General features: G+C 44.8%; 2 protein-coding genes and 1 long non-coding RNA gene across 3 annotated transcripts; 2 read left to right on the plus strand and 1 right to left on the minus strand.

Moving 5' to 3' along the window:
- Positions 1 to 10,376: 10,376 nt before the first annotated feature.
- On the plus strand, positions 10,377 to 77,143 carry HSD11B1 (hydroxysteroid 11-beta dehydrogenase 1). The gene is made up of 6 exons (XM_075335635.1): positions 10,377 to 10,518; positions 62,257 to 62,387; positions 70,465 to 70,576; positions 71,601 to 71,786; positions 74,715 to 74,858; positions 75,667 to 77,143. Exons 1-6 carry the CDS (start codon positions 10,434 to 10,436, stop codon positions 75,891 to 75,893), a joined length of 885 nt encoding a protein of 294 aa, XP_075191750.1. The 5' UTR covers positions 10,377 to 10,433; the 3' UTR covers positions 75,894 to 77,143.
- Positions 71,634 to 98,688, minus strand: LOC142291255 (uncharacterized). Its single transcript, XR_012750451.1, has 3 exons — positions 98,624 to 98,688; positions 74,730 to 74,799; positions 71,634 to 71,803 (listed from the first exon to the last, which is right to left on the minus strand). It is a non-coding gene; the product is annotated as an uncharacterized LOC142291255 (long non-coding RNA).
- Positions 98,689 to 98,764: 76 nt separating this feature from the next.
- SNRPE (small nuclear ribonucleoprotein polypeptide E) lies at positions 98,765 to 121,167 on the plus strand. The gene is made up of 5 exons (XM_075335636.1): positions 98,765 to 98,885; positions 99,097 to 99,123; positions 101,996 to 102,058; positions 115,321 to 115,399; positions 119,104 to 121,167. The coding sequence occupies exons 1-5, from the start codon at positions 98,832 to 98,834 to the stop codon at positions 119,157 to 119,159; spliced, it is 279 nt and encodes a 92-aa protein (XP_075191751.1). The 5' UTR covers positions 98,765 to 98,831; the 3' UTR covers positions 119,160 to 121,167.
- Positions 121,168 to 144,179: the final 23,012 nt, after the last annotated feature.

Consider the following 144,179-nt stretch of genomic DNA (forward strand, 5'->3'; position numbering starts at 1 on the left):
TCTCCTCGAGAATAAGACACCCCCTGAAAATAAGACATAGTGCTTTTTTTCAGGGCAAAAAAAAATATAAGACAGTGTCTTATTTTCGGGGAAACAGGGTATGTAGATACACTGGAATCTAATAGCGTGGAATATAATGAAACTGAGACAAGGGTTGGCTGAATACTCTGTATTAAACAATCAACACAGTGTAAAAAGGCAAGACTAACAGAAGGCAACTGCAAATTAAATGTAAGTGCAACCGCACTATTATGTGACTGTTCAGACAGCAAATACAATAACGTGCACAGCAACCAATACGCGGAAGTCCAGAATTAGATGGGTCCACAACAAACTAGTGCATGAATGTCCAGAATATTGTAAGCATAGCAGTGCATGAATGTTCAGACTATTATAAGCATCGCAAGCAGAGGTGAAAGGTCCAGAGAAATAAAGCAAACAGGTGGTGAAAGTCCAGGGTAATATTTGTAGCAAACAGGTGGTGAATGTCCAGTTTTATCAGCACAGCAGCAGGTAATAAATGTCCAGAATAAAGTTCACAGAAAACTAGCCGTTGCAGTATACTACATTGGACAGAGCTAAGCCCCGCAAAAGTCCAGCACACAGCCCGTGATGAATGAGACCTGGATAACAAACAGTATTGAGGCAGAACACAGGATTAAGATGCAGTAGCAGCAGGAAGACCAGAGAGAGCCTGCGTGACTTAGGAGGCAGTAGCACAAAATACTCAGTCAGTGAATGGACCCTGAACCGGAACTTATAAGCAGGGCACAGACAGGAAGTTCAAGGACTGGACGAGGCAACAGACTCCATCTTGGACGAGGGCAGACAGACAATAAGTTCATGAAGAACCTGGAACCTTACAGCAATGATGAACAGCCCAGAAAGTAAAGGAGAGGTCACGGGAGCAGCGTACAGCCACAATGGAGTCTCGGTAAGTTAATGTAATCCCTGCCTAGATCCACAAACTCAGACGGGCTGTAATGGACAAGCTAGAGGGAAGCCACTCACCAAGCAGGACCCCCAGAGCCCTGAAATCCATTAACCCCTATACAGGGATTTGGAATTACACAGGGCCCAAGGTGATCACTACCTGTGGAAGGCTGCAGTCCAAGAGAGTAGTAGTCAGGCAGGGTCCAACCAGGAATAGCAGAACAGGGACAGAATCGGCAGGCAAGGACGTAATCAGAAAACGTAGCAGAGGTCAAATCCGGATAGGGCAGCAAGGTACATAAACAGCAGGCAGAAGGGTAGTCAGGAAACAAGCAGAAGTTAGAACAATAGAATCACTAAACAGAACAGGGCGGAACAGGAACCAGAATATCAGAACTATCTCTGGCAGTGGTCAGCAGACAGGAAAAGAATTAAGAAGGGTGTGGTGTCTTCCCATTGGTTGTAGCTGAATGATGGTAACTTCATCTGGAAGACACACGCCACCTATAGTCAGCCAGTGGTACTGCAGATCCCAAAGAAACCCAGCCCAGTGGATGAGCGGAGCCTGCGCCCACCGGCACCGCTGGCATCAACTCCTCTTCTACCAGCAGTATCCATGGCAGGAACATGCGTCGCCTGGTGATTGGAGTAGAAGTCACTGCAGCGGCCTTCGGTGGTGACGTAACAGTTGAAACGCTCGCTTCATTCTTATTTTATTTTCCTTTATTTTTTTCATATCTCGAGTGCCGGATCCAGATCAAACACTTGTAATCCCAAGCCCGGCACCCGGGCACCTTTGAATAGTAAGGCCGAAGCGTAAAGTACAGTTTACAGGCTTCTTTAAATACCAAAAAATTGTCTCTACCCCTGCAAACCTGCCCGGGAGAGCAATTTTGGGCTCCGGCTGGATCTGCCTACCCACAGAATCCCCAACATTAGGGGTCTGTGACTGCTGCACAGCTTACTTAAAGCGCACCAATCACCAGGATTTTCCTATATAACCTAAAGGGAGTGCTATACTGGCATTATCAGGCTGAGTCTACACATATCATTAGTTGTCAGCTAGGATGTATAGGTTTTGAAACACAAGAAAGTAAGTTTGTAAAATCATCAGCTTGTTGAATGACAGCAGCTGAGGATCAGATAATAGCTGGGGTGGGTATTCATAGTTATACCCTCTCCCTGTTACTTATGCTAATTCTATTATAGAATCGATTTAGTTTTTGACTGTCATATCCATGTGACCAGAAGGGGTGGGGCCTCAGCCAACATAGCTGATACCAGGAAGCAACATTGTTTTCTTGGCTGAGGTCCTGCCCCTTCTGGTCACATTGGTATGACATCAGCATAGATACTGTTAGTCACAAACTAAATTGATTCTTTAATAAATTAGCATAAGTACCAGGGGGAGGGGATCACTATGAATACCTACCGCAGCTATCAGCTGATCAGCTGCTGCTGTCACTCAACAAGGAAAAAACCAAAGAGAAAAATTGCATGAAAAATACCCTGACTATAAATAAATAAATTGCAAGTGCTTAATAACAGGGTACTTAGTGTATACATTTTTGCAAAAAGGTAAAAAGCTGTCTCACCTCGTCACGGTGTACCCATCTGAGACAGTCCCTAACCTACTGAAGTTAAAAACATTATCCATACCTGACTTGTGTCATGTCAAACTCCAATATGAATGGTGGCAGGTGGTCAGCTGTGTCCCAGATTAAATACACAGTGAAGTGAGACGCAATTAGTTGTTCAGTCTCAGTATTAGGAGGGCTGCGCCCCAACTTGCAAAAAAGCAAGATAACATACAAAAAACACAAAAAACCTGAGCTGAAACAATGTTCAGTAAACATGCAACATTAGGCATGTAAGTTGCAGCCTTAAGACTAGAAAAAAAACAAAGAGAAAAATTGCATGAAAAATACCCTGACTATAAATAAATAAATTGCAAGTGCTTAATAACAGGGTACTTAGTGTATACATTTTTGCAAAAAGGTAAGAAGCTGTCTCACCTCGTCACGGTGTACCCATCTGAGACAGTCCCTAACCTACTGAAGTTAAAAACATTATCCATACCTGACCTTTGGTTTTTTTCTAGTCTTAAGGCTGCAATTTACATGCCTAATGTTGCATTTTACTGAACATTGTTTCAGCTCAGGTTTTTTGTGTTTTTTGTATGTTATCTTGCTTTTTTGCAAGTTGGGGGCGCAGCCCTCCTAATACTGAGACTGAACAACTAATTGCGTCTCACTTCACTGTGTATTTAATCTGGGACACAGCTGACCACTTGCCACCATTCATATTGGAGTTTGACATGACACAAGTCAGGTATGGATAATGTTTTTAACTTCAGTAGGTTAGGGACTGTCTCAGATGGGTACACCGTGACGAGGTGAGACAGCTTTTTACCTTTTTGCAAAAATGTATACACTAAGTACCCTGTTATTAAGCACTTGCAATTTATTTATTTATAGTCAGGGTATTTTTCATGCAATTTTTCTCTTTGGTTTTTTTCTAGTCTTAAGGCTGCAATTTACATGCCTAATGTTGCATGTTTACTGAACATTGTTTCAGCTCAGGTTTTTTGTGTTTTTTGTCACTCAACAAGCTGATGATTTTACAAACTTTACTTTCTTGTGTTTCAAAACTTATACATCCTAGCTGACAACTAATGATATGTAAACTCAGCCTGATAGTGCCAGTATAGCACTTGCTTTAGGTCATATAGGAAAATCCTGGTGATTGGTGCGCTTTAAGGTCTGCTACCTCCAGGGACAGACCCTGAAGCCACTGAGCCAGACCAGCAACTGGCTCCATGGGAAAAAAAAAACAACAACCAAAGGAAAAAAAAAAACAGTGTCCGTTTTGTTTTTTCACATGCAGCTGGTGATAATATCACGCTTGGTACAGGGAAGTACCGAACGAAAGGAAAGTTAAGGGAAGAGAAACCATCTCTAGGGAAGGGGGAGATGGTGACCCCCGACCAAGCCTACAGCTGTGCCCTAGGTTCCCTCACCGCCCTAGATAGTTTCCACACCTATGCGCCGAGACAGATACCTGACCCTTGACTGATCCTGATCTGGGCCCTAGGTAGGGAGCGGATGGGATGAACTCTTTGTGAACCCCGCTAGGCGCTAAAGGACACACAGGGATAATAAACACTGGAAAACTACAGACAACTTAACTCTGGTTTTCTCAGCGAGAGAAGCTGCAACAACCACCAAAATTCTCCTGATTTATGGAAACCGCCTGCTTGCATTAAGACTTAATAAAAAATGTATGAAATATCACCAGCACCGAGTAATAGGAATTGAAGGTGTATATATAGACAAGGAAAGTACTGATGAACAGCATCTGACAGGCTGAACAATGCCCCAGGGTCCTAGAGGGAAAAGGATGAAAAACAAGCAGAAATGATAGAAGGTCAAGGAGCAGTTTGTGCAGCCAAACTCTGTGACTTTCTATTGCTGGACACCACAGGACTGTCTGTCACCCGTGACACAGCCCAATGATCACATGTTCCCTTGATCCAGATGAGGAAGTTAGTGCTTCCTAATCTGAATACACAGGGCTACTTCAGCATTGTTTATACAGAGATTGAGAAGGTAAACAGGGAAATAAATTATGTTGATCGTCTCGCTGTGAAGTCTGGCTACATTATGACAGCAAGCTTAAACCGTCGGGCGGAAAGAACGCTGAAAGTAGCGTTTTTTGTTCCTGTAAAAAAACGCACTCAGCAGGATTCCGTCGGGATCTGTTAAGAGGCATAATGAATGTCTATGGTGCTGGATTCCGTTGCCATGCATTTGGCGATGGATTCCGTCACGTTCCACTGAGCATGCTCAGCATGTCCAGCAGAACTTTCTAAACTGTTTAAAATCACACACACACATACATATATATATATATATATATATATATATATATATATATATATACAGCTCTACCAAAAATTAAGGGACCACTGCAAAATTGACACTTTCTCTGAATTTTCTCTTTATAGGTGTATTTCAGACCTGAACCTCATTGAAAACCTCTGGAATGTAATCAAGAGGAAGATGGATAGTCACGAGCCATCAAACAAAGAAGAACTGCTTACATTTTTGCACCAGGAGTGGCATTAGGTCACCCAAAAGCAGTGTGAAAGACTGGTGGAAAGCATGCCAAGACACATAAACGCTGTGATTAAAAATCATGGTTATTCCACAAAATATTGGATTTCTGACCTCTTCCTAAGTTAAAACATTATTAGTATTGTTGATTCTAAATGATTATGAACTTGTTTTCTTTGCATTATTTGAGGTCTTAAAGCAATTCATATTTTTGTTATTTTGACCATCTTCCATTTTAATAAAATAAATACAAAATGTATTGCTTGGAAATTCGGAGACATGTCAGTAGTTTATAGAATAAAAGAACAATTTACATTTTACTCAAAAATATACCTATAAAGAGAAAAATCAGAAAAACTGAAAATTTTGCAGTGGTCTCTTAATTCTTGCCAGAGCTAGCTAGCTATCAATCTAATATATATATATATATATATATATATATATATATATATATATATATATATATATATATATATATATATATTAGCTGTACTACCCGGCTTCGCCCGGGTTAATAACTGCTGTTAACAAAATAGAATGTATTAACAAAAATGTATTCTGCACACAGAAACCACAAAACAAATAGATAGAAATGTAATTATTAAATTGTTGCCTATATTAACCAATCAGAGCTCAGATTAATTAACTGTAGCAAAATAGAAGCTAAGCTGTGATTGGTTGCTATTGGCTATTTATCAGGCAATAGAAAGTCCTCCCCACTGACAGTATATATTAGCTCACACATACACATATAGACAGGTCATGTGACTGACAGCTGCCGTATTTCCTATGTGGTACATTTGTTGTTCTTGTAGTTTGGCTGCTTATTAATCAGATTTTTATTTTTGAAGGATAATACCAGACTTGTGTGTGTTTAGGGCGATTATGTGGCGAGGTTGGAGTATGTGTGGTGAGATGAGTGCTGAGGGTGGTATATGTGTTCAAGCACGTGGTAGTGTGTTCATATCCCCGAGTGTGGTGAGTATCCCATGTCGGGGCCCCACCTTAGCAACTGTACGGTATATACTCTTTGGCGCCATCGCCTCATTTTTTAAGTGCCCCTTGTTCACATCTGGAGCTGTCAATTTGCCTCCAACACTTTTCAATTTACTTTTTCCCCATTATGTAGATAAGGGCAAAATTGATTGGTAAATTGGAACGCGCGGGGTTAAAATTTCGCCTCACAACATAGCACCCAGCGCTGCCCAGGATAGTAACTGTCTCTCTGTTTCTCTCCCATTCTCTGTCTGTCTCCCCCTCTGTATATATCTCTCTGTCTCTCTCTCTCTGTTTGTCTGTCTGTCTCTTTCCCTGTCTGTCTATCTATCTCTGTCATTTTCCCTATCTGTCTTTTTCCCTGTCTGTCTCTTTCCCTCTGTCTCTTTCCCTGTGTCTGTCTCTTTATGTCTCTTTACCTGTCTTTGTCTGTCTCTTTCCCTCTCTTTCCCTGTCAGTCTGTCTCTTTGTCTGTCTCTTTGAGTCTGTCTCTTACCCTGTCTACGTCTGTTTCTTACCCGTCTGTGTCTGCCTCTTTCCTTGTCTGTGTCTGTCTCTTCCCCTGGCTGCATTGTGATACGCCAACATTCCATATAAGGGCATGGCTGTGCATTCTTCTGAAGTTCTGGCTGCACTGTGGCTCCCAGCTCCATTCGCTTTAATGGAGGCAGGTTTTTTGGCGAATAACTGTAAAGCGCGGGGTTAAAATTTCCCCTCGAAACATAGCCTATGACGCTCTCGGGGTCCAGAAGTGTGAGTGTGCAAAATTTTGTTGCTGTAGCTGCAACGGTGCAAATGCCAATCCCGGACATACATACACACACACACACATTCAGCTTTATATATTATACATATATATATATATATATATATATATATATAGGAGACCCGAACTGCCAATGACTGCCAGTGACTTCTAATGGGGTGCAGGTCAAGTTGGGGTCCAGAACAGAACTTTATCTAAAGGTTAGCTGAACCCATCAGAACAAGCAATGTCTGACTTTCATTTGTTTCTTTTCATAGATTATTTATTTATTATTACTTTTGTTAGATTCAAGTTATTTCTGTGACCATTGTGGGTTTTTCTTTCATTAAACGAGGGGTACCAACAATTTTGACTACGTGTGTATTTTTTTTTAATGAGGGAAAAGATTAGACAATTTAAAACTGTCTATGTTCTTAACTTTTTTTTCAAACTTTCTTTTAATGCCCTTAAGGGGATTTGAACCTGCAATCACTTGATTGCTTCAACTGTACCATTGAATAATAAAACAAATAGGTCGGAAGGTGCGATTAAATGTTTGACAACGCGATGATGTACCAAGATCCTGTACTTGGTTTCAACAGTCGTTGTGTGCTGACAGAGTCCCTTTACTCGCTGCATCAAGGTGAGGCCAAACATTTAAGTGCACCTCCTCGCCATCTTGTTTTCCATCTCTGCCCTTCTCTGGCTCTTATGAATCCAGAACAATCAATCAGAGAAGAGGGGGAGGTGGAGATTGAGGGAAAACTAGCAGAAGGGAAGAAGTATTTAAATGTTTGGCCCCATCATGATGAACGAGTCCCTTTTTACTGAGTTTTCCGGTTCAGTATTTATGCTTCGATAGACTAGCAGAGGTACGAAGAAACAATCTGAGCTGGTACACAACCTTCCTTGCTCCAGCACTGACGGTACACCACTACACCTGTGAATCTTTACAGGCTATAGCACTGAGGTATAATGCACCAGCCTGAACTAGTATAGACCTTTCCTGGTTGTATTATTACTATCCGTTGCATCACGTGCAAATGTTTACAGGCTGTAGCCGTGCTGCAACAACTACAGCACATATCATGGCTGCAGCTAATCACTGACCTCAGTAGCTTTTGCCGTATACCTTTATTAAATTTAAAGATATTTCCACATGGGTTGTAAAGGGAGTAGAAAGAATCCACTTCCACAAATTCATGACAAAAAGTCATGAGCTGCCGACACATTTGTGGCAGATTTTCTTGTAGATCTGACGAGCATTTCACTTTAAGCAATGGAAAGTGTAAAATTTAGTTTTGAGAAAAAGTATCAAGCTCACCCCAGAGACCGCTCAGTTCCGTCAGTAATAGAACGCAAAGGATCCACCACCTTCACCAAGTCTAAGAGCGTTACGCTCGAAATGCATCTAGTGTGAGCCTTATGACTCCCATAGACCTGCTATATTACTCATGAACCATGTGATATTTTCTTGGATGATTTTAAAGAAATCTAATATATAAAGCTCAGTGTATGTATGTGTGTATGTCCGCTAAAGGAATTTGCATTGCCGCATTTACAATCACGAGATTTTGCACATACGCCGCATGTGACCCAGGAAACGTCGTAGACTATGTTTTGACAGGAAAATTTAACCCCGCACTTTACAGTTACTCTCCAAAATCCTGCCTCTATTAAACTGAATGGGGGTGGAAGCTACAGGCTTTTAATAGCAACTGTCAGTGGTTGCTATAGGAACAAAATAAACTGTTAGTATAAGAAGCTTATGTTTGAGGTAATATGATGTCGGTGGGGAGACAGAAAGAGACAGAGACACAGACTGAAACAGACGTGGAAAGAGACAGATGGGCAAAGAGACAGCCCTGGAAAGTACAGACCTGGAAAGAGACAGCCGGGCAAAGAGACAGCCGGGCAAAGAGACAGCCGGGCAAAGAGACAGCCGGGCAAAGAGACAGCCGGGCAAAGAGACAGCCGGGCAAAGAAACAGACGGGCAAAGAAACAGACGTGCAAAGAGACAGCCCTGGAAAGAGACAGACTGGGCAAAGAGACAAATAGGAATAACGTTTGGAACACCATTCTAAGTCCGAACTGGGTGCAAAAACCTAAAAAAAATCACTATGGGGAGATAAGGTATGCACACCAGTGACTATGTAAGGGGAATACATGAAATAGCAGAAACTGCTGTGTGAATACTGACTTGAAAAATCCAATAGCTATATGCAAGAGTGAATATGTGAAAAATGGAATCTGCATTACTGCCATGAACATATGAATCAAGAGAAATTTAGCTACTGAATTGATCAATGCAATAGAGCCCCAACACTACAGTTCGGACTTAGAATGGTGTTCCAAACGTTATTCCTATTTGTTAGTATTTTTTCGTTTGTGAACCCTCCCCAACCACACCTATTGCCAATCCATATCATACGCATTAATAGCCTGGGTCTCAGCTTCCCATACACGGTAAGTTTTTTAACTGCATGAGAGGACACACACAAGCTAGGGACCCCAACGTAGAGAAATACTTTGGCGTAGTGTTGGGGCTCTATTGCATTGATCAATTCAGTAGCTAAATTTCTCTTGATTCATATGTTCATGGCAGTAATGCAGATTCCATTTTTCACATATTCACTCTTGCATATAGCTATTGGATTTTTCAAGTCAGTATTCACACAGCAGTTTCTGCTATTTCATGTATTCCCCTTACATAGTCACTGGTGTGCATACCTTATCTCCCCATAGTGGGCAAAGAGACAGACTGGGCAAAGAGACAGACTGGGCAAAGAGACAGACTGGGCAAAGAGACAGACGGGGAAAGAGACAGACGGGGAAAGAGACAGACAAAGACAGACGGGGAAAGAGACAGGTGAAAGACAGAGCCAGAGAGACACACACATAGAGACAGACACACACAGAGACAGACACAGAGATAGAGAGACACAGACAGACACAGAGATGGAGACAGACTGATACAAATACAGACAGAGAGATAGAAACAGACAGACAGACATAGACAGACAAAGAAAGACACAGACAAAGAGACAGACAGACAGCAACACACAGAGACTGGGAGAGAGACAGAGAGACAGTTGCTATCCTGGGCAATGCCCGGGTACTACAGCTAGTTACCAATAAAGGTGAATTTTATTGTAAAGAAAAAAAATCTGGAAGGTGGATCATTTCTTCTTGTTTCACAAAGTGTGAAATTTGCAGTGAAAATCATCTAAAGGAATCAATATGCAGCAGGTCAATTTCCATTTTATGCAGAACATGGAAGCCATCTGGTTAAATTTTCAGTGTATGTGCACTTTGTCACAATACTCCAAGGATCATCATAAAATATATTGCAATCATAAAAGGGGCATACAAAGGGTTGACCTATTATCTAACATAATACCCTAAAAATGAAGTCAAAGTTTTTCATCAGCAAAAAAAAAATCATAATGTTAATGCTGTACAAAGCAAGTAAAGCCATGTGCTAGAGATAACAGAATGGCTGCCTTTGAACCTGCCTCTCCTGATATACACCAGTCATCCCAATTCACGCTCCACCCTGCAGATGGATAAGACTCCAAGCTGCAGTCCATGCACGGCTCTGTGAACACAAGCTCTTCCAGACTAACTTTATGGACATAATATCATGGCGTTCTTGAACAAAGCACTGATTTTCCTGATTGGAATCCTTTTGGCTGTTTACTTTTACTCGGGGAAAGAATTTAAACCCGGTATGTATGTTGTGTTTCTATACGCTTGTTGTTAGCTTATTGAGGCTTATAAAGTTAATAGTCGCTAAAAGATCTCTAAGGCTACAATCCCACAATGAGCTTTGGGTGACTTTTAGACACTGTATATTTTCAAAAAAAGCATGTAATCTGCACCGAAGTGTATCACTAACGTTTTGTCAAAGTTAAACACAAGGAAATATCAAAAAGAAATCAGCTTTATAGATGACACACCAAGAAGAGACAAACAACGCAGTATGAAAAAATGCGATAAAAATACGTTAACAAAAAAGCAATGAAAAAAACGCAAGTAGCTTTATTTAAATAGGTGGAGAAATGGTGCAACATTAAAACTCACCAAAAGCTCTCATGGGAACAAGTATTGTCTATTAAAGATTGGTGGGCGAGGATCACCGAAAAATACATCTTACAGTATGTTCACACGAATGACAAGGTTTTCAAGCGGAAACCACTTCAGGCAGTGGTGGCATTTTATTTATCCTGAAACATTTATTTGCTAACTTTTGGGGGCATGGCCTGAAAAGGTTTGAAAACATATTTTGGTGGTATTTTCAGAATGGTTTTCTTAATAGGTATTTTTTGAGGAATATTTGCAGGCTTTTTTTTTCTTTTTTTTTAAGTCCATTAAGATTAGATTTTAACATTAGATTTATTTTATTTATCACAAAACAGTAAAAATACATTAGGTGTTTACCAACTATTTTTTTGGCCTTCCTGTTGACTTTTATTGTAAAGTATGAGGTGCCTTCTAAGGATAAAATACCTGTAGAATACTTCACTCACTACTTTTAACTGATTTGCATTTTTGGAAACCTGAAGAGGTTAAAAGACCCTCAAAAGTCTAAACATATAAAGAGAAAGTCATTTTTTTAAACAGAAATTAATAGGACAGTTATATTGAGTATATTCTATGCCAGGGGTGAGCAACTAAATTTACAGAGAGGCCATATGAAAAATTGTGACTGGTGTGGAGGGCCGAACCAATAGGCTGAAATTATCTTTGCTCAATGTTACAGTATTTTATATTAATATTGTATCACTTAATTTGAGTACAACTAAGTATGCTTTCGCTCTCTACATACCATATGAGCCTCCCCACAGCCCCTATATACAGTAAGAGCCCACTCACAGCTCCCTATATAGAGTATGAGCCCCCACACAGACGCCTATATACAGTATGAGCAAACACAGGCCCCCTGTATACAGTATGAGCCCTCCCATAGTCTCTTTATACACAGTATGAGCCCCCACACGGCTCCTTTATATATAGTACTAGAAGGTAGCCCAATTCTAACGCATCGGGTATACTAGAATTTATGTATTGTGTAGTTAATGTATGATTTTTGTTTTATATATACAGTTAGGTCCAGAAATATTTGGACAGTGACGCAATTTTCGCGAGTTGGGCTCTGCATGCCACCACATTGGATTTAAAATGAAACCTCTACAACAGAATTCAAGTGCAGATTGTAACGTTTAATTTGAAGGTTTGAACAAAAATATCTGATAGAAATTGTAGGAATTGTCACATTTCTTTACAAACACTCCACATTTTAGGAGGTCAAAAGTAATTGGACAAATAAACCAAACCCAAACAAAATATTTTTATTTTCAATATTTTGTTGCGAATCCTTTGGAGGCAATCACTGCCTTAAGTCTGGAACCCTTGGACATCACCAAACGCTGGGTTTCCTCCTTCTTAATGCTTTGCCAGGCCTTTACAGCCGCAGCCTTTAGGTCTTGCTTGTTTGTGGGTCTTTCCGTCTTAAGTCTGGATTTGAGCAAGTGAAATGCATGCTCAATTGGGTTAAGATCTGGTGATTGACTTGGCCATTGCAGAATGTTCCACTTTTTTGCACTCATGAACTCCTGGGTAGCTTTGGCTGTATGCTTGGGGTCATTGTCCATCTGTACTATGAAGCGCCGTCCGATCAACTTTGTGGCATTTGGCTGAATCTGGGCTGAAAGTATATCCCGGTACACTTCAGAATTCATCCGGCTACTCTTGTCTGCTGTTATGTCATCAATAAACACAAGTGACCCAGTGCCATTGAAAGCCATGCATGCCCATGCCATCACGTTGCCTCCACCATGTTTTACAGAGGATGTGGTGTGCCTTGGATCATGTGCCGTTCCCTTTCTTCTCCAAACTTTTTTCTTCCCATCATTCTGGTACAGGTTGATCTTTGTCTCATCTGTCCATAGAATACTTTTCCAGAAGTGAGCTGGCTTCATGAGGTGTTTTTCAGCAAATGTAACTCTGGCCTGTCTATTTTTGGAATTGATGAATAGTTTGCATCTAGATGTGAACCCTTTGTATTTACTTTCATGGAGTCTTCTCTTTACTGTTGACTTAGAGACAGATACACCTACTTCACTGAGAGTGTTCTGGACTTCAGTTGATGTTGTGTACGGGTTCTTCTTCACCAAAGAAAGTATGCGGCGATCATCCACCACTGTTGTCATCCGTGGACGCCCAGGCATTTTTGAGTTCCCAAGCTCACCAGTCAATTCCTTTTTTCTCAGAATCTACCCGACTGTTGATTTTGCTACTCCAAGCATGTCTGCTATCTCTCTGATGGATTTTTTCTTTTTTTTCATCCTCAGGATGTTCTGCTTCACCTCAATTGAGAGTTCCTTAGACCGCATGTTGTCTGGTCACAGCAACAGCTTCCAAATGCAAAACCACACACCTGTAATCAACCCCAGACCTTTTAACTACTTCATTGATTACAGGTTAACGAGGGAGACGCCTCCAGAGTTAATTGCAGCTCTTAGAGTCCCTTGTCCAATTACTTTTGGTCCCTTGAAAAAGAGGAGGCTATGCATTACAGAGCTATGATTCCTAAACCCTTTCTCCGATTTGGATGTGAAAACTCTCATATTGCAGCTGGGAGTGTGCACTTTCAGCCCATATTATAGATATAATTGTATTTCTGAACATGTTTTTGTAAACAGCTAAAATAACAAAACTTGTGTCACTGTCCAAATATTTCTGGACCTAACTGTATATATATATATATATATATATATATATATATATTATTGTGTGTAGTTGCCAGTGTTTGTGTAGGGCGCTGTAAATGTTCTGGGTGTTGTCTGGGTGTGGGGGGGTGTGAGAGTGGTGTTGTTTGTGTGTTGCGTTGTGTGTGTTGCGTTGTTTGTGGAGCGCTGTGTGTCTGCAGTGTTGTGTGTGTGTGTTGTGCTGTGTGTGTTGCGCAATTTGTGTGTGTGTGTGTGTGTGTGTGTGTGGGGTGTGTGTGTGTGTTTTGGGGGGAGGTATGTTTTGTGCAATGTGTGAGTGTTGCGCGGTATGAGCGTACATTTGTGTATGCCGCGGCGTTTGTGTGTTGGGTGTTGTGTGTGTGCGATGTTGTGTGTGTGTGTGGGTGTCTGTGTAGGGCGGTGTTTGTGGTTCCCAGTGTGTGTGTGTGTCTGATGTGTTGTGCGGTGCGCGTGTGGTGGTGTGTGTGTGTTTTTGGGGGAGGTGTGCACCCCTATTGAGCTCCATCCCCCATGCTGCGCACCCCCCATCGTGCTCTTTCCCCCATGCTGCGTATCCCCATCGTGCTCCATCCCCCATGCTGCACACCCCCCATTGTGCTCCATACTCAATGCTGCACACCCCTCATCGTGCTCCATCCTCCATGCTGCGCACCCCCCATCGTGCTCCATCCCCCATGCTGCGCACCCACCATTGTGTTCCATCCCCCATGCTGCGCACCCCCTATCATGCTCCATCCCCCATGCTGCGCACCCCCTATCGTGCTCCATCCCCCATGCTGCGCACCCGCCATTGTGCTCCATCCCCCATGCTGCGCACCCCCTATCATGCTCCATCCCCCATGCTGCGCACCCCCCATCGTGCTCCATCCCCCATGCTGCGCACCCCCCATCGTGCTCCATCCTCCATACTGCGCACCCCCCATCGTGCTCCATCCCCCATGCTGTGCACCCCCCATCGTGCTCCATCCTCCATGCTGCACACCCCCCATCGTGCTCCATACTCCATGCTGCACACCCCCCATCGTGCTCCATCCTCCATGCTGCGCACCCCCCATCATGCTCCATCCCTCATGCTGCACACCCCCCATCATGCTCCATCCCCCATGCTGCGCAACCCACATCGTGATCCATCCCTCATGCTGCGCACCCCTCATCGTGCTCCATGCTCCATACTGCACACCCCCCATCATGCTCCATGCTGCACACCCCCCATCGTGCTCCATGCTGCACACACCCCATCGTGCTCCATCCTCCATGCTGCACACCCCCCATCGTGCTCCATCCCTCATGCTGCGCACCCCCCATCCTGCGCCATCGTCCATGCTGCACCCCCCCCATCGTGCTCCATGCTGCACACCCCCATCGTGCTCCATGCTGCACACCCCCCATCGTGCTCCATCCTCAATGCTGCGCAACCCCCCATCGTGCTCCATCCCCGATGCTGCACACCTCCCATCATGCTCCATCCTCCATGCTGCACACCCCTCATCGTGCTCCATCCTCCATGCTGCACACCCCCCATCATGCTCCATCCTCCATGCTGGGGCCGCCGGGGGCGGGGCCGAGCGTGCCAACGTGTGCCGGGGTCGGGGCCGAGCGGGCGAGGTGTCAGCGTATGCCGGCTCCCTGCACATATGTACCGGGAGCTGGTGTACGCTGGTAACCATGATACACATCGGGTAACTAAGGGAAGCGCTTCCTATAGTTACCTGATGTGTGTCATGGTTACCAGCGTACACCGGCTCAGTCACGATCCCAGCATCGCAAAGTTATGTACGCCGGGGGCGGGGCCGAGTGGGCGAGGCGTCAGTGTATACCGGCTCCCTGCACATGTGTACCGGGAGCTGGTGTACGCTGGAGCGGGCGATGCGTGCGGAGGGCCATGGCAAGCGGCCAATCCATGCGGGGGGCGGGGCCAAACCGAGGCGAGCGGGAGCGGGCGATGTGTGCGGAGGGCCGTGGCGAGCGGGCAATCCATGCGGGGGGCAGGGCCAGGCCGAGGCGAGCGGCCAATCCATGGGGGGGAGACGGGGCCAGGCCGAGCCTAGCAGCCAATCCGACAGTTGTCACTGTAACGACACTGTCACGACACAATTTTGGAGCAAGACAGACAGACAGACAGAATAAGGCAATTATATATATAGGTAAGCCTCCAACTGGTTTTCTTATACACAGTATGATGCCCATGTAGCCCCCTATATACAGTATGAGCCCCCACATAGCCCTTCATATACAGTATGAGCCCCCACATAGCCCTCTATATACAGTTTGAGCCTCAACATAGCTCCTATATACAGTAGGAGCCCATACACAGTCCCCTGTATATAATGAGCCCTCACACAGTCCTTCTATATTTAGTAAGAGTTCTCACATAGCCTCTTTTTACACAGTATGAGTCCCCACATAGCTTCGTTATAGACAGTATGAGCTTCCTATATACAGTATGAGCTGCCACAGTCCCCTTACATACAGTATGAGCCCCCAAACAATCTCCTAATAAACAGTGTGAGCCCCACATTGCTTCCTACATACAGTATGAGCCCCAAAATAGTCTCCTTATACACGGTATGAGCCCCCACATAACCTCCTTATATATAGTAAGATCCCCAAACACTCTCCTTACATACAATATGAGCCCCCACATAGCCTCCTATATACATTATGAGCCAAAGCTCCTATATCTATTATGAGCCCCCACATAGCCGATATGTGTACAGCTACATATCTCACATACATAGAAAGAAAGAGAAAAACATACACCACATACCTCTCTATCGTTCCCCCGATGTTGAGCTCTCCTCCGGTCTTCAGTGCACTGACACAGCAGACATGATGATGTGGTGTCATCATGTCTGCTTCTTAGTCACACATGATATACTGGCAAACGGCTCCATCCTCCACCAATATATTCACCGCTATCTGCCTCAGTGGATGCAGATAGCAGCAATATCAAGACACGTGGGGGCGGGTGGTATGGTGCGGCCCATGAGCCACTGGTTTCAGCCCTTTGCCTGTCTCAGTGTGCAGGCTGGACTGGAGCAGCCAGAGGTTTAGATAATAAAAAAAATATTCCAAGCCCAAACATCTCCCGGAGAACTGTTCTGTCCATCAACCAAAAGTGGAAGAAGCATAACACAACTGGAAACCTACCAAAACATGGCTGACCACGTAAACAGACATCCCAAGCAAAGAGAGCACTAATTAAAAAAGCCTCCAAGAGGCCCATGGTCACTCTGGAGGAGCTTCAGAGATCCACAGCTCAGGTGGGTGAATCTGTCCAAAGGACTTCTACAAGGCCTCGGTTCCACTAGGGTATGGCATCTGATACGAGAGTATCTGTTGTGATATGCTAATACCCCTAGGCTCAGGCTCTGCTGGAAGCACGAGCCGAGTGTCATGCAACTGTAATCCGATCTTCTGCGCTGCTTGTCTGTGCGTATGATTCACATGCATCCATAAACTTTATGGATACGTGTGATGCGAGACTCGCTGTCAAACGCAACATTCTATGATTCGATGTTTTATCGTATTGCACTCATACGTGTTAATCACAAGTAGAATTGAGTTGTAGACTCCCCAAATGTAGCCTTTGTGGAAGAGTGTCAAGAAGAGAGTCATTTTTGAAAGCAAGCCATAAGAAGTCTCATTTGCAGTTTGCAAAAAGCTGTATAGAGGACACTGCTAGCATGTGGAAGAAGGTGCTCTGCTTAGATGAGACTAAAGTAGAACTTTTTGGGCAAAACACTATTTGTTGGGAAAAAAAAACACTGCACATCACCCTGAAAACACCGTCAGTACCGTCAAACATGGTGGTGGCAGCATCATGCTGTGGGGATACTTTTCTTCAGCAAGGTCAGGGAAGCTGGTTAGACTTGGTGGGAAGATGTATAGAGCTAAATACAGGTCAATCTTGGAAGGAAACCAGTTTCAGGCTGCAAACAATTTTAGACTGAGGAGTGGTTCACCTTCCAGCAGGACGACCCTAAACATATTGCTGGAGCAGAAGTATAGAGTTGTTTAGATCAAAGCATATTTATATGTTTGAACTGCCCAGTCAAAATCCAGATCTAAATCCAATTGAGAATCTGTGGTAAGACTGGAAAACTAGTGTTCACACGAAGCTCTCTATCCAATCTCACAAAGCTAGAGTTATTTTGCAAAGAAGATTGGGCAAAAAGGTAAGCCACTAGATGTGCAAAGCTGGGGGCAGATCAAAGTATTCTATTGCGCATGTGTGGGCGGTCTTTGACCTTTACTTGCACCTGTGCTTTACAGTACTTTGCTCTGCCCTCAGCTGGGAAGATCAAAGTGCACATGCTCAGGAGCGCAATGGAGACCTCTGTGTGAATGACGCAGGATGCGTCATTCACACGGGGCTAGGCAGGAGGACGGCGACTGCACAGGATAGAGGAGGTGACGGACTGAGAGCAGCGACACCTGTCAGACTGGACCACTTTGTAGGGGAGTATACTAAAGGTGTATTTTACATTATACAGAGCGTCCTGGGCTCTTATATACAATATTCTAGAATGCTGTATATAAGGGCGGGGAGAGAGGGACTGATCACCCGAGGCTGGTTTCTGGGCATGCTCAGTAGAGCAAGCAGGATCCTGTCTATCAGCATGCCAGCGTTCACATGCATTTGTGTGCTATTTAGTCAGGATCCAGCAATTTGCAGAAGTTGGACACAGCTGAAAAACGCTACAAGTAGCGTTTTTGAAAAATGTTAAAAAACTGCAAGTCGCTGGATCCTCACTATAACGCACGCAAATGCAAGTGAGCGCATGTTGACACGAGTCCATTGTAAATGCATTGAAATGAAAATGCATTTGCACTGGATCCGTTTTTGCGTTAAAAAACGTTCAGGACGCATGTTAAAAAAGACGTAGTGTGAAAGCAGCCTTATACTGTCAACTGCTACACTTCATATTCAGATAGTGTGGTGTGACCTTTAAAAAGTGCCATGACGCTTGATCCAGTAACCTAAAGGTTTTGCACACAGTGAAGGTGCAGATGGACCACTGTGGACACAAGCAGTTCTTTATTCACAAAGAAGCTTTTAGGTTACAACATTGAGTACATGTAAAAGGGATACATGGGAGTCAACAATATCCTGTGATTTCTGCACCAAGCAAACCACCACCAGTTTACCATTTTCACAAAACCTCACAGAAGTCAGTCTCATTTTATGTGCTTAAGTATTGAAGGTGGACATTTATGCTCTCCTCACCGCAGCAGCGCACTCCTTCAGCAGGACTATAACACTAGTCTTCAGCTGGCCTATACATTCCACCGCCAGCATCCTATGTTCGGCCACCTCATACTCAGCTATAGCCGGCTGTGCCATTTCACTTCACCCTCAGTCACATTTGTCTTCTAGGTGTCACTGGGTGTGCCTCTTCCATGTCCATTTTCACAGACCGCTATACCTCACCTTTCTGACATTCCACTCTCCTCACTTGCAGACACTTATACTTCTGCAGCCAATTCTCCAACATCGTAAAAGGAATAATCTGTTTAGTGTCTTCACCCCTCATTATCGTAGGTGGCAAACTCTCCATTTTCCTTACTGAGAGGCTGGTCTCCTGTCACCTAGGACAGATAGAGACTTGACACTTATTGGACACTTGTCCCCTTGTTGAGTGTAGTCTGTCTCCCACCTTACTACGTTGCAAGTCTAACTACATCCGCTGTACAGTTCCTATGTATTCAACAACAACTGGCTTTAAAACAGAGCCATTAACCTCTCTGACAATGATCCCCGAGTACCTCCTGACCCAGTTCATTATGTGGACCTTTCAGGACTTTAACCCATTTCACACATGCACTCTTCTCATCTATCTCCTCTAAAAAGGCTGCTTTAAACCATGGCAGCCACCCTATCTCTCTTGCAGAAAAACGGACCCTGGCTCTCACAGCTTTGCAGCACCAACACTGGCTTCTAACCATTTACAATCCGGCATCCATTCCTTATACACATCAGAAAACTGCATATAAAAATGCATATACAGTGCTGGCCAAAAGTATTGGCACCCCTGCAATTCTGTCAGATAATACTCAGTTTCTTCTTGAAAATGATTGCAATCACAAATTCTTTAGTATTATTATCTTCATTTATTTTGCTTGCAAAGAAAAAACACAAAAGAGAATGAAACAAAAATCAAATCATTGATCATTTCGCACAAAACTCCAAAAATGGGCCAAACAAAAGTATTGGCACCCTTAGCCTAATACTTGGTTGCACAACCTTTAGCCAAAATAACTGCAAACAACCGCTTCCGGTAACCATCAATGAGTTTCTTACAATGCTCTGCTGGAATTTTAGACCATTCTTCTTTGGCAAACTGCTCCAGGTCCCTGAGATTTTTAGGGTGCCTTCTCCAAACTGCCATTTTGAGATCTCTCCACAGGTGTTCTATGGGATTCAGGTCTGGACTCATTGCTGGCCACTTTAGTAGTCTCCAGTGCTTTCTATCAAACCATTTTCTAGTGCTTTTTGAAGTGTGTTTTGGGTCATTGTCCTGCTGGGAGAACCATGACCTCTGAGGAGGACCCAGCTTTCTCACACTGGGCCCTACATTATGTTGCAAAATTTGTTGGTAGTCTTCAGACTTCATAATGCCATGCACACGGTCAAGCAGACCAGTGCCATAGGCAGCAAAGCAACTCCAAAACATCAGTGAACCTCCGCCATGTTTGACTATAGGGACTGTGTTCTTTTCTTTGAATGCTACTTTTTCTTTTTTTCCTGTAAACTCTATGTTGATGGCTTTTCCCAAAAAGCTCTACTTTTGTCTCATGTGACCAGAGAACATTCTTCCAAAACGTTTTAGGCTTTCTCAGGTAAGTTTTTGCAAACTCCAGCCTGGCTTTTTTATGTCTCGGGGTAAGAAGTGGGGTCTTCCTGGGTATCCTACCATACAGTCCCTTTTCATTCAGACGCCAACGGATAGTATGGGTTGACACTGTTGTACCCTTGGACTGCAGGGCAGCTTGAACTTCTTTGGATGTTTGTCGAGGTTCGTTATCCACCATCCGCACAATCTTGCGTTGAAATCTCTCGTCAATTTTTCTTTTCCTTCCACATCTAGGGAAGTTAGCTATAGTGCTATGGGCTTTAAACTTCTTGATGACACTGCGCACCGTAGACACAGGAACTTTCAGGTCTTTGGAGATGAACTTGTAGCCTTGAGATTGCTCATGCTTCCTCACAATTTGGATTCTCAAGTCCTCAGACAGTTCTTTGGTCTTCTTTCTTTTCTCCATGCTCAATGTGGTACACACAAGGACACAGGACAGAGGGGTTCAGTCAACTTTAATCCATGTCAACTGGCTGCAAGTGTGATTTAGTTATTGCCAACACCTGTTAGGTGCCACAGGTAAGTTACAGGTGCTGTTAATTACACAAATTAGAGAAGCATAACATGATTTTTCAAACAGTGCCAATACTTTTGTCCACCCCTATTTTATGTTTGGTGTGGCATTATATCCAATTTGGCTTTATGACATTTTTTTTTTTCATTGAAGACAAATTAAATGAAGATAATACCAAATAATTTGTGATTGCAATCATTTTCAAGAAGAATCTGAGTATTATCTGACAGAATTGCAGGGGTGAGAAAACTTTTGGCCAGCACTGTAACATATATAAATTAAGAGATGAGCACATAATAGTTTGGTCTGTGCAGCAAAATAGTGGACAACAAAGCTCAACTCAAAAGGGAACATTTCCAACTACAATCTCATAATCTCATAGGAACCTAAGATGTTGGCAATCCCCTTTACCTTTAAGGAGGAAGTCAGACTGGGTATTTCACAGTCTGAACGCAGACTAACCGCGGGTCTCACAATCCAAACTTACAGCCTCATATGGGTCAATGAAGTTCCAAATTGGGGTCAAAAGACCCACAGTTAGTCTTGCGGTTTGTAAATGGACTGTGAACTACACCTTTATGAATGCTGCCTAAAGGGCAGGTAGACTACTTTTCAAACTTTGTGCATACAAATATTGTACTAATTTATAGACCTTTTTATCATCAACTATTTCTATGAATAGCACAGAGAAGAAAACATAAACATGTATTAATGTTTAAGTGCTTCCTTCTAAGTGGGGACAGGGCAGAAATATGCTACAAGAGTTCAAAAGTTTCATAACGCTGCAATCGCTACAAAGTTATCAAATACAAAGTTGAAGCCATATTTATTATTTTTTAGCGCAAAATTATTTTTAGTCTGGTCTTATAGATGTTACACTTAAGCTTTAAGCTTGTTTTTCCGAAAAGTTTTCTAAATAACGCCAACCTTTTTTGGGAGGGTTAACTAGCTGGACCTATGATGATGAATGGATGATGAAAAAAGCAAATCACACTGCTATCTTTAAATTTCAACAAACCTAATTGTAGAAATCATTATTTTTGCCAATATGAAGTTAAGCACAATCGTTACTTAAAAAACTGGGTCTCTTTTAGTTTTGAATTTTAGCAGATTTTAGGGTCTACAAAATTGTTTCCTACTCGTATTACTTTTTGCACACTAGTAAAAAGGGTTAATGTCATAGACACCTTTCAAGGTTACTAGTTTGCAAATTGTCAATATATATTCACAATATCTTATCTTACATTTTCTGGCTCCTAAAAGAGTATTTCTTGGTAATCATCAACTAGCAGTTGAATCTGTGACAGTAGAGTAGACTAGCATCTGAAGGTAAACGCATGTAGGTCAGGAGTCTTTATGTCTTAGGGCTTTTTACACCAAGTGCTTGTAAAAATTGTTTATAGCATATACAGAAAAAGTATTTTGTCTGCATAGCTACTTTTATAACTGACAGAACTATGAAAAGTATGGGGAAAAAATTTCCAATCTAAGGCTGTGTTCCCATGTTGCGTTTTTTTTGGGTGCAAATTATATATGTAATGTGTACAGTACATTTATGGTAGTTTTGTTCAAATCAAAGTTTATTAGAATAGAAGAAGATAATCAAACAATTGCACAGCGCGCAGGCTGAGGGTATATATCACAAGCTAGCTGCTAAAAACATCACAGTTCCTTGACTACACCTGCGCCACTGGCGACCAAAAATAACAAGTACAATTCGTATGTGTGTGAAATAGGAAAAACAAGTTGAAAAATAAAGAGATAAAGAAGAGGAGGTGGAAGAAGAATTTAGAGACAGTAAAGACAACAGAAACGTGGGAAAGTAAGGTGAAAGGGGAAGAGTACAAAGGGTTCCCACCCGAATGGACGCGCCCTCCTATATCAAAACCACATTTTCAAGGCTAACCTTCCAGGTACAGAAATAAGAGAATGGAAAATTACCTACATACCTGCCTACCGTGAATCCATAGACCCATATCCGGTGAGTCCCTGAACATGATCCACGGGGCCCACGTAGCATCAACTTTGTCCTTGTTGCCAAGTGTCTGACCTATCAAGGTCTGCATCCTGAAGATCTCGTTGCACTCTGCTATGAATTCATCCCATGATGGGATTCTAGTTTGCTTCCAATATCTTGGAATTAGGTTTCTGGCAGCTGTTAAAAAATGTCTTAATAAACCTTTCCTAAACCCTGAAGCAGAAACATTCCCAAAGGACAGGAGAGCTAACTCTTTTGTGGGCTGGATCTGTCTCAAGGATAATTTATTGAGTAACTGGAAAATGCTCTCCCAGAATGATCTCACCGGGGGACATGACAACCAGATATGAGTGAGGGTTCCCCTCTCCTTTTGGCATCTCCAGCACACATCAGAGGCTGATGGAAAGGCAGCATGGATACTCACAGGACACCTATACCACCTAGATAGGATCTTGTAGCACCTCTCCTGTGATATCACATTCAGCGAAGTTTTACCAATAAAGAGAAGGATTTTGGTCTGCTCCTCAGCCGAGAATGACCTCCCCCACTCTCTCTCCCATTTCCCAAAGTACCCAGGCAAGCCGCCCCTCGCACCTCTGCATTTGATAAACAAGTCATACAAGGTTGAAATGATATGGCCTGTAGGATTCTTCTCTAGACAAAGGGTCTCAAAGGGTGTGAGTGCCTTATAGATGTCTACCCTCCCAGCCATAGACACTATTAAACTTTTCAGCTGTTCGAAGAAGAACCACATATCTTGAGATTTGTTGATATCTGAAGAGTAATTATGTAGGGGTTTAATACCTGTGTCTGAGATAAAGTCACGAATAATAGGATGGTCACTCTTCCTTTTATGGAGGAATGTTGATCTATGGAAACCCGCCTAAAAATCTGAATTACTATGGACCGGTGTCAATGGGCCTGGGATGGAGGACAAGTCAAGATATTTATTACCTCGTGACATAAAATTCCGCAATTGCTTAGTGATAAAGGGTACTGTGATAGAGCTAGAGCTGGGTGGTACTCTGGTCCAAATAACTACCTTCGGATCAACATCAGATGGCTTCCACCCATCTTTTCATTTCCCCTGAGTTAAATAGATCCAGAACGCACGTCCCGAGAGAGGCGTAGCTATACAAAAGGAGATTAGGGAGTCCAGTTCCTCCCATATCCCTTGATCTACTCAATATTTTGTGGGCATTTATGTGACCAGACAAATTTGGTTATGCTAGATTTCAGACGTGAAAAAAAAAAAGAGGCCGGCAACACTAAGGGGATGGTTTTGAAGTAATAAAGCAGCTTCGGTAACAGGTCCATTTTTATCGCATTTATCCTCCCAAACCATGAAAGCTGGAGTTTGTTCCAGTTATTGAGGTCTAATTCTAACTTCCTGGAAATGTGGTGGTGATTTGATTTAGAGGTCAAGGAGATCTGCCGTCAGTTTAATTCCTAGGTATGTCAATGAATCCACCTGCCATTTGAAGGGGAGAGAGGCTTTGAGCTGAGTCACCAGCACTGGAGGAAGAGATATATTCAGTATTTCGGATTTATGAGTATTTATTTTAAAATTACTCAGAGATCCGAACCTCCGCAATTCAGCCATTATGTTGGGTAGACTAATGAGTGGAGAGGTGACGTACAGGAGCAGATCATCTGCGAATAAAGCTAATTTATAGCCCTGTTTGTGAAATGTAACCCCTTTAAATGATATATTGCTCCTCAATGCCACCGCCAGATATTCCATGGTCAGAATATATAATAATGGGGAAAGGGGGCACCCTTGTCTTGTTCCATTACATATTGTAAAGGAATCTGAGAGGGAGCCATTTATTTTGATTCGTGCTGTGGGCGAAGAGTAGAATGCTGTAACTCTGTTCATCATGTGCTCTCCCAACCCTATGTTTTTAAGGACCTGAAACATGAAACCCCAGTGCACCCTGTCAAACGCCTTCTCTTCATCTACTGACAGGATGCACATGGGGATCCTGTGACGTCTTGCGCCGTCAATCAGGGAGATGGTCCTCAGGGTGTTGTCCCTGGTTTCTCTTCTGGGCACGAAACCCACCTGGTCTGGATTTACATTTATGGTAGTTTAAATCACCAAAAATGTAACAAAAACACATGGTTGAATTTTTACACTTCCTCATTGCTTTATATGATAAAAAAACTATGCAAAAATGCTAAAAGAATTGACATGCAGCAGTTTTCAAAACAGCAGCAGTTTTCCAATTCAATCAGGAAAAAAAGTAATCGTGTGCATAAGATATCTGGACTCGCCTAGCTTTTGCTAGTATTGTGAAAAACAGTTTTTAAATTTGCATCAATAAAATGCAGCAGAAAAAACACTGCAATAACGCAATGTGTAAGGCTAGTTTCACAACAGTGTTTTTTTGCCTATAGGCAAAAAAACGCAAACTGCATATGACCGGATCCTGTGGATTGAATGTGCAACCCAATTGTTATTTAACCGGATCCTGGATGCAGCGGGACACAGAATTTATTGGCCGGCACCGTAGTCAGCTGATCGGGAGTCAGCTGAACTTCTGATGCGACAGCCCACACACGCTGTGGATGCAGGTTAACAGCAGTCACTGCCTGCTGTCGATCACGTGTGACCGTGTGCGGGTTGTGAGGTCAGCTGAGTTCGTCCGGCACTGGAGTCAGGTGATCTGAACTCAGCTGAACTCCTAGACAGCAGAACAAGTAATCAGCTGATTCCAGTGTCGGCCGATTACTTGTTCTGTGTCCTCCTGCATCCATCGCAGAGTGTGCTGGCTGTGGAATTCAGCTGCGTTCGGCCGCCACTGGATTCAGCTGATCTGAACTCAGCTGAACTCCTGACCTTTTAGCCAGCAGAACAAGCAATCAGATCAGCTGACTCCAGTGTCGGCCGATTACTTGTTCTGTGTCCCGCTGCATCTATCGCAGCGTGTTCAGGCTGTTGTTCAGCTGAGTTCAGATCAGCTGACTCAGGTGATAGCTGAACTCAGGTGACCTCACAGCCCGCACACGCTGAGATGGATGCAGGGGGACACAGAACAAGTAAAAGGCCGACACTGGAGTCATCTGATTACTTGTTCTGCTGGCTGTGTGGTCAGGAGTAGGGATGAGTGAGCAGTAAAATGCTCAGATGCTCAATGGGCAAAGCCCATGTCGATTTTTTTTTTAATTCATTAAAAGATTAAAAAAACAAAAACTCCAAACACATAACCCTAACCCTAGGGTTAAAAGGTGAAAAAAAAATGCGTGGGCTCCCGCTGTATTTTCTATTGCTAAGGGTAACCCAAGTAGCTACTGGCTGCTAACCCCCACTGCTTGGTGTTACCTTCACTGGCAATAGAAAATCCAGGGAAGCCCTTTTTTGTGTCCAGTATGGAATGGCGATTGTATTGAGTTTTACAGGTTTCTCCTTTCTAAATCGCCTGTACCAGGAAAGGGACCCTCCATTTCCCCACGTCCTACCTCTTCCTCCAACCCCCCCCCCATACACATCCTCCCCCCCCTTCCAATCCCCTCCCCGTACCCGCCTTTCCCCTCCCCCTTCCTCCCCCCCCCCCCCTTCCCTCACGGTTCACATAGATGGTCTAATAAGTGACAGTGGTGTCCATTTGGGCATTGTTGCTTGCTGGATGTATATTCAGTGTGGGTATTAACCCTATTATGTATTTGGTATGCCACCATAATATGCAATTGGCATGGCACTGTAATACAATATAATATATAAAATTCTTGGATTCCATGCATATGGTTGCAGGATAGCGCTCAGTGCATGTATATACAATGTACATATTGGCCATATTATTTAATGAGGCACGGATCTATAGACATGGTACTCACTATGATATGTACGGGTAATAGCACTACTCAGTGATGTTATAATGTGCCTCTGTCGCATAGACAGGTTGCACGCATGCGCCTGCAAGTGCAGTGCGCTGTCACATATGAACTCCTGACTTGCCGTCCAATTTCTTATGCGCATGCGCCTCGACCTAGAACGACACACATGGTCCGGACCGCGCCAGCGTCATGATACAGGTGACTGTCTTTACCCTTAAATACCTCCTAGCTTCAGTGCACTTTCACCACTTCTTCTTTCCCTGACGAAGCCGCAGTGGCGGCGATACGCGTGGGATTCCTGTGCACCCACGGTTGCGCTTTATGGTCTGTGTCCATCTATCTACCAACTGCTCCACGGGTTCCAACCTTATTTTCTGGTTGGAAAAATTGGTGAGACAGTGACTGTGGAGACACGGGGCTCAGTGGGCGCTCTCGTCCACTAAAACCCGCCGCCTTTAGAAAGACAGCGTGGCTCAGGGCTCATCCCAACTGAACGCCGGCCTCCCTAACCGTGGGCATAACACTACTCAGACAACACAGGGTGAGGGAACCACAATAATTAGACTTTATTGGATCCCCAAACAATTAACAGCACATAACACATAATCAGCAAAACACACAAATGTAACAGGCAACAGAGTCTCACCCTTCCGCTGGCTCACCAGGGATTTAGAATGTCCATGCCTCACAGGTTCCAAGCTGTCTGAGGTCTGCAAAGTCTGTAACAGGTGACTGAACTGTCCCAACCTGCGTGTCCTCCTTAGGTAGTCCTGGTTTGATCTTACAATCCTGGCAGCCGGAGTCGAAATCCCTAGGCTGTGGATATGGTCTCCAACCGGATCCGGAGTCCCTAGATTGAAGCCATAAGATGTCCTGATCCTCCAGTCAGCTCCAAAGAGCTTAGACTGAATCCATCAACCATCAACAACCCCTGGTGGCTTAAAGAAGTCCTTTTTATAGCCACAACCTTCCACTTGGATACACTGCGTCCTCATCGATTGGTTGGACAAGATTGCTTCTCCCATTGGATGAATCTCAAGCTGCATAGACAATGTTCATTTAAATGATATGGGTAGAAATACTGAGGGTGTACATGTAAACTGGGAGTCACCGACTAGACAATGGCTACTAAGGTAATTACATTATCAATACACAACTACAATACAATGGTTACTGGAAATGTCTGGAGAACAATACGTCTAGCTTTCAGTGGCCAACACAATTACATTGAGTCAACAAGAGTCTTGTAAAAACAATGAGGGACTTCTCCCCCATCTATAGACAATCTATCATGCTGTCTGGCTGGATTTTAAGAAACTTTAACCCATGAGAGTCCATGTCGTCACATTCCTCCCCCTTCTTAATATTAGCCAGACATGATAGGCTTCCGATCATCCTTCTCCTCTTGACGGCATTGTCCTTTTTAATGGTGAGGTCAGCAACAGAGGCTTGCATCTATACACCTCCCCCTGATTACCTCCCCCAAGTTGAGCAGCCATATTGTGGGCAAGCACTAAGGTGGGGTCCATGAGTTGGGCCTGCACAAATCTCCCACTATCAATCCTCCCCCAGTCAATAGCCACAGTGTGGTTAGGCTTACTCACGGTTCTTGGCTCAGAAGTGGATGATGGAGACAGGGAATGCAAACCATCCCTGGAAAAGATGTTAGAAAGATCCACATCAGGGTCCTGCTTGGCTTGGAGGTGGGTGATGGCTTCTTCAAACTGACTGGCTAGTCCTTGTCCTAGGTCATTCTCCAAAATGACTGGTGTGAGCAGGTAATTCACAAGCCCCACTTTCACGTCCCTTTGAGTGGTATCCGAAACAACAGGCTTGGTGGGGCCATCTATGAAGCCCACTTCAACTTCCTCCTGGCTAGTCCCCGAAACAACAGGTGTGTGGACGGTGTCCATAAGCTCCACATCAGCCTTGCTCTGGTCAGTCTCCACAATGTCAGGAATGGGGAGGCTGTTCACAATCCCCACCTCGACCTCTCCCTGGTCGGTCCTTAGGTCCACCTGCACACATGCCAGAGGGACGTCTGAGCGCTGGCCCTCAGCCAGGGAGACGGACAATTGGGAATCCGGTAAAGGGTCTTCCGGAGAAACAACAACTGGGCTTACCAGAGTGATGGAAGATCCAATGTCTCGAAGTCCCTGAGCCTGTATATCACCGACCTTGACCGTCTGGATATGGGGATGGAGGTTGGCTGGTGTACGGTGTCCGGCCTGCCGTAGGGTGTGGACTGGATAAACCACTTCCTCAGCTATTGGTGTTTCTTGGGAGCAGCATTCCCCAGGTCTCGTTGGTTCATCTCGGCACATGTTGACTGGTTGGAGTGGCAGACGGGCTCCAAGCATGCGGCCTCGGTTTTGGAGACAATCCTTATCTATATGTCCATTGCGCCCACATGTATAACAGCGCCATAGATTGGGAGAGTCACAGGCCCTGTCTGTAGTCCTTTGTTTTGGCGCAGCTTCTGCTGGGTAGCGGGACCATCCTTCTCGACCGGCTGGTGTTAGCAGTACTGCAGCTGGAATCCCATAAACATATTCCAGAACATAAGCCCTCTCTTCTCTTGAGGATCTAGGCCCCAATGCATCCAACAACGCTGTGGCTTGGGCCATCTTGGACAAAGTTGATTCCCGATTGTCACTAGATCCATGATGTGGCACATAGTCTAAATCCTCTGGGTCAATATCGGCGGGATCCTCATCGTCCTCTGCATCATTCTGGGCATCCCAACGGACTAATTTCCAGATCAAGTCTGACCGAGTCTCAGCGCTCCAGCAGACAATCTCTCGCCTCCGGCACAGATCCTGCAGCATCCATTTACTGCAGCGGTCGTAACTCCTCTCTTGTCCTTGTCCCATGGCTGAGCTGGTGGGGTTGGACATGGCAGCGTCCGAAACCTGAATGCCTCCCCTATGGCCTGCTGGATATGCTTATGTGCCTCCCTGGTTGTTGAGCCCTGGACGGTGTCCGAAAACACCAGTCCACTGCAGCTCCCCAGGGTAAACCAGGCTGAGTAGTATCCCACTGCTGCCACCAATTGTGGAGACACGGGGCTCAGTGGGCGCTCTCGTCCACTAAAACCCGCCGCCTTTAGAAAGACAGCGTGGCTCAGGGCTCATCCCAACTGAACGCCGGCCTCCCTAACCGTGGGCATAACACTACTCAGACAACACAGGGTGAGGGAACCACAATAATTAGACTTTATTGGATCCCCAAACAATTAACAGCACATAACACATAATCAGCAAAACACACAAATGTAACAGGCAACAGAGTCTCACCCTTCCGCTGGCTCACCAGGGATTTAGAATGTCCATGCCTCACAGGTTCCAAGCTGTCTGAGGTCTGCAAAGTCTGTAACAGGTGACTGAACTGTCCCAACCTGCGTGTCCTCCTTAGGTAGTCCTGGTTTGATGTTACTATCCTGGCAGCCGGAGTCGAAATCCCTAGGCTGTGGATATGGTCTCCAACCGGATCCGGAGTCCCTAGATTGAAGCCATAAGATGTCCTGATCCTCCAGTCAGCTCCAAAGAGCTTAGACTGAATCCATCAACCATCAACAACCCCTGGTGGCCTAAAGAAGTCCTTTTTATAGCCACAACCTTCCACTTGGATACACTGCGTCCTCATCAATTGGTTGGACAAGATTGCTTCTCCCATTGGATGAATCTCAAGCTGCATAGACAATGTTCATTTAAATGATATGGGTAGAAATACTGAGGGTGTACATGTGAACTGGGAGTCACCGACTAGACAATGGCTACTAAGGTAATTACATTATCAATACACAACTACAATACAATGGTTACTGGAAATGTCTGGAGAACAATACGTCTAGCTGTCAGTGGCCAACACAATTACATTGAGTCAACAAGAGTGTTGTAAAAACAATGAGGGACTTCTCCCCCATCTATAGACAATCTATCATGCTGTCTGGCTGGATTTTAAGAAACTTTAACCCATGAGAGTCCATGTCGTCACAGTGACCACCTCCTGGGTTTTGGGATTGAGCTGCTAACATCATAATATCGCAGGGGTTTAACCAGGTTGCAGTGGCCTGGTCTCTATTCTACTCCCATTTTTTGATTATATGTCTCCCTTGGAATCCTTGGGTAATATTATATATATCGATATGTACCTTGAATATATATCCCTTGTTACCTTGGTGGTTTAGATACTAATTTGGACATATCATCTGTCCTAGAGCAGTCTACATATATGGTTATTATATTACTCGCTGGAGGTTGTATTCGGAGCTGCCCAGCGAAGTGACACGTGCCTCCCTTATTTGGGCAATATATAATTAAATTGCATGGTTACTAACTGATTGTAGTGCAATATTCGTGGGTGCCAGGTTGTTGGCTTTTTTCACATTTTAATTGTTTTTTTATGTATAAGTGCATTGAATAAAGGTTTTTGTATATTATAATTGGGTTGTGCGGTTATATGCAATGTCTCCCTCTTCCTGCGTTCAGAATTAAATTTCCAGTGCAACTTCAGCACCCCTTCAGTATATATATATACACACATGCTGCTGTGGTGCACTCTTCCCCCCTCTTCTCTTAAATACGTACCTAAAACACGGACGTCTGAAACCAGCCTAAAAAAAAAGACACCACAGAGAAAAAATACTTTATTAGAAATAAATACACAGACACACTTAGGGACTCCATCTTTATTACTCCCTCTCACCCCTCCATGATCCTGGTGTTCTGTCTGAGAGAGCTTTCTGTACTGACCATGCTAGGCTGCTTTCTGGGCATGCTCAGTACAGACAACAGGATCCTATGTCTATCAGGATATGGCGACTTCCGATGCAGACTGCAGAAGGATCCAGCGCCCATTGAAAGACATTTCAGGTACCGCTGCAATCCAACAGATCCATTGACATACGGTATTTTGCCCGAGGACAAAAACGCTGCAAGTAGCGTTTTTGAACAAAGGTAAAATACCGCAAAACACTAGATCCAGTGTGTGTCGCACGCAACCGCATGTGACCACATCTTGCCGCGATTCCATCGCAAATGCATTGAACTGACAATGCATTTGTAAAGGATCCGGCTTTGCGGCAAAAACTCCATTTGTGCCGCAGGTAAAAAAAACGCTGATGTAAAACCAGCCTAACATTGCCTGTAAGGCTTGACCTGAAGTTCTCGTTTCTCAAATGCACTGCTCCTCTTCATCCCGGCTTCCTGTTTTCTGTTGGCAATTGTGCTTGTGAAAATTGACAGTTCAATCCAGCAGCATGGTTGTGCCGCTGTCCAAACCATGCTCTCTAGCTGAGACAACTTTCCCCTGCAGCATGGGAGAAACGCAGGGGACTTAAGTTGGCTAGATCAAGCTATCCGGTCAGCTTCGAAGTGGCATGAGCAGGCTCTAAAGCATAAAGTGTACAAGCGGCGTGTGCTCTTTACTTAGATAACCAGCCACTCTGAGATTGCAGGGTGGGCGTAACCTAGGCATCTTAGCTGTACACAAGAAAATGAAAAAGTCCTCCGTTTTATTAGTAAATGGTACATATTGTAGGTCTGTAGAGCCAGTTACACACAAGGTAGATGCAAGCTGTGTAAAGGCCCCTTTACACACTGAGACTTTCAGCGATCCCACCAGCGATCCCAACCTGACCGGGATCGCTACAAAGTCTCTGGTGAGTCTCTGGTGAGCTGTCAAACAGGCAAACCTGGCCAACGACGCAACAGCGATCCGGACCTGCAGAACGACCTAGCTAGTCAAACACTGGAAACGAGTGATATGTCACAATATCTGTCAATCACTATTCTCTGTCAGTCGGTCTCTCCCTCTCGGTCTCTGTTCTCTCTCTGTCGGTCCGTCACTATCTCTGTCCCTCTCTCACAGTCTGTCGGTCATTTTCCTCTCCTCTCTCATACTCACCGATCCCCGATGCGGCGCTGCATGGCATTCACACTGCTGCGGCGGCTTTTACTATTTTGAAAAAGCCGGCCGCTCATTAAACAATTTCGTATTCCCTACTTTCCCCGCCCACAGGCACCTATGATTGGTTGCAGTGAGACACGCCCCCACGCTGAGTGACAGGTGTCTCACTGCACCCAATCACAGCAGCCGGTGGGCGGGTCTATACTGTGCAGTGAAATAAATAATTAAATAATTTAAAAAAACGGCGTGCGGTCCACCCCAATTTTAATACCAGCCAGATAAAGCCATACGGCTGAAGGCTGGTATTCTCAGGATGGGGAGCTCCACGTTATGGGGAGCCCCCCAGCCTAACAATATCAGTCAGCAGCCGCCCAGAATTGCCGCATACATTATATGCGACAGTTCTGGGACTGTACCCGGCTCTTCCCGATTTGCCCTGGTGCGTTGGCAAATCGGGGTAATAAGGAGTTATTGGCAGCCCATAGCTGACAATAAGTCCTAGATTAATCATGGCAGGCGTCTCCCCGAGAAACCTTCCATGATTAATCTGTAAATTACAGTAAATAAACACACACAACTGAAAAAAATCATTTATTAGAAATAAAAAACACAAACACATTCCCTCATCACCAATTTAATCAGCCCAAAAAAGCCCTCCTTGTCCGGCGTAATGCACGGACCTCCAGCGTCGCATCCAGCTCTGCTGCATTGAGGTGACAGGGGCAGCAGAAGACACCGCCACTCCTGTCACCTCCACGCAGCTAATGAAGGCAATAGCGCGATCAGCTGAGCTGTCACTGAGGTTACCTGGATCCAGCGGTGGATCCAGCGGTGGCCGCGGGTAACCTCAGTGACAGCTCAGCTGATCGCGCTACACACCTCAGTTGCTGCGTGGAGCTGACCGGAGCGGCGGTGAGTAGCGCGATCAGCTGAGCTGTCATTGAGGTTACCCGCGGCCACCGCTGCATCCACCGCTGGATCCAGTGACAGCGGGTAACCTCAGTGACAGCTCAGCTGATCGCGCTACTCACCCCCGCTATGGTCAGCTCCACGCAGCAACTGAGGTGAGTAGCGGCTGTCTTCATTAGCTGCGTGGAGGTGACAGGAGCGGCGGTGCAGTGCCGCATCGGGGATCGGTGAGTATGAGAGAGGAGGGGAAAATGACCGACAGACTGTGAGAGAGGGACAGAGATAGTGACGGACCGACAGAGAGAGAATAGAGACCAAGAGGGAGAGACCAACTGACAGAGAATAGTGATTGACAGATATTGTGACACATCACTCGTTTCCAGTGTTTTAAGTCCCCTTTACACACTGAGACTTTGCTGCACAGCGGGAAACAAAGGACCAAAGAATGGTCCTGAACAATTTGTAGCGATCAGCAACTTCACAGCAGGGGCCAGGTCGCTGATGTGTTTCACACACTGCAATGTTGCTGGGGAGGTCGCTATTATGTCACAAAACCGGTGACGTTACAGCGATGTCGTTTGCGATGTTGCAGTGTGTAAAGCCACCTTTAGGGTTTGTGCACACGCTGCAGATTAGGTGTAGCCATTTTCTGTACCAAAAAACTTACTTTGTGGCAGAAAAAGGCATGCTTTTTTTTATTAAATTAATTTCTGAAAGAACAAAAAAAATGCAGGAAAAAAAAGGACCAACAATTGATATGCTGCAGATTTTTTCTGCGTCCAAAAAAAAGGAAAAAAGAAGTAGCATGTGTACGAAGTAACGTGTGCACAGCACTTCAGAATTCTCATTGATTTTGCTGGGATAAGGATAAACATGCAAATTTGGACAACAAACTGCATGACAAACTGCAGCAAATCTGCAACAAAAAACTCAGTGTGCACAGAGCCATAAAGCACTAACTCTCTAAAAGGAGCCAACTCCGATTTCTGCTGTAAAGCTATTCAATGCAAGTGTAAGACACTGAACTTGAGACAACCCCTTTGTACATATGGATGTAAGGCTATGTGCCCACGTGTGCGCTCTGCACCGCAGCTAAAAGGTGCGCTTCAGAGCGCAGCTAAAAAGCTGAGTTCTGAAGCGCATGGTGCCTGCAGAGAACGTGCGCTCTGCATGCTGCCTCTCCTTATAGACAGCATGCAAACCGCACGGAAGAAGTGACATGTCACTTCTTAGAACGCAGAGATTCGGGCAGCAGCCGAAGCGCTGCGTTCTAATACGCCACGTGCGCACGGCTCCTGCACAATCTCCATAGACTGTGCAGGGGACGCAGGACGCATGCAGTTACGCTGCAGTGCAGATCACAGCGTAACTGCATGAAAACATGCAACGTGGGCACATAGCCTTACTATGCATCCTGTGCTGGAGTGACCGTGTGGAGGAGCTCAGCAGCTAAACTTTGGCCACACACGATAGAAGTTAACTTCTAGTGGTGGCACTACTCTACCATTTATTTTATTTTACTGTAGGAGTGGTGCTTCTTATCTAAGTTTCCCGCACTTATTTTCATATTTGCCTGGCACCTTGTAAAGCCGCTGCACTCGTTTATCTCTGGCATTCTACTGGATCACTCCAGTGTTTCATGGAGTGAGATGGAGGTCACTCTTCAAAGAAAGTATATGAAAGCCTCGTTCTGTCTCTTATAGACTTGCATCGGGAGCTTGTGACGTAACTTCTGACTTCCATGCCGTCAGATGTTGCAGTTACAAGATGGCACCGCGAGACCGGAGCAGCACCGATAAAAGGTGAAGACAGCAGAGAGTGAGTATAAGAGTATTGGCAGGGACCTTTGATTAAAAGCACCACTTTAGTGCTGAAAAAAAATAATACAAATACGTGCTTTTATTGTTTAGCTGCCTTTGTCAGTTTCTAATACTGGTTAATTGAGGTCAAAGTAAAATTTATTGGGCTAAATGGAAGACACTGGCGAAAACTAACACTGTACATCACCCTGAAAACACCACTCCTACCATCAAACATTATGGTGGTAGCATCATGCTGTAACGATGCTTTTCTTTAGCAAGAACAGGGAAGCTGGTCAGAGTTGATGGGAGGATGGATGGAGCTAAATGCACGGCAATCCTGGAAGAAAACCTGAAACTGGTGTATAGATTCCCCTTCCACCAGGACAACAACCTTACACATACTGCCAGCACTACAATAGAATGGTTTAGGTCAAACCATATTCATGTGTATGAATGACCCAGTCAAAATCCAGACCTAAATTCCATTGAGAATCTGTGGCAAGACCGCTCCAGGTCAATTGGGATGAGCTGGGTAAAGAGCCAGGGTTGGCGCATCTAACGGATAAACAAATTCTGGGGCAGCTGCAGGATAGGGAGAACCCAATAACTATGGGCCTCCCCAGCTTTCTGCTTTATTTTGGGTGGATATAAACATTATGAGGGAACCCACGCTGTTTTTTTAAACTATTTTTTTAAATCATTTTTAAAAATCCGCATGGGGTCCCTTGTATTTTGATACACAACCAAGATAACACATAACTACAATTAATCACAGAAGGTGGGTTGGGGAAGCAGTGAATATTCTTGAGATTTAATCAGCGGACCCAGAAGCAGTGTGACAGCAGAGCGTAAACTCGGTAGGTTTAACTATCCTGCTTTTATCCTCATTTTGCTTCAGTTTTCCTTTTTATTTTTCTATAACTATCCGAGTGGACGAACCAGAACAGTAACACAGATTTCCCTGAGAAGTCTGTGTTCGGGGTCCATGCATGGACACTAGATATCAGGTACAGACCCCGAACTATACAGTTTGGGGTTGCCCATCACAAGTCATGAGGTGAAAAGTGGCTAGTATTTGCTCTGATTTTATTCTCGCTGCTCCCATGTATTCAATTATTTTTATTATTTTTCAATTTATTATACGGTTTTAGAAATATGGGCTTTTATATTTAGTGATAATTTTAATGGACTTTATCAAGGGGACAATGCTCACAGGGTAATAATGCAAACTCACCACCCTCTCATAAAGACTATAAAAAAAGCAACAAAAAATGACATACTCAGAGGAGCAGCAGGAAGAAAATAACAAAAAAATTGTTACCTTTTAACCTAGGGACAAGTCCTCTTTAAAAAAGAAATAAATGAGCAAGGACTAGTGTAACTTTTATTGGGTTTCTTTTTTACAACATTAATTGTGAAGTAAGAGTAATTTTAAAAAAAATGTGAAAATTTTTATTTTTTCATCGATGGAGCTGTGTGATGGTTTGCCTTTGCATTAAAAAAATATAGTTTTACACTAAACATACCGTATATATAAACTCAACACGTTTATGCTCCCATTTTTCATGAGCTCTGGAGTCTAAGCTCTAAAGGGGGCTTTACACGCTACGATATCGTTAATGTTTTATCGTCGGGGTCACGTTGTTAGTGATGCACATCCGGCGTCATTAACGATATCGCAGCGTGTGACACTGACCAGCGACCTTAAGCGACCTCAAAAATGGTGAAAATCGTTCACCATGGAGAGGTCGTCCCAAACTCAAAAATCGGTAAGGGTTGTTTATCCATGTTGTTCATCGCTCATGCGGCAGCACACATCGCTGTGTGTGACACCGCAGGAGCGAGGAACGTCTCCTTACCTGCCGCCGGCCCCAATGCAGAAGGAAGGAGGTGGGCGGGTTGTTACCGCCCCTCCGCTTTGATTGGCCGGCCGCTTAGTGACGTTGCGGTGACGTCGCTGTGATGCCGAACGTCCCTCCCCCTTAAAGGAGGGATTGTTCGGCAGTCACAGCGGCGACGATGACCAGGTAAGTACGTGTTATATATAAGAATAAGGCTGCACATCAAACTTAGATAATGGTATAATGCCTCAAGCATATGGAAAAATATTGGAATATACAATGAAAAATGCTACTTGCTAATTTGAACATGTGAATAATGAATTGCATACCTGCTATGAATATTAGGAAAAAGGAGATATTTAGCAATCGCATTGATCAATGTAACTGAGCCCCAAAGCCTCGTCAAGGCATATCTCTATATTGGGGTCCCTAGCTCTGTGACCCTAACTGTGTGTCATCTCATTGCAATTAAAAACTGCTATGGGTGGAGAGGGGTAACTAAGGACTTTCTTATATAGGAGATGGAAAAAACATGGCCGAAAGGGGCGGAGCTGTGTTCACATTCAGAAAAAAAACTACATATAACTGAATAGGATAACTGAAGTGAGCACTAATATATATATATATATGAGTGCAAGCCAAAAATACATACTATATATAAGAATAAGGCTGCACATCAAACTTAGATAATGGTATAATGCCTCAAGCATATGGAAAAATATTGGAATATACAATGAAAAATGCTACTTGCTAATTTGAACATGTGAATAATGAATTGCATACCTGCTATGAATATTAGGAAAAAGGAGATATTTAGCAATCGCATTGATCAATGTAACTGAGCCCCAAAGCCTCGTCAAGGCATATCTCTATATTGGGGTCCCTAGCTCTGTGACCCTAACTGTGTGTCATCTCATTGCAATTAAAAACTGCTATGGGTGGAGAGGGGTAACTAAGGACTTTCTTATATAGGAGATGGAAAAAACATGGCCGAAAGGGGCGGAGCTGTGTTCACATTCAGAAAAAAAACTACATATAACTGAATAGGATAACTGAAGTGAGCACTAATATATATATATATGAGTGCAAGCCAAAAATACATACTATATATAAGAATAAGGCTGCACATCAAACTTAGATAATGGTATAATGCCTCAAGCATATGGAAAAATATTGGAATATACAATGAAAAATGCTACTTGCTAATTTGAACATGTGAATAATGAATTGCATACCTGCTATGAATATTAGGAAAAAGGAGATATTTAGCAATCGCATTGATCAATGTAACTGAGCCCCAAAGCCTCGTCAAGGCATATCTCTATATTGGGGTCCCTAGCTCTGTGACCCTAACTGTGTGTCATCTCATTGCAATTAAAAACTGCTATGGGTGGAGAGGGGTAACTAAGGACTTTCTTATATAGGAGATGGAAAAAACATGGCCGAAAGGGGCGGAGCTGTGTTCACATTCAGAAAAAAAACTACATATAACTGAATAGGATAACTGAAGTGAGCACTAATATATATATATATATATGAGTGCAAGCCAAAAATACATACTATATATAAGAATAAGGCTGCACATCAAACTTAGATAATGGTATAATGCCTCAAGCATATGGAAAAATATTGGAATATACAATGAAAAATGCTACTTGCTAATTTGAACATGTGAATAATGAATTGCATACCTGCTATGAATATTAGGAAAAAGGAGATATTTAGCAATCGCATTGATCAATGTAACTGAGCCCCAAAGCCTCGTCAAGGCATATCTCTATATTGGGGTCCCTAGCTCTGTGACCCTAACTGTGTGTCATCTCATTGCAATTAAAAACTGCTATGGGTGGAGAGGGGTAACTAAGGACTTTCTTATATAGGAGATGGAAAAAACATGGCCGAAAGGGGCGGAGCTGTGTTCACATTCAGAAAAAAAACTACATATAACTGAATAGGATAACTGAAGTGAGCACTAATATATATATATATGAGTGCAAGCCAAAAATACATACTATATATAAGAATAAGGCTGCACATCAAACTTAGATAATGGTATAATGCCTCAAGCATATGGAAAAATATTGGAATATACAATGAAAAATGCTACTTGCTAATTTGAACATGTGAATAATGAATTGCATACCTGCTATGAATATTAGGAAAAAGGAGATATTTAGCAATCGCATTGATCAATGTAACTGAGCCCCAAAGCCTCGTCAAGGCATATCTCTATATTGGGGTCCCTAGCTCTGTGACCCTAACTGTGTGTCATCTCATTGCAATTAAAAACTGCTATGGGTGGAGAGGGGTAACTAAGGACTTTCTTATATAGGAGATGGAAAAAACATGGCCGAAAGGGGCGGAGCTGTGTTCACATTCAGAAAAAAAACTACATATAACTGAATAGGATAACTGAAGTGAGCACTAATATATATATATATGAGTGCAAGCCAAAAATACATACTATATATAAGAATAAGGCTGCACATCAAACTTAGATAATGGTATAATGCCTCAAGCATATGGAAAAATATTGGAATATACAATGAAAAATGCTACTTGCTAATTTGAACATGTGAATAATGAATTGCATACCTGCTATGAATATTAGGAAAAAGGAGATATTTAGCAATCGCATTGATCAATGTAACTGAGCCCCAAAGCCTCGTCAAGGCATATGTCTATATTGGGGTCCCTAGCTCTGTGACCCTAACTGTGTGTCATCTCATTGCAATTAAAAACTGCTATGGGTGGAGAGGGGTAACTAAGGACTTTCTTATATAGGAGATGGAAAAAACATGGCCGAAAGGGGCGGAGCTGTGTTCACATTCAGAAAAAAAACTACATATAACTGAATAGGATAACTGAAGTGAGCACTAATATATATATATATGAGTGCAAGCCAAAAATACATACTATATATAAGAATAAGGCTGCACATCAAACTTAGATAATGGTATAATGCCTCAAGCATATGGAAAAATATTGGAATATACAATGAAAAATGCTACTTGCTAATTTGAACATGTGAATAATGAATTGCATACCTGCTATGAATATTAGGAAAAAGGAGATATTTAGCAATCGCATTGATCAATGTAACTGAGCCCCAAAGCCTCGTCAAGGCATATCTCTATATTGGGGTCCCTAGCTCTGTGACCCTAACTGTGTGTCATCTCATTGCAATTAAAAACTGCTATGGGTGGAGAGGGGTAACTAAGGACTTTCTTATATAGGAGATGGAAAAAACATGGCCGAAAGGGGCGGAGCTGTGTTCACATTCAGAAAAAAAACTACATATAACTGAATAGGATAACTGAAGTGAGCACTAATATATATATATATATGAGTGCAAGCCAAAAATACATACTATATATAAGAATAAGGCTGCACATCAAACTTAGATAATGGTATAATGCCTCAAGCATATGGAAAAATATTGGAATATACAATGAAAAATGCTACTTGCTAATTTGAACATGTGAATAATGAATTGCATACCTGCTATGAATATTAGGAAAAAGGAGATATTTAGCAATCGCATTGATCAATGTAACTGAGCCCCAAAGCCTCGTCAAGGCATATCTCTATATTGGGGTCCCTAGCTCTGTGACCCTAACTGTGTGTCATCTCATTGCAATTAAAAACTGCTATGGGTGGAGAGGGGTAACTAAGGACTTTCTTATATAGGAGATGGAAAAAACATGGCCGAAAGGGGCGGAGCTGTGTTCACATTCAGAAAAAAAACTACATATAACTGAATAGGATAACTGAAGTGAGCACTAATATATATATATATGAGTGCAAGCCAAAAATACATACTATATATAAGAATAAGGCTGCACATCAAACTTAGATAATGGTATAATGCCTCAAGCATATGGAAAAATATTGGAATATACAATGAAAAATGCTACTTGCTAATTTGAACATGTGAATAATGAATTGCATACCTGCTATGAATATTAGGAAAAAGGAGATATTTAGCAATCGCATTGATCAATGTAACTGAGCCCCAAAGCCTCGTCAAGGCATATCTCTATATTGGGGTCCCTAGCTCTGTGACCCTAACTGTGTGTCATCTCATTGCAATTAAAAACTGCTATGGGTGGAGAGGGGTAACTAAGGACTTTCTTATATAGGAGATGGAAAAAACATGGCCGAAAGGGGCGGAGCTGTGTTCACATTCAGAAAAAAAACTACATATAACTGAATAGGATAACTGAAGTGAGCACTAATATATATATATATGAGTGCAAGCCAAAAATACATACTATATATAAGAATAAGGCTGCACATCAAACTTAGATAATGGTATAATGCCTCAAGCATATGGAAAAATATTGGAATATACAATGAAAAATGCTACTTGCTAATTTGAACATGTGAATAATGAATTGCATACCTGCTATGAATATTAGGAAAAAGGAGATATTTAGCAATCGCATTGATCAATGTAACTGAGCCCCAAAGCCTCGTCAAGGCATATCTCTATATTGGGGTCCCTAGCTCTGTGACCCTAACTGTGTGTCATCTCATTGCAATTAAAAACTGCTATGGGTGGAGAGGGGTAACTAAGGACTTTCTTATATAGGAGATGGAAAAAACATGGCCGAAAGGGGCGGAGCTGTGTTCACATTCAGAAAAAAAACTACATATAACTGAATAGGATAACTGAAGTGAGCACTAATATATATATATATGAGTGCAAGCCAAAAATACATACTATATATAAGAATAAGGCTGCACATCAAACTTAGATAATGGTATAATGCCTCAAGCATATGGAAAAATATTGGAATATACAATGAAAAATGCTACTTGCTAATTTGAACATGTGAATAATGAATTGCATACCTGCTATGAATATTAGGAAAAAGGAGATATTTAGCAATCGCATTGATCAATGTAACTGAGCCCCAAAGCCTCGTCAAGGCATATCTCTATATTGGGGTCCCTAGCTCTGTGACCCTAACTGTGTGTCATCTCATTGCAATTAAAAACTGCTATGGGTGGAGAGGGGTAACTAAGGACTTTCTTATATAGGAGATGGAAAAAACATGGCCGAAAGGGGCGGAGCTGTGTTCACATTCAGAAAAAAAAAACTACATATAACTGAATAGGATAACTGAAGTGAGCACTAATATATATATATATGAGTGCAAGCCAAAAATACATACTATATATAAGAATAAGGCTGCACATCAAACTTAGATAATGGTATAATGCCTCAAGCATATGGAAAAATATTGGAATATACAATGAAAAATGCTACTTGCTAATTTGAACATGTGAATAATGAATTGCATACCTGCTATGAATATTAGGAAAAAGGAGATATTTAGCAATCGCATTGATCAATGTAACTGAGCCCCAAAGCCTCGTCAAGGCATATCTCTATATTGGGGTCCCTAGCTCTGTGACCCTAACTGTGTGTCATCTCATTGCAATTAAAAACTGCTATGGGTGGAGAGGGGTAACTAAGGACTTTCTTATATAGGAGATGGAAAAAACATGGCCGAAAGGGGCGGAGCTGTGTTCACATTCAGAAAAAAAACTACATATAACTGAATAGGATAACTGAAGTGAGCACTAATATATATATATATGAGTGCAAGCCAAAAATACATACTATATATAAGAATAAGGCTGCACATCAAACTTAGATAATGGTATAATGCCTCAAGCATATGGAAAAATATTGGAATATACAATGAAAAATGCTACTTGCTAATTTGAACATGTGAATAATGAATTGCATACCTGCTATGAATATTAGGAAAAAGGAGATATTTAGCAATCGCATTGATCAATGTAACTGAGCCCCAAAGCCTCGTCAAGGCATATCTCTATATTGGGGTCCCTAGCTCTGTGACCCTAACTGTGTGTCATCTCATTGCAATTAAAAACTGCTATGGGTGGAGAGGGGTAACTAAGGACTTTCTTATATAGGAGATGGAAAAAACATGGCCGAAAGGGGCGGAGCTGTGTTCACATTCAGAAAAAAAACTACATATAACTGAATAGGATAACTGAAGTGAGCACTAATATATATATATATGAGTGCAAGCCAAAAATACATACTATATATAAGAATAAGGCTGCACATCAAACTTAGATAATGGTATAATGCCTCAAGCATATGGAAAAATATTGGAATATACAATGAAAAATGCTACTTGCTAATTTGAACATGTGAATAATGAATTGCATACCTGCTATGAATATTAGGAAAAAGGAGATATTTAGCAATCGCATTGATCAATGTAACTGAGCCCCAAAGCCTCGTCAAGGCATATCTCTATATTGGGGTCCCTAGCTCTGTGACCCTAACTGTGTGTCATCTCATTGCAATTAAAAACTGCTATGGGTGGAGAGGGGTAACTAAGGACTTTCTTATATAGGAGATGGAAAAAACATGGCCGAAAGGGGCGGAGCTGTGTTCACATTCAGAAAAAAAACTACATATAACTGAATAGGATAACTGAAGTGAGCACTAATATATATATATATGAGTGCAAGCCAAAAATACATACTATATATAAGAATAAGGCTGCGGCAGCGATCACAAACAATCGCATATGCGCGACGGGGGTGGGTACGTACATGCTCGATATCGCTAGAAATTGCTAGCGATATCGCTACCGTGTAAAGCCCCCTTAAGACTTTTGCTATGTATACAAAAGGCCTTAATCTCTCAAATATTATTCACAAATTTGTCTAAATCTGTGTTAGTGAGCACTTCTCATTTGCCGAGACAATCCATCCACCTCACAGGTATGACATGTCAAGATGCTGATTATACAGCATGATTATTGCACAGGTGTGCCTTAAGCTGGCCACAATTAAAGGCCACTCTAAAATGTGTAGTTTTATGACACAGCAAAAATACACATATCGTAAGTTTTGAAGGAGCGTGCAGTTGGCATGTTGACTGCAGCAATGTCTCCCAGAGATGTTGCCTGTGAATTGAATGTTATTTTTTTTTACCATTATAAGCTGTCTCTAAAGTCATCTGGCAGTGCACCCAACTGGCCTCACAACTGCAGACCACGTGTATCCATACCAGCCCAGAACCTCAACATTCAGAATCCAGCGTCTACATCCAGACAGCTGCTCCAACAATCGGTTTGCATTCTAAAACAATTTCTGTATAAACTATGAGAAACCGTCTCAGGGAAGCTCATCTTCTGCTTGTCATCCTCATTGGGGTCTCCACCTGACTGCAGTTAGGGGGACTTTGCACACTACGACATCGCAAGCCGATGCTTGCGATGCCGAGCGCGATAGTCCCCGCCCCCGTCACAGCTGCGATATCATGGTAATAGCTGGCGTAGTGAACATTATCGTTACGGCAGCTTCACATGCACTCACCTGCCCTGCGACATCGCTCTGGCCGGCGAACCGCCTCCTTATTAAGGGGGCGGGTCGTGTGGCGTCCTAGCGACGTCACACGGCAGGCGGCCAATAGAAGCGGAGGGGTGGAGATGAGCGGGACGTAAACATCCCGCCCACCTCCGTCCTTCCGCATAGCCAGCGTGAGCCGCAGGACGCAGGTAAGGTGATGTTCCTCACTCCTGCGGCTTCACACACAGCGATGTGTGCTGCCGCAGGAACGAGGAACAATATCGTAACATCGGTCCTTGCGAAATTATGGAAATGACCGACGCTACACCGATGATACGATTTGGACGTTTTTGCGCTCCTTAATCGTATCAAAAGGGATTTACACACTAAGATATCGACTGCGATGCCAGATGTGCATCACTTTCAATTTGACCCCACCGACATCGCAGCTGGGACGTCGTAGTGTGCAAAGTGCCCCTCAGTCTTTGTAGCTGACTTGAGTGGGCCAATGCTCACATTCAATAGCATCTGAGTAGCACAGTTACTGGCCTCCCTTCACTGGCCTGACCTCTTCCCCCGGCAGCTACACCTGCCATATCAGCAGAATCCTACATATCTGCCGGTCCCAGCCGTTCAGTCTGCATCAGCCATCTCGGTTGCACCCGTCCACATCAGAAACTGCCTGGGTCCATACCCCCACCACTGGGGCCAGCAGTTGCAGTACCGTGTCTCCCTGAGTAGCACCTGGTGGATACAGGCAGCCAAGCTGGCCCATCCTATCAGAGGCGCTGGTGAAAACCCAGAAAGAGCTTAGTCATACCACTCAAGTGAACCAGTGCTGGGGCCCAGTAGTTCCACTTCTGCTCGTGCACATGCGCACTGGATACCAGAGCAGACCATTTAAATACATGGTCACTCAGTTCCTGCTCGTGCTATTGTCACAGACTATGAGGGCTTCTAATTTTAAAAGATTCTTTTTATTCCAAAAAGTGACATAAAAATACAAAACACTTTATTATTAAAATTGAGAATACAACTCCCACCTTCAATAGATACACAAAAAACACACATAAATAGTACCCCTCTACACTTATCCTGGTACCTAAACAGATATATGTATTATATTATTTCACAATTCTGTTTATAGTATAGAGAGCCTGACATATCAAATTAGCTCCTATCCGTCCATGGTCAACAATCAACGGTCCAGGTCTTAAGGGGGCTTTACACGCTACGACATCGCTAATGCGAACTCGTTGGGGTCACAGAATTGGTGACGCACATCCGGCCGCATTAGCGATGCCGTTGCGTGTGACACCTATGAGCGATTTTGCATCGTTGCAAAAACGTGCAAAATCGCTCATCGGTGACATGGGGGTCCATTCTCAAAAATCGTTACTGCAGCAGTAACGAAGTTGTTCCTCATTCCTGCGGCAGCACACATCGCTCCGTGACACCGCAGGAACGAGGAAGCTCTCCTTACCTGCCTCCCGGCCGCTTTGCGGAAGGAAGGAGGTGGGCATATTGTTCGTCCCGCTCATCTCCGCCCCTCCGCTTCTATTGGGCGGCGGTTCAGTGACGCAGCTGTAACATCGCTGTGACGTTGAACGAACCGCCCCCTTAGAAAGGAGGCGGTTCGCCGGTCAGGTAAGTATGTGTGACATGTCTGGGCGATGTTGTGTGGCACGGGCAGCGATTTGCCCGTGTCGCACAACAGATGGGGGCGGGAACCCACGCTAGCGATATCGGTACCGATATCGCAGCGTGAAAAGTAGCCTTTAGGCGGGCTTTGCATGTTGCGACATCGCAAGCCGATGCTGCGATGTTGCACGCGATAGTCCCCACCCCAGTCGCAGCAGCGATATCTTGTGACTCTTGGCGTAGCAAACATTATCGCTACGCCAGCTTCACATGCACTCACCTGTCCTGCGACGTCACTCTGGCCGGCGTCCCGCCTCCTTCCTAAGGGGGCGGGTCGTACAACGTCATAGCGACGTCACACGGCAGGCGGCCAATCAAAGCGGAGGGGCGGAGATGAGCAGGATGTAAACATCCCACCCACCTGCTTCCTTTCGTATAGCTGCCGGCGGCAGGTAAGGTGATGTTCCTCGCTCCTGCGGCTTCACACACAGCGATGTGTGCTGCCGCAGGAATGAGGAACAACAACGTACCTGTCGCTACACCGGCATTATGGAAATGACGGAGAATACACCGATGATACGATACCGACGCTTTTGTGCTCGTTATTCGTATCATCTAGGATTTACACACTACAATGTCGGAAGTGACGCTGGATGTGCGTCACTTTCGATTTGACCCCCCGACATCACACGTGCAATGTCGGCGTCACACGCTATGATATATCGGGCGATATGTCGTCGGGGTCACGGATTCTGTGACGCACATCCGGCATCGTTAGACATATCGTAGCGTGTGACAGCTACGAACGACTGTGAACGAGCAAAAATACTCACCTTATCATTGCTCGTTGACAGGTCGTTCATTTTCAAAATCTTGGTCCTCCTTCTGTGCTCCGGTTGTTCATCGTTCCCGAGGCAGCACACATCGCTCCGTGTGACACCCCGGGAATGACGAACACAGCTTACCTGCGTCCCGCCAGCAATGTGGAAGGAAGGAGGTGGGCGGGATGTTATGTCCCGCTCATCTCCGCCCCTTAGCTTCTATTGGCCGGCCGCTGTGTGACGTCGCTGTGACGCCGAACGTTCCTCCCCCTTCAGGAAGAGTATGTTCGCCGCCCACAGCGACGTCGTCCGGGAGGTAAGTGCGTGTGACTGGGGGTTCACAACTTTGTGCGCCACGGGCAACTAATTGCCCGTGCGGCTCAAACGACGGGGGCGGGTATGATCGCTCGTGCGATCGCACGATAGATCATACCGTGTAACGCCGCCCTTAGCAAAAATAAAATATGTATCCCTGTGTCAGGATCTAATAGAATACCATTAAGTAACAATTCTTTAGGTACACCATATAACCAGGTTGCAATACCGCTAACCTATGCCCCTACTCACCCGACGCATTTCTCCTCCCCACGGGAGGTTTATCAGGGGTCGTTTAACCTAAAAGATCAAATATAGTGTATAGTAACACTTCATAGTCTGTGAACATTTCATATGTGGCTTCCAGTAACTAGTAAATTGTGAGAGTTACTCAGTGATTGATAGCAGTGATCAGAGCTAGCTCTGAGAGCTGTTGTTAGGCCTCCTTCACACATCCGTGTCTCCAGTACGTGTGACGTCCGTTTTCACACGTACCGGAGACACGGACTCATGTAGACCCATTAAAATCAATGAGTCTGCGCACGCGTCTGTGTTTTCACAAGGACCGTGTGTCCATGTAGATAACACGTGTGTCTGTGTGCTCCACATCTCCAGCAGCATGGGTGTCACACAGACTGCACACTGATGTGATCCGTGTGACATCAGTGTGACACATACCAGAGATAACACGTGTCACATAAAAATAAAGAATTTTTATACTTACCAGTTTCCAGCAAAATTGGCTCTGGCTTTGCTGTTGCTTCCGGGCCTGCTCATTATGCTCATTGCATATTCACTGCACTCATCGCAGACCCGGAGGTAACAACAGTGTGGGAAAAAAGCAGCTCCGGGGACAGGTAAGTATACCAGCTCGTGCTGTCCGTGTGCTATCCGGATGTCACATGGATAGCACAAGGACAGCACACGTAGAACACATACACACCTACACCACAAATCGTGAAACACGTGGCCTTAGAAACAAATGCCATCTGTATAACACACAATATCTGCTCAGTATGGAGAGATGGAAACCTTTGTGTGTCACATAAAGAACATTATTGAAATACAGAAATGAGCAGATTTGCCCCCATCCTGTCGTGGTTATTTTTCATTTTTGCGCTTTAGTTTTTTCTCCTCTTTTTTCAAAAGTGATTTTTTTTTTTATCTTTATGTTTATTTAGCCAAATGAAAGCTTGATTTTTTTAAGACGAGTTGTAATGTTGAATTGCACCATATATTTTCCATGTAATGTACTGAAAATGAAAAAAAAAATGCACGGTGATATTTAAAACAAAAATAAAAATTTCACCATTGTTTTTTTAGATTTTTTCTTTACTTTATTCAGTAAAAATTAATAGTAAACAAACATGATTCTCCAGGTCAGTATCATTACAGTGATACCAAACTGGTATAGTGGAGTTTTTTTTATAGGTGGAAAAAGCATTTGTAAATTCACAATGAAAAAGAAAAAAAAATAATTTGTGTTTGTCATTTGACATAGAATGGCACTTCCCATCTCTGGCCCATGCCATAGATTTACAGCAGTATTTAAATAGTTAACCACAGGTTCATCTCCATGACCAGACATATGATGTACCAATACATCATATGTTGGGAAGCGAAGACAGTTTCGATGGTTTGAGAAATTAACAGGTTTCCTTAACAAAATAAAAAAAATGTATGTTAATTCATCCTTCCTTGTTTATCTCATAAAAAAAGGACGCATGAATAGTTCCTCAGGAAATCATGGATTACATTATGGTGGCTGAAAGAGGATTCATATACACATACGTTCATCTGTATTAACAGTCAAAGTGCAGCTTCTACATTTTATAGAAAGCACAGGGCAAGGCCACGAGAAGTAAATGAGTTACAATTCCAGCAGATAGGCGTTTAGTCTTCAGATTGTTCACCAGCTTGTATGTCATGACACTATCTAAGTTTATGACCCAGTATGTAAAATCCAAGGTTGTTACAATAAACATTTATTTGAAACAGATCATTATGTTTTTTTTTTTGTCAAACCTGTAATAAGCAGGGAAATGTTCTTTCAAATTATTATTAGATATTTATGTGGGATATATGTGGCGCCCCTGACCTGGTCAGGCACCACTGAGTACTGCACCCATGCTGGGCTGGGTCAGTACAAACAGGTAATCCCAAAGGCTGAATAGGGTGTGGACACACAGACACACTTTAACTAGGTCTCACACACATCTTAGAGGGGACCCCTGGGCAGACCCAGGAGGGGGCGTTCCTCCACATCTCAGCTAGTGGTGCGGTGGAGAAGCTGGAAGGAGTTGTGCAGTGGTAGTGAGTCAGAAAGAAGGAGTGGAGGAGGACTCACAAGCCGAGTCTGAAGCGGAGAGCGGGCACGCAGACACGCTAGTCAGACCCTGCCGGTGTAGTGGCTGTTGGCGGGGGAGTTCGGTTGCCACAGAGTCAGACTGAAAGACACCTCAGGAAGAAGCATGGTGATTGAGTACGGGGACTCCTGGTAGACCAGGCACGCAGGGGAAACAGGTTCCCGAAGTAGGCTGAAGTTTAACTACCTACTAAATCTGCCGGTGGGGTGAACAGCAAGTCCCACACCAACCAATACAGAGTCCGCAGCATCAGCAGCAACAAGGGGGCCCATAAGTGAGATAGGGCAAGAAGCCATCTTTACTTGGTCCACGCTGCCAGCAAACGGGCCAGAAAGGGGAGAAAAGGCAGATGCAACTTCCCTGGATGAATCCCATATACTTCAAGTCGGGGGTTATCCACAACAAGAAGTGCTAGGAAGGCGAGATTGCAGTCACCTCTATATCAGCCTAAAGGATACCTGGTTTCACTGCAGTCTATCTCAGCATCGCCCGGGTTACCTCACAGTGAACAAATGAACATGAGTAAAAACCCTGAAAGAAATTTCTGGACTGTAAGTGAGTTCTTCTGCGACCTGTGGTACTATGCACATACACCCGAGCCCCTGGGGCCAGCCTCACTCTCGGGAGGCCATAACACCAAACTACAGACACCATCAGCCCCAGACGCTCGTTACATTGCAGTGGCGGTCACCCCTCATCCTGACCGCAAAACCGAGAGTGGCGTTATGACTACTATACAAGTGAACCTGACATACCTGTGGCCAGAAGGGTTCCTACAGAAAAGTCCCCGCAGTGTCCTGCAGGCGACCGCTGCAGCGCTGTGGTGGGCGACTCATATACATAAGTGATTGCTAATAGGGTTAAGTAGGTTCTAGCAATATCATTTAAAAGATCACAATCATTCCAATAAATACATATAAAAGAAACAGAAAAAAAAGTTTCACTATAGACAATTTTATTTGCTCTTTGCAACATAAATATACATACATTGACGAGCAAAAAGGTAACAATGTTTTGAACTTTTGACTTTCATGCTCCATATCTCACCATGCACTGCAGCTTTGAGCGTGAGACTACCTTCACTGTATGGACAATCATCTTGGCTATCTCATACATAAATTTGACTTTCAGCTATTTAGCATATAATTACCATATTTTCTGGCGATTAAACGACTTTTTAACCCCTGAAAATCTTCTCAAAAGTCGGGGGTCGTCTTATACGCCGGGTGTTATACGGCGATGTACAGTGCTGCTATCTGCCATCATGGCTTTACTGAAGTTCAATGCTTTACGGTAGCGCAAAGCATTCAACTGCAGTAAAGCCATAATAGGGGACAAGAAGGGGACCTGTAGGAGGACATTACTAAACAATGGGCACATTACTGCAGGGGACATTACTAAACAATGGGCACATTACTGCAGGGGACATTACTAAACAATGGGGATATTACTGCAGGGAACATTACTAAACAATGGGGATATTACTGCAGGGAACATTACTAAACAATGGGGATATTACTGCAGGGGGCATTACTAAACAATAGGGACATTACTTAACAATGGGCACATTACTGCAGGGGACATTACAAAACAATAGGGACATTACTGCAGGGGACAATACTAAACAATGGGCACATTACTGCAGGGGACATTACTAAACAATGGGGACATTACTCATACTGCTTATACTCAAGTATATACAGTATATCCCAAACTGTAAATTTTAACTGGAAAAGTTGGGGGTCGTCTCATACGCCAGAAAATAATGTAGTTATGAAGATTCTTGTCATGTTATTGCATTGTTACTGTTTTGCTTTTTTTCTTCCTGTATGCTACAAATTATAAACTGTTCTCATATTCCCTAATAGCTCAGTGTTTTATTAGGTTGATTCCCAAGCAAAAGGTCACTGGTTCAAATCAAGAAGCAGCCATAAAGAAGATTTCTCAAGAAAAGAGAAACATTCAGCTCATCGATAGTGGTCATTAGGCTAAGTAAATTAAAATTGCATCATGTGAGTGCCATGACAGTTGGAAGAATAAGAAATGGAGTCCGTCCATCCATTCAAAAGCCAAGAGGTGAACGTCCAAGCAAAATATCAGAGTCAACAAGTCGATTCATCACAAGTTGTGGCGCAACTAACAAAACACTGAAGATGGCTAGTATGCTTTATAGTAATAAGATCACAGATGTCCATGCAGGCAACGTGCGATGCACAGTACACAAGTCTGGAATGGTGGTACAAAAAAAAGGTGAAAAAGCCTTTACTGCAATATCATCATAAGAAGTGTCGGCTCAAGTTTACAATTAAGTATGAAAAGTGAACAGTAGAAGATTGTTAACTGGTGATTTGGAGTGATGAGACAAAACTCAATTGACTAGGTTCTGATGGGTGTACATGGGTATGGAAGAAATAAGGGTAAAAGGGGTAAATGATCGAGAAATGGAAGGAACTGTCAATTTTGGTAGAAGCATGATGATATTAGGCTATGTGCGCACGTAGCGTTTGTCCCTGTAGAAATTTCTGCAGCGATTTGAACAGCACACGTACGCTTCAAATCGTTGCAGAAAGAGTCCATAATGGGAAAAAAAAAGCCGATTCCATGCACTCTGAGTGCAGCCCCTCCCATAGACAGAGCGGGGACTGCATGCAGAGCGCAGGAAAGAAGTGACATGTCACTTCTTAGAATGCGCGCTTCGGGCAGCTCTTTGCAAGATCTTTGAAAGATCTTTGCAACTTTATTGTTACAAAATATACTGATGGCATTGGTTACAGAATTTCCAATCTACTGAAGGTTCCAGTGAGCACTGTTGGGGTCATAATCCATAAGTGGAAAGAACATAATCTCACCATAAACCCACCACAACCACGCTCTCCCAGCAAGATCTGAAACAGAGATTTATTGAAAATGTATAAAAGGAAACTAAAGCTCAAAATTCATAGATGGAGCTCATGGAATTTTCAGGATTTGAAGAGTGTTTGTGTGGAAGAAGGGGCCAAAACCACACCTGAGAAATGAATGCGACTAGCTTCTCCATACAGAAGGTGTCTTGAAGCTGAGATCACCAACAAAGGCCTTTGCGCGAAGTATTAAATACATTTCAGTAAGCGTGTTTGTGAGGTAAATCCGGAGATATGACGATAAATCATGATATTCAAGTATGTCAGGAAGCCCTCTCCTGGTGTCACCCCCCCTTTCCTTCACACAACTGGTTTAGCAACAAATCCCATGGCCATGTCCTGTGATATGGAAATTAGGTGGCTTAGGGACAATGGACACAGGATGACTCCCTGCCGTGACCCTGTAGTGGGGGCTGCTAGCTAGTTAGCAAGGCTATGGAAATAGCCAGACAGAACGACTCCAGTAAAAAATGGTTCATATCTCGCAAGCCATATTTCCGATAAATATGGCAACCATAAAAATGGTGTCTCCGCATGTGGACGATGCCGGCACACCCTTTTTATGGGAGCAGGACATTGGGAAATGCCCCAGGCGTGATATCAGCCAATGGGGAACTGGCAGACAGGTCATGAGTCCCCTCGTTCTGTAGCTAAATTCATAACTGTCACAATGAGAGCATTGGCGTCCGCCTACGACGCTCCCAGGCCAAGTTATGGCCATATTCCATGTTGTGGATTTTGTCCATAACTCCAGCCAGGGGTGGAGCAGTGCTTCCCTGTGAGGTCACTAAGGTAGGAGGGGACCTGGATTGCCCAGGTTGATAACCCTACTTCGGCCATTTTCCAGTGTTCTTCTGCTCGGGGGCCTGGTTGGGAAAGACCTGTGAGGGAGTTCCTGGAAACCTGGTCTACAGCGCCCCCCTGTGGCCAGACGCAACAAGGTAACTGCTGGAACTGTGTATGCCTGTTTGTAACCCATGCTTTGATTGTAACTGTACTCTGACATAACTGTATATTCTGTAGATTCCCTATTGTATATATTGTAGTTCTAGTGTGCTTTAGGCTGATTAAATTATATAATTAATCTTGGGCTGTTCTGTTATCTCGATCTTGAATCCCACGTCTGTGTGTTCGGCTAATAGTTACCGTAAATCGGTTGGTGGCAGCGAATTGTGCCAAGGATTATTGTGGGGAGGCCAGTGAGATTCGGGGAGATTTTATATATTCCGCCCGCGGAGGTCGGGGGAATATGTACCTTACTCTCACCGGGGACCCTTCAATAATCGGCGTAAGTAGTATAGCGGCCTCCTTGCTTATTGTCGGGCAATTCCATAATTGGCCTGACTATAAGAGGGGCGCTAGAGAGCGCATCACGTGCTCTGTCGGTCGGGAGGTATAAAGGAGGGGTGACCCCCACTTGTTACCCCCCGATTGTGACGTACTGGTAGCCAGCGCGGGGGATTTCTGAGTGACCCCCCCGGTGGTTTGTGACATATTGGTGGCATAGCGGTGGGATCGAGATAATAGTGTGTGTGAGTGTGAGACCCATACTCCCAGACACTAAAGACTGCCTGCAGCAGCTGTGGCTGCTGGGGTCTTCAGACTAGCTCAACACTAGAGTGTCAGAGTGCAGATACTGTAAGGTGTGTGGAGGCATCAGGTGTCAGTTCTGTGTCAGTGACCAAAAGTCCGCAAGAATGGCTGATGGCACCAGGAGCAGAGCTATGCAACTGGCCAATGCTAAGGCAGGAGCCGAAGAGAGGGAGGACGGTGCTGTGGACAGCAATGAGGAGGTTGCCCACGAGTCCTCCAGGAGCTCGACGCCAGAAAACCGTTCTGCAGAGGACAGCGCACAAGCTGGCAATTATGGACAAGATGAGGAGCAGCTCACCCAAGGGTCCTCAACGAGCCAGATGCCAGCCCTCCGCTCTGCAAGGGACAGTGAATCACCAGGCTCCGCAGCGGGCCGCAGATCACCACGTGCCATTCCACCGAGCCTGGGAGGCTCGGATAGCCTTCTTCAAATGGCTATGGCCCTTCTCCAGGCTGGAGACCAGGAGGGCTACAAGGGACTCCTGGCAGAGCGCAGGGCAGAGCGGCAAGCAGCGCGTGAGGCTGAGGCTGCGGAGCGGCAGGCAGCGCGTGAAGAGCGCCAGGCAGAGCGTGACTACCAGCTGCAGCTAGCTCAGCTCCGGCCCTCATCAGCCACACGTGACCTTCAAGACACCAAACTTCCAAAGGTCCGTGTTGAGGACTTCCCAGTGCTGGAGAAGGATGGAGACTTGGACTCTTTCTTGACTGCTTTTGAACGGACTTGCTTGCAGCACCATCTGAACAAGGACCAGTGGGCCAAATACCTGACCCCCCGTTTAAGGGGTAAGGCCCTGGATATCCTTGGGGACTTGCCTGCTGAGGCAGATCAGGGCTACGACACCATCAAGCGGGCCCTGATCCAACAGTACAACCTCACTCCAGAGTCCTACCGCAAGAAGTTCCGGAGCCTACAGAAGGGACCAAAGGACTCCTGGGCTGACCACCGGCGGGCACTTGCCCGAGCTGCCGACCACTGGACCCAAGGCCTGCAGCTTTCCACCGGACCGGAGATCCTGGACTTGTTCATCACGGAGCAACTCTTGTGGAACTGCCCTGAGGATCTCCGCCAGTTCATCCGAGACCAGAAGCCAAAGGGGTCCACGGCTACAGCTGCCCTGGCCGATGACTACACCAACAATCGGGCTCCTGAAGCCAGGAGAGCAGCCACCAGCAGCACCTGGAGAGGGGGTAAGATGAATTCTGCGACTGCCCCACCTGCCCCTAGACTGCAGGGGGTGTCCCCCTCAACTCCCCTCTCCAGGCCCGTGGCAGAACCAAGACGGTGCCACCAGTGCAACCTACCTGGACACTTCAAGGCCATGTGCCCTCAGCGTCCCAAGGCCCCGGCTCCGTCCCCGTCCCAAGGGCCGCCCAAGGTGTATTGTGTGGGTGGGGGTGGTGGTAGGTCCCTGGACAGCTTCCAACCTGTCACCGTCGGCCGGTCTGTGACCATAGGACTGCGAGACAGCGCCTCGGAGGTGACTCTGGTGCGGCCTGAGATGGTGTCCCCCCAAGACTTGATCCCTGGAAAAACCCTCGCCGTCTCCGGGATTGGAGGCACTGACCCGGCGCTGCCTGTTGCTGACATTTATGTGGACTGGGGCGCAGGGCGGGGGGTGAGGGAGGTGGGGGTAACTGATCGGATCCCTGCAAACGTGCTACTTGGGACAGATTTGGGGCAGATAACCTCCCAGTTTGGGCCCCCCCAAGGGCTGAACCTTCAGCCCGTACTGACATGACTCCTAACAATGTTAATGTGTTATCTATGAATGATGTAAGGGAGGAGGGAGTGAACTCTGATATTTCTGCTTGCACAGACACCATAGACACACACTCAGCTGCAGCTGTGACAGGGGAGGGGGTCAGAGAAAGGTGTGACAATGCCTCTACAAGTAACCAGCCTGTGAGCTGGGATCTGTTGCCCTCTGCAGGGATAAGCAGAGAGCAGGGTGCTGCAGGGGGAGGACCAGTGTGTGGGGTGGGGGCTACCACAGCAAATGTGGGGTCCCCAGAGATTTCACAGCGGGGTTCTGTTGCTGCAGGAGGGGAACAGGCAGGTGAGATTGGGGCCGGTCCAGGAGCGGAAGTGCTCCCAGGTAAGATCTCGGTGCATGGTTCCCCCACAACCGGGGTGTCAGGAAGCCAGGTAGGTCTGCCTGAACCGGCGACTTGGTCAGGAACGGAGGAGGAGCAGGCACGACCCACGGTCGCAGCGGCTGTGGCCGCTGTCACCCGCAGTGGGAGTGCTGGAAGCCAAGGGGCCTCCCGGAGGTCCGATAGCTCTTCCCCTTCTGACCAAGTGGCAGCCGAGTCAGGTGGAGGCCAGGACACAGGTCCCGGGGTACTGACTGAAGATGTGACAGTCTCGTCGATTCTGGCCACATCTAGTCAGGGGTTTCAGGCAGCGTTAGAAGCTGACGACAGCCTGAAAGCTCTTAAGGAGCAGGCGGCACAGCCTCCCTCGGACTCGGACCCGGAGCGAGTGGTCTGGGACCAAGGACGGCTGTACCGGGCCACGGTCCAGCAGGGTTCACCGGAGGCGTGGCCCAGGGACCGACAGTTGGTGGTACCCTATCCGTTCCGGACGGAGTTGTTGCGGATCGCACATGAGATTCCGATGGCCGGACACCTAGGGATCGCTAAGACCAAGGCCAGGTTAAACCAGCATTTCTACTGGCCAAAAATGGGGGCCGATGTGGCTGCCTACTGCCGTTCGTGTGAAACCTGTCAGAGAGTGGGGAAGGCGGGGCCACACCCCAAAGCCCCACTGGTATCTCTGCCATTCATCGATGAGCCTTTCAGGAGGGTGGCTGTGGATCTGGTCGGCCCGCTGGCCATCCCCAGCAGCTCCGGGAAACGCTTCATACTGACGGTAGTGGACTATGCCACCCGGTACCCGGAAGCAGTGGCCTTGTCGTCCATTCGGGCTGACAAGGTGGCCACCGCATTGCTGGAGATTTTCTCCCGAGTGGGTTTTCCCCAGGAAATGCTCACTGACCGGGGGACCCAATTCATGTCCCAGCTGATGGAGGCCCTCTGTAAGCAAGTCCAGGTGCGACATCTGGTGGCCAGCCCGTACCATCCACAGACTAATGGCCTGTGCGAGCGGTTTAATGGCACCTTAAAGCAGATGCTTAAGATGTTGGTCGACTCCCATGGGCGTGACTGGGAGCGGTATCTCCCACCCCTGTTATTTGCTTACCGGGAGGTTCCACAGGCCTCAACAGGATTCTCACCGTTTGAGCTCCTGTACGGGCGACGTGTGCGGGGCCCCCTGGCTCTGGTGAAAGAGGCTTGGGAAGGGGATTTGGCCACCCCTGGAGTGTCGGTTATCGAGTATGTCATGCGCTTTCGGGACAAAATGCAGGCCTTGACGCAATTGGTACACGACAATATGGCTCAAGCCCAGGCCGATCAGAAGCGTTGGTACGACCAGAACGCTTGTGAGAGGACCTACCAAGTGGGTCAAAAGGTGTGGGTACTGGTCCCCGTACCACAGGACAAGCTTCAGGCAGCCTGGGAAGGCCCATACCTCGTGTACCAGCAGCTCAACCCTGTAACGTACCTGGTCACCCTGGACCCTGCCCGTGGAAGGCGGAAGCCCTTCCATGTGAACATGATGAAGGCACATCATGAGCGGGAGGCATGTGCGCTCCCCGTGTGCAACCTGCCCGAGGAGGGAGAAGCGGAAACCCTCTTGGATATGCTAGCCCAGGTTAGGGCAGGCGGATCCATTGAGGATGTGGAGGTTGGCCACCAGCTCTTGGAGGACCAACGGTCCCAGCTGTGGGCCACCCTACACCCCTTCCGGGGGTTGTTTACCAACCAGCCCGGAAGGACTGACTTGGCTGTCCATCACGTGGACACTGGGGATCATCCCCCGATCCGGCGTTCAGCATATCGGGTCTCCCTGGAGGTGCAGCAACACATGCGCCAGGAGATTGACGAGATGCTGAAGCTGGGGGTGATCCAGGCATCCAACAGCGCTTGGGCCTCGCCTGTAGTCCTCGTCCCTAAGAAGGACCGAACCACTCGGTTCTGCGTGGACTACAGGGGGCTCAATGCGGTCACGGTCGCCGATGCGTACCCAATGCCACGCATCGATGACCTGCTCGATCAGTTGGCCGGGGCTCAGTACCTGACCACCATGGATCTGAGCCGGGGATATTGGCAGATCCCCCTGACTCGCAAGGCCAGGGAACGCTCTGCCTTTATTACCCCATTTGGACTGTACGAGTCCACGGTGATGCCATTCGGGATGAGAAATGCCCCTGCCACTTTCCAGCGGATGGTCAACACCCTGCTCAAGGGACTTGAAGGGTACGCGGCCGCGTACCTGGATGACATTGCCGTCTTCAGTCCCACCTGGGAGGACCACCTAGAGCATCTAGCACAGGTGCTCAGGCGGATCCACCGGGCAGGTTTGACCATCAAGCCGGGAAAGTGTCAGCTGGCCATGAGCGAGGTCCAGTACCTCGGTCACCGGGTAGGTGGGAGAACACTGAAGCCCGAGCCTGAGAAAGTGGAGGCCATCGCATCCTGGCCCACCCCCAGGACCAAGAAGCAGGTGATGTCCTTCTTGGGGACCGCTGGGTACTATAGGAGGTTTGTTCCATGCTATAGTAGCCTGGCAAAGCCCTTGACGGACCTCACCAAGAAGAAGCTGCCCTCTGCAGTCGATTGGACAATGGACTGCGAGACAGCCTTCCGGGCCCTAAAGGACGCCCTGTCCAGCCCGCCCGTGCTACAGGCAGCCGACTTCACGCGGCCGTTTGTAGTACAGACCGACGCCAGTGACTTCGGCCTCGGTGCGGTGCTCAGCCAGGTGGACTCTGCGAGCCAAGAGCACCCAGTCTTGTACCTGAGCAGGAAGCTGTTACCAAGGGAAGTTGCCTATTCCACGATGGAGAAGGAGTGCCTGGCCATAGTGTGGGCCCTGCAGCGTCTGCAACCCTATCTATACGGGCGCCACTTCATCGTGGAGACGGACCACAATCCCCTCAGCTGGTTGCACACCGTCTCTGGGACGAATGGGCGATTGTTGCGATGGAGCCTTGCGCTCCAGCAATACAACTTCACCCTTCGCCACAAAAGGGGCCGTGACCACGGTAACGCAGACGGGCTGTCCCGACAAGGAGAGGTCGCGGACGGGCGCACGGGGGAACACCGGAGTGTGCTGCCCCCTAGCGCCCTCAAAAGGGGGGAGGTGTGAGGTAAATCCGGAGATATGACGATAAATCATGATATTCAAGTATGTCAGGAAGCCCTCTCCTGGTGTCACCCCCCCTTTCCTTCACACAACTGGTTTAGCAACAAATCCCATGGCCATGTCCTGTGATATGGAAATTAGGTGGCTTAGGGACAATGGACACAGGATGACTCCCTGCCGTGACCCTGTAGTGGGGGCTGCTAGCTAGTTAGCAAGGCTATGGAAATAGCCAGACAGAACGACTCCAGTAAAAAATGGTTCATATCTCGCAAGCCATATTTCCGATAAATATGGCAACCATAAAAATGGTGTCTCCGCATGTGGACGATGCCGGCACACCCTTTTTATGGGAGCAGGACATTGGGAAATGCCCCAGGCGTGATATCAGCCAATGGGGAACTGGCAGACAGGTCATGAGTCCCCTCGTTCTGTAGCTAAATTCATAACTGTCACAATGAGAGCATTGGCGTCCGCCTACGACGCTCCCAGGCCAAGTTATGGCCATATTCCATGTTGTGGATTTTGTCCATAACTCCAGCCAGGGGTGGAGCAGTGCTTCCCTGTGAGGTCACTAAGGTAGGAGGGGACCTGGATTGCCCAGGTTGATAACCCTACTTCGGCCATTTTCCAGTGTTCTTCTGCTCGGGGGCCTGGTTGGGAAAGACCTGTGAGGGAGTTCCTGGAAACCTGGTCTACAGCGCCCCCCTGTGGCCAGACGCAACAAGGTAACTGCTGGAACTGTGTACGCCTGTTTGTAACCCATGCTTTGATTGTAACTGTACTCTGACATAACTGTATATTCTGTAGATTCCCTATTGTATATATTGTAGTTCTAGTGTGCTTTAGGCTGATTAAATTATATAATTAATCTTGGGCTGTTCTGTTATCTCGATCTTGAATCCCACGTCTGTGTGTTCGGCTAATAGTTACCGTAAATCGGTTGGTGGCAGCGAATTGTGCCAAGGATTATTGTGGGGAGGCCAGTGAGATTCGGGGAGATTTTATATATTCCGCCCGCGGAGGTCGGGGGAATATGTACCTTACTCTCACCGGGGACCCTTCAATAATCGGCGTAAGTAGTATAGCGGCCTCCTTGCTTATTGTCGGGCAATTCCATAATTGGCCTGACTATAAGAGGGGCGCTAGAGAGCGCATCACGTGCTCTGTCGGTCGGGAGGTATAAAGGAGGGGTGACCCCCACTTGTTACCCCCCGATTGTGACGTACTGGTAGCCAGCGCGGGGGATTTCTGAGTGACCCCCCCGGTGGTTTGTGACAGTGTTCAATACTTGTAATTTCTCATTATTACCCATAACTAATTTATGAATATCTATGGTTTAAAGGGGGTTGTCTGCGCTAAAGTGATAAGTCTACAGTCACTCTATGTGACTGCAGACTTATGAAACCTCCCAGCGTATGCACTGTGAGGACTCGCCGGTTTCTGCTCTGGGAACGGTGGTCAAGTGAATGCAATTATGCGCTATGTGTGTTCCCAGCCAGAACCCGATAAGTGGGTGCAGCCTCAGTCAACACAAGTGTATGGAATGGGCGTATCCGGCTAGTGGGCATCTTCATCAAGTGGGCATGGCAGGGAACATACATAGCACACAATTGCGGTCACATGACCACCGTTCCCATTCCCGCCAACAAGGAGGAGGTGGAGTAATGTTTTGGGCTGGAATCATGGGGAGAGGGATTGTCGGCCCCTTTAGGATCCCTGAAGGGGTAAAGATGAACTCCATATTCTATGTGGAGTTTCTAAAACAGCACTTCCTGCCATGGTTCAGGAGGAAGAACCGTGCATTCCGCAGCAAGATCATTTTCATGCATGATAATGCACCGTCTCATGCTGCAAATAAACATCTGCATCTCTGGCTGCTATGGGCATAAAAGAGGACAAACTTATGGTGTGGCCACCATCTTCCCCTGACCTCAACCCCATTGAGAACCTCTGGAGCATCATCAAAAAGAGTGTCTATGATGGTGGGAGGCAGTTCACATCTAAGCAACAGCTCTGGGAGGGTATTCTGTCTACATGGAAAACAATTGAAGCACAAACCATCCAAAAACTGACAAATTCAATGGACAAGAGAGTTCAGAAGCTTCTTTCGAACAAAGGGTCCTATGTGCAAATGTAACATCACCTAGAATTAAGTTTTGACTTGAAAACTTTTTGATTTCATTTTGTAATAAGCTGATAATGCTTAGAATTTCACAATTGACCATTTTGTTTTTCAAAATAAATATAAAAATGTTAAAAATTATTGATTCACACTTTTTTGTTAAGTATTTCATTCCACACGTGTTAATTCATAGTTTTGATGCCTTCAATGTGAATCAACAATTTTCAGAGTCATGAAAAGAAAGAAAAGTCTTTGAATGAGAAGGTGTGTCCAAACTTATGGCCTGTACTGTGTGTATATATATATATATATATATATATATATATATATATATATATATATATATATTGCAAGGAGCAGATTAAGTTGGCTATAGTGAAAAACTGATAAAAAAAGTTTTTTTAATGGATCTTCTAAAAAAAAAAAGTCAGGAACACTTTTTAATTAAGAAAAATGCCGAAAACAATCCATGTACATGCTATCACCTGGAGTAGGTTTCTGCAATAATTTTCATCACCATCGGGTGTTAATAATACTGAATGTTTCGGACTGCCATTGATTACAGCCTTTTACCATAAATTAAAGTATTACATTTAATATAGGTAACCTTCTATTTGACAAAGTTTGGAGGCCCGGATATTACCTGAGTCTCTTAATTTGCTCACAACCTATTTTATCTGAAGAAGCTAGCACACGTTAGCAGATGCGGTTTAAAAATATTAACCTGTTTTGATTCTGTATCTTTATAGAGATGCTTAAAGGAAAACGAGTGATCGTCACTGGTGCAAGTTCTGGCATTGGAGAACAGATGGCATATCACCTGGCAAAGATGGGATCACATGTATTAATAACTGCCCGGACTGAAGAGAAACTCAAGAAGGTACGGTAACACCATTATGCTGTTTGTTCTTTACACTAATTTCCTTCAAACTAGTTATCAAACATAGATATCAAAATTATTTGGGCTAATGATAAAATAGAAGTTTCTAACAAGTGGCAACAAACAGAATCATGGAGAAAAACGTATCAAAAAGAAAGTACTTCACACTAATCATTCTTATCCCATTCCCTTGAGTATTTTTTTGTTTTTAAGTTATTGCGGTTTCATCCTTTACAACAATTCTTTTGAGAAACATAATTTTTGTGGAATACGGTAAAATGATGGGGGGGTGAAAGGAGTTCAGTTATTTTTTTAGTATAGATTTCACTAGTATTTAGTGATGGATGAATCCGCAGATATTTGGGTCCAACACAACTAAATTTCTGAATATCTATGGTTTAAAAGGGTTGTCCGGGCTAAAGTGACAATTCTGCAGTCACTTAAAAATAACCCCCAAAATTAAAAGACCAATATCAATCCTGGATATCTGCCTGGACACTGATCCCCATATAAGTTTATGGTGACCTGAACCATTCGCTTTAAAATGGTGGTAAAAAGGGCTAGGGGGATTAGAGCAGGCATGTTATACTTACCAGTCTCTGCGTGGCTGTAACACTACTTCCAGGGCCGCTCTTTATCCCTGATGCATATGCACTGCTTCCCCCGCCCAACGGCAGTCTCGGCATCTGTGACTGGTTGCAGTCAGACCACGCCCCCACCCTGTGTGACAGCGTGTCTGACTTCTTGGAATCACTGACGCGATGTGTATGTCTATAATGAAGTGTAAAAATAAATAAATTGTTGTAGGGTTCCCATATTATGGAGCCCAGCACAGATAAAACATATGGCTATGGGCTGCAGCACCCAATAGTGTGCTTATCTTTCCTGTGTATCAAAATAAAAGGGACCCTATGCAGTTTTTTTTTTTACGTGAGGTGGGGTCACTGCATTTAATAAAGTACTCTGAAGTCCGTTTACCTGCGGTTACAGATGAAGAGCCGTGGGAACCTCCAGCTGTGACCGCAAATCACCTGAGTGACGTCCCCGCTGATTGCCCGGCTCACTCAATCTCTGCCTGAAGCTCACAGCGGCAGTCATGTTCTATGGCGTTCACTATGAATTCAGATGTAGCAGAGCTGGGATCGTCGAGGGACCTCTTGTGGATTACGTCGTAACTGCAGGGGTGTATTTAAGGTTAGTAAAGTGGTGAAAGAGGGTGTTTTTTTAATTTTATTTCAAATAAAGGACTTTTTCGGTGTTTGTGTTTATTCACTTTCAGTTACAGATTAGTATTGGGGGGTCTCACCCAACTCATAGATAGCAGTCTTTCTGCCAAGAAAATTGACAAACTGCATGTGAGTGCCATGACTGTTGAAAGAATACAAAATGAAGCCAGTCCATTCATTCAAAAGCCAAGAGGTAGATGTCCAGGCAAAATATCGGAGTCAATAAGTTGGCTCATCACAAGGTCTATCAGTTCTGGAGAGACAAACACGGCAGTGAAGGTGGCTCGTTTACTTCATAATAGTGAAATCACAGATGTCCATGCAAGCACTGTGCGACGCACATTAGAAGTCTGCAATGGTGGCCCGAAAAAAGGTGAAGAGGCCTTGACTTTAATATCATCATAAGAAACATTGGTTCGAATTTGAAGTACAAAAAGTGGTCAGTAGAAGATTGGAAACGGGTGATTTGGAGCAATTAGATGAAAGTCAATAGAATAGACTCTGATAGGTACAAATGCGTCTGGAATAGAGTTGAGCGCGGTTCGTGGTTCGAGGTTCTCCAGTTCTAAGCTCGAGTGATTTTGGGGGCTGTTCGAGATCGAACTAGAACTCGAGCTTTTTGCAAAAGCTCGATAGTTCTAGATACGTTCGAGAACGGTTCTAGCAGCAAAAAGCAGGGCTTTTTACAGCTACAGTGTGCAGGAGCCATCGCTGGCAGCCTGCCACAAGCTGGTAACCAAGATAAACATCGGGTATCCAAGCAAAGCACTTTGGTTAGTAACCCGATGTTTATCTTAGTTACGTGCAGGAAGCCCACACTTCCCGCTCAGCTCACTCCGCCCCCTCCTGCCCGCGGCATGTACACATATACACACACACACACGTACACATACATACACACACACACACACACACATCCCCCCCCCCCCGCTCGGCTTACCTGCGGTGATGAAGTCCCGCCATCCCGACCTCAGCGCTGTCACTGTCCTCCATGGCCGCCGCTTGTCACATCACCTCTCGCTTCCGACCCGAGACTGACTAGCGGTGACGTCACGGACCTCTCGCGATACTTGGTGTGAAGGCGCCGGTCATTGAACTCAGTGACAGGGGCTGTCGGCAGTGCTGGAGATCATCGCAGGTAATGTACCTCGCTGACAGCAGCACTTGTCATCCCCTGCAGTGACCTGGGCTGACCCATTGATGTTAGCTCAGGTCACTGCACTGCTCTCCCAGCCAATGGGGAACATCCTGCTCTTCATTGACTGGGACAGTGTGGATCGTCATGGCAACCCCTTGGATTACACCAGACCTGGATTTGTTTTTCATTCTAATAAATTGGTTAAAGAGGGAATGTTTTGGGGAGTGTTTTTTCAAATAAAAATGTGTTTGTCGTCTATTTTTTTTTATTACTGACTGGGTTGGTGATGTCGGGTATCTGATAGACGCCTGACCTCACCAACCCCAGGGCTTGATGCCAGGTGACATTACACATCTGGTATTAACCCCATATATTACCCCGTTTGCCACCGCACCAGGGCGCGGGATGAGCTGGGGCGAAGCACCAGGATTGGCGCATCTAATGGATGCGCCACTTCTGGGGCGGCTGCGGCCTGCTATTTTTAGGCTTGGGAGAGTCCAATAACCATGGACCTCCCTAGTCTGAGAATATCAGGCCCCAGCTGTCTGCTTTACCTTGGCTGGTGATCCAATTTTGGGGGACCCCTACGTGTTTTTTTTTTTTTAAATTATTTATTTAATTTAAAATAACAGCGTGGGATGCCCTCAGTTTTGGATTACCAGCCAAGGTGAGGTTGCCAGCTGTGGTCTGCAGGCTGCAGCCGTCTGCTTTACCCTAGCTGGCTACAAAACTAGGGGGAACCCTACGTCATTTTTTTTTTTCATTTTTTTGGCAAAATACAAAGCTAAGCACCCCTTAGTGCCACATGAAAGGCACCAAAGGGTGCTCCACTTTTTCTCCATTTATTCTCCATTTTTTTCTCCACTTTTTCTCCACTTTTTCTCCACTTTTTCTCCACTTTTTCTCCACTTTTTCTCCACTTTTTCTCCACTTTTTCTCCACTTTTTCTCCACTTTTTCTCCACTTTTTCTCCATTTATTCTCCACTTATTCTCCACTTATTCTCCACTTATTCTCCACTTATTCTCCACTTATTCTCCACTTTTTCTCCACTTTTTCTCCGTTCTTTTTCTATGGTCGGTCTACCCATTAGCTCTGCCATGCATACTGTAGCTCTACACCTACTGCACATGTTACTTTATGATTGACATCTCTTTCGTACCAGAGCTGTCTAAGTCTACTCTGACCCCATATTTGTCATTACTATATTGTCCTTGTACTGTATTATGACATTTGTATCATGTGTTTCATTTCTTGCTGTGTTGCAATTTTTTTGCTGCATCCCAATTGTACCTCTACATTGTTCGAGTTTATGTTACTGTTCTCTCACTCTTATGTGATACTGATTATTGTCATTTTTCATGATTACATGCAGATAAGTCCAATCTGACGAAGGCTCAGGCCGAAACGTCATTTGTAACTTGTTTTGGACAAAAACATATATGCTTATGAAAAAAAAAATTTTCTTAATACGGACCAATAAAGAGTGATTTTGCATTACTATCCATTGTGACTTACTGACTTAGTCTGGGAGATTTAGAGTGCCGAGGTTACTCACTAATTTTATCTATTATTACCTCTGAGCACCTATATACCAGTGAGCAGAGCTTCCTCTACAGTAGTTCTCCTGATTAGGCATGCCCTTACCTCATGAGCAGGGCATTGCAGCTTTGGTAGCAACCATTACGACATGGACTCTGCTGCTGTGGACCCGGGGAGAGTGAGTGCAGATTCATTGCACCCACACTCCTCACATGAAGGGTCCGCACTCCTAGAAAATGGGGGATACGTTCCCTGAGTGTCTCCCCCCCATATTCTAGACGGTCCAGAGTCGTCGTGGGACCCCTTTATTTTTTTTCTTACAATAAATTGGTGAAAGAGGAAATGTTTTGGGGACTGTTTTTTCAAATAAATTTCTTTTGTCGATGTTTTGTTTTTGCTAGTACTGACAGTTTATGATGTTGGGTATCTAATAGACGCCATGACATCACAAACTGCTGGGCTTGATCTCAGGTGACTTTACAGCTAGTATCAACCCGATTTATTACCCCGTTTGCCACTGCACCAGGGCACGGGATGAGCTGGGGTGAAGTGCCAGGATTGGCGCATCTAGTGGATGCGCCACGTCTGGGGTGCCTGCGGCCTGCTATTTTTAGGCTGTGAAGGCCCAATAACTATGGACCTTCCCACCCTGAGAATACCAGACCACAGCTGTCCGCTTTACCTTGGCTGGTGATCCAATTTGGAGGGGACCCTACTTTTTTTGTGTAATTATTAATATTTATAAAATAATTATAAAAAAGAGCCTGAGGGGACCTCCACATTGGATCCCCAACCACGGTAAAGCTGCCAGCTGTGGTTTTCAGGCTACAGCCATCTGCTTTACCCTAGCTGGCTATCAAAAATGGGGGGACCCAATGTCATTTTTTTTTTTTAACTATTTTTTAAATAGAAAAAATTAATGGGCTTCCCTGTATTTTGATTGCCAACCAAGGTAACGGCAGGCAGATGGGGGCGGCAACCCATAGCTGTCTGCTTTATCTGCGCGGAGCGCTACGTCATTTTTTTAAAGATTTATTTTTACAGCACTGTGATGTCCAGCAATCAAAATACAGGGAAGCCCATTTTATTTTTAGTTATTTATATAAATAATTAAAAAAAATAAATATGGGCTCCCGCTGCATTTTTTGTATTGCTAGCTAAGGATAATCCAAGCAGCTACTGGCTGCTAACCCCCACTGCTTGGTGTTACCTTCACTGGCAATGGAAAATCCAGGGAAGCATTTTTTATTTTTTTTGCCACAAAACTACAAAAAAAGGACGTGAGTTTCGCCATATTTTTGTATGCTAGCCAGGTATAGCAGGCAGGTGCTGGAAGAGTTGGATACAGCGCCAGAAGATGGCGCTTCTATGAAAATGCCATTTTCTGAGGCGGCTGCAGACTGCAATTCGCAGCAGTGGGGCCCAGAAAGCTCAGGCCAACCTGTGGTGCGGATTCCAATCCCCAGCTGCCTAGTTGTACCTGGCTGGACACAAAAATGGGGCGAAGCCTACGTCATTTGTTTTCTAATTATTTCATGAAATTCATGAAATAATAAAAAAAGGGCTTCCCTTTATTTTTGGTTCCCAGCCGGGTACAAATAGGCAACTGGGGGTTGGGGGCAGCCGTACCTGCCTGCTGTACCTGGCTAGCATACAAAAATATGGCGAAGCCCACATAATTTTTTCAGGGGGCAAAAAACTTCTGCATACAGTCCTGGATGGAGTATGCTGAGCCTTGTAGTTCTGCAGCTGCTGTCTGTCTGTATGGAGAAGAGCAGACAGCAGCTGCAGAACTACAAGGCTCAGCATACTCCATCCAGGACTGTATGCAGAATTTTTTTGCCCATCAAAAAAATGACGTGGGCTTCGCCATATTTTTGTATGCTAGCCAGGTACAGCAGGCAGCCACGGGCTGCCTCCAACCCCCAGTTGCCTATTTGTACCCGGCTGGGAACCAAAAATATAGGGAAGCCCGTTTTTTTTTTAATTATTTCACTTATTTCATGAAATAATTAAAAAACAAATGACGTGGGCTTCGCCCCATTTTTGTGTCCAGCTGGGTACAACTAGGCAGCTGGGGATTGGAATCCGCAGCACAGGTTAGCCCGAGGTTTCTGGGCGCCTCTGCTGCGGATTTCAGTCCGCAGCCGTCCCAGAAAATGGCGCTCTCATAGAAGCGCCATCATCTGGCGCTGTATCCAACTCTTCCAACAGCCCTGGAGCCGGGTGGCTTGTTGGGTAATCATGAGTTAATACTGGCTTTGTTTTACTAGCCAGTATTAAGCCAGAGATTCTTAATGTCAGGCACGTTTGACCCGGCCATTAAGAATCTCCAATAAAGGGTTAAAAAACACCACACAGAGAAAAAATACTTTAATAGAAATAAATACACAGACACATTAGAGACTCCATCTTTATTACCCCCTGTCAGCCCTCCACGATCCTGCTCTTCTGTCTTCTTTCTTTCTAGTGTAGTAGTAGTGACGATTGTAGTGAGGAAGGATGAGATTCACCAGCTCATCACTTGGGGCTGGGGAACCTCATACTCACTACAATCATCACTACAATCGTGAAGCAGCGTGCAGCCTTCACTCCGTGAGTGATCAGTGCTGGCTGCTAGCGGTAACGCTGACAGACGCGTTACCATAGCAACGGTGCTCTCGGAGCCGCGGTTAGCGGTGACGTCACCGCTAACTGCGTTGCTATGGCAACGGTGATCTCCGTTAATGACCGGCTGTGTCAGCCGGTCCCTAACGGAACGGGGAGTCGACCGTGTGCTAGAGCATGTCGCCGGTACACGGCGATACACATATGTGCACCGTGTACCGGAGAGATGCACTCGCAGGTCCTACATAACGTGTCATAGTCATGTGACCAGTCTGTAGCCAATGAGATAATAGCCACGTGACTGGTCACATGGCTATTTTGACGTCACAATAGGTCCTGCATCTCTGCTGGCAGTGCAGGTCACCGGGAGGATTCAGCGATCATCGGATGGAATAGCGGCAGGAGACAGAGTGCAGAAGGGATCGCGAGGACCGGTAAGTGTTATGGCAATGTTTATTAACTGTTTGTGTACATTTATCATGCATTTTTATGTGTTTGTGATTGCCTCCCATTATAGCCTATACGTTCGAGTTCGGTTCGTCGAACGTTCGACGAACCGAACTCGAACGGGACCCCCGTTCGGCGAACCGGCCTCGAGCCGAACCGGGACCGGTTCGCTCATCTCTAGTCTGGAACAAACAAGGAAAAAATGGCTAATTAATTGAGAAATTTACGGAACTGTCAAGTTCAGCGGAGGAAGACTGATGATATGGGGTTGTTTCACAGTCAAAATCATTGAATACTTGACCAGGATCGATGGTGGTCTCAATGCTAAGCTATATGTAAGTATTCGACAAGATATCCTATAAGATAACAAACTACTTCACACACTTCACTGTGACATCAGGTGAACTGACCTGAGATTATTGGATTAGTTGATGTGCGCAGAGTATTTGGTTGCAGACATTTCTGTACCAAATCTGCATCTCAAGGTAGAAAAATGCACTGAAAGTGCATGATATTTTGATAGCACTAGAGGACTAGTAAACTTGCCATGTAGCGCTCCATATTCCTGAGCTCTGTATAACGCCGCCCCTACCACTGATTGGCAGCTTTCTACCTGTGCATAGTGCATACAGAAAGATTTTAATCAGTTGTCTGGGGCTATACAAAGCTCAGTATTCAAAAAAACTGGTTGATCAACAGCAGATAAAACTGTGATTTTATTTAAAAAATATACCACACAGCGCAGTATGTGATAAATCATTGGAATTATGGTCTCTTTCATTACATCATGCTGCTTTCAGATATGGTAGCAACAATGTGGTGAAAGATTCCCTTTGATTAGGATATGCATAAAGACTGCCGTGCATGACTGTCCTCTCCTGCTGGACAGGTGACTATTACTTATTCCGTGGAAGACTCGTCAGCTTCCCTGTTTGGAAGTGAGTCTTCTAGCTCGCATTATAGTTTCTTTATCCTTTTGATTTGTAAAACTATTGTTATGGATAAACAAGCTAAAAAATGAAGCAAAGGGCATAAATAATTCATAAAACATGAGCCTCACTAATGGTTTTCTGACACTCAGCAAGTATTGTACAATACATTATCATTTTTTTTCTTAGGTGATTGAAAAGTGTACAAAACTTGGTGCAGCTTCTGCCTATTACATCCCTGGAAGTATGGACAATATGACGTTTGCTAAGCATGTGGTGCATGAAGCAGAACGTTTATTTGGTAAGAGCCATAATATCTAGCCAACGAGTGATATGTCTGAATTCAGTTATTCTCTTTAGCTTCCCAATCTAATCAATCTATACAGGTCTTTTATTAAAGAGTTAATCGCATCTTATATGTTTATGGTATATCCATAGTATACAACATAACTGTATAACAGGTTGGGGGTCACACCAATGGGATAAACATCTATGTCGAAAACGAGGCCAAGGTGTGTTCCATAGTCAATGGATTGGTGGTCGAAACTGACATAGCGATTACTCCCCCTGCGTTCCTCACTAGTCACTCTCCCTGTGTTCCACAGCGGTTGATGCCCCTACTGGCCAGAAGCAGTAACACTCGCACTCGAGTTAGTGAGAGAGGAGTTATACCGGGACCCGATGTGTGTGTGTGTGTGTGTGTGTGTGTGTGTGTGTGTAGAACAGCGAGGGACCTGACAAAGACAAAGATCTCTGTGGGAGAGCCCATCCACCCTCGACACTTGACAGCTGTAGTTGTTCGGGGTATGACGAGTTCGATTTCTTTGGAGGGGGGCTTTCCGCTTTCTTTTGAGGCTGCCTTATCTCCTTTGGGGTGTCTGCTTTCTTTTGGGGGCTGTGTTCTCTCTTTAATGAAGTGTCTTGCTGTATTCTTTAACTTTTTTAGCTGTCTGGACATTCCTTTACTGAACCACAAAGGGCTTTATTTTTGGAGTAGGCTTCTATTTTAAGCATACTAAAAAAGCCTGAAAAATCCTGCTAGGGCTTATTTTAGGGGTAGATCTTATTTTAAGCGAAACACAGTAGTTAAAATCTGCAAGGAAAAATTAACCTGTATGTGCATGAGATTTCAGAAATCTCAATCACTTTGCCAGTACTATAAGACGCATCTATTTATTTTTTGTGTGGCAAAAACGCAATGTGTGAACAAGTCCTAGCTGTGCAAAACGTATAACAACACAACAGTAACAAAAATGAATATTCCCAAGCATCATTGCTCATTAAGTCATTTCTGAACATTGAATGTGTTCTTTTCTTATCAATAGGTGGACTGGACATGCTAATCCTGAACCATATTGGTTACACCTACTTTAATTTCTTTGATGGCGATGTGGATCATGTTCGGAAACTTCTGGAAATTAATTTTCTGAGCTATGCAACCATGACAGTTGAAGCTCTGCCAATGTTAAAAGCAAGTGGTGGCAACATTGTAGTAGTCTCTTCATTTGCAGGTGATTAAACTTTCATTCTGTTTTTAAATGGAGACACATATAATTACAGGGCTTTTCCCATAAACAACGTTCAATTTAATCAATAGATCTTGGAGTAATAATGATTTCCACAATTGGATGTGTTTAAAAAAAATGTGTCTGTGCTGAGATATATGTGTCCCTGCTATGTACTGTGTAATGGCTGTGTCTGACCGTACAGGATTGTGGTCTGATCATACCACAGAACCTGGGCACAGAATGATTGAAAAAAGTATACAGACGTTACAGCATGGGATTGCAGCTGATTCTTTCTTTGAGGTAAAACAGTTTTTAAAAACAGGCAGTAAAATGTTTTACCTCACAAAAAGATTCAGCTATGATCCCGTGCTGTAATGTCTGTATACTCATTTGCATCCTCCCTTGCCCAGGACCTGTGGTATGATCAGACACGACCATTACACAGTACATAGCTGGGGCACATTTATAAGATTATCTCAGCACAGGAACATTTTTTTTAAAACACATCCAATTGCTGAAAATTATTATTATTCCAAGATCTAATGATTAAAATCCACTACAAAATTAATTCTGCTTGTGGGAAAACCCCTTTAAGTCAGAAAAAACTTAAAGATGTATTACACACATACTGTATATGCTAAGGTCGTCATGGGACCACAAGAAGATATGTTTCCTTTAAGATGTTTTGCAGTTTACGGTTCATTACTGGGCATTGGACAATTACAAACCCCCTTCATAAAAAGACTATCATACTATTATGCAAAACTGGCCTTGAGGCCAAAATTATACCCAACAGCAGTGGCCAATGACTGCATGGTTATGAAACACAATCGTAGGTCCATGGGGCACCACAAATGGGGGGGGGGGGAGGTGGAAAGAAGAGATTCAGATGTGTGGCCAGCTACACCGTGTAGTCTCACAATTACCAGGAGTCTAAGCTTAAGATGTTTGCACCATAGAAATGTGGAAATCGAAGCAGAAATGAAACAAACAATCGTGCTGGTAAGGTTAGGAATAAACAAATAGTTCAAGCAACAAAATCAAACCAACAGGCTTATTAATGGTTCTTCATATGAGGAAAGAGAGGTGTTATCCATAAATTGGCATAATTACGATTGTCTTTGGTTATATTGTAATTTGCTTGCAGATTCTTAAAGCAACACTCCAGCATTTTTCTCACCACTGGAGTGGTGCTTTTATCTAAAACCCTAGTAATATATTCAACCTCTGGCATCTTCACCTTTTACTGACACCGCTTCGGTCCCGCGGCACCATCTTGTAACTGCAACTTCGGGCTGTCCAGAAGTCAGAAGTTACATCACAAACTCTCAATGCAAGTCTATGAGAGCCAGACCAAGGCCAGAACGAGGCTCCCATAGACTTGTACTGATTTGTGACCTCTGGTACGCTGCATGATACACTGGAGCAGGTGGCAAGTCACAAAGTGCAGAAGATTGACAGGAGCATAGAGAATAGAAGATGACGACTCCGGATGGTGAGTATAGGACAAGGGGTAGGGAACTTAGATTTAATGCAACACTCCAGTGGTAAAATAAAATTATGCTGGAGTGGTTCTTTAATCAGTCTGCATCATTAAACACCATTTTCCTTTAGGTAAAAGATTTTGTGCTGATTAATAATCATTTCTTGGTATAGTAGTTGGAATTCCATTTTTCAGATGAGACCTTAAATCCCCTGCACTCTTTCACACACCCATGGAGTGAAATAAATAGTTGGTTTAACAATAGCTGATAGTATATAGTGGCTAATGTTTCTAAAATGTCATGTACTTATTAAATCTGCAATGCTCCTGTGCTACAAGACCTTCTTCCCCTCTGCCTGACTATGAAGGCCAATCTGTGCCCATTGTAATGATGTTTTATTGTGTGGGCATGCTGTCATCTTGTGAATTGGAGCAGGGATTTAGGAATATTAAAGGCAACCTGTCGGCAGACTTGGTGCCTAAAAGCTGCGGCCACCTCCACTGAGCTTTTATATACAGCATTCCAGACTACTGTATATAAGAGCCCAAGCCGAACTGTATAACGTAAAAAATACTTTTATAATACTCATCTAAAGGTGGTCCGGTCAGATGGGTGTCACTACTTTCCAGTCTGGCGACTGCTCTCTCTGATCCGGTGCCTCCTCTCTACTGCGATCTCCATCCTCCTTCTACCCAGCCCAGTGTGGATGACACGTCTATGTCATGTACACTATCTGGCATTGAGGTCCTGCGCAGGTGCACTTTGATCTGAAAGTACTATAATGCGCAGGCACAAGGAAAGGTTAAAGACCGCCCGCGCATGCACACTAGAATACTTTGATCTGCCCTGAGCAGGGCAGATCAAAGTGCGCCTCCTACGCAGGACCTCAATCCCGGCTAGTGTGCATGACATAAGACGTGTCATGCACAGGGGCGACGTGTCATGCACAGGGGCCTCAGAAGAAGGAGGACAGCGATCACTGCACAGAGGAGGCGCCGGACCAGAGAGCGGATGAGCCGGACCGGATAGCAGCAACACACATCAGACCGGACCGCCCCTTAGGTGAGTATTATAAAAGTGTTTTTTATGTTCTACACAGCGGCCTGGGCTCTTATGTACAGTATTCTGGAATGCTGTATATAAAAGAGCTCAATGATGGTGGCCGCAGCTTATAGTCGCCAAATCTGGTGACAGGTTCCCTTTAATGCTATGTAAATTACAAAGTTAATTTTTTGCATTTTATGCCCATTGCCCTAAATGGCTGGAGATCTGCAGTTACAGAGAAAAAGCACAGAACTTAGAAACACTTGGAACCTTCTTAGATTAAAGACAAAAAAACAAAACAGTTTTTATATGTGAACATCAGATTCAGCTTTTTAGGCCAGGATTGTTCGTAAGTACTTGAATGAAGCACACACTATACATATATTTTGTTCTTACATTCCAGGCAAGATTGGCTTACCTTTGACTGTGCCATATTCGACCTCTAAATTTGCTTTAGACGGCTTCTTCAGCGCTCTTCGAATGGAGTTCTATCAGCAAAAAGTCAATGTTTCTATTACACTGTGTGTTATCAGTTATATTGACACAGGTAAGAAAATAGCATGCTACATACTGTGAAACATAACTGTATAAAAGAGCAATTCCGAGATATTAATGCCAAGATTAAAGACAATTTATCCAGTCACTCCAAGGAAGATGCTGAGTTTGGGCATATATAGTATTCCATTATTTGGCTTAATAATCAACTACAGCAAATATGTTTCAATAACAAATGAACACATAACTAGACTGTATCAACAAAGATAAAGTAATTTTAAAATATGTTAATATGATGGATAAACCCTTCAATTTGCAATTGGTTGGGGGGTGTAAGTGCTGATATTTCCACCACTCCCGTTTATATAACATGATGTATGGTATAAAAGGAAGGTCAAAGAAAGGGTTAAATAACACCGAGTTGCCACAACAGTAAAATCCAGTCCAAAAACTTGTTAGAAAGAGTCATTTTAACTACGTGTTTCAGAGATTAGTCTCCTTCTTCAGGACACAATGTAATGTGATTTTTGTCCTGAAGAAGGAGACTAATCTCTAAATTGCGTAGATGAGTAAGATCACTCTTTCTAACAAGTTTTAGGCAGCGCGGTGTTGTTTAACCCTTTCTTTAACCTGCTATTTATATAATTACTTAACATTGGTAGTTGTAAATGGTCTTATAAATTACTAATAGCTGTACTTTTCTTTTTTCTGTACAAGTGAAAAAAAAAATAGTCTGAGTTTTCTGGATGAAACTCTGACGATTTTTTTATACGATCATGTTAACATGGCCTAATGGGGAGATTTTACATTCGGCTCCTCGAGGTATACAGCTACTAATCATTGCTTATTTTATGTTGCAGACTCCGCTATAAATACAGTATCGGGTGTGATCCAGCAACCTGCGGCTCCAAAAGAAGAGTGTGCACTGGAGATCATTAAAGGTGGAGCCCTGAGACAAAGAGAAGTCTATTACCAGTATATTGCCACCAAGATTCCAATGCTGCTTAGAGACTGGGCACCCGAATTCTTAGAATACTTAGTCCTAAAAAATTACAATATCGAGGCACTAAATAGTAAGCAGGCATGATGTCATTACAAATTTTTCAAAGGCAACGTCCGGATATATTGGGGAGACTAGAGAAAACATGAGCTGTAATCAAGATTATCAACAACACCAGATATATCCCAATTAACCAGACAAACCGGAATAAAATAAATGATGAAAATAGAAAAAATATGGATAAAAATGCAGTGTGATTAATATGATTTATAATCAGAAATCTGTATCTGAGACATTTCACTTATGTAAGCCATGGGAAAAAAAGATAAACACATGGTTACATAGGTTGAAAAAAAGACCTAGATCCATCAAGTTCAACCTTCCTCCACCAATACTATCCTTAGCAATAGATGAAATCATGTCAATATACAGTATGGATGGCATTACTAAACATCAAACATAACGTATTACTGAGGTTATAATAACCCACATTGGTGTTGTGCAGTAGTGTTTTAGGGTACTTTCACACTTGCGTTGAACGGTATCCGTTGCATTGCGTTGTGTAACGGATGCAACGGATGTGTTGCATATAGTGACACAACGGATGCAACGGATGCTGCAAAACAACGCAATTCGTTTTGATTTTTTTTTTTTTTTTTCCCGGTTTTACCAGCGGCAGACTATAGTGAACGATCAGCTGATCGTTCCCTGCAGCCGGCCGCTGGGTGATCAGCTGATTGCTCCCAGTAGCCGGCCGCCGGGTGATCAGCTGATCGCTCCCGGCCGCCGGGTGATCAGCTGATCGCTCCCTGCAGCCGGCTGCCGGGTGATCAGCTGATCGCTCCCGGCCGCCGGGTGATCAGCTGATCGCTCCCTGCAGCCGGCCGCCGGGTGATCAGCTGATCGCTGTCACTTGCCGGCGCCCGGGCATGCCGGCGGGCGGGCGCTCAGCTGAGCGCTGTGACTTGCCGGCGGCCGGGCATGCTGGTGGCCGGTCATTCAGCTGAGCGCTGTCGCTTGCCGACGGCCGGGCGCTCAGCTGAACGTTCGGCCACCGCGAGCCAAAATAAAGTTTGATTTAAAAAAAAAAAAAAAAAAAAAAAGAGCATGCGCAGTGAAATCCAGAGGATTCCGCTGCTCAAAATAACGTTACATGCTGCGTTCCTCCCGCTGGGCGGAAGCAACGGAGCGTCGCCCAGCGGAAGCAACGCAGCTCCTTTTGGTACAATCCGTCAACCATACAAGTCTATGGGAAACAGCGGAATCCGTTAACGGATTCCGCTGTTTCCCAAAAGGGCGGATTGTAACGGAAGGAAAATAACGCAAGTGTGAAAGTACCCTTAAAAGGAACCAATCACCAGGATTTTCATGTATAAGCTAAAGCCAGTGCTATACTGGCACTATCAGGCTGATTCTATACATACCTGTAGTGGTCAGCTCGGATGTTTAGGTTTTAAAATCCTAAAAAGTAAAGTTTATAAAATTAGCTGCTAGTTGAGTGACAGTTGCACTGGAGCAGATAATATATTCATAGTTATCCCCTCCCTCTGTTAGAATTAGCATAAGTATTATACAAATGATTCACTTTGTCTCTTGCAGGACCTGTGGTGAGGTCATATCCATATGTGACCAGAAGGGTCAAAGCTGGATACCAGGTCACATGGGTATGACCTCACACAGGTCCTGCAACAAAGTCAATTATTTGTATAATACTTATGCTAATTCTAACAGAGGGATGGGATAACTATGAATATATTATCCGCTCCATTGCAGCTGCCACTCAAGCAGCTACCGATTTTTTTAAACTTTACTTTTTTGGATTTCAAAACCTAAACATGCGAGGTGACCACTACAGGTATGTATAGAATCAGCCTGATAGTGCCAGTATAGCACTGGCTTTAGCTTATATACAAAAATCCTGGTGATTGGTTCCCTTAAATAAAGGATCTTTCTCCTGGTGAATTGGACACATAATGAAATAATGAATAAAACAGGTTTTGCTTTATTTGCGGGAATATAAGCAATCAAAGTACTTGGCACCAAATGAGTTATAAGTTCAAGTGGGCAGTTTTCACTTCTTCACCTGTATAATACTGACCAATTATAAGCAGGAAGCAACACTTAAAGGAAAACAGAACGACCCACAGTGGCTTAGGCTTCTCAGTGTGTGAGATGTAATGATACTGCCCTGATCTCCTGGTCTACCCTCCTGCATGAGTCAGTGCGGGGGGAGGGACAGTGCAGCTGGGCTTAGCTGTGTCACATTATAAACCCTTCTATAAGCTCTCCTGATTACTGAGTGTGTCAGTATCAGACTTATATCAGACGTGTAATACTTTGATATATGTTGCAATTCCGACTAGCCAATGCAATTCAATGGCCCCATGGAAAAAAACTGGCCGTATTTTACTGTGGTAAGAATTTTTTTCTTCATATAAAAAAAAACAGATGCAACAAGGATAATAAAAACTAATACACAAAAAAACAGGTCCAGTATGTTGAAAACCACATGGACTGATTTTCATGTATGAGGGGAAAAAAAAATGAAGTGTGAATCTGGCTTAATGGTGAATGATGAAATTGAAACGGTTATCTAAACAAAATACTGAGTTGTTACAAAGACGTATGTCAGCAGTTTTGACCCAGTAAAATTGCTTACCGTTCTGAAAAGTAGCGGTGTTTTAAAGGGAACCAATCATCAGGATTTTCATATATAACCTAAAGCCAGTGCAATGTTGGCACTATCAGGCTGATTATCTACATACCATTAGTGGTCAGCTTGGATGTTTAGGCTTTCAAATCCAAAAAAGTGAAGTTTCAAAATTTGTCAGCTCTTTGAGTGACAGTTGCACCGCAGCAGATAATGGCAGGGTGAGTTATGCACATGGATTCCCACCCCCCTGCCTGTTGTTCCTCCCTCTCTCTCTGGCTCTATGCTAATTTTTCTATTCAGTAAGATGGCATCGGAGTTGGCGCCTGCGCATAGCGCTCATCTCCGGTGCCCTCTTTCTGAAGCCCGTGTTACCCCCTGTTACCAGGTGTCCGGGGGCGGCATGATGTCCTATTCTGCAACTTATCGCTAAGATCAGCTGATCTCCACTCATGTTGTGACCGTGCACACTCCCGCGGTCACAACGAAAGCTGAAGAAGCGAGGGTGCATGCGATGCGCCGCTGTCTCAGCCACAAGAATATAATAACGGGTATCACGGGCTTCAGAAAGATGGCGCCGGAGATCAGTACAATCAGGACAGAGAAGGGACATTTAAACACCTCTTTCTTGTAACCTGCCAGCAATTTTGCAGGGTCAAAATAGCTTATTTCCTTTAATTATGATGGTTGATTAATCGGTGAGAATTTCCTTTGCAATGGAGGAGTCAAAAGTGTGCATTTATTTTGCCAGGAAGGAAAAATAAAATTGTGATTCACTTCCTTTCTGGAGTACAATTTTTTTTTTGCTTGTAAAGAGTTCATGTCAACAATAAAATCTAAAACTAAACAATTTGTGTTTTAGTTATTTTATCTTAGGGTACCGTCACACTTTAGCGACGCACCAGCGATCCCACCAGCGATCTGACCTGGTCAGGATCGCTGGTGCGTCGCTACATGGTCGCTGGTGAGCTGTCAATCAGGCAGATCTCACCAGTGACCAGTGACCAGCCCCCAGCCAGCAGCGACGTGGAAGCGATGCTGCGCTTGCAGGGAGCCGGCGTCTGGAAGCTGCGGACACTGGTAAGCACGGTAAACATCAGGTATGGTTACCCGATATTTACCTTGGTTACCAGCGCACACCGCTTAGTGCTGGCTCCCTGCACTCGTAGCCACAGTACACATCGGGTTAATAAGCAAACCTTTGCTTATTTACCCGATGTGTAATCCGGCTATGTGTGCAGGGAGCAGAGAGCCGGCACTGGCGTGAGAGCGGCGGACACTAGTAACTAAGGTAAATATCGGGTAACCACCTTGGTTACCCAATGTTTACCTTGGTTACAGCTTACCGCAGGCTGCCAGACGCCAGCTCCCTGCTCATTCAGATTGTTGCTCTCTCGCTGTCACACATAGCGATGTGTGCTTAACAGCGGGAGAGCAACAATAAAAAAATGAACCAGGAATGTGTGCATCGAGCAGCGATCTCACAGCAGGGGCCAGATCGCTGCTCAGTGTCACACACAGGGAGATCGCTAATGAGGTCACTGCTGCGATCTCGCTATGTGAGAAGTACCCCTTACACTAAATGGGTTATCCAGGCTTTTAATATTGATAAGGCATCAACATTAGATTTCTTAGCTTATGACTATCACAACCACTCCAGTCAGCTCTTTGAAAAGGTTTATATGACGCTAGTCACTACTCACGGGCTAGCCATGAGGCTGAGTAGTCAAGAGGTCTGGGGTCAGATACCAAGAGAGCTCGTCTTAAACAAAGGGTAAAGATAACGGCGCAGTCAGGTCACGGTCTAATGTTAAGGTACCGTCACATTAAGCGATGCTCCAGCGATCCCACCAGCAACCTGACCTGGCAGGGATCGCTGGAGCGTCGCTACACGGGTTGCTAGTGAGCTGTCAAAGAGGCAGATCTAACCATCAACCAGTGACCAGCCCCCAGCCAGCAGCAACGCATGGAAGCGATGCTGCGCTTGGTAACTAAGGTAAAAATTGGGTAACCAACCTGATAATTACCTTGGTTACCAGCGCACACCACTTAGCGCTGGCTCCCTGCACTCCTAGCCAGAGTACACATCGGGTTAATTACCCGATGTGTACTCCGGCTATGTGTGCAGGGAGCAGGGAGCCGGCACTGGCAGCATGAGAGCGGCGGACGCTGGTAACGAAGGTAAATATCGGGTAACCAAGGAAAGGGCTTCTTGGTTACCAGATATTTAACTTGGTTACCAGTGTCCGCAGAAGCCGGCTCCCTGCATATTCAGATCGTTGCTCTCTCACTGTCAAACATAGCGATGTGTGCTTCACAGCGGGAGAGCAACAACTAAAAAATGGTCCAGGACATTCAGCAACAACCGGCGACCTCACAGCAGGGGCCAGGTTGTTGCTGGATGTCACACACAGCAACATCGCTAGCAACATCGCTGTTGCGTCACAAAAGTTGTGCCTCAGCAGCGATGTTGCTAGCGATGTTGCTTAGTGAGACGTGGCCTTTAGAATTCCAAGAAGGTAGCAGATAAAGGCAATGGATAGTCAAAAGAAGGGTCCAAGGTCGGGTAACAACAGATCAGATACTGAGCACAGGAAAACAAGGCATGCAGACACCACCATACATAAGCTACAACTGGCAGTAATTGGAGGCAGGGAGATAGCTAAATAGCCAGGTAATCACTCTGAACAGGAGACATACAGAGAAAACCCTGCACGCCCCAGCCTCCGATTGTACGGCTGAACTATCTATCATCATACTGATAGCTAATCACGCTCCTGCCCAAGATTGGATGTGTAGCACCCACGGGGCAAGGGGTTAACCTTACTCGTCGCCAAGCTCAGTGATGTTGGTTTCTGGGTATGTCACGGGTGGCCCTGCCCAGTTTCGTGGCCCCGAGGCGTACAATAAATGGGGGGATAGTGATGGGATGATGGTGGAATGGAAGTTTGTCTCATGATGCCACCTGTGGTATGCGGCCAGGGATTAGCCGCTGCTGTGGCTGATGTCCTTGGGGCTGATGGTGTCGCAGCAAGGGTGGTTCTGCTCCCCACAGGTGGTGATGGGGAAGATCATGGCCGTTGGCGCCGAAATGTGGGGCGACAGCAATAAAGGAGTGACACGGCAATTGTGGTTCCAAGTCTTTTACACACAGTTCGTAGATTGCCCGGAGGCACCAGTCTCCGCAGCGATTAAGCTCCAGCCGACCCTGGGTAAGTCAAAGGTCAGAACCGTTGTGGTAGTCTGTGGGCCCTTCCTCCTTGCGTTTTTTAGTGTGGATTCCCGTGACTTGAAGTGCTTGGGGACCCCGATGTAGTGTTAAAGTTTCTGTCCCATCTGCAGGTGCCGCGGGTCCATGGTGGGGCCTGACTTAGATTACAACCTTGGACTCTATGCAGTCCATAGAAGAGATGAGACCGCACTGTCCAAAGTATGCCAAATTATCTTCTTTAATAAATTAAAGGTGCATGGTAAAAAGCAGGAGAGGAGCTAGGTGCACGGCCCCCTCCAGGACGACAGCCGTTTCGCGTCTAATTACGCTTCGACAGGTACATATGGAGAGACGGGAAACACCCCCTCTTAAAGAGAAGCACTTAGTCCACGTCACTGCCATTAAAAACAATGAGGAGTGTACAAACACAAAAGTGATACACAAACAAAATATAACAAATACCAAAAAATAATAATAATAATAATAATAATAATAATAAACCAAAAAAAGTACCAATTAGGCGGGGAGAACCTCTGCCAGTGGTGATCGAATTATAATGTTCCTAGAACCGAACATGTAAAGGTCTAGTTGTTTTCCCAATATAAAACCTGCCGCAAGGGCAGAAAATGATGTACACGACAAATTTTGTTTTACATGAGATAAACTTTTTCACAAAATGAGAAAAAGGGCCAATATGCAAACGATTATTGGTAAGGTGTAATTTACAAAACCTGCAATTGCCACAGCTGTAATCTCGCATTGCACTCGAACCAATGTTAAGCAATCGAACCAATGTTAAGCAATGAAGCAGCTCTGATCTGCTTTTTTTTTTCTCAGCTCAAATCGGACTGAGAAAAAAAATCGCAGCATGCTGCGATTTTTAGTTTCCCGCGCGAGTCACTCCAATGCAAGTCTATGGGTGTGAGACTGCACCTAGCTTCTCTCCTGCTTTTTACCATGCAACTTTAATTTAATAAAGAAGATCATTTGGCATATTTTGGAGAGTGCGGTCTCATTTCTTCTATGGACTGCATATGGAATTCTTCACCTGACCAGACGTGCACCTCTGAGCCGGGATTACAGAGTACCTGAGCTGATTCTCATTTTTGTTTGACACCCTTTCAAGGTAACGCTTGGTGGTGCGGGACTTTTTTCTGATTTTGTGCTGCATTGGATGACCTTGGACTCTATGTAGCCTTCTGCTCGGGGAACTATGGTGGCTAGAGGGACACGCAATCCCCCTGTCCTGCAGAGTCTGGTGATCTAACTGTAAGTCTGTTCCACCCTAGGGCTCTGCACCCTGATTAGCGCCGGTTCCAAGGGAGCAATGAAGCTCTTCCCTCGGCAACAGTGTTTCTCCTTCGTCCCATGGGAGCTACCGGTCAGCCAGCTCCTCCACTGTCGTCTCCTGCTCCTTCCAGTCTGCCTGGTCGTAACTATTGAATATCTGAAGCACTCTCAACCGTGTTGCTCTGAGTCTCAGACTAGTGATGTGTCGGTCGCGAACGATCCGACACAAAGATCCGGCTCCCTGCTGTGACTGACAGAAGCCGGATCCCCAGTGAGAGCCACTAAATTCTCTAAATGGCTCTTTTCGCCGATGAAACCCCACCCAGCCGTGGCTAAACTTCGCCCACTCAACAATGTAATTGGTCCCTTGTAAGTGGGTAGGGTTTAGCTGTGGGTGGGCAGGGTTTCATCGGCGTTACTATAATCTTAAATATGTGTTCACCTGGTGTGAACACATATTTAATAGGGAGCCAAGAACGATCTGAATGAGCCGACTCTTTTTGGTGAGCGGAGCCATGGGAACCAGATCACCAAAAAGATCCGGACTGTCTATCACTATCTCAGACTACTCTGAAGTGATTTTCTTTGTGTTCTGTAACTTCTCCAGTGCTTCCCCACCTCTCAGGCCGTCGCCCTGGTAACCTCTTCATTACCCGGGATAAGTTCTGTACCTTAAGTGAGATGCAGTACCCTGTGGCGACTGAAGCCTCTGGGGCGCCACAGATGCCTGAACTGTCCATCACCATACTGACAGCTTAGCCAGCCACTGTCTGAGATTGGACTGCTGAACTGTCACTCACTGCATCCAGACACACCACTAGGGGATGTTGTGACAGTACCGCCTCTTCTATGAGAAGCTATCAGACCCCCAGGTTTTTCAGGAAACTTATGATGGAAGGCGCCAACCAGACGATCAGCTTTCACAGATCGAGCTGACACCTGTGATCTCTCCTCGGATCTGTATCCCTTCAAATGAACAAGATACTAAAGATAATTTCGGACCAAGAATCCACGATCCTCTGCTCCTCATACGTCAAACCTCCATAGACAGAAACAGGAGGAGGCTGACACAAGGTTGACAACACTGAATGGACAAATTCTTTCAACAGGGATTTGTGGAACACATTTGGGATGCAAAGCGTTGGAGGAAGTCTTAATCTTTTGGCCACTGGATTAACCCTAGAACGCATACAGTCATATGAAAAAGTTTGGGCACCCCTATTAATGTTAACCTTTTTTCTTTATAACAATTTGGGTTTTTGCAACAGCTATTTCAGTTTCATATATCTAATAACTGATGGACTGAGTAATATTTCTGGATTGAAATGAGGTTTATTGTACTAACAGAAAATGTGCAATCCACATTTAAACAAAATTTGACCGGTGCAAAAGTATGGGCACCCTTATCAATTTCTTGATTTGAACACTCCTAACTACTTTTTACTGACTTACTAAAGCACTAAATTGGTTTTGTGACCTCATTGAGCTTTGAACTTGATAGGCAGGTGTATCCAATCATGAGAAAAGGTATTTAAGGTGGGCACTTGCAAGTTGTTCTCCTATTTAAATCTCCTATGAAGAGTGGCATCATGGGCTCCTCAAAACAACTCTCAAATGATCTGAAAACAAAGATTATTCAACATTGTTGTTCAGGGGAAGGATACAAAAAGTTGTCTCAGAGATTTAAACTGTCAGTTTCCACTGAGAGGAACATAGTAAGGAAATGGAAGAACACAGGTACAGTTCTTGTTAAGCCCAGAAGTGGCAGGCCAAGAAAAATATCAGAAAGGCAGAGAAGAAGAATGGTGAGAACAGTCAAGGACAATCCACAGACCACCTCCAAAGACCTGCAGCATCATCTTGCTGCAGATGGTGTCAATGTGCATCGGTCAACAATACAGCGCACGTTGCACAAGGAGAAACTGTATGGGAGAGTGATGCGAAAGAAGCCGTTTCTGCAAGCACGCCACAAAAAGAGTCGCCTGACGTATGCAAAAGCACATTTGGACAAGCCAGTTAAATTTTGGAAGAAGGTCCTGTGGACTGATGAAGCAAAGATTGAGTTGTTTGGTCATACAAAAAGGCGTTATGCATGGAGGCAAAAAAAAAACGGCATTCCAAGAAAAGCACTTGCTACCCACAGTAAAATTTGGTGGAGGTTCCATCATGCTTTGGGGCTGTGTGGCCAATGCCGGCACTGGGAATCTTGTTAAAGTTGAGGGTCGCATGGATTCAACTCAGTATCAGCAGATTCGTGACAATAATGTGCAAGAATCAGTGACGAAGTTGAAGTTACGCAGGGGATGGATATTTCAGCAAGACAATGATCCAAAACACCGCTCCAAATCTACTCAGGCATTCATGCAGAGGAACAATTACAATGTTCTGGAATGGCCATCCCAGTCCCCAGACCTGAATATCATTGAAAATCTGTGGATGATTTGAAGCGTCTGTCCATGCTCGGCGACCATCAAACTTAACTGAACTGGAATTGTTTTGTAAAAAGGAATGGTCAAATATACCTTCATCCAGGATCCAGGAACTCATTAAAAGCTACAGGAAGCGACTAGAGGCTGTGATTTTTGCAAAAGGAGGATCTACAAAATATTAATGTCACTTTTATGTTGAGGTGCCCATACTTTTGCACCGGTACAATTTTGTTTAAATGCGGATTGCACATTTTCTGTTAGTACAATAAACCTCATTTCAATCCAGAAATATTACTCAGTTCATCAGTTATTAGATATATGAAACTGAAATAGCTGTTGCAAAATCCCAAATTGTTATAAAGAAAAAAGGTTAACATTAATAGGGGTGCCCAAACTTTTTCATAGGACTGTACCTGGGGCCTCGCAGGCCTGCTAGGTTACTTGTTTTCTATGGTAGATTTCTCCGGTTGCGCGTTCTAGGGTTAACAACCTACAGGCCAATAAATTTAGGACCCAACTTCACTGATGGAATTTTTAGCTATTTTTGGATGATAACCCTACCTTATCACTTACATTGAAGATGGGACCCGACGAACGTCTCCTATCGGTCTTCCATTTTTAGCGACACGGAGCCACCCCAATATTTATCCAAACCTCCCTCCAGAAATTCTCAAGTTTCTGTATGGCAACCTCTACTCCAGGACACCCTGCACTCATCCTAGATAAATCTCCAAAATGATGAAATCCATAACTGCAAAAAAAAAAGTGAGGTTCCAGTGGCCTGATTGACTCGACTTAGCAAAGGTAAATATGAGGACCAGTCCTCTTGCTGAGCTGCAAAAACTTGTGCCAATGGTTGAATGGTCCTTTCTGTCTGACCATTTGTTTATGGTCGGTAAGGAGCGGAAAATGACAACTCAATCCCCAATTTCCTATAAAACGCTCTCCAGAATTTGGAGACAAATTGTACGCCCGTCAGATACAATGTTCAGAGGGATAACATGAAGTCACACCACATGATTGATAAATAATGAGGAAAGTGTCTCAGCATTCAATACCCATGATAACGGAACAAAATAAATGTGTTTACTGACTTGGTCAACTGCCACCCAAAGCACAGTTTTCCTACCAGACAAAGGCAAATCCATAATGAAATCCATGCCATGGTCTTTTTGGAATTGGCAATAGAGCAAATTCACTGGTCAGTCGGTTATCACAGATTTTAGCACTTCTGCAAATTTCACAAGCAGATATAAATTTTTTAAGCATGGATAATTGCCAAGAGTCTAGCTTTGGCAATCATCTATGCTTTCTGCATAGCAGTGACCACAATATGGAATCATGACATTCCTGCAACACACGTAGTCTTAGATACACAGGAACAAATAATTTTGACCCTGTAATAGCGGAAGCAGTCAAAGACTGGACGGATCTCCGCTTCCAACCCAAAGGATAGCATAGAACCCACAATACCCTGAGGAATAATGGAGGATGGAGGTTCTTGAGGAGAAACTGAATCAAGGCTGCATGACAAAATGTCAGCCCTCAGTTTGTTCGACCCCAGCCTGAACATAATAGAAAAATTTAATCTAGAGAAAAATAACGACCATCTAGCCCAGTGATGGCGAACCTATGGCACGCGGAGCCCTTTGTGCTGGCACGCGCGCTGTCGCCACATTTAGCCACTTTGAACTGTCAGTGTGATTGCGCCGGCAGTTCAAAGTTGTGTTGGAGCAGAGGAGACATTTCTCCTCCCTCTTACACGCCTCCTCTCCTAGGCCGCAGGTCTGTTGCTAAGGAGACGGAGGAGCGTCAGAAAGCGGCGCCGGCGTCTTTTGGCCGCGCAGCAACTGACTGAGGACCCAGTGGCGTGCAGCGGTGGAGCGAGTGCTGGAAGGTGAGTTGTTTTTTTTTAAGCTGTGTGCGGCTGTGCTAAGGTGTGGGGAACAGTGACAGCACGGGGGCAAACACAGCACGGGGCAAACACAGCACGGGGCAAACACAGCACGGGGCAAACAGCACGGGGCAAACATGGAGAGCACGGGGCAAACATGGAGAGCACGGGGAAAACATGGCTGCAAGGATGGGGGAAGCGTGCAAGGATGGGGGAAGCTGGCAAGGATGGGGGAATCGTGCAAGGATGGAGAGAAACGTGCAAGGATGGGGGAAACATGGCTGCAAGGATGGGGGAAACATGGCTGCAAGGATGGGGGAAACATGCAAGGATGGGGGGAAACAAGACTGCAAGGATGGGGGGAACATGCCAGGAAGGGGTACATTTACCAGGATGGGGGATACATTTACCAGGATGGGGGGGAAACATGAAAGGATGGGGGGTGAAACATGCCAGGATGGGGGTACATGAACATGCCAGGATGAGGAAACATGCCAGGATGGGGAACATTTAGCAGGAAGGGGTACGTTCACCAAGAAAGGGGACATTTACCAGGATAAGGGAACATGCCTGGATGGGATACATTTACCAGGATGGGGTCATTTAACAGCATGGGGGAACATGCCAGGATGGGATACATTTACAATGATGGGGTATATTTACCAGTATGGGGTACATTTACCAGAATGGAGGACATTTACCAGGATGGGGTACATGCCGGGATGGGGTACATTTACCAGGATGGGGCCATGATGGGGACAAATATACCATAATGTGGGAAATATATATCAGGATGGGGGACATGTTTACCAGGAAGTGGCCAGGAAGGGGGACATAACTACCCAATGAAGGGGGAGGGGAGCAACTCGTACATCTTTATGGGATTTCAAGATGTTCACACTCTGAAATGTAGATGTGGATTACAGGGTGACATCTGATTGCATTCCATGCTAAAATCTCTGTCTAATATGCTGCAATTTTTTCCAGAAAGATCAATCCAACTGCTGTGTCTGGAAAGGGCAGGGGCTCAGCTTCAATGTGTGGTAAGCATGCATGAGCGTGATTCCACCTGTTGAAGGGGAGAGAAGATGGCAAAGGTAAGGTTTACAATCAATTATTTACATAATAGGATTGGTTGCCACTTCGTAAAAAAAAATGGGCTTAGGGCTACAGTTTGGGCACTCGGCCTGTAAAAGGTTCGCCATGACTGATCTAGCCTGTCTTGAAGTCAACAGCAAAGATGATTCGATAAAAGCTAAATTTTTATGATCCATCACTACTATGACTTGATGAATAGCTCCAGCTAAAAAATGTCTCCATTCTTCAAAAACTAGTTAAACAATGAGCAACTCGTGATTCCCAACATCATAACTTTTCTCAGCAGATGAAAATTTCCTAGAAGAAAATGCACACGACAGCAAGTTGGTCAGCGTTTTGGATCTTGAGACAATACGACCCCTACCCTGATTTCTGAAGCATCCACCTTTACAATGACTGGCTTCTAAAGATCAGGTTGGAGTGACACAAAACCACAACTCTCACTATACACCCAGAGTGCTCACAGGACATTTTCACCACTTCATTGTTTGCCCCATGACAACGTGAAACCCTGTCTTCCCGCTCACATCACTATGATGCACACCCCTCTATGATGCTCAGAAGCATCTTTCCTGCCCTGGAGCTCATTTAAAAATTGTTCTTCCACGTTTGTTATACTGTACTAGTCAGTTGCTGTATAACACCACCTGAGAGCCTTCCACTACAATGATACTCCACCAGGTCAGTACCTCCACAACACTTCTTCATTCTAGCTTATTCCTCAATCCCATAGCATTACTGCTGCCCTCAATGTCTGTGCACCTGCCAATGTACCACCACCCTCTGTCTGACACAGACTCCATTTTCCTCTACTATGTGTCAGCTATATGTGCCATTATTTTATGTCTTAAGGTAGCTATGGCTATGAGACTCAGCAGATCACTTTATATATATATATATATATATATATATATATATATATATACACAGTACAGCCCAAAAGTTTCGACACACCTTCTCATCTCTTGAACAACTATTAAGAGGAGACTTTGTGCAGCAGGCCTTTATGGTAAAATAGCTGCTAGGAAACCACTGCTAAGGACAGGCAACAAGCAGAAGAGACTTGTTTGGGCTAAAGAACACAAGGAATGGACATTAGACCAGTGGAAATCTGTGCTTTGGTCTGATGAGTCCAAATTTGAGATCTTTGGATCCAACCACCGTGTCTTTGTAGAAAAGGTGAACGGATGGACTCTACATGGCTGGTTCCCACCGTGAAGCATGGAGAAGGAGGTGTGATGGTGTGGGGGTGCTTTGCTGGTGACACTGTTGGGGATTTATTCAAAATTTAAGGCATACAGAACCAGCATGGCTACCACAGCATCTTGCAGCGGCATGCCATTCCATCCGGTTTGCGTGTAGTTGGACCATCATTTATTTTTCAACAGGACAATGACCCCAAACACACTTCCAGGCTGTGTAAGGGCTATTTGACTAAGAAGGAGAGTGATGGGATGCTACGCCAGATGACCTGGTCTTCACAGTCACCAGACCTGAACCCAATCGAGATGGATTGGGGTGAGCTGGACCGCAGAGTGAAGGCAAAAGGGCCAACAAGTGCTAAGCATCTCTTGGAACTCCTTCAAGACTGTTGGAAAACCATTTCCGGTGACTACCTTCTGAAGCTCATCAAGAGAATGCCAAGAGTGTGCAAAGCAGTAATCAAAGCAAAAGGTGGCTACTTTGAAGAACCTAGAATATAAGACATATTCTCAGTTGTTTCACACTTTTTTGTTAAGTATTTCATTCCACGTGTTTTAATTCATAGTTTTGATGCCTTCAATGTGAATCTACAATTTTTAAAGTCATGAAAATAAAGAAAACTCTTTGAATGAGGTGTGTTCAAACTTTTGGTCTGTACTGTGTATATATATATATATATATATATATATATATATATATATACACTCCTGTGTTTTACCAAAAAATTTATAAGGTACTTCAGTGAATTGCGCACGTAGCACTTTATTTTAATGCATCTAGCATTTTTTCCAACACATTTTATTCACTGATTGTTTATCCCCGCACTGAGTCACTTTATATGTAATACTTTGCTTTCCTTTATTATAGTTTAGAGTTTGTCATCTTCCTCCCAGCTGTGGCTGCACATTCTTTTGTTCTCCATCTTTTGTCCTGTGTGTTATTATTCACATTTATCTACATGAAACTAATTTGTACTGAAATATTTTCTAACTATTCCTGCTCTTTTCTGGTATTGTTTAGTCTACTGCACCGATTTGCTTGTAATTAATAAAAATATACATTTTATTCATCCCTCACATCTGACTATAAATCGGTCTTTTTTCACTCCTTTGTTGTGAGCACCCCTCTCCATACTGGATGTGGACTGCAGAGATAAACTGATGAAATTTTGCAACCCAGGAGAATCTGGATGGTGGATAAGCAGCCGCAATCAAGTTAAAAAAACATTCAAGCTATCCTGCAGGTGCAGAAAGCATCAGGGTCAGTGCAAACTATCCATCGATATTTGAATGAAATGAAACGCTATGGCAGGAGACCCAGCAGGACCCCACTGCTGACACAGAGACCTAAAAAAGCTAGACTGCAGTTTGCAAAAATGTATGAGAGCTAAGACCCTTCTGAGAAAGCATCTTGTGGACAGATGAGAAAAAGACAGAGCTTTTTGGTAAAGCACATCATTCTACTGTTTACTGAAAACAGAATGAGGCCAACAAAGAAAAGAACACAGTACCTACAGTCAAATATCAGGTCAAAGATGTTTTGGGGTTGTTTTCTGCCTCTGGCACTGGGTGTCTTCACTGTGTGCAAGGCATCATGAAATCTGAATATTAACAAATATTAAGTTGAGGATGCCAACAATTTTGTTAGGCCTAATTTGGGGGTTTTGTGTGAAATTATGTTTCAATTTGTCATTTTTTTCTGTAGTTCCAATATACTCAAAGCAAATCAACATGTGTATGACACAACATGTTTAAGTGCAATAATTTTCTGGGAGAAATATGGTACTTCATTTTCTGGAACAATTTCAAGGGTGCCAACACTTTTGGCCATAAATCTATTAGCTATTTGAGCTATCACGCTAGCATTTGCAGATATTACTGTGACAATGCAATATTTGGCATTATATTAGTCATCCCAACCAACCATGTGGGTAGACATGTGTCTATTGTGCCCTGTAGCCTACTATACTGTTACTACAATTAGTGTAGCTCTATTTGTGATGTTAGTGTGTACAGAAGGGACGCGAAAATAGCACCAATTCAGAACCAGTAGGTATTAGAAGAGAATTCCAACATGTACAACTTTAATAGATATAGCAACATGTGATAATAAAACTTAACCTTAAATTGGGTTATTGAAAATAACGTGAATACACACAGTGATCCAAACACCAATTAAAACCAAAAAATGTTGAGGCCAATATGGTTCATGTGTTTATGGCGCCAACATTTTTAAAAAAAAAACAGGGGAACGAGTGACGTTCACCTTTTGTAAACAACACAGGATGGGTAGGGAGATCTTATGCACAAATGGCTATTATGGCACCGCTAATAAGATGGATTAATGCTGGGTATATGCAGCTTTCAAGAGATGAATATGATCACAGTGAAAATAGTATGCCAATTAACCCAGAGATATTTCCACTCAACGCTAGTACCATTAGGCTTGAATAGATGCAATAATTGCCCAGCTGTAGAATTACACTAATGTAACACACCATCAAAGAACAATTTAAACAAACACATGCACCATAGATTATAATATCCAGAAGATGGTAACTCCCCAGTGGATATACTATGCTAGATACCAACTATGTCTTTAAGGCAAAGAGCATGTAATATGAAAAACAATGCAGTGTTAAGGCCACTTAAAGTGGAACAATCTCACCCAATCCTTTCGTCCCATTGATGGATCAAGGTTCTCCCGTGTTGTTTAGTCCAAGTACCGGCACGGTGGGAGTAGTGGCTTGGTCACTAGCCCTGTCAGGGATTAAACTGACCCTTTAATTATCCACAATGACTCCCGCCCTTACAAGGGCAGTCCACAGCTGGCCCTGTTGTGGCTGACCCTAGTAAACAAAACCAGGTGACTCCCTGCATTGTTTTTCATATTACATGCTCTTTGCCTTAAAGACATAGTTGGTATCTAGCATAGTATATCCACTGGGGAGTTACCATCTTCTGGATATTATAATCTATGGTGCATGTGTTTGTTTAAATTGTTCTTTGATGGTGTGTTACATTAGTGTAATTCTACAGCTGGGCAATTATTGCATCTATTCAAGCCTAATGGTACTAGCGTTGAGTGGAAATATCTCTGGGTTAATTGGCATACTATTTTCACTGTGATCATATACATCTCTTGAAAACTGCATATACCCAGCATTAATCCATCTTATTAGCGGTGCCATAATAGCCATTTGTGCATAAGATCTCCCTACCCATCCTGTGTTGTTTACAAAAGGTGAACGTCACTCGTCCCCCTGTTTTTTTGAAAAATGTTGGCGCCATAAACACATGAACCATATTGGCCTCAACATTTTTTGGTTTTAATTGGTGTTTGGATCACTGTGTGTATTCACGTTATTTTAAATAACTCAATTAAAGGTTAAGTTTTATTATCACATGTTGTGTACGGAAGGGACTAATATATCTTTGTACCGTGTTAGCCAGTAGAGATAAAAAATTGTTTAAAAGAACTGAAGTCCTCAGTGGTTGATACCTTTTAATGGCTAACTGAAAAGATGGTAATAATAGCAAGCTTTCGAGACTACTCAGGTCTCTTCATCAGGCAGGTACCATGCCTGATGAAGAGACCTGAGTAGTCTGGAAAGCTTGCTATTATTACCATCTTTTCAGTTAGCCATTAAAAGGTATCAACCACTGAGGACTTCAGTTCTTTTAAACAATTTTTTACAGAAGGGACTTACATTTTTGTTGAATACTACCACATTTATCAGCCATTTGACCCACTGCACTCTGTTTAGCCCTTTGGGAATATTGCACTTTTGGTGTGCTGTGGTCTGTATGTGCGTTTTAGAGCAATTCTTTAGAGACCGTCACTTCTGTTGCGTTCAATTACATTTACTTTGGGCCTTAATACTACAGTGCTGCAGTGCACTGATTGTAGTCTTGATCTTATATATCCTGTCTGGATAGGTGATAATTGTTAGATCAGTGTGGATCCCCATTCATTGGCAGAACTTATATCCCCCTGGATATAAGACACGGGCCAGACAGTGATTAGAGTAGACTGTTGCAAATAAACCCATCGTGTCCATTTATTAACTATGGGGCTGGCAATGACAGCACAGCATTGTTATCTTTAACAGTGCCATAGACTTTAAAGGAAACCAATCACCAGGATTTTGCTATACAAACCAAAGCCAGTGCTATACTGGCACTATCATGCTGATCCTATACATACCTTTTAGTTGTCAAATTGGATGTATAGCTTTTGAAATACAGGCAAGTAAAGTTACAGAAATGTACAGCTTTTTGATTGGCAGCAACTGCCGAATAGCTAATATGTGAGTCAGGTTTTGCTATCTATTCCCACCCCTGTCTGCTGCCTGGCCTTGTTAGATGCTAGACTGTATGGGCTCCTTCCAGGTATGAGTCATTTCTGTCACATGATAGGGGCGTGTTAGAAATGCAGCCCATTCAGTCTAACATCTACAGAGGCCAGGCAGAAGACAGGAGCAGGAATAGACAGCAAAACCTGACCCACATATTAGCTATTCGGCAGTTGCTGCCAATCAAAAAGCTGTACATTTCTGTAACTTTACTTGCCTGTATTTCAAAAACTATACATCCAATTTGACAACTAAAAGGTATGTATAGGATCAGCATGATAGTGCCAGTATAGCACTGGCTTTGGTTTATATAGCAAAATCCTGGTGATTGGTTCCCTTTAAATGGAGTGGCAGGCAACAAGCATGACTAGATACTTCATTCAATTTCTTCTAACTGTGGGCTTGGGTCCCACATCAATTTAAGAATTAATACCCATCCAATGAATGAGTGATAGGCTTTTGTAAATTAGAATACCCTTGTAAATGTTTTAGAAAAATTATAGTGGGCCATACACATGTGCAGCCTCCTTTCTATTCATACTCGATCAGGACCCAGAGGAGGCGGATTAGGTGGGTTGGAGGACTCAGACTCCCATTCTACACATAGGTGTCCCAGAGATATGGCATATCCACTTATAGATACAGTATGTCATAAATGTCTAAGATATTAATAACCCTTTAAGTTCCACAGTTTTTACAGCTTGTAAATGCACCAAAATTACAGTCCACTGTAGCAGTCCATTCCATTTATTTTGACAAAAGATGTATGATTTTTATGTCATGCAACTTATCTCTAAAATAGACTTGCAAGTTAAAAGGAATCTGTCACCACAATTGACTGTTAATATGGGCATACAGGTTATAGAATGCTGAAAAATCCCTACTTTATGTCTCATATATCCTTGTGGTGGAAATATCATCTTTTATCACTTTATGTAAATGAGCTCTTCCAGGCTATGGGGCAGATGCTGCCTGGAAGATAACTCCGCCTCCAGAGATTATTCTATATAGAAGGGGCATTTCCAGTTTGATGGCCGCTCTCTGCTCTCACTGCAGAGCTGTATGTGATTATAACTCGCAATCAGCAGGCTCCTCTCAGCTTCAGCCTCAATCTCACAGGCAGACAGTGTTACAACATTCTTGTAATGAAGCAGAGCTCAGGGAGCTGCAAAATACGTGTTGGCAAGAAGTGAAAATTAATTTCTCTTTTTCTGTGTCAGTTACATATCTCACACTGGCAACTCCAACCTTCTATATAGAATAATCTCTGGAGGCGGAGTTATCTTCCAGGCAGCATCCGCGCCATAGCCTGGAAGAGCTCATTTACATAAAGTGATAAAAGATGATTTATCCACAACAGGGCATCTGATATGAGACAACGGTAAGACTATTGTCAGCATCCTATAACCTGTATGCCCATATTAACAGTGTAAAAAGGTCAAAGTGGTGACAGATTCCCCTTAAGTGATAATAATGTCAAAGTTGTTGTGTAGTACTAGTTGTGATTCATGCTTAAAGGGAACGTGCGCAATTATTTTTGTATTAAGAATTATTGATAGTCTTTTATTATTAATACAAAAATAAAATGTAGCAATTTAACATTTATCACATCATGTGATTCAGTACACTGAATCGTGTATCTAATATCATGTGATACAGTCGGCTGAGCTGTGTATCTAATTGAATAATGTGTGATACAGCCTGCTGAGTCATGTATTTAATCCCATTGTGTAATACAGTCAACTGGGCAGTGTATCTAATACGATCATGTGTGATACAATCCGCTGAGCTGTAGATCTAATCCTATCATGTGTAATATAGTCTGCTGAGCTGTGTATCTGATCCCATCATGTGTGATACAGACACATGTGAGCGGATTCTGCCCACTTTTACTGCAGACATAATGCAAGCTAGCACTACACTACCTCCAGATGTGGCCACGGCTAACCTGAGTGACGTCATCGCGCGGCTCACTCAGTCTCTGCCTGAACTTCACAACAAGCAGTCATGTTGTATGGCCGCTTGGTGTGACTTCAGATGTAGCAGTGCTAGAATTGTTGTGGGATCTCATGTGGATTAGATCGGACCTGGGTGTTTTGGGGGGTTAATAAAGGGATGAAAGAGGGTGTTTTTTGGCATTTTATTTCAAATAAAGGACTTTTTGCGTGTTTATTTCTTGTTACTGACTACTGATGGGAGGGGGCTCATAGACGCCTCCCTTACTAATCTAGGGCTTAGTGGCAGCTGTGAACTACCACGAGCCCCTTATTAACCCGAATGCCACCGCAGAGCTAAATAAAGTTCCAGGATTGTCGCATATAACGATCCTGGGTGGCTGCAGGCTGCTATTTTTAGGCTGGGGGGCTACCAATAAGAATGGGTCTACCCTGCCTGAGAATACCAGCCCCAACTCTCTGGCTTTAGCTTGGCATCAAAATTGTGGGGACCGCATGCCGTTTTGTTAAATTTTTAAGTATATTTTTTACAAAAACGCATGTGGTTCTTCCTATTTTGATACACAGCCAAGAGAAGCGCATGGCTGGGATCTGCAGCCGTATGCTTTATCTGTGCTGGGTATCCTAATATGGGGGCACCCTACGACAATTTTTTTTTTCTATTTTACTATACAATAGACCCGCAGACCAGGTCTGTGATTGGGAGCATCAGACAGGTTGTCACTGAGCATGAAGGCTAGTCTGACTATAACCAATCACAGACGCCAGTGGGCAGGGGAAGCAGTGAATATGCATGAGCCTAATAAACGGCCCCGTAAGAAGAATGAGCGGCCACGTATAGTTGTGCCAGTGACTCGGGAAGTATGAAACGTTTGCTCTTACTCCTTTGAGTCGGATTCTGATCCTCATAGACTTTATATGGGGACCGGCATCCAGCAAGATATCAGGGATAAATCCCCCGAGTCGGCAGGGGATTGATTTGAGAGTCCTCCCGTGACTAGTAAGAAACGCAGGGACAAAATGCAAGAAAAATTGACATGCTGCAGTTTGTCAGCAGTGTACCAAATAAACTGCAGACAAAAAAAAACTGCAACGTGCGAACAGCAAATCTGAATTCTCATAGACTTTGCTGGGAGGTCAAAAGTGAGAACTTTCTGACAACAAAACTGCACCAAAAAATGTGGCAAAAAACACAACGTGCGCATTTAGCCTTAGGTTATATTCACACCGTTTATTTCAAGAATTTAGAAGCAGATTTTACTGCAAATCCCATTATTTTTACCGGGGAAAATTACATGAAAAAAAAAAACCACAGCACCGTGTGAACTAAAGGAGCTTTTCCCCTTCAGATCCGTAGGAAACTAAGGCTATGTTCACATGTTTTTAGGCAGCAAAACCTGATCTCTTGGAAGTAAAGAAACTGTGTTTGCTGTGTTATTTGTCTATATAAATTAAGTTAGTTTCAGTCACTAAAAAAGCAGTAAAAACGCAGCTGCCTTTTTTTCCCCCACATTTATTGCTTTCAATGGTGGTGGAAAAAAAACCCAATGAGACCGCTGAAAGGATTAGGCTATGTGCGCACGCTGTGGTTTTTGTGACCACAAGGATGCAGCGTTTTTGGCCCAAAAAAAAAAACTGCACAAAAACGCATGAAAAAAACGCATTCCATTCAATGGGTGAAAAACGCAGGGAAAAATGCATAAAGAATTGACATGTTGCATATTTGTAGTCACCTCAAAATCGCAAAAAAAATTGCGGACAGCAAAAAATAAAATCTCATAGATTTTGCTGGGGAAGTAGATTCATACAGTTTTTAAAGCAAAGACGCACTCGAAAAACGCACAAAAAAAAAAGCGGGGAAAAAACGCAGCGTGCGCACAAAGCCTAAATATACTGCTTCTGAAAAACGCAGCAGTTTTCTACTTCAGTCAGGATGAAAAATACCAGTGTGTCTGCGTACATGAGATTTCTGGAACCTCCTAGGCTTTGCTGGTTACTGTAAAAAGCAGCTTTTAGTTAGCATTTATTTGTATAAACCCAATGAAGAAAAAAAAAACCGCAAAATCGCCCAGTGTGAACACAGCCTTATTCAGGTTTTGAGGCGGTGTTTGATGTAGATTTAGGATATCTATTGCTATATTCTTGAGACACCACTGAGCGCCCCCCGAGGCTCCACATGGAGTATTTGGGATTTCTGCTATTGCAGATTCTCTCTTCCTATAACTTAAGCTCCTTGTATTATTTTATTGCATTTTTCAGTGTTTTTGTCTCTTTTCCGTAGGTCACGTTATAAATAAAGCTGCTTTATTGCTGATCCTGGCATTTGCCTTTACCTTTTCATAGTCATGTGCGGATTACGTGCGGTTTATTTACCTGCATATTTTCCATCTCATTTTTAAGTGTAAAAAATATGCAGTGTCAAAAACTTATGGTGTGCACACGGCCTTAGACTGGGGCAGGCAAGACATATACGTAGAATATGTAAACTGGGTCAAAAGGATTTATGATTTTGTGCATCATTTTTGACAAACAGCAACCAAATTCACAAGACGAGTGACTTCAATAACAGCGCACATGGGGACCCGCAGCCTGTGTCCTGTGAATGGCCGCAGACTCCGGCAGGACCAGCGCCCAGCACAACGCCCACTACATGGCACTGTCACCAGTCATTCATACGGCTCTAGGGAGACAGGAGAAGACGCAAGGGTCACGTGACAGGATGACATTACCAACCTGTCGCGCTCTGATGACGTCAACCAAAGACCTCTCATCCTGGAAATGAACTGGCCGAAAAAAGGGCGGGAAAGTGCACTTCCGGGGTGTAGTCACGTGGCTTCCTGAGTCCCCAGCCACAACTTCCGTCCATTATCTTACGTCACGGCACCGGGTTACGTTCTTTTTTTGTTTCCGGTCTCGTACAGACGGCTGATATCTGGTGAAGATGGCGTACCGTGGACAGGGGCCGAAGGTGCAGAAAGTGATGGTGCAGCCCATCGTATCCTTCATATTGTGCTGGGGTTCGGGCAGCTGCTCTCCTGCGGAGGTAGCAGGCGCGGCCATGGGGAGAGCACACGTGGTGGCTGTGCGGACCCGGCGCTGCGCTCGCCTATGTGGCCGCCATTGTGCTGGTAGGGAGACACGGGGCCGAGCTGCTTACTGTCTAGAGACGCCGACATTTATTATGTGCCTTAACCCTTTGTGCTCAGAATCTGATCTTCAGGTATCTACAGAATGTAAGTATATGTGTTCCCATTTATCAGGCTGCGGATCTGCTCCTACAGAGGGATCAGTGTGTTACTAGCATCCCCTTCTACATTTAAAGGGGTTGTCCAGTGAAATACAAAGGTTCTTGCTTATTGTAGGGATGGGAAGCATCTCGGGTACATGTCAGTGCAGATATTGATGAAGGCTGTACAGGAATGTAACCAAACGCAGTATCGTGGATATGAAGACGCTGTTGGGCTACATCATGCTGCTTCATTCATTTCCCTTCCTGCAGCTATATACGGTGGACATACAGTATTTTTTGCATTGGAAGACTCGAAGTGCTGCTAGACTTATATTTTTTTTTCCCCCTTCCTGGGTATAGTGTTAATTTACTTATGGGTCTGACCGACCAAGGATTTTTCCTTTGTCCCCACTACAGAATGGCGCAGCGGGTCAACCCCTTTACCACCAATGCTCCATTAATTCTCTTATCTGCCAGATAAAGCTAAGTGCTCAGGCGCCTCATAGGCAGGTACGGAGCACAGGTGAAGCATGGCCTATGCAGTTTCACTCTATAAGTTAGAACCTATCCTGCAGATAGGTGATCACTAGGTATCCTATGTAGGGAGGAGCGCAGATCTCCTGATTGTAGTTTTGGCCAATGTGGCTTCATTTTTAGGGTCTGTGTTGCACCATAGATGTCTGTGTTGCAAGATATATCAGTGTAGAAGCGTATGGTGGGATACATCACTCAGAGCTTCCTCCTCCCAAAAAAAGCTTTATTCTGTTGTATGTGACTTATTCATATGTGACAGTTTTTTTTTCTTTTATATGCTGCTTATAACGCTTATTTAAGTCCCAGAGAGGAGTCATTTGACATTTCTACCATTGGAATCCTATGGAGCTCGAAATTCCTGGGGCTTCTAGTGTTAATGCCATACAGTGGTATATTTTAGACCTTTTACTTTGGTGGGATATTCTCATCCTAAAGGGGTTCTTCAGCCTTGGCCCAAAACTCTGCGGTCACTTAAGGTATTGCCAGTGATAACAGGACGTCTTGTGACTGTATATATACAATTTACTTGTGGTCATGTGCCGTTTAGTTTCTCTCAATAGAAGTGAATGGAAAGAAGCTAGTTAAAGGGAACCTGTCAGCAGAACTTTTGCACAAAACCTAAAAGATTCCCCCTGCCCGTGCATGCACAGTGCCAGTCTCACGGGACTGAGCACTTAGCACAGTGTGACCGCTTGTGACGTGATTGCGCAGTCATGAGATTATGGGCGGCGCTGTGATTGTCATCAGCAAGTACCCGCCCATAATCTCGTGCCCGCGCTTTCCCCTCTGCCTCCACTGTTCTGCGCAAGCGCTGGCCAGATGACCCCACGTCACCTCCCATCTATTTCCTGCTCCAGGGAAAGATGGGTAAGAGGTGACGTGGGGTCATCTGGCCAGTGCTTGCGCAGAACGCTGGAGGCAGAGGGGAAAGCGCGGGCACGAGATTATGGGCGGGTATTTGCTGATGACAATCACAGCGCCGCCCATAATCTCTTGCTTGCGCACACGTCACCAGCTGTCACACTGTGCTAAGTGCTCAGTCCTGTGAGACTGGCACTGGGCATGTGCGGGGACCGCAGGAGCACTGGGCGGCATCATCGGCTATGGAAAGGAGCGATGGGGGACGGCATAAAGGACCAGGAGGGAGAATAACGGACGCCAGAAAGCCCGCCCCCGTGACTATAAAAAAAGATTTGCATAGGAAAAGGTAAGATTTTATAAAGTCTTTATTTTGGTCTCACAGGGGGCACAATAACAGAAACCTTGCTAGAATGCAGCCCAGGAGCTGCAGAGGGGGAATCTTTTAGGTTTTGTGCAAAATTTCTGCTGACCGGTTCCCTTTAAGTCTAGTTGTGTTGTGCAAATTGCATATGTGCGGTCGCATGACTGCTCACACAGAATATAGAGGGAAATCGTAACAGCGTGTACACCACTTGTTGCCACAATTTTGCTGTCATGTAAGGCCTCTTTCACACATTTTGGCTTTTCGCCGGTTTGACGGATTCGGCGCACGCCAGTACAGTATGATACAGTACAGTGGAGCGCCGCAACTTCCGGGTCACATGCTCCGGTCACAAGACAGCATGTGACCACCACTTGTAGCACTGCCATTGTACAGTGTTCTGGCGTGCGCTGTATCCGGCAAACCGGCGAAAATCCGGATGTGTGAAAGCGGCCTAAGCTGGCTGCAAGCTTTTGTTTCAAGCCCTGATAACGCCTTTTAAGAAATTACCCACTACCCCTAGCATAGGTAATAACATAGAGCTCCCATGGTACTGAAAAGGGAGCTATGAATAGTGGGGCGAGAATGGCATTTGGCTTTTTATGCAATTTTCTGAATTGGACCGAGTCCCATAAATTGGACCCCCATCCATCAGCAAATGATCATCCATCTCATGGAAATAACCATAATAACTATTCTGTCCCCAGGTTTTTGCCACCTAATCTGAGTGCAGCATAACATAGGAGCAGAGATCCTGGTGTGTCACTTACTGGGCTGCTTAATGTAGTTTTGATTAATCAGCAGTAACTATCATTAGAGGACTACTTGGCGTGCTGCAGGTAGTCCAGCACATTCATTAGCTACGTATAACTTCTAGATCTGCATCAGAGAAAACAGATTTTATCAAAATAACAGCAAATTGCTCAGTAAGTGACACATCGCTGGAATCTCGCTGGGGTCTCTGTGTCTCCGTTATGCTGCTGTCAGATGGGGGAGCAAATACCTGGTGTCAGATTCCCTTTAAATATTACACTGGAAAATTGTCAGTGTATGGAAAGCAGAGCGAGATATACATGGGCTCAGGCTATACAATAATTTAACTTTGCTGTTACTATTACAGAGATCACGGATCCAGGTGTGGCTCTATGAGCAGGTGAACATGCGAATTGAAGGCTGTATTATTGTAAGTGACGTCTGAATTCTTCCTCTCATTGTATAAAGTTATTTTCATTGCATGCCACATTATCATTATGGTCGCCTTCAAAGGGCTGCAATTGTTTTCCATTATGTAGAGCACTATACATAATGGAACAGGGATGGGAAATTCATTTTCGGGGGGTAGGCACATGACTGACTGTTGGGGAGGGCTGAAATAAATTCTGCTCAATATTAACCTGAACATATAATATTTTATAATAATAACTGCATCATTTAAAATTGAGTAGAATGAAGTATGGTGATATACACAGTGAGCCCCAATACATAGATATACAGAGAGAGAAATCTAATATCTCTGCTTGCGTGGGCTCACTGATGTCTCATAAGTCGCAGACCTATAGTGGGATGCACAGAGCAGAAAGCTTGGGTGACCCTGCGCTGCGGATTCCAGTCACCAGCTGCCTAGTTGTACCTGGCTGGACACAAAAAGTGGGCGAAGGCTATGTGGCTTTTTTTTTTCCAAATTTTTATAGAACTATATAGTGTGTGTGTGTGTGTGTGTGTGTGTGTGTGTGTGTATATATACCACGTGCAGACTTATTAGGCAAGTTGTATTTTAGCAGATTTTTTTTTTTATTATTATTGATCAACCACTATGTTCTCAATCAACCCAAAGGACTCATAAATATCAAAGCTTACTATTTTTGGAAGTTGGAGTGGTTTTTTTTTTTAGATTTGGCTATCTTAGCAGGATATCTGTTTGTGCAGGTAACTATTACTGTGCAGACTTAAGCGACTTATAAAAACCAAATATATTCCCATCTCACTTGTTTGTTTTCATCAGGTAAACCGATATAACTGCACAAAATTTAGAAATAAACATTTCTGACATGCAAAAACAAAACCCCAAAAAATAGTGACCAATATAGCTACCTTTCTTTATGATGACAGTCAACAGCCTACCATCCATAGATTCTGTCAGTTGTTTGATCTGTTTACGATCAACATTGTGTGCAGCAGCCACCACAGGCTCCGAGACACTGTTCCGAGAGGTGTACTATTTTCCCTCCCTGTAGATCTCACATTTTATGAGGCACCACAGGTTCTCTATGGGGTTCAGATCAGGTGAACAAGGGGGCCATGTCATTATTTTGTCATCTTTTAGACCTTTACTGGCCAGCCACGCTGTGGAGTAGTTGGATGCATGTGATGGAGCATTGTCCTGCATAAAAATCATGTTTTTCTTGAACGATACCAACTTCTTCCTGTACCACTGCTTGAAGAAGTTTACTTCCAGAAACTGGCAGTAGGTCTGGGGGTTGAGCTTCACTCCATCCTCAACCCAGAAAGGACCCACAAGTTCATCTTTGATGAGCCCTACCAGTACCCCACCTTTACCTTACTGATGTCTGAGTCGGAGTGGAGCTCTCTGCCCTTTACTGATCCAGCCTCTGGTCCATCCATCTGGCCCATCAAGAGTCACTCTCATTTCATCAGTCCATAAAACCTTTGAAAAATCAGTCTTAAGATATTTCTTGGCCCAGTCTTGACATTTTATCTTATGTTTCTTGTTCAAAGGTGGTCGTTTTTCAGCCTTCCTTACCTTGGCCATGTCCCTGAGTATGGCACACCTTGTGCTTTTTGATACTCCAGTAATGTTGCAGCTCTGAAATATGGCCAAACTGGTGGCAAATGGCATCTTGGCAGCTTCACACTTGATTTTCCTCAATTCATGGGCAGTTATGTTGCACCTTTTTTGCCCAACATGATTCTTGTGACCCTGTTGGCTATTTGCCATGAAACGCTTGGTTGTTCGGTGATCACGCTTCAAAAGTTTGGCAATTTCAAGACTGCAGCATCCCTCTGCGAGACATCTCACAATTTTGGACTTTTCGGAGCCCATCAAATTTCTTTTCTGACCCATTTTTCCAAAGGAAAGGAAGTTGCCTAATAAGTATGCACCCCTTATATAGGGTGTTGATGTTATTACACCGAACCCTTCCTCATTAGAGATGCACATCACCTGATTTACTTAATTGGTAGTTGGCTCTCAAGCCTATACAGCTTGGAGTAGGACAACATGTATAAAAAGTATCATGTTATCAAAATACTCATTTGCCTAATAAAAGTTCAGGAATCCGGCACAGCATCTTCATAAAAAAACAAATTTTATTATCCCATTAAAAACACAATAAATCGGACAAGACGCGATTCGGGGACACCCTTGTTCACAATCCGGATTGTGAACAAGGGTGTCCCCCGAAATGCATCTTTTCGATTTAATGTGTTAATGGAATAATATTCGTTTTTTATGAAGATGCTGTGCCGAATTCCTGAACTTTTGTGCTAAACTTCCTGGCTGGAGAATTTTCCGTGCACAGTCTATAGGACTTCCAAGCGCATATGGTGAGCTGGATTCGGGAGGATTCCTCCCCCTGCCTTCATTTGCCTAAGTCTGCGCACAGTGTATATATACAGCTGTGGCAAAAATTAAGAGACCACTGCAAAATTTTTATTTTTTTTTGTTTTCTCTTTTATATTTTTGAGTGAAATGTAAATTGTTCTTTTATTCTAGAAACTGACATCTGTGAATTTCCAAGCAATAAATTTTGTATTTATTTTCTGAAAATACTAGCTTATGGAATAAAAGAGCAATTTACATTTCTTTTTCGCTCCATTGGGAGACCCAGACAATTGGGTGTATAGCTTCTGCCTCCGGAGGCCACACAAAGTATTACACTTAAAAGTGTAAAGCCCCTCCCCTTCTGCCTATACACCCCCCGTGCATCACGGGCTCCTCAGTTTTTATGCTTTGTGCGAAGGAGGCTGACATCCACGCATAGCTCCACATCTTAGTCAGCAGCAGCTGCTGACTATGTCGGATGGAAGAAAAGAGGGCCCATAACAGGGCCCCCAGCATGCTCCCTTCTCACCCCACTCTTTGTCGGCGGGTGTTGTTAAGGTTGAGGTACCCATTGCGGGTACAGAGGCTGGAGCCCACATGCTGTTTTCCTTCCCCATCCCTTAATGGGCTCTGGGTGAAGTGGGATCCTAATCGGTCTCCAGGCACATGAGACCGTGCTCCCTCCGCAGCCCCTGGGGAATCTGCTGACAGGAGCCGAGTATCGACAGGGACAAGGCCCTGCTACTGTGAGGTACTCTGTGTCCCCGTGGGGACCGCGCATAGAGCGCTGATGCCACACACACTGCAGCTCTGCTGGGTGTTTTAGTGCGCCGGGGACTGCCGCGCTATGAGGTACTCTGTGTCCCCGGGGGAACCGCGCATGGAGCGCTGGTGGCCATATACACTTCAGCACTGCTGGGTGTGTTTGTGCGCCGGGGACTACCGCGCCGACCACGCTTATATGCCGGCCGCGCTTATTACTTTAGTCCCCGGCTTTTGCGGCCTAGTATCGCATATTCCCGCCCCCAGGCCTGCCAGTCAGGGGAAGGGCGGGACGCTGCACAGGACGTTAGTGCTGAGGGTTGGAGCATACTTTGTAACCTCCTCCCCCCTCATACAGCACACTGGGGCTCCAGATTCCCGCACTTTCTAGGGCACGCCCACGGCCCCCTCCTCTCCACAGAACGCCGGCAGCCATTCCTGTCAGCACTTCTAACGCTGGAGAGGAGAGACAACAGGCTCTGGGAGGCCCAGGCAGGGATTCTGGTGATCACACAACCGCTTTGAGCGGTCGGTAAGCAGCACCTGAGGTGCTGGCCCCACTGAGTGCAGAAGTGTACATATATATATATATGCTTATATGCTATACATTTACACTGTACTGTCGCACTGTTGATTTTTGGCTATATACCCTCCTGGATTGTACTCAGAGGAGACAACAGCATGTCGTCTGCAAATAGCAAGGGTGCCAAAGCACAGGCTTACTTTGCAACCTGTACCTCATGTGCGGCCATACTACCGGCAGGTTCCACGGACCCTCATTGTGTGCAATGCTCGGCCCCTGTGGCACTTACTCAGCCGGAGCCTCTGCTACTGGTGGCCCAGGTGAAACCACCTGCTACCACTGTCCAGGTGACAGGGACGGAGTTTGCAGTATTTGCTGACAAACTGTCTGAGACTATGGATAAATGGTCTGCTAGGATACTAGAAGCCTTACAGTCCAGACCGGTGACTCAGGTCCCGGGCACTGTTCAATCATTGACCCCAGGCCCCCCTCAATTGGAGCTGCATAGTGCTCCTGGGGTGACCCATGGGTCCCAGGGTGAGGTCTCTGACATGGACCGCAGTCCCAGGCCGCCTAAACGGTCTCGCTGGGAAATTCCCTCGACTTCATCACACTGCTCAGGGTCTCAGCAGGAGGACTCTCCGGATGATGAAGCGGAGGTAGTAGATCAGGATTCTGATCCTGAGACCGCGCTCAACCTGGATACACCTGATGGTGACGCCATAGTGAATGACCTTATAGCAACCATCAATCAGGTGTTGGATATTTCTCCACCAGCTCCTACAATTGAGGAGTCAGCTTCTCAGCAGGAGAAATTCCGTTTCAGGTCTCCCAAGCGTACATTGAGTATGTTTCTGGATCACTCTGACTTCAGAGAGGCAGTCCAGAAACACCGAGCTTGTCCAGATAAGCGTTTTTCCAAGCGCCTTAAGGATACACGTTATCCCTTCCCCCCTGACGTTGTCAAGGGCTGGGCTCAGTGTCCTAAGGTGGATCCTCCAGTCTCCAGACTGGCGGCTAGATCCATAGTTGCAGTGGAAGATGGGGCTTCACTCAAAGATGCCACTGACAGACAGATGGAACTATGGTTGAAATCCATCTATGAAGCTATCGGCGCGTCTTTTGCTCCAGCATTCGCAGCCGTATGGGCACTCCAAGCTATCTCAGCTTGTCATGCGCAGATTAATGCAGTCACACGTTCATCTGCCCCGCAAGTGGTGTCCTTAACCTCTCAGGCATCGGCGTTTGCGTCCTACGCCATTAACGCTGTCCTGGACTCTACGAGCCGTACGGCGGTAGCATCCGCCAATTCGGTGGCAGTCCGCAGGGCCATGTGGCTACGTGAATGGAAGGCAGACTCTGCTTCCAAAAAGTTCCTGACCGGGTTGCCATTTTCTGGCGACCGCCTGTTTGGTGAGCGATTGGATGAAATCATTAAACAATCCAAGGGAAAGGATTCATCCTTACCCCAGTCCAAACCAAACAGACCTCAACCACGGAAGGTACAATCCAGGTTTCGGTCCTTTCGGCCCGCGGGCAGGTCTCAGTTCGCCTCGTCCAAAAGGCCTCAAAAGGATCAGAGGAACTCCGATTCATGGCGGTCCAAGTCACGTCCTAAAAAGACCGCCGGAGGAACCGCTCCCAAGGCGGCCTCCTCATGACTTTCGGCCTCCTCACTCCGCATCCTCGGTCGGTGGCAGGCTTTCCCGCTTTTGCGACGCCTGGCTGCCACAGGTAAGATCGATGGGTGAGAGACATTCTATCCCACGGTTACAGGATAGAGCTCAGCTCTCGTCCTCCGACTCGTTTTTTCAGAACATCCCCGCCCCCCGAGAGAGCCGATGCTCTTCTTCAGGCGGTGTGCACTCTGAAGGCGGAAGGGGTGGTGATCCCTGTGCCTCTTCAGCAACAGGGTCACGGTTTTTACTCCAACTTGTTTGTGGTACCGAAAAAGGACGGATCCTTCCGTCCTGTTCTGGACCTAGAACTGCTCAACAAACACGTAAAAACCAGGCGGTTCCGGATGGAATCGCTCCGCTCCGTCATCGCCTCAATGTCCCAAGGAGATTTCCTAGCATCAATCGACACTCGGTGATCCCTTACTTAGACGATCTGCTTGTCAAGGCACCCACTCAATTGGCATGCCAACACAGCCTGAACATTGCTCTGGAGACTCTCCAGAGTTTCGGGTGGATCATCAATTTTCCAAAGTCAAATCTGACACCGGCCCAATCTCTGACATATCTTGGCATGGAGTTTCATACTCTTCCAGCGATAGTGAAGCTTCCGCTGGACAAACAGCGTTCACTACAGACAGGGGTGCGATCTCTCCTTCAAGGCCAGTCACACCCCCTGAGGCGCCTCATGCACTTCCTAGGGAAGATGGTAGCAGCAATGGAGGCAGTTCCTTTTGCGCAGTTTCATCTGCGTCCTCTTCAATGGGACATTCTCCGAAAATGGGACAGGAAGTCGACGTCCCTCGACAGGAACGTCTCCCTTTCACGGGCAGCCAAGGCTTCCCTTCAGTGGTGGCTTCTCCCCACTTCTCTGTCGGGGGGGAAATCCTTCCTTCCCCCATCATGGGCTGTGGTCACGACGGACGCGAGCCTGTCAGGGTGGGGAGCGGTTTTTCTCCACCACAGGGCTCAGGGAACCTGGACTCCGACAGAGTCCTCCCTTCAGATCAATGTTCTGGAGATAAGGGCAGTGTATCTTGCCCTAAAGGCGTTCCAGCCGTGGCTGGAAGGCCAGCAAATCCGAATTCAGTCGGACAACTCCACAGCGGTGGCATACATCAACCACCAAGGGGGAACACGCAGTCGGCAAGCCTTCCAGGAAGTCCGGCGGATTCTTATGTGGGTGGAAGCCACGGCCTCCACCATATCCGCAGTTCACATCCCGGGCGTAGAAAACTGGGAAGCAGACTTTCTCAGTCGCCAGGGCATGGACGCAGGGGAATGGTCCCTTCACCCGGACGTGTTTCAGGAGATCTGTTGCCGCTGGGGGATGCCGGACGTCGACCTAATGGCGTCACGGCACAACAACAAGGTCCCAACATTCATGGCACGGTCTCAAGATCACAGAGCTCTGGCGGCAGACACCTTAGTTCAGGATTGGTCGCAGTTTCAGCTCCCTTATGTGTTTCCTCCTCTGGCACTGTTGCCCAGAGTGTTACGCAAGATCAGGTCCGACTGTCGCCGCGCCATCCTCGTCGCTCCAGACTGGCCAAGGAGGTCGTGGTACCCAGATCTGTGGCATCTCACGGTGGGTCAACCGTGGCCACTACCAGACCGACCAGACTTGCTGTCTCAAGGGCCGTTTTTCCATCTGAATTCTGCGGCCCTCAACCTGACACTGTGGCCATTGAGTCCTGGATCCTAGCGTCTTCAGGGTTATCTCAAGAGGTCATTGCCACTATGAGACAGGCTAGGAAACCAACGTCCGCCAAGATCTACCACAGGACGTGGAGGATATTCCTATCTTGGTGCTCTGATCAGGGTTTTTCTCCCTGGCCATTTGCCTTGCCCACTTTTCTTTCCTTCCTTCAATCAGGATTGGAAAAAGGGTTGTCGCTCGGCTCTCTTAAGGGACAAGTCTCAGCTCTCTCTGTGTTTTTTCAGAAGCGCCTGGCCAGAATTCCACAGGTACGCACGTTCCTGCAGGGGGTTTGTCACATAGTCCCTCCTTACAAGCGGCCGTTAGAACCCTGGGATCTGAACAGGGTACTGATGGCTCTTCAGAAACCACCTTTCGAGCCAATGAAGGATATTTCTCTTTCACGCCTTTCACAGAAAGTGGTTTTCCTAGTAGCAGTCACATCACTTCGGAGAGTGTCTGAGCTAGCAGCGCTGTCATGCAAAGCCCCTTTCCTGGTGTTTCACCAGGACAAGGTGGTTCTGCGTCCGGTTCCGGAATTTCTACCTAAGGTGGTATCCCCCTTTCATCTCAATCAGGATATCTCCTTACCCTCTTTTTGTCCTCATCCAGTTCACCAGTGTGAAAAGGATCTGCACTTGTTAGATCTGGTGAGAGCACTCAGACTCTACATTTCTCGTACGGCGCCCCTGCGCTGTTCGGATGCACTCTTTGTCCTTGTCGCTGGCCAGCGTAAAGGGTCACAGGCTTCGAAATCAACCCTGGCTCGGTGGATCAAGGAACCAATTCTCGAAGCTTATCGATCTTCTGGGCTTCCGGTTCCCTCTGGGCTGAAAGCCCATTCTACCAGAGCCGTGGGTGCGTCCTGGGCTTTGCGGCACCAGGCTACGTCTCAGCAGGTGTGTCGGCGGCTACCTGGTCGAGCCTGCACACTTTCACGAAACACTATCAGGTGCATACCTATGCTTCGGCGGATGCCAGCCTAGGTAGGCAAGTCCTTCAGGCGGCGGTTGCCCACCTGTAGGAAAGGGCCGTGGTACGGCTCTATTACGAGGTATTATTTTACCCACCCAGGGACTGCTTTTGGACGTCCCAATTGTCTGGGTCTCCCAATGGAGCGAAAAAAGAAGGGAATTTTGTTTACTTACCGTAAATTCCTTTTCTTCTAGCTCCAATTGGGAGACCCAGCACCCGCCCCTGTTCCCTTCGGGCTGTTGTTCTTTGTCTACACATGTTGTTCATGTTGAATGGTTTCAGTTCTCCGAAATTCCTTCGGATTGAATTTACTTTAAACCAATTTATAACTTTTACTCCTTCTTGCTTTTGCACCAAAACTGAGGAGCCCGTGATGCATGGGGGGTGTATAGGCAGAAGGGGAGGGGCTTTACACTTAAGTGTAATACTTTGTGTGGCCTCCGGAGGCAGAAGCTATACACCCAATTGTCTGGGTCTCCCAATTGGAGCTAGAAGAAAAGGAATTTACGGTAAGTAAACAAAATTCCCTTCTTTATTCAAAAATATAAAGAGGAAAAACTAAAAATTTTACAGTGGTCTCTTAATTTTGGTTAGAGCTATATATGAATATAGATATATCTATAGATATATTAAATTTATACATTATACACACAATATATAGTTATAGAAAAATAATTTAAAAAAAATGACGTAGCGCTTCGTGTTCTTTTTGAATCTCAGTGCCGATAAAGCAGATGACTACAGGCTTGTCAACCACACACCCAGCTGCCTGGCAATCAAAATACAGGGAAGCACTTAATTTTTTATTTTTTTTTTTAATTTAAAAAAAACTTGCATGAGCTCCCGCTGTAATTTGATTGCTGGGGGCTGGGATTCTCGTCAGCCCGCAGCCGCCCCTGGAAATGGCGCATTGTTTCTTAGCACCATTTCCAGGCTCTTTACCCGCCTCGTCCAGTGGCCCTGATGTCGGTGGCACACTAGGTAATAAAGGGGTTAATACCAGCTTTGTATTCTCAGATGGTACTAAGCCCGAAATTCATGGTGTCACGCCAAATTAGACATGGCCACCATGAATTTCTAGGAAACCGTGTAAAAAAAAAAAAAAAAAAAAAAAAAAACAGGAAATTTTTTTTTATTAGAAATAAAACAAAAAAAAACATTTAGACTATCTTTATTATAAAATATACATAGTACGATGTAATCTACAGGGACAGCAATGTCAACTCTGCTTCATCACTCTGCACAGTGTCTATACAGTGTGAGAAGCTGAGAGAGCCATGAGCAATGTCAACTCTGCTACATCACTCTGTACAGCAGCGACTATACAGAGTGAGATGCAGGCTGACACTGAGGCCGGAGCTCCACTTACATGTGACTCGCATCGGCATCTTGCCGAATGGACTGACACTCTCCAGACACGAGCGCCGACCACTCCTGTCAGGAGAGTGTGCCGCCGTACCGGGTGATGCCGATTCGACACTAGCACAGTGATTGTCAAAGTTCAATTACCAGGACCTTCGAGATGTCAGTCATGTGACCAGTTTGTAGCCAATGAAGTAATACAGCATTCACACGTGACTGGGTCACATGGCTATGACGTTATTGAAGGTCCTTCAGTAGTCCAGTGCTGGTTACCGGGTGGCGGGCACACCAATTATTGGATGGACGCAGAAGCAGCAGGAGGCTGTCTGCAGGACGCGTTGCGGGACCTGTAAGTATAATCAAAATTTTTTTTAATAATGTGCTTTATCTAGATTTTTATATCCCTACTCGCTACTCCTAACGAGTAATCACAAAGATACTCGCGACGTAACGAGTAGCCCGAATACCGTGTTACTCGGCGAGTACCGAGTAATAACGAGTATACTCACTCATCCCTACTGTGGATGTCTGCAGAGCTCCTCCAGTGACCTTGGGCCTCTTGATTTCTTCTCTAATTAGAGGTCTCCTTGCTTGTGATATCAGTTTAGGTGAACGGCCATGTCTCGGTAGGTTTGCTGTTGGATGATGGATTGAACTGTGCGCTGTGATGTTCAGAGCTTCGGCTATTTTTTTTGATAACCTATCCCTGCATTACTCTTCTCTACAACTTTATCCCTGACCTGACTGGTTTGTGCCATGGTTTTCATGATGCGGTTTGATTCCTAATGTTCTCAAACAAACCTCTGAGACCTTCAGAGAACAGCTGTAGTTATACTGAGGATACGTTATGCACAGGTATACTCAATTTACTAATTAGGTGACTTCTGGAGACAACTGGTCACTCCAGTATTTTATTTTTAGGGGTATCAGACTACAGGAGGTTGAATAAATAAATTCACCTCACACTTTTCAGACTTACAGGTTTTAAAGATTTAGAAAACCATGTATAATTTCCTATTAACTATTTCCATGAATGTATGTGCACATAATAAATATTTGCCGGAGAAATTTGTGAACGATTTCTTCATCTTGCATAAAATAGGCGTGTTATTGATGCCTTTTTTACATTCTTGATGCATATTATTCCCTACTCTTTAGTACGAGTGAAATATGTAGCAAACCTACTGAAATAATTGACATGGTGCAGATTTCACTCTGCTGCAAATTAAAAAAAAAAAAAGCAACTTGTTAATGACGCTTCAGGAATCTCATAAACTTTGCTGGGACTAGGAAATATTTCAGGTTTTGTGTTAACTCTGAGCAGAAAAAAATGCACTTAGAAGCTCTAAAAAGTCAGGGACTACAGTTATGACTAAAATATATAGTCTTTATTAAATGCAACCAGTTAAAGTTATAATACAAAGCCTATCGTGGAGTAAGGGGACCAAGCCACAGAAATCAGAATATAGAGGTATCACACAAGGTATACTACAGGCTAATACTGGGTTTACTATCTGAAGTATTGCACTTATCCCGCTGAATAACAATCAGAGGTGGCTTAGTATAATATAGGAGTACAATCAAAGTATAATCGTGTTTGCAGGGCTGATGTATAGAAGCATAAACTTGTACCTAAATATAGTATCTAGATACTTGGCAATCATTATTGTAAATGGGAACACTACAGTGGAACCTTGGTCTACGAGAACAATCCGTTCTGGGAGTGTGCTTGTAAACCAAGTTACTCGTTCAGCAAAGCAAGATTTCCCATATAGATAATAATGGAAGCTCAGACAGTTCGTCCCACAAATTGTTCAATGTCCTATCCTGGTCCACTGATTGTGCCATTACACACACACACACACACACACTGCTCACCTTACCTTACGTTCCATTGCCGGCCTCCCAGTTCTTGTAGATCGCCGGTACAGGATGTGTATCTGGTAACTATAGCGACGATGGAGGAACTTCTGCTGTCACAGCGCTGATGGCAAGGCAGAGCCGCTTGCCTCTGATTGGCCAGCACGCTGCCTTTGAGTAGCGGCTGACCGCAGACGTTTCTCCATCGTCACGATGGTTACCCGATACACATTCTTTACCGGGGAACTACAAGAACCGGGAGACTGGCGATGGTGTGTGTGTGTGTGTGTACACTACAAGATCGGGTCAGCGCGGTTGAAGTACAGAACCGGAAATGTGTGCGGTGAGTATTTGCTCATAAACAGAATTACAAATTTACAGCAAGCTTTGCTCGTATAGCAAAATACTCGCAAACTGAGGTTTCACTGTATGTACTGATAAGGAAGCTATAAGATATAACCTAACCAGTAACAAAATTGTTACAAAACAATTTCCAACAGTGTTATCAGCAAATTGTCACCATGGATAAATAGCCATGTATAACAGTATAAGGATGCATCTAGGTAATAGCCAGAATATTTTAAATAGGATCACAGTATAAGCTATAATGTATGGCCAATATGTTAATAAAGAAGAGTCTTTTAAGGCTAGGTTCACATTTCCGTCAATTTGTATCAGTCACAATCCGCGGCTCTGGTAAAAAAAAACGGAATCAGTTTGGCGGATTCCGTTGTTCCCATATACTTGTATGAGCGGGTTGTGACTGATGCTGCGTTGCATCCTCTGCCCGACTGATCAGTCATGGAACGACTGACCGGGCGGCAGCAACGCAGCATTTAGCGTTTTTTTGAACAGCGGAATCCTTTTGCTGCGCATGCTCTCTTGGCGGCCGAACGATCAGCTGATCAGCCGGCTTCTATGAGCGATCGCCCGGCGGCCGTGAGCGATCGGCAAAACGCGCGCTCTCTCACATTTACAACGGAGTCCGACAATTAATTCTTATTTTTGTCATCCGTTGTACAACGCATCAGTCACAAGCGTCAAGGAACGCGTGTGACTGATGAAAAACAACGGAAATGTGAACCTAGCCTAAGAGTATTAGAATGGATAACCTAAGGCTACATGCGCACGCTGCATCTTTTTTGTTCACAAACTGCAACCAAAACTGCACGTTGTCAGAGCCTGGAAATGTCACAAAAAATGCTTGTAATTGTAGGTGTGTTTTTGCTGCGTTTTCGGTGCGTTTTGCTGCATTTTTCACAACATGCGGTTTTGTGACAAATGTTGACAAAAACAGGAAGAATGAACATGCTGCATTTTTTTTTTTTTTTTTTGTCACAAACTTTTGACAAACTGCAACGTGCGCAGAGCAAATCTGACTTCTAGACTTTGCTGGGAAGTCAGGTGTCAGAAAGTTCTGACAACAAAACTGCAGCCAAAAACTCAGCAAAAAACGCAGCGTGCGCATGTAGCCTAAGGGTCAACTGTAACTAGTGATTACCTACATCTATGGGTACCAGTGTGAGATGGTACCCTCTGGGTGACCACTGTGGCATTCATTTCACTAAGGGAGGGGGGAGCTGCACACACAAGCCTAGCAGCACTTGGCGATTCTGGGTCCTGACACTGAGCCTCTCCGTGTAATCACAGCTTGGCAGCTTCATGTTGCTTGGTTATTTTGTTGATACCTGTTTCACTTTTTGCTCCTTTTCCATGTCTATAGCTAATACATTTCATATATGTAAAGGCCTCATTCAGACTGGCGGTCATTTCTCACGGGTTTTATCTGTGAATACAGAGTAGCAGTGTTGCATGACTTGGCCACTTCAAGATATGCAAAGAGGCAATAGTATTGGCTGGCTGGGTCCTGCGCAGTGCACTGATAAAGCTTGGGGGTGTATACCCCTCAATGTGCATTGCCAGCTTGGCAGAGATTTGCAGAAAGCCAGCAGTGAAAGTTTTGCAGTCTTCCTAGTTTACTAGGTATTGATTTCATTGTTTTCATTCTATTTCTCGTCATTTTCAGGGTTTTGATGAGTATATGAATCTAGTTTTGGATGACGCTGAAGAAATCCACCTGAAAACAAAGTCACGGAAACAGCTTGGTGAGTTGTTTGCCTAATACGTGTAAATTCAGACAGCTGGGCAGTTTTTGTAAATACAACCTTTTATATTCTAATTTTGTAAATTGTAAAAAATGTTATGATGCAATAAATATTGGTGCTCCTGGTCCATTGACTGTAAATTTGTGCTGCTGCATACTCCGAATCTCTGTGGGGTGGGCAGAGACTTGTTCCATCGACTAGCTTCTTTCCCTCCATATGGATCATGCTTTGTAGGCTAATTAGGGGTATAGGAGTCCACTGATTGACCTTTAGGAGTCTGGGTAAGGCTGGAATCACACTTGCGAGTGTAAAATCGGTCCGATTCTCATGCTGGAAAGTCGGACGATTACTTCTCACATTTCATCAGTGTGCAATCAGTTTTTACCCTCAGCAGCTGCTATTCATGTACTGTTATGTACAGGAGCATTTACAGTGTTCTCTGCTACATGCGTGAAATGTATTGAGAAAAACGGATGTCACTAGGATGGTGTATGTGCCATCCGTGTGACATCCGTTTTTTTTTTCACTCACCCATAGACTTGCATTGAAGATACTCGTGCGAGAAACTCACCAAAACGCAACATGCTGCACATTTTTTTCTCAGTCCGATTTGGACTGAGAAAAAAAAATAGCAGATAGGAGCTGCCTCATTGATTAACATTGGTCCGAGTGCAATGCGAGATTTTCTCGCATTGCACTTGTGCGAGTTAATCGCAAGTGTGAAGCCGGTCTAATGGTCTATTCTCTGCATTGTAAACTACTTGTGGGCTTAAAGGAGTGGTTCACCCATATTTTTTATTGTCTAGTTTGATATTATATGCACTGTATAGTTGATTTTTACAGTTCAAAAAGACGCCAGTTCAGTGTGAAATTTCATTGTGGAATAGAAACCTCTTTATATTATTGTCTCAAATAGCTTCATTTTGGTTAGTGCAGCCCAGAACCATGAATTGTCTTCACACATCTGCATTGTGGATTCTAGTCATGGTCATGACGGACATCGCTGGTGCCCCATAAACCCCCATTGACTTATGGATCCCACAAGATCTGTCAGTTTGACAGAGAAAAATATTGCTTCATAATCTGCGCTGGAGAAAAATATTGCAAGATATTGTTTATTACAACAAACCTTCTAACATAAGTCTAAAACCTCCCCCCCCTCCCTCCCCTCCACAAAGCCTTATTAGGCTATATATGCACTCTGCACCTTTTTTCTGAGTGCATCTTTTTTTCTGTGGTCACGGAAAACGCAGCTTGTAGCGCATAAAACGCATGATTGTTTTAACGTGTTTTTAAAGGAGAAAGAAAATATGTTCGTATAATGGATAGAACAGAATAGTGCAATAGCTATCTTGGCCAGCTGGTTTTTAAATTATTTATTTGTAAAAAAATGACGTGGGGTCTTTTTTTTTTTTTTTTTTGTAATATATCCAGCACATGAACAGTAGCAGCTGCGGCCTGCAACCCTTCGCTGTCTGTTGTACCTTGGCTAGTTATAAAAAAAAAAAAAAAAAAAAAGAGGGAATCCCGTGTATGTGTTTTTGTTTTGTTCTGTTTTTTTGGGTTTTTTTTAAATTCGGGTCCCCCCATTTTTCTAAAACCTGTCAAGGTAAAGCAGCAATTGGGGCTGATATTAGGGTGGGAAGGGGCATGATTATTTGGCCATCTCCAGCATAACAATAGCAGCCCACAGCTGCCCCAGTAGTGTTGCATCCATTAGATGCGCAAATGTTTGCACTTGACCCGACTTTCTGTTGCCCTGGTGCAGTGGAAATCTGGGTATCAAGGAGTTAATGACAGTCCACACCCGCTACTAAGCCCTATATTAGTAATAGGAAGGTATTGGAGGACCCCCCCCCCCATCACTAATCTGTAAGTGAAAGTAAATAAACACAAGCGCCCAAAAAAAATCCTTTAATTGAAATAAGACAAAGGCACACTCTCTCACCACTTTATTAACCCCCCCCCCAGCACCCCTGCTGGTCTGATGTAATCCACACGAGGCTCAGGCAGTAGCTGAAGTGAGCCGCACGATCAGCGGTGACGTCACTGGGGTTTTGCGGTCACAGGTGTAGGACTTCAGCTGGGACCGCGGCTAACCTGAGTGACGTCACCACTGATCACGGCTCAGTCTCTGCCTCAACCTCACAGTGGGTAGTAATGTTCTGTGGCACTCGCTGTGAGCTTAACATGTAGCTGTGCTAGTAGCGTTGCGGGACCTCATGTGGATAACATTGGACCTGCAGGGGTGTTTTTGGGGTTAATACAGTAGTGAAAGCGGGTGCTTTTTTCTTTAATTTCCAATAAGGGATATTTTGGGTGTTTGTGTTCATTTACTTTCACTTACAGATTTGTCATGGGGGGTCTCAGATGCCTCCCATTACTAATCTAGGGCTTAGTGGCAGCTGTGGGCTGCTATTAATGCCCTATTACTCCGATTGCCACTGCACCAGGGCAATCAGGAAGCTGTCTCATATGTTTGTTTTTTTTTTTTTTTTTTTCATCCTTAAATTTGGTAATGTTCTGCTATCGATGCTCTGGAGGCCCATGATTGCGTTTCCTAGAGCCATACAGTTCAGAAATCCCCAAATCCTGGAGGTCACTGGTTTCAGCAGTCACATTCTAGCATTGCTGCCAACATGAGACCAGACGTTGGCAGGGTTAATTATTGTACGGACAGCATAGCTCCAGGGAAATATACTATGATTGTTGGAATCTGTTACTCCAGGAGTGGCAGAAAATTAACAATGAGTAAGGGGTCTGTGTGTGTGTGTGTGTGTGTGTGTGTGTGTGTGTGTGTGTGTGTGTGTGTAAATTTTACATTAACCCCTTCATGACATGTTGTAGTTACATCATATGTTGTATTCGGACCTTTGGTGCAGGCTCACACGCCAAGCTTGCATCTTTTTCGGCAGATGGCAGCTAAATTATTCTGCCATTATTTGCCTCTTAACAGCCGCAGGAGAGAGGAGCTGTTAACCTGTGAATGCCACTGTCAATCTTTGTAGCGGTTTTTAACATGCAACAGCAGAGGGTAGACGCAACTATCAGCACTCACGTGACGTGATCGTGGGGTGCTAATGGGTTGCCATGACAGCCGCTGGTCTGCTGAAGACTCCTTCTGAAAGCTAGCTAGTGGCTGCTGTCATAACTATTGGTAAAAATTTCTGCTCAGGGTACAAAAAACAAGTCCTCACACACAGTCCTAAACCACTTAGATAAAAAAAAGACTGTAAGGGTTTGGTGTCTGCATAATTGTACTGACCTGGAGATTCATATTACCAGGTCAGTTGTGCCATATGTAAATAAAATGTGGAATGATGTTCAAAAGTACAACCCACAAAAAACAAGCCGCTATGTGGCCCAAAAAAAAAAAAAACAAGCTATAGTATTGGAAGAAGGGGGAGGTGAATGTGCAAAAATGGAAAATTGTCTGTTAGAGTAAAAATTAACCATTTAACTAACTGCAATCAAACCTGATCATCTAGCACATACACTCAGGAGGTCCTGTAATTAAGGTGATGATCTTTGGGGTGGACATACATTTTGATGAGGCAGTGTAAAAGAAATGCATGTGTGTGATCTAATGAAGGGGTGTTATAGAGATGACTATTCAGTGTGTTCTTCATGGCACTATGGCATTTAATTCTCCTAATCACTTGAGTGTTAATTTTTAATTTTGTATCTCTTTCCTTACCTTCTAGGTCGTATTATGCTTAAAGGAGACAACATTACTTTGCTACAAAGCGTTGTAAATTAACCACGCCAAGTTTCACGTTTTTTTTTTGTTTTTTTTTTTTATCTCTATACACAGAAGTATCGCATCATCAGCTTTTGCATTATAAATCATCCAACAAGAAGACATTTTACATGTGAACTGTACCAATTTGTGTTATTTTCATTGAAACTAGCAATGACTCTGTAAACATAGTTTTGTTATTTTGATAAAAAAAAGCTTAATTATAATCTGTATCTAGGTATGTTTTTTTTTTTTTGTTTTTTTTTTTCTTGAGGAAACCTCTGTTCTTATTACCTTGCAGACATAAAATGAAGGCGCTCTAGTAAAGGTTTATATGTGAAGTGTTGTACTACATTCCAGCGATCAGTGTTTGCAGCGTTTTGGATGCAGGGTGTTTTCACAGTGTCAAACGCTGTGTTGTACATTACAAGCACAGTGCATGGATTTCTAGAAATCCTCCTGTCCTCTGCTTGTTTTTCCCCAAAGCAAAATCTGACCTGTGGTGCTGCTTTCCGAGCCGCATGCCTGTCAGTTGTTTGCTGCGGAGTCTCAACGTTCTCCACAGCGAGAGACCGCAACTGCCCAAGCCCAGATCGTGGGTTTCAGGAACTGCATTTTCTAAATCTCCCTGGGCTACATTCATATCTACAAATTTGACACTGCAGATATTGCCACAGATCCACTGCTCATCCTAATGTGTTCCTTGGACAATTAATATTTCCCACTTTCTGCTGTGGATTTTTGCCACAGCGTATGAATGAGATTTTGCATCTCATCCATTTTACTGCTACTGTAATATTTGTAACTTCCATCCAGATCTGCACATCCACATGTGCAAAATTTTTATTCGGGCACACAAATTTAAAGCATTGTAAAGACTCTTAGGAATTTGACATTTCAGAACTTACTGGCAATTAAAGGGAATCTATCACCATGTGTTTGCCATCTAGACTGAGAACATCATGATGTAGGGAAAGACCCTGGGCTGCTTGCATTTGTTTTGCTAAAATCACTTCCTACCATTGATAGGCAGAAATTTGCCAATGCACAGTGTACACAGAAAGCTGCCAATAAGTGGTGTCTGAAGTTATACAGAGCTCAGCATTTAGAGAACTGATAGATTTGAAGCGGATAAAAAAAAAAAGTTAGCAAAACTGCAGCAAGCAGCCCAATAAGTAATGTCACTGCAATCACTGTCACTACATTTGTTGTCAAATAGAATATTACTGTTACTGAGCTATAACATGTGATGTGACTTTCAGATACTTAGTCTGTGCCTGCCTCTCTAGTAAGTCTGGATCTGCGCTGTTTCAAAGATGCTTGGGTGCTGGATCTGGGCCTGAGATTCTCAGATATTGATCTGGATCCGGCACTGGGGAAATCTAAAAAAAAATAAATATGAATGAAGCAAGCGCATCATACTTACGAAGGCTTCTGCGCAGCTGTACACTGCTCCCAAGGCCTCTCCTTCACTTCCTGGGCTGCTCATCATTGCTCATCCATATGCACAGCTTTTACCGGTCATCCTGGTGTCTGTGATTGGTTGCAGTCAGATGCGCCCCCAGCCTTTGTGACAGCGTCTAACTGCAACCAATCACAGGCGCTGTCTGCAGATCAGTATTGCGGTAAATAAAATAACTGGCATAGGGCATCCCCCCCCCATATTAGGATATATTCAGCACAGATAAAGCCTATGACTGCAGCCCCCAGCCCTGTGCTTATCTTGGCTGTGTATCAAAATAAGAGGAACTGTATGCAACTTTTTTTTTATCTTCTCATAGAATTATTTAAATAATTACAAAAAAGGCGTACGGTCCCACCCAATTTTGATACCCAGCCATGATAAAGCTAGACAGCTGGGTGCTCGTATTTTCCATGATCGTGCACTGTGAGGTTGAGATGTAGCAGAGCTGAATCGTTGTGGGACCTCATGTGGATTATGCTAGACCTGCAGGGGTGTTTTGGGAGTTAATAAAGAGGGTGTAGTTTTTTTTTATTTTTATTATTCCAAATAAAGGATTTTTATCAATGTTTGTTTTATTTACTTTCACTTACAGATTAGTAATGGCAGGCATCTGACATCCCCCCCCATTCCCCATCATTGATCTAGAGCTTAGTGACAGCTGTCGCCTTTTATTAACCTCTTATATTACGCCGATTTCCCGCTTGCCCTGGTGCAGTGGCAGAGCTGGGTAAAGCACCAGGCTTGTCGCATCTAATGGATTTGATAATTCCGTGGCGGATATGGGTTTGCCAAATCATTTCTTCAGCCTCATCAGGAACCTTTAGGGTATGTGCGCACGTTGCTTTTTACCTGCTTTTTACCTGCTTTTTCTTCTGCGCTGTTTAATGCCAAAATGGATGTGTTCTTCTATTCAAGCAAAGTCTATGGGAATTTGGGTTTCTTGTTCACACTATGTTGTTCAAAATGCTGCCTTTTTGTGGCAGAACTTTGGTCAAAAACTCAGCTTTGCAGTGCAAAACCCAAATGGCAAAAACAATTGACATGTTGCTTCTTTGAAAAGCAGAGTTTTTGACCAAAGTTCTGCCTCAAAAAGGCAGCATTTTGAACAACATAGTGTGAACAAGAAACCCAAATTCCCATAGACTTTGCTTGAATAGAAGAACACATCCATTTTGGCATTAAACAGCGCAGAAGAAAAAGCAGCAAAAAAGCAGGTAAAAAGCAGGTAAAAAGCAACGTGCGCACATACCCTTACATTGACCAAGAATCAGCAGCTAGAACGGAACATGGTATGGTTCAAAGTAGAGTGAGATGTTGCACAAGGCTGCATCCTGTCACCATTTTTCCTCAACCTTTATGCAGAGCCTATTTTCAGGAAGGCTGGACTTGCCAAAAGAGAAGGAATCAAAATTGCTGGACAATTTATCAACAATCTTAAATACGCAGACGATACAACATTGGTAGATGGAAGCATAGCTGGAATGAAGGACTTATTACAGAGTGGCAAGATGGAAAGCTCCCGAATACAAAGAAGACAAAGATATTGACTTCTGCCAGGTATGACTGGGACACATTGGAGATGGACGGTGCCGAACTGAAGGTTGTAAAGGACTTAAACTTTCTCAGATCAATGATCACTCAAGATGCAGCGACATTACTGGAAATCAGAGAATAGCTATGGGCAAATCAAAAATGATGTTACTGGGCAAGGTCCTCTAATCGAGTAATCTTTCACTGGTGACGAAGACACGGCTCGTACATAGTCTGGTCTTTTGTGTAGTAACATGGATGGAAAAACTGGACGATAAAGGAACAAGACCGAAAAAGAATCAACATCTTTGCAATGTGATGCTGAAGAAGGATGTTATCAATTTCATGGATGGCAAGAAGAAAAAAAAATCAATTTGGGAACTAATCAAGCCAGACATGTCTCTTGACGCAAAGATCAACAAGCTAAGATCATACGAAGAGAGCAATTACTGGAGAAAGACCTCATGGTCAGAAAAATAGAAGGATCAAAGCAAAGAGGAAAACCAGCAATCTGATGATACTATCACGATAATGACAGAAGATCTTGGTGGACCTATCTACTCTTGCACAAGATTCATCTTCCTACAGAGCATTCATCCATCAAGTTGCCATGGCGCAAGATCGACTTGAATGCTGTGAAAATAAACAAATATATATTTTTTTCAGAATGAAGTCTGCTGCTTACTTTGCACCATCAGCAGGGGCACATACAGTATATAAGATTATCTCAGCACAGGAACATTTATTTTAAACACATCCAGTTGTATCAATTATTATTCCAATACCTATTGATTAAAACCACTTTTTTTTAAAGGCATTTTGCCACGAACAGGCATAAGCATTTTAACAGAACTGTTGTACTTATATATTTCACTAGGTGGCAGTGCAGCATCTTAAAGATATATCCTCTCTAAATTAATTGCATGTGACAGAATAAGTAACTTTGATTTTGCAAAGTACATTTTCCCAGCCTTTGGCATGTGGGTTTCCCCCCCCCCCCCCCTTACTGGTAATGAAGTGCCCCCCCAAAAAATATGCACTCACTACAGTACTGCTAGGTAACACATCCGTCCATGAGGACTTTTGTGTTACCCATTCTGTTATTGACAGCTAGGGCATATTTATATATGCTAATAGATGGCCATGAAAATGTCAACAACGCGCACAATAAAGATGAGTTCCCTTTTTTTGTTTTCTATACGCACATGCATACATACATACATACATACATACATAATATCTTATAGAGACATTCTTTATTCCACGTTCTGTACTGATAAAATGGAAAAGAAAATTAATTCAGTTCATTATACGGTAATAAAATAACATGACATGGTTTGCCAGGCCAGTACAATTAGATTACGGCCAATATTGAACTTAAAGGTTTTTAGACAGTGTGTCAACCCATATCCTGTCCACCGCCATTAACTTGAGAATGGCGGCAGCTATAGGTATAGAAGTGGTGTCTAGGTATGGTAAAGTAGCCATGCGCTACGCAATGAAACCACCTATAGTGCCACCTGGTGGAAAACAATGGAGTTAGCATTTTTATCTCGAAAACCGAACGAGATAGAGAAAAAAAGTGAATTAAAAAATTGGAGGGCATCAACAATTCAATACGAATCGACACCTTGCTTTGTCCCCTATCCTTGTATATATGTCCCCATCCTGGTACATATGATCCCCATCACACTGCACACTTTAAGAAAAAAATTTAACAATTATACTCCCCTTCCCTCTGCTGCCCCAGTGCGTGGTGTTCTCTTCTGATAGTTTTTCCACACGCATTCGTATACAGAGAAACACACGCTGTATACTGTACATACATTATTACACGCATAGTATACTGCACACAATATTACATTTAATGTATACCATATACACACTGTATATACAATACCAGCTATTATATACATTTTATGCCAACTTCTATACACTATATACTACCTACATACACACTCATACACACTATATACTACCCACATACACCCTGATATACATTATATACTACCCACATACACCTTGATACACACTATATAATACCCATATAAACACTGATATATACTATAAACTACCCACATACACACTGATACACACTATATACTACCCACATACACACTATTACATGTACTTACCTATGCTGAAGTCAGTCTCCAGGAGCAATGGGGCTTTCACATCCCTGCCCCATCACAGCACAGCAGCCAGGACCAGTGAAGTCTGGTCCGCAGCAAATAGAGGACACAGCACAGAGCAGGACTGGGAGATGAGCTACCCCTGACACAGGTTCTCCTGCCACAGCTGCTTCCTCCTCCCTCTGCACTTAGTCCCGACTGCTTCTAGTGACAAGAGTGAGGGAGGGAGAGGAAGGGGCTGCACTGGCCATTAGTGTTATGATCCGGAACCATGGAAGGCCATCATAAATCATTGGTAAAAGGTGACAAGAGCATTGGCAACTAATCTGGCCGCCATCCCCTTACTAACCATCAACACTAGAAGTAGCCGAGGGGTGAACTAACATCCTGTGCACCGCAAACCCAGCTGGAGAACTAGCTATCCTAAAGGAAGGAAAGATGAATAACTCTCTGCCTCAGAAAATAGATAAAGAATAGCAAGCCTCCCACATTCAAAGACTGCAGTGATATAAGAAAACACAATACACAGATAGATGATAGGATTAGCAAAAGGTGAGGCCCTACTGACTAAATAGGACAGGATAGGAAAGGGACTGATGGTGGCCAGATAAAAACCCTGCAAAAATCCAAAAACCTGATAGTACAAAAAGCCCTCGCTAGATCTGAACTCCGTGCTATACAAGGCGCTCTTGTCATACCAATGAACAGAAAGCAGGAACCATTAAAAATTCAAGAAGCAACAAACACATTGACTAATAGGAGCAATACTCCAAACATAGCTGCAGGGAGCTTCCCAGCTAAGCAACTGAGAGAGAAGATCCCTGCATGCAAATAAACTGACAATAACCATAGCAAATGACAAACTCAGATAAGATAAAAAGAACCAAGCAACAAATAAAGAGCCAAGCACTTATCTGGGGTAGATGTGGTCTGGAGCTGGATGAAGCAGGCTGGTGAACAAAGAACAACTGACATCAAACATAGCCTGCTAGCAGACCAGGGTTTAAATAGGAAGAGCGTTAGCAATGGATACGCCCATTGCTCAACACACCTGGTCTCTGTCCAAACCATTCCTGGCCACAAGAGGGAGCCTCACAGCAGCAAAAGCAGAACTGACATTCACAACACATTAGGTTCCCTGCAGCTCATGATGTCAGCAGGACCACATTCTACACACTGTAGAAGACTGTGACGCGACAGGGTCAGCGAGCCTGAGATCACAAGCAGGAAGAGGCTGGAGGGGCGGAGCTGAGCACTGCCCGGCCACCTGTATTAAAACTAGTACAGGAACAGCGAGGCTCCTCTCTCACTGAGCGGAGCTGGCTGCTTATCTGCAGGGCAGGCGCCGGGCCTCTAACCTGACAGGCCCGGTCGCATTTGTGACCTCTGTGACCGCGGTTGTTACGCCCCTGGATTCCGAAGAATGAGCTTGAGAACCTATTTACGTGGTTGTAGCAGATTATAAATTATATACTTGCGTATTTGTAGAGAGCTCTGGAGGAACAATAAAAGAGCAACAGGGTTTTGTCTGGTGATAGTAAAGATGGGGTGAAATGAGGTGCTCACCGGAAGGTGTGTGATACAGAACAATTATTACTCAGAATGTTAGCATCTGCAGACCTGCGGGTAAAAAACAGATAACAAGCAGGAAGGGAAAATATAGGTTAATTTATGCTGCTGAATGAAGGATAACTTTTTGTGATTTTTATTTTTCTCACGTTAAAAAAACTTTGGATGTCTTCATCAGGACAAACCACAAATGCAATAATGCAGCTGTAAGTAAAGGGTTAAAACGCATGTTCTGTCAACAGAAACGCGAAAAAGACAGAACCACATGGAGTGTGAAAGGATCCGTCAGCTGTCAGTTTCAATAAAGTTAGGCAGGAAAAAAAATATTATGGTACTTATTTTACTTATTTTATCTAAAAACTGTTTACTTAGTAAAAGTAAATTAGGAGCCTTCGGTGCTCCCTAAGTGTGGCCGAGTGCTAGGTGCATTGCTCCACCCCCTCAATTACAAAACTCCACATGTCCCCTTGTGGTGATTGACAGCACGCCAAAGAGTACTGCCTACAATCTTGTGAGCAGCGAGCCGCTGCTGCAGACAGACCAGAAGGACCAGAGGATGCACACACATACTGATATTGTGTGAGCAAGGCTCAGAATTCAATCCAGGTGGCCCTCCTGAGTACGCTGTCAATTATTAGGCCTAAGCCACATGGCGAGAAAAACAGTGCGAGTGGAGTGCGATAAAACATCGCATTCCACTCGGACCAATATTAGCCTGTGTGTCAGCGCACATGAGCGATTATTTTCTCAGCCCTAATCGGACCGAGAAAACAATCGCAGCATGCTGTGACTGTAATGCAAGACTCTTTCTCTCGCACCCATTCAAGTGAATGGGGCGAGAGAAAAATCACACTGCACTTGCGGTATACCAGTGTACCGTGCGTGCAGAGCGAGAATTGAAATAGCCGGCTACGGAGGAGAGAGGGAGAGAAATCCCTCCCTCCCCTCCTAAGTGCCGGCCCGTTCCCCGCAGCTGTGGTCCGCTCGCACAGTCGGACCTCAGTAGCAGGGACACTCGCATGACACTCGGCTCATGCTGTGCTGCCAGCGCGAGCCGAATGTCATGCGAGGATCGCACTAGTGGCCCCGGCCTTACAAGGAGAGGTGTGGAGGATAGTAACTGAAGATGTGGAACTGTGCAGCGAGCACTTGGTACTCCAAGGATCTACAAAAAGCACCTAATTTACATGTATAATAAAACAGTTTTTTACATAAAACAAAATAAGTATAATCTGTACCCTAAATATGATTGCTATAGAGACTAAATCCCATATATTTGAATGTATGACTGGTTTAGTGTGAGTAGTGGGGGTGGCAGAATCTTATGCTGAAATCTGAAGCAAAACAATCTGACAATGCCGCCCTCAGGCTCATTGTAAGAGAAGCAGCCATGTTTTTGCTAATTGGTAGCACATCCTCTGTTTATTCACCTTGGTGCTTTACAGTCGATCCTCCCAGTCTTCTTTGCTATCCTTCCTATTGATATCCATGTATATAGCTTACTTCTGCATTGTGTTTCTTTTCAACAGCTTGTTCCATTATTCTAATCCCTTTCACATTTCTTTTCTCTGGTATTGTCCACAACCATTAACTCCAGAGTACTTGAAGAAAGAATAGACTCACAACAACTGTGAGTGGCAGCAATACCTATTTGATATGATCTTGAAAACAGACTTTACTTCTAACTCATAAATACCTATAGAAAAAAAGACAGAAAAATAAAAGAACCCACACTTTCACAAACAGAGATCTTGACACAAGGACCCATGATTATACACACCTATTCACATTGCCTCCGTATGCTTTGCAAGTGAGATGGGGGGGGGGGGGTAATGCATGTTGTAAAGTATAATGCAACATGAGGACAAAGTCGGAAACATTTCAGTGATCAAAGGGGTAAGAAAACATGTTATGGAGGACATCCAACGAATTGAAGAATAAAGTCTATAAAAAACAATTTCTTCTCCTCTAAGCAAACAAAATTTGTTCTGGAAATAACCGCAATCAACACGTTTACCATGAAACTCATTTAAATAATGGTGTATAGTGATATTTCTGTATTATTCCACTTATTTGTAATTAATTATAGACACAACTGCCCTTTTACCTTACAGGATTTACCAATCTTTGGATAGAGGTAGATACAGTAACCTTGAAAAAGTATTTAGCCCTCTCTAGTCTGATATTCCTAAATAAAATTCTGAGTGACCAATTTCCTCTATAAATCACCGAATTAGTAAATTGAGTCCATCTGTGTGTAATATATTCTCAGTGTAACTACACCTGTTCTGCGAAGGCTTCAAAGGTTTGTTTGAGAACATTACGGATCAAATAGTATCATGAAAACCAAAGGAACACACCAGTCAGGTCAGGGATAAAGTTGTGAGCAGATTAAAGCAGGGTTAAGTAATAAAAAAAACAGACAACAAGCTCTGAACATCTAACAGAGCACTGTTCAATCCATCATGAAGGAGCATGGCACAACTGTAAACCTTCCAAGACATGGCCACCAACCTAAACTGACATCAAAGGCAAGGAAAAACTAACTAAAGAAGCAGTCAAGAGGCCCATGGTTACTCTGGAGGAGCTGTAAAGATCCACAGCTCAGGTGGGAGAATCTGCCCACAGCTCAACTATTCAGGTACTGATCCACTTGCGATTTTCATGTGTGAGTGTGATCCAATAAAACATCAGAACGCACTCGCACCAGTGCAAAACTATGGGGCAGCGTTCATCTGCGATTGATTTCTCCTACCATAGCTGCATGGAAAATGAATCGCAGCATGCTGTGTTTGGCAGCAAGTCTCAGCTCACACTTCCCCATACAAGTGTATGGGAACATGTGAAATATCGCACTGCACTCGCATGTTTTGCGACTGAAGTGTGATGTACGCAGAGAAAGGCAGCAGAGGAGATGGGGAGAAAGTGCTCCCTCCATCTTCTCCGCAGCTGTGATACGATCGCAAGATCACATCAGAGTCGCATGACCCTTGGCTGACCCTCGCTTAGGGTCATTAGCATATCGTTCCGATGCTCTCGCATCGCAAGCTATACACAAGTGGAACAGTACCCTTATTCATATACTCCACAGTTTTGTCCTTTATGGTAGAGTGGCAAGAAGAAAGTTATATTTGAAAGCAAACCATTGGAAATCCCGTTTCAGTTTGCAAAAAGACATGTAGGGGGACACAGCATGTGGAAGAAGTTGCTGTAGTCAGATGAGACCAAAGTATATATTTTTTTTGGCTAACTGTAATGTGTGGTGGAAAACTAACACTGCACATTCCTTGAAAACACCATCCCCGCCGTCAAACATGGAGGTGGCAGCATCATGCTGTGCGGATGCTTTTCATCAGCAAGGACAGGGAAGCTGGTCAGAGTTGAAGGGAAAAATTGATGGATCTAAACACAGGGAAATCCTAGAGGAAAACTTGTTAGATGATGCAAAACTCTTGAGAATGGTGTAGGTTCACCTTCCAACAGGAAAATGACCCTAAACATACTGCCAAACCTACAATGGAAAGGTTTAGATCAAAGCATATTCTGAATACAAATGCACGTCACAATTTTCAAATTTAATATCTTTAAAATTCTTACAAAACCATGTGCCATTTCATTTACACTTCATGAATACTTGCTTCTTTGCGTTGGTATATTATTATTATTATTTTTTATTATTATTATAGCACCATTTATTCCATGGCGCTTTACAAGTGAAAAAGGGTATATGTACAACAATCATTAACGATACAAAATAGACTGGTATAGGAGGAGAGAGGACCCTGCCCGCGAGGGCTCACAGTCTACAGGGAATGGGTGATAGTACAATAGGTGAGGACAGAGCTGGTTGCGCAGAGGTGTACTGGACTGAGGGTTATTGTAGGTTGTTGAAAGAGATGGGTCTTCAGGTTCCTCACATAAAATCCCAATAAAAGAAATGTAAGTTTGTATGTGTAACGTGGAAAAAATGTGGAAAAGTGTCACAAGTTATGAATTATTTTTTCAAGGCACTGTAGCATCAGCAACTGTATGAATTCCACTGCAGCAAAGGAGTAAAGTACCGTACCGTAAGGGTATGTTCACATAATGTTTTTTTAATGTGGATTTTGAAGCGGATTCATTTAAAAAAAATTGTTTACCCCATGTAATCACCATCCCTAATTTTTACTTCTGTGTCCCCATGCTTTTCTAGTTCATACCTGTTACGGTGGGGACGATTGGAGTGACAATAATAATAATACAATCGTCGCCCGAAGTCCTCCGGGCATATTACAAGGCCACAGGGGACAGGCGAGTGGAAACAGCAACTAACAGAGATAACTAAAGATGGAGTCGGTGGTGTTAACCTCACACAACCGTATGTGAATTATGCCCTGTTACAGCACAGGGTAAGGTCACGTGTGTAGGAACACATCAGACCCGCAAGGTAACCCAGTTAACGTCACTGGGAAACCTAAGGGATAGACGCTGAATCGGTCACGTGCGTAGTGGCACGACAGGTAGGATAGCCCGGTTAGTGTCACGGGTAACAGGAGGACAGTAAGACAGGATCTGGCCCTAACCGTGCTGCTTTACCAATGTATTGTGGCATCCGGCACTGACGCCCTAGCCCTGCCTGTATCTGTCCAATAAACACACACACAAAGGTCTGCCACTGGCTCTGCAGAATACCGGTCACATGCATAGAGGGCACGTCAGACCGAAGAGGTAATCCAGTTAGCGTCACTAGGTAACCGGGGACTGGTAGGAAAGGAGCTGGCCCTAACCGCGCCGCATTACCAATGTATTCTGGTGTCCGGCACCGATGCACTAGCCCTGCCTGTCACAGTCCTATACACACATACACCTGCCACTGACTCTGCAGGATAAGATGGCGCTGGAACCTATACACACGCAGCACAGTCTGCTGACTGAGCTGCCGTCGCATAGAATTACGATTGCACATCGGTGGGCGTGGTTACGAGCCCTTAATAGCCTCCGCCGTGCCCTAAGCCACATGTCATGTGGTAATGGTGCCGGTTGCGGCCATACAGCGGCCACCATGTCACCACTGACGTCATACCGACCACCAATCAGTGGCTGCCACGTCATCAATGACATTATGCACATGCGTGGTAGCGGGAATCCCGCACTTACTGCTTGGGGAGGCTGTGGGAGCACATGCGCAGTAGGGCTAAATGGGCACTTAGGCTCTGACCGGTGTAAAACCCTAGCCATCTGATGCCTCTCAGCTAAACACCTGGAGCGACGGGCAGGTGACGCTGCGGAGTCGGCCGATCCCAATGCAGGAGACAAAGACGGGATCGGATCGGTTCGAGACTCAGGGGAAACCCGAACCGTAATAATACCCTACCCAACATTTGAAAATCAATAAAAACCATTTAAATGAAAAAAAATCATGTAAAAAAAAGTGTATGGAGGTATAAAAGCAACTCCATATGTACAGTGCTTATATTGCCCATTGAGAGGAGAAGAGAAAGCCGGTGACACATGATTGTAAATATGGGGGTATCATTTATGAAGGGTGATATGACAATCGAGAGTTTTAAACAGTGGAATCCAAACAGTTAGGCTACTTTCACACATCAATTTTTTGCCATCCGGAAAAAGATTGATAAAACGGATCCGACGCCGGATCCGTTTTATCCCCATTGATTTGTATTAGCGCCGGATTGTGCCTGATAGCCTTGCGTTGCATCCGGCTTTTGTCGGATCCGTCGTAATTGGCTAATGCGGCGGCCGAATGGAACGTCTCTTGTAACATTTTTTGTCTCTGACAAAAAACCGCATAGCGCCGGATCCGGCACGATATGGCGTGATTTACAATGGAAGCCTATGGACGCCGGATCCGGCGTAATGCGGTAAAAAACAGGTGCGGGCACCGGATCCGTTTTTTTAAAATGAGCATGCTCCAATTTATTATAAAAAATGGATCCAGCAAAAAAACGGACGAAATGGATGCAAAAAACGGATGCGTTGGATCTGTTTTTTTGACGGATCAGGTATACCGGATCGTCAGAAAAAAGGATCCGGCGCAGTTGAAACGCCCGCGCCGGGGCTTGCAGGGCTCACACGGTCACTGTGAGTGGCCGTGCCGGTGCCACTCACAGTGAATGCCGGTGGTATTCGGGGTCAGGCTGTGAGTGGCCCGACCCGGCTTCCGTGACCCCTGGCGGGTTTCAATAAAAGGAAAGTCCGACCGTCAGTGCGGTGTTACAAGGGGGATGGAAGGAGGGTAACGGGGTTCCTGGAGAGCTTGCCATCACTCTTCCCCCAGGAAACGGTATGAGACGGGGACGGGGGATGCTTGCAGCGCCACCCGTGGTTTGCGGCCATGTGTTCAGCCGCCGCTGCGCAGTCTCTCTCCGGGGCAGGTGTTACGGGCAGCCGGATGGAATCGCTCCCCACGGGTGGAGCGGGGTGGCCCCGGGAGGTTTATGAGACCCAGGGCAACAGTCCTCAGGGACACCGGGGGCACAGGGCAGCGGCATTACTCACAGAAGTCACGGAGTGCGGTTCCAGTTCTTTATTTAAAGTCCGTTCCACATCGCACCCGGGTGCTGGTCCTCGCCGCCTGTAGCCTTTGGTCGGTCCCGGGCAGGTAGGGTATAAGGGGCCGGTGGAGTGATCTGGGGGTCCCTCTCTCTTTTGGTGCGATAATGCTATCCCCGTGGAATGGAGCATCTTGGGGACCCACCGCCATTCTGTCTGTCTCTAATCCAGTAGCGGACACACACCAACCGCCACCGGGTACAACTTTCTCCAGGGATCCCCAGTCCTCAGCTCCATTCCCTTCCTCTAGATGTTATCAGCCCTGGTCTCGTGGCATCTCCTCAGCAGGGAGCTGTCCTATGTAAGTCTGCACTCTGCTGCAGCCTCTGACGTTCTGACAAACCTTCTGTGTGTTCTGTACTAAACTCACTCCTATTCAGGCCCCCCTCCCCTAGGGTTGTCATGGAAACCTGCCTGTGTCCAGCCACCTGCTCATTAACGAGACAGGATGAGTCATGGACTCAAAACTTCATGCTGCAAAAGCTATTAACTCTTTCCTGCCCGTTTGATGTGAGTGTGTGTTGTGGGGACTCTTCTTCCTCCTGCCCGAGAAAAATGGGGTAACATTTAATACCCTGTAACGACCCGTTTACAGGGGCGTTACACATTCGTTTTTGCATACTTTACGCCGGATCCGTTGCATCAGGCACACGCCGGATTGTGCCTGATGCCAAAAAACTGTTGTGTGAAAGTAGCCTTAGTATAGTATGCACTGTTAGGATACGGCATATTATTACCCCTTAGCTTCAATCTTGGCTGAGCTAAACTCTTTAAGGACTGAGTCGACCTTTCGATCCCCATTAGTTAGTGATATCTCATAATTGATAATAATATATGGATGATTTCTGGCTCCTTCTTTTGTGAAGTAAGTAGGTAAACATTTTACAATTTTTTTTATGCATTTTTAAAGCTCTAATTGCATATAAATCAGTGGGTTCTAGGTACTGAGATTCCTACTCATCATGCTGGTCTCTGGGGTCATTCACCACCCTAGATATATTCCGCACCTATGCTCCGAGCTGGATACCTAACCCTAGGTATCCCTAGTGCTAGGTCTTAAATAGGGAACAGATGGGATCAGCTCTTCATCAACCTCACTAAACAACTATAGAAGACACAAGGGGAACACACAGGGGGAAAAGCATGAACTACTTACCATTAAATTATTCAGGTAGAAGTTCAGAAAAGCTTTCAGCAACGATGCCACAGAGGAGTACACACAACCTGCTTGCAACCTCGGCTTGAAGGAACTGAAAATATAACCAGCACAGTCCAAAGGAAGGAAAGGGTATTTAAACACCTACAATCAACACCAACAATTAACATCTGGGTGGAAGTCAAGCTCCTGCTGGGTCCAACAGGGAGATAGATGAATCCAGCAGGAAAGGTACCTATACCAATGAATACTGACCGCAGGAACAATGGAAAGGCTGGGAGCATTCTCAGCTAGTTACTGTGACCTTCTATATCCAGAAACCACATGACTGTGTCACATGTGACAATTTCTCAAGCTGTCACCTGATCGGTGGGGGTCTCTGAATAATAATAAAAAATGATGTTAAAAGTTTACTTATTTTTCAAGTGCATACACGTTTGGCTTAACATAATTTTTGCAATAGCTCTATCAGGAAAGTTGATCCATATGTATTCAGCAACTCCGCCATTGTACAGGGCTGGCTAGTTTGTACGTCTTGTCTCCCTTTATTGGAGCTTTCCTATAAGCCGATTTATAAAGTTAAGCGTTGTTATGATTATAAATGAGTCAAGAGAATAAAATAAATAAATATACTCTAATATACAAATTAAACATATAAACGCCATAGAATGGACCGATTCTAAACATCAGTTTGAGAATGTATTCCTTGTAAACCACACAAATGTGTCTCGAAAAGAAAAATGAAAAATTTCGCTGCCGTCGAGTTGGAAATAATTGAAGTATTGTGTGATGACGGTACTTCACAAGAGTATTTTTTGCAATATACACTATTCCCACAGGTGTAGGATGCGATAACTTACTGGTTACTGTATGTCAGCAGCTGGTGCCGACCAAGACTTGGTTTAGGAAGTGAGATAGGATCACTATAGGTGCCAGACTTCAGTGTGGCTCAGTTTGGGAAGGGCATAGGGAGGAGGGGGCATGAACATTAGCTAGAACTTTTGTAAATAGGAAACTGCCTGGACGCTTGAGAGAGAAGCCAGCATCCTCCCTTCGTCTAACTGCAGACCACAATAACACAAAGATAAGCTGAAAAGAAAAATAATGATTGAAGATATAGTAATAGAGGTGGAAGGCTTACACCTGCAAAACTCACAATAATACAGAAAATGTTGCCAACGGAATAACATACTGTAAACAGGCTGCTCACTCGGCTGCCGGTTTGGGGCAAACAGGTTTTCATTAAAGTTCAGCAGGTTTATTTTGTCCTCATAAACTGCTCCAGAAAATAGAAAACAATACACAGCCTGTTCCAGCATAAAGAAATACCAGAAAGCAAGTATACAGTGTGTCCACCCATATCCTGTCCACCGCCATTAACTTGAGAACGGCGGCAGCTATAGGCATACAAGTGGTGTCTAGGTATAGTAAAGTAGCCATGCGCTACGCAATGAAACCACCTATAGCGCCACCTGGTGGAAAACAATGGAGTTAGCATTTTTATCTTGAAAACGGATCGAGATAGAGAAAAAAAGTGAATTACCAAGTTGTAGGGCATCGTCAATTCAATACGAATTGACACCTTGCATACAGAAATGCTATGATTAGAACGTGTAAAACTCACAAGGCTGTGGACGTGAAGCGATACCTCATGGTGGAGGGGTCGCATACACCTGCTGTTTGATGTGACCTCACAGATAGAAGTCCAATGGGGTCAGGTCAGTTGAGCGTGGAGGCCACTGCACGCAGCCACCATACCCAATGACTTGTAAGAAGGTCTCCATGAGGTATCGTTTCACGTACGCAGCCTTGTGAGTTTTACACGTTCTAATCATAGCATTTCTGTATGCAAGGTGTCGATTCGTATTGAATTGATGATGCCCTACAACTTTGTAATTCATTTTTTTCTGTATCTCATTCCGTTTTCAAGATAAAAATGTTAACTCTGTTGTTTTCCATCAGGTGACGCTATAGGTGGTTTCGCTGCATAGCGCTTGCCTACTTTACTATACCTAAACACCACTTCTATGCCTATAGCTGCCGCCATTCTCAAGTTAATGGTGATGGACAGGATAAGGGTGGACACACTGTATCTCTGCGAAGTCTGCTCGCACAAAATCTCACACCAAGATCCCACAGGAGGTATTCCAACCTCCACACACAGACCATGTGGGAAATAAACAGTCTCCATTTTAACCCACAGTCTCCATTTTAACCCATCTACCACTCCTATGGATGGAGTATGTGAGCAGCCAGACATGCCCACCTGTCCGGCTGCTCATAAAACCCTGCCCTAAGAACTCTCTTAGCACTCAATATACTAGCACTTGCATCCGGAGCTTACATCACAGAGGATAACCACCTCTGCGATACATACCTCCTATCAACTACAAGTCCTACAATCATTTTAGAATACATATTAATTTATTTCTGATATGGATGGATAATATAATCTGGGCTTGCCAAAAGACAGCAATACAAAATATCAATGGATATGATAGGTATTATATAATGAAACTGCATTAAAACAACACAAATGTAAGTCTATTTATCTCATGATCTGCGTAGGACCATGTGCCTATTGGCTCTATAGTGGTGGTTGATTTACCAGGTCAGTATTGCCTTTTTTCTTTGTATTGCCACATGTGCATCTGCTCAAATAATGAATTTTTACTTTTGTTTTGCCATTTTTAATAATGGATTGAGCTACTTTGAGAACTCTGACTAGTCAGATTCAGTGCAGGTTATGTGAATCACCAGTGTCTCCATAGAATTCAGGACAGTTCCTTAAAGGTCAGTAGGTGTGTGCCGATTGCAGTTATGTTATGGAAATGTCCACAGATAAAGCCCAAATGATATATTAGTAAGTATCTCACCTTACAGACCCCTATCAGTGGGCGCAAGATCAGCGGAAGGTTTTGTAAGCCTATCTCTCTACTGCTGCAGTCATACATCCATGTATCATGGTCTTTGATGCACAAATAAGGGCGTGGTTGGTGTGAGAAGAACTCCCCTCTGAAAACCATAACCAGAATGTTTTATTAGATTTTAGGCTGGTTATGTTGTAAGTGTGGCCGATGTCATCTAGTGGACAAAAGGGTACAGTGTCGTATTTAATGCTAAGTTATTGCTAATGTGTGTGTGACGCCCTGGTAAAACCAGGTAGTCACAGAAAGAGTTAATCCTCCTTGGCAGCTACACAATTCCCACACAGATGTACACCAGCCAATCAGGCCCTACTCACCCCCTCCCCAGGAAAAAGGGAGGGGGTGAGAGGAGCTAAGGAGGTGACAGAGCAGAATTTAGTTCAGTTGTGCAGTAGTCAGTGAAGCGTTGACAGGGGAAGCTTGGAGCTCCCCGGGAGAAGATGATAGCCGGGGTTGGAGCCCTGGACTACCAGACTAGGTGGCTGTGAGGGCCACAGGCGATGGAGATCCAGTCGCGGGGATCCTGAGGCGACCGGAACAAGATTGTGGCCCGCCGGTGCTGGGAGAAGGACCCGTTCCGGAGGCCGTTCAAACGGACTAGTCCAGACAAGAAAGAGACAGACAGAGAGTGTGGAAAGAAGGGCCCTGGCTGTACATCTGGGTGTGGGACTCGAAGACACCCGCCATAGGTGACCGGCCATTTGGCAAGTTGGTTGACAAAACAGACTCTGTGTTTCCTGACCCTACACATGAAAGCAGCCTCATCCAACACCAGGACAACCGAACTGTAAGTGTGCTGATCCCTGCAAGCCCTGCCACCACCACAACTCCCAATTGGGCCCCGGAACTACAACTCCCCTACCCTTAGAGGGGATCCCACCTTGCTGCCCCCACACCATCAGTCCCGGGCACGGTCCCCAGAGGCAGTGGCGGTGCCACCATATCATCACCGCAACCCACGGGTGGTGTCACAGACAATCTCCCTTTACATATTCCCCTTTTGTTGTGGAGCCTGGGATCACAGACCGGGTCACGCCACCGTGATACCTCTAGAAGCGACCCCATTAGCCCGGTTCTGAGTACGCCCTATCCCTGGGCGACACATGTGTTTATATGCCTTTACATAAGAATAAAAAAGGTAGTCAGCTCACCCCTCTTCACTCCTGGATTCTGCACTGATGCAAGGAAACGTCCTGGCCCAGGCGGCAATGGATGTCAGCAAAGGAAAAAATCCAGCATCATGGAGATTTTGTAGAAATGGCCATGAATAAGACTCTCTGGTCGAAACGCGTTGGATAACCCACATTTTTTCACCTGTGCCTCTGTGCTCACTGCACAGTCTGCATGTTTTTATTCTGCTACAATAAAATCAAGTTTTATTTCTACAAAATCTCCATGATGCTGGATTTTTTCTTTGCTTATATGCCTTTACAAGTGTAATGTGTTTTGTATCTTTTATATTGAAAGACTATCATGTAAAGAATGTTTAGATAAAATATTAGCGCAACATAGGGACATGTGAGCACTGGAGTAGGGAAGTAGTAACTAAGGTGTTAATAACATTAGGTTGGTTATGGTTAGGAAAACAGGGTGGTTTATAGATAGAAATGATGTAGCAGAATTAGAAAGGTCAGATAAAAAGTTCTGGTGGAGGGCCGTAGCAGGTAGCTCGGTGGCATTTTACAGCAAGTACACCAGTGGTTATGGAAAGGTTTAGTGTGACGCCCTGGCCTATCAGGTCGTCACAGGGTATTGTGCAATCTGCCCTTCTGCACAGTATCCACCTCCTCCTTGGTTACGGGTCCCTAGTGATACTAAAGGCCACTTCACACATAACGAGATCGCTAACAACATCGTTGCTACGTCACAGTTTCTGTGACGAAACAACGACTTCACCAGTGATCTCGTTACGTTTCACATGTACCAACGATCTGCCCCCTGCTGTGAGATCGTTGGTCATTGCTGAATGTCCTGGGCCATTTTTTGCTCGTTGGAGTCCTCCTGGGCAGGATGGATCTGTATGTTTGACACCTACCAACGATCTTGTTAACGACCTAGATGAGATTTTAAAGTGTGACACATAGGCGTGTAGTTGCGTCACCTTTTCCGCGCCCCCTCTGCACCGATTGGTTGGCGCTGAGAACAGTAAGCAAGCACTCGGGAATGAAGGAGAGATGAATCCCGGTGCAGATGCAGCTTTGATCCGAAAAGCAAGCAAGCAACCGGGAACAAAGTACGAATGAACCCGGGTGGAGTCGCAGGTTCTATCCTCAAAGCAAGGCTCAAAAAGGGACAAAGGATGAAGCGATACAAAGTTGCCTTCTAGGCCGGCCGCCTAATCAGAACGCAGTATTGGCCACCAATCGGAGCGGAGGGGTGTGGAAAAGTCAATGCATATGCACGCCTACTTGGCTTACAGCGTCAAACACTACGCCTATATTCAAGGTCAGAATCGTTACATAGCTGCTGTGTGACAGGGTCCCAACAACCAACGAGATCATTATACAGGTCGCTGCATCGTTACTAAAGTCATTGGGAAAATGACTGTGTGACATCTCACCAACAATTTAACAACGATCCAGAAACTGTGACGTAGTAACAATCTCGTTAACGATCTGGTTATGTGCGGACCTTAAGATTAAGCTAATCAAAATCCTAGAAACACTCTGTACCACACCTGCCAGACACACCAATGGGTAGCCTGAAGGAAATAGGGCCGCCCACTTTGGGGTTGGTTAGGGAGGGTCAGGAGTGTCAAGAGACAGAGAGTGTTGTGTTGAAGATAAACGGGAGAGGAGGTCAGAAACTGGGCTCCTTGTTACTAGGTGGCAAACGTTGGTCTGGGCCTGGTAGGAGCTGGAACCCCGGTCACTGGGGATCATGTTAAGGGGCACAGGACTGCCGAGGAGGGCAGCCGGCGGCCGTGTGCCATCTCTGGGCAGGGGCCAGGGCACGACGGGGTGCGTGGACCCTAGGCCGGGAAGTAGCTTCAAGTGTCCTGGTAATTCACCCAAGGAGGGCGGAGTGTTCAAGATCCGTTCTCCACCCGCTCCAAAATTGGGGTACTAGCGCAACGAGAGGGATAGGACTTTCCCAATCCGCAGTCCAGAAAATACCAAGCGTGAACCCTGAGACCAAGCTCACCCAGTTACCATACTGGTGAGCGGGACCCGACTAGTTTTCACTACAGGGACCAATCAGTAGAAAGGTGCCAAGGAAAAGGTCACAGGCTAACAAGCAACAGCAAAGGGCACGGGATCCAGGCGTGCTCCCTCCCTGCTGCAGTGGTGCTCAGAACTTCGGTTTACAAGTTGTCGGTGTCAGCGTTATTGGACTGAGTGAGTATGCAGTGACCTTAACCTCCCCGACGGTATCCCTTCGCCAGCATCACCGAGCCCTGGGGCATCCCCCCTAACCACGGAGGGGTTAAGCACCTGGCTGCCATCCCATTGCCACCGGGTGCTCCCAACGGCAGTGGTGGTATTCCACTTTACCACACACCTTGGGTGGCATCACAGTCCCCTGTAAATGCCCCCCTTTTTGTTTTGAGTGGCCGCACGACCCCCGGCTCCGGAGACCCCCTCGAGCCACACAGATCCAGATCCGAGCAGTTCCTGCTGACACGGGGGCGGTACATTAGCCCCTTTGAGGAGCTTGGGAACTAGGTTCCTGGGACAGTGACCTAGGACAGGAGAAGAAGATGGCTGCCTGAGGAGCAGGGTGTGTGTGGTACCAGGGTTGGACCAGTTCCCCTATCAGCGGGTCCGTTGTCGGCGGCCTGCTGGGCGACATCGGTGTACACTGGACCCTCAGAACAAGGAATAGTACAGAGCTGGGACCCTAGATATCGATCAGGGATGCACCAGTCTTCTATGAGAGAATGCAGCCAGTAGAAGAAACAATGGTACAGTGCAGGAGTGCACAGATATCCTCCTGTTGTTGTCTCCTTGATTGAACCTCAACCAGAGGATAGAAGGAAACAAAGTATCCCCAGGTGGCAAGTAAGTGGATGAACCCCAGATGTCTACTGTACCCTCAATCTGCCTGTAGCAGGAGCAGGGGGTTGCACGACACACAGACCACGACTACATTGCCCCCTGTGCCCCTGTTTTACACACACACCAGCTACCGGTCTTCCTATCTGAACTCAATAGCCTCATAGGTTAATAAAGGCTACGAAGTTCATATCAGAAGACTCACAACCAGTCAATATATCATGGTCCATACTCAGACCACAATACACGGATGTGTGAATCCGGCCTTAAGCCTCATTCAAAAGACAGTATTTTTCTCTTGCGAGGAAAACGGCCCGAATTTCATCATTGATTTCCCAAACAATGTAGCTAGAGCTGCACTTTATCATCCAAAACCACTATTTTGCACAACATTATTAGAAATGCATTGCTTTAAAACAGATAGGCAGGGTGTGAATAGTCTTTACATTTGCTTATTCCCTTTAAAGCAATTCATTTTATTGGCGTTATGCAACAAAGTTTTTGAATGCTGAAAAAAACGGATGGCACACTTATGTGAAAAACTGACGTGTGAGTGAGCCGATAATTTGATAAAATATCTTCCTCTTCCCTATCTAATCTTCGTTCTTTGGGATTAAAATAGCCAAGCTTTTTGTTATAGCATTACCACGTCTATTCTTTATCTTTCACATTTTACCTTATCTTTTATACCTTTACACTCTTTTATGCTACAATAAATCACTTATCTTATTGCTGACTTGACTTTGAAGCATTCGTTTATTAGGATCATTAAGAGCCAGTTCACATTATTGTACATATTTGTATAACTTGAATTAGTTATTTCAAGGAATAATTTTCACTGTAGGAGTTTTTACGTCGGGTTGTGATTTATGCAGAAAAACTTCAGATATTAAAAACTGTAATTTCTTCAAGTTACTAACACAAAAAAAATAAACAGATAACTGTCCTCTATGAGGGAGATAACTATCTCTTTAGTACCACCTATAGTTTGCGTAAATCATTGCCAGAACCATTAAAGTGCATTCAAACACAATAACTGAACTCAATGGCTCTGCCCTAGTAAATGGCAGATTCTGTTCAGAACCACTGAGCTCACTGATTGGTTGCAGCGTTGTCAGTGTGATGTTAATGATGCAGACAATAGCAGACACTGAGAGCATCGGCAGACACTAAGCGCTAGACCCAAGGAGGGTGTGTAAACCACAGTTTTGTTTTTTTTTTAATTTAAATTGCATTAGCTAAAAGAGAAAACCCCTTTAAAGACCGTGTGATTTTAATGTTTTTTTTGCGCTATAGTTTTTCCTTCACTTCTTCCAAGAGCCTTAGCTACTTTTTTTCTGCAGTATAAGGTTCTTTTCTTCTAGGACAAATTGGAATTGTGACTGACAAAATTCATTATACCATATAATATACTGAAAAACGTTGCTATGAAATGGAATGAAAATCCATTAATGCTTTAGGGATTTTATTTTTACAGCATTTTTATATGGTAAGATGACCTGATATGCATAATGGGTAAAAGGGGAAATAAAGCCTCTCAATGCAGCCGCACCTCCACCCTACTGGTTCCTGTACAGACCCTAACAGCTCCTGCATAGGCTGGAATAACCCTACCTGCAACACTAGAAGCGCACTGCTCAGACATGTCTGCCTAAAAAGCCAGTGAGTTGTTCCTCGTGCCTCCTGGGAAACCAGAGGGGAGGTTGCTATGCACTATAAACCAAGATACAAAAAGCATGTACAGGTAGGCAGAGTGTTGAGACATGAAACACGTGCACAAATAGAAAAGGTGATATACACTGATGAGCAAAAGGGTAACAATGTTTTTAACTTTTGAATTTCAGGCTACATATTTCCCCATCCACTATAGCAGGGGTGGGGAACCACTGTTTGCTACCCACATTTTTTCTGTGGCTCCCAAGCACATTCATGGGGACCGCTGTGCTAGTGTGGCAGCCACGCTTTTGCCGACTGCTTTCCCTTTGTATCCCAATGCTGATGCAAAGACGCGCACATACCGTGCATGCACATACTGTAAGGTCCTCACGCTGGTATGTGTCAGGGCTTGCCTCGTAGGTAGGGTAAACAGCACGATATGCGCTCCTGTCCCACAGAAGAAGAGGAGCAGCAGCGTTACCGGCGTCCCTGCCTCCCAGACCTGTGCTATGTGACTCCTCCCCCCAGTACTGTGAATCTGCAACCAGTGCTGTGTACCCTAATACTGTGTGCCACGCCTCAGTGCCCCCTAATTCTGTGTACCCCCTCAGTGCTGTGTAATCCCCACTGCTGTCTATGCTCCCTCAGTCCTGTCTGTGTCCCCCAGTGCTGTCCGCACTACCTAATACTGTCTGTGTCACTGCCAGTGCTGTCCATGTCCCCCAGTTCTGTCCTTGCTCCCCAGTGTTCTGTACCCCCAAGTGCTGTGTGCTACTCTCCAGTGCTGTGTACTCGCCACTGATGTCCATGTCTCCCAGTGCTGTATACTCGCCATTGTTGTCCGTGTCCCCCCCAGTGCTGTCTGTGCCCTCCTGGTGATGTTTATGCTTCCCCAATCCTGGTGGTGCACCCCTAGTGCTGTGCATTCCACGTAGTGCTGTCCATGCTGCCTCCTAGTGCTGTCCGTGCTGCCACCTAGTGTTGTCTATGTGGCCACCGCCAGTGCTGTCCATGCTGCCACCGCCAGTGCTGTCCATGCTGCCACCGCCAGTGCTGGCCATGCTGCCACCACCAGTGCTGTCCATGCTGCCACCTAGTGCTGTCCATGCTGCCACCTAGTGCTGTTGTCCGTGCTGCCATCTAGTGCTGTCTGTGCCGCCGCCAGTGCTCTCTGTGCTGCCGCCAGTGCTGTCCGTGTCGTCGCCAGTGCTGTCTGTGTTGTCGCCAGTGCTGTCCGTGTTGTCGCCAGTGCTGTCCGTGTCATCACCAGTGCTGTCCATGCCACCGCCAGTGCTGTCGTTCCGCCACCAGTGCTGTCTGTGCCCCCTAATACTGCACTTGTCCCCCAGTCAAGTCTGTGCCCCCCAAGTGCTGTCCGTGCCACCGGCAGTGCTGTCCATGCCAAGACCAGTGCTGTCCATGCTCTCCCAGTGATTCTTGTGTCCCAGCCCCTGCTGTGATGTACAGTATATGCCCCAGCCCCTCCTGTGATGTATATGCTCAGCCTCTACTGTGATGTATATACCTAGCCGCTCCTATGATGTATATGCCACAGCCCCTCCTGTGATGTATATGTCCCAGCCTCTCCCGTGATGTATGAGCCTCAGCCCCTCCTGTGATGTATGTGCCCCAGCCCCTCCTGTGATGCATATGACCCAGCCCCACCTGTGATGTATATGCCCAAGGTCCTCCTGTGATGTATATGTTCCAGCCTCTCCCATGAGGTATATGTCCCAGCCTCTCCCATGAGGTGTATGTCCCAGCTTCTCCTGTGAGGTATATGCCCCAGTCTCTCCCATGATATATATGCCTCAGCCTCTCCTGTGATGTATATATTCCCAGCCTCTCCTGTGATTATATGCCCCAGCCCCTCCTGTGATGTGTGTACCCCCAGCGTCTCCTGTCATTTATGAACCCTAGCGTCTCCTGTAATTTATGTGAAGCACCCCAGGGCCTTGGGATACTTGGTCCCGGGCCTTGAATCATGGGGACACGTCACGGGTGGCCGGTGCCCGGTTCCGTGACCCTGGGGGTCACTTAATAAAAAGGGGAAATAAAA

The sequence above is a fragment of the Anomaloglossus baeobatrachus genome, chromosome 2 (assembly GCF_048569485.1).
Source record: "Anomaloglossus baeobatrachus isolate aAnoBae1 chromosome 2, aAnoBae1.hap1, whole genome shotgun sequence".
Lineage (NCBI taxonomy): Eukaryota > Metazoa > Chordata > Amphibia > Anura > Aromobatidae > Anomaloglossus > Anomaloglossus baeobatrachus.

Coding starts and splice junctions, on each gene's coding strand:
- SNRPE (XM_075335636.1), top strand. CDS start 98,832: ATGGCGTACCGTGGACAGGGGCCGAAGGTGCAGAAAGTGATGGTGCAG. Junction 99,124..101,995: donor TCTTCAGGTATCTACAGAAT/GTAAGTATATGT, acceptor TTACTATTACAG/AGATCACGGATCCAGGTGTG. Junction 115,400..119,103: donor AAAGTCACGGAAACAGCTTG/GTGAGTTGTTTG, acceptor CTTACCTTCTAG/GTCGTATTATGCTTAAAGGA.
- HSD11B1 (XM_075335635.1), top strand. CDS start 10,434: ATGGCGTTCTTGAACAAAGCACTGATTTTCCTGATTGGAATCCTTTTG. Junction 62,388..70,464: donor CTGAAGAGAAACTCAAGAAG/GTACGGTAACAC, acceptor TTTTTTTCTTAG/GTGATTGAAAAGTGTACAAA. Junction 70,577..71,600: donor TGAAGCAGAACGTTTATTTG/GTAAGAGCCATA, acceptor TCTTATCAATAG/GTGGACTGGACATGCTAATC.